Genomic DNA, 144179 nt, shown 5'->3' with positions numbered 1-144179 from the left:
GATATACAACACATTCATCAAGGTGGACCCCGTACGATCAGGTAACACCCACTAACATGTTAGTAGGTAACACCTAACAAAATTCACTTTTTTCATTAGTTTCCCAAGCTTATGTTAGTTTTCCAAACTCATGTAGGGATGAATAAAAAATAGAAATAGGATTTGGTGGGGCCTTGACTGTTGTACCCTATTTTTGATCGATCTTGAGATGGACAATTAGAAGATGACATATGTTATTGCATGAGAAATGTATAGCGTGCAAAAGATCTTTAGAGATATGTGGACTACTTTCCATGGAATCATAATTGGCACAGATGGGGATGGTACATGTCAGCTGATGACGGGTCACGACTAAAAAGTCCAGGAGGTGGAAAGTGGTTAAAAGTACACATGTCAAGAGGATAATGAATGATTTGAAAGATCAACGTGGCGACGAATCAGCTATCATAACCGTTGTATAAAGAGTAAAATGCCTCAAAGATAGCCGTAGGAGAGATCTATAAATAGCAATGAATCTAATAAAGTGAAGTCATCTCATACCAATCCAACAAACCAATCAAATTTATCCTTCCTTATAATAGGTTAGCCTCTTTAACTATGATCTAAGTCTATGCTATTAGACTTGACCATATCCATTTCCAATACAATCAAATTTTCTCAAAAGGCTTCTCCTAGTGGTACTCTATATTAAAGTCCTTTAGTACAGAAGACAAGTAACTTCAACCCATCCTTTGAGGAAGAACCCCCCTTCAATAATCACCTTATTAGCTTATAACTATGCTGTGAGTAGTTGAATAGGAAATTGACCTTCCTAGGACCCAAACATATACGATCAAATTCAACATATTTACATATCTCGATCCTTAGAGTCAGGTTGTTTGGTTTGAATCGAGCCGCACAATGAGTTTTTACATACCCTTAGACACCACACCACACGTGACCAAAACTAAATGACATAGGGGCTTCTTTTAGTCCAGCGAATGTATAACGTAGGTCGAGTTTATGTCTCACGTAACACTTTCAAACATGCATTGCTTGACATCTTCCACAGCAGCACGTCTCAATTAAATCTCAGGATGTCTCAATCAAATCTCGGGATATCAAGGCCTAGTGGAAAAAACTAGGGGAGATTAAAAACTTAAGGGCCTGTTTGGGCACTGGGATTAGAAGAGATTAGGTGGGATGGAATTGCATCTGGTCCCGTGCCAATCCCACACCATGTTTGGGGAGGATGGAAAAGCTGTCGATGGAATTGCATTGGGTCCCATGTTGTCAAGTTGTGTAGGTCCCACTATGATGTGTAGGTTAGATCCACACCGTCCACCCATTTTTTGAGATTATTTTAGAGCATGGGCCAAAAAATCAGGTTAATCTAAAGCTCAAGTGGACCCCACCATAGAAAGCAACGGGGACTGAATACTTACCATTGAAAACTTCAATGGGGCTATATAAGTTTTGGATCTACCTCATTTTTAGGCCCATGCCATAAAATGAGGTCACAAAACAAATGAATGGTCTAGATATAACACATGTGTGTTATTCTCAATAACTTCGAATGATGGTTGGTATATCCATTCAATGTACCACCGGATTACCAACAAAGTATGAAATTATTCTTATCCCATGGCAACAGGTAATTATGTTTTTTGAATCCCATCCCACCGAATCCCTTCCAATCCCAACGCCCAAACACGCCCTAAGGGAATACGGCACAAGAAACAGTATAAACTGAACATCTACTGTTGAAACCTACGCAGAGACAGGTAACCTTAATCCGGCTAATATTTGTATGTTAAGTTCATCCCAGTAAAAATAACGTTATGAACGGTTTGGATGGCATATAAATATAAAGGTGGGCCAGAAAGGTTTCATTGGTGGGCTCTACTATTCCTACTAATTCCCTCGCCAAACAGACCCGGCCAAGGAACGGCGACTAGTCAATGCCAGGTGGGCCTTGAAACGTGGTTCCCAAGGCCTCTGGAATAAAGAAAGTCTAAAATCGGCGGCCGTGAAGACAAGGCCCCCGTTAGGTCGGTGAGTGAGACGCAATCGTGGTTAGGTGCGGCTCCGATCTTTCCTCCTTCCCTTGACAGACGCGTGCCCCCTAGCCTTCTGGACTTCGACGGGGTCGCCACGTGTCGACCATCGTATGCATACACGTGCGACGATCCATTCAACGCACGAAAGTTCCCAACGTCTACTGGCAACGCAAATATGACACAGGAAACTTCTATAAGTAGGGAAGTTTGCCCTTTGTCTCTCCTCAAACAAAGAGAGAAGAGGAGAGGAGAGAAGAGGAGAAGAGAAGAGAAGAAAGGGCGAACTGAGAACACAAGACTTCTATTACGATAAAGAGAGAGATATGGCTTCTTCTTCTTCTTCTTTCATGGGATTGATTGTAGTTGTCGTTGTAGCAGCTTTGCTTCAGTGCACTGCTGCGGCGACCTACACGGTCGGTGACACCACCGGATGGACGATCCCCTCAGGAGGTGCTCAATTCTACCCCAATTGGGCCGGCGGCAAGACGTTCGTCGTTGGCGACATTCTCTGTAAGTAGACTCTTTCTCTCTCTCCCTCTTAGTTTTATCCATCTTTTTCTTTGTGATTCTCTTTGCCTCTGCGAAGATTGTACGTAGCGAAAGGCACTGTTGTTGTGATGTGTCTTTTATAAAATTTGGGTCCGTTTGGATCGATGAACCTCAGTAAGAGAATTCATGCATATGGCCCAACTAACCGACTATAAAAACTTCATCATAACACTCGGTCCCAATTCATTTCTCTCTTGAAATTACTAGAACAAATCTCACATACATCTGATGTGGGGTTGCTTGCTGTTTGCAGCCTTCAATTTCAGCCCTCAAAACCACGATGTTGCCACGGTGACCAAGGCACAGTACGATGCCTGCACTGCACCCTCCGAGGGTAATATCATAAGAACAAGCCCAGCAAACATCACTCTCAGCACTGCCGGCAATCACTACTACATCTGCACATTCTCTGGGCACTGTGCGGCCGGACAGAAGCTAACCGTCAACGTCGTCTCCTCTGGCACTGGCACCCCAACAACCCCAACAACCCCAACAACACCGCCCACCGTCCCAGCCGGCGGCCCTTCACCACCACCCACATCAGGGGACTCCACGCCCCCCAACGCTGCTACGTCTCTTGCCGCCGGCTTTGGCACTGCAGGCGTCGTTGCCGCCGTCTTCTCCGCCTTCTTCCTTTAGATGAGTCATTGCCATGACTGCCTGATTTTTCTGTCTTGAGTGTTTTTCTTCTCCTCCTTTTGTCCGTATTATTTTTAGTACAGCGGCCCATCTGTGAGGGCATTGGACTAGAGTGATTCATTTCTGTATTTTAGTTGCATGATACACACGTTTTTTAGTCAGACTAGTTAATAAAATTAGATCATTCTTATGATTTCGTTTACACCTGCTTTCTGTTTAGGTGCGTTTGGTTGCACCAAATATCATGAAATTTCATAATCAATTGGTGCAATCAAACGCTCCCTCACCAAACTATAGCTTCCACTCCCTAAAATTGATATTTCCACCGCTACAATTGAAATTTGGTACTGCTGAGTTCCTTCCACGGACCAGCCTATGGTGATGGTGATAGACGGTGGTGACTATACGCTATGTGGTACCCAAAACCAGCGCTTATTGTGAATCTTAACCATCCAATTTTAGGCATTGAATCTGACATTGGTCCCTTTCAACATCAACCGTCCACATAGAAATGGTGATGGGCTCTCTCTGTAGTCCAGCCTTATGTTATGGTTCTTGAAATCATCCCTGTAATGACGAAATAATTTGCTACGCCCACACGCGCGGCCCCAGCCTATCTATATGCAACACACGTGTGTGACGCACGATTTCTATCTACAGTAGCTTTACATTCACCATTTCACGGTTGGAATCATGGCCGCACATGGCATATATATCCATCTGGGAGTGCAATGTTCGGTTTGGATCAAGTACGAGGTCATCAGGGTGGGACCCACACAGTTGATGCGTGTACACAGTCGGTTTTGAGAATGAAATACGATAAATAATTCCCTAGCTTGGAAGAATCCAAGGAAGTGTTGGATCTTCACATATAGCCCATTTATAAGGAGGTGATCAGTTCCCAATTCTACACACGTTTCTTCCCAATTCTACACACGTCTCTAGCTTGGAAGCATCCAAGGAAGGGTTGTAATCCTGGGGTTCCGAATCCAGGGGGTTCGGAATCAACGGTCCCAAACAGGCCCAGGGGGTTCCAAATCCAGGGGGTTCCAAATCAAATGCAATTCCATCCCACCTAATCCCAAATGATGGTGGGTATATACATTCAATGTACCCCCGTTACAAACATAGCATGGAATTAAGCTTATCCCATGGTAACAGGGGACAATCCCTCCCATATGTAATAATTATGTTTTTTGAATCCCATCCCACCTAATCCTTTCCAATACCACGCGCCAAAAACCCCCTAAACACAGTCAAATCCCCTAGATCGATGCAAGTGTAGAACCGGGAATCCACTGCGGTGATTCCTACATGCGGTATCAGAGCAGTTCCTAGCATTGATTTTGGGTATTATTCTAAGATTGATAGTAGTCGGATTCCGGCAACAACTAAACAATTCAGTCCTTCACAGGTACTCAAACTCAGTATTCGGACGAGCGTTTAAGTCTCGACAGCGTCTGAAAACGGATTGTATGACCCCTATCTTGCAATCATAGAGATATAGTTGTCTCGAATCCTATTTGCCAGTAACCCAGACCCCACAGATCTCTGAGATCTGCAGCCCTGTTTGTAAACCCTAACCGAGGAATGAAACTCCTTGTCACTCGATCAATGATTTCAACAACGGTATCTCTATCGAGATCGGTGGCCACCATTAAGGGGGCATCCCCAATTGCGGACTATGGAGCAGCGTGGTGAAGGAGAAACAATATTGTAAAACGCACCATGTCTTGAACCCTAGGATACCGGTCGATCGACGATAAAGGTTGAAGGAGAAACAACATGATTGATGCCGGTAATGGCGGACTCCCTCTTCGTCAGCCTCTGTCGTGCGGTGGCCTGATCTCAGATGGAGAGGTAGGAATGTGTCGATGCTGATTGGAGAAAGGACGAGCAGCCGTTAATGGCAGGGGATATCTTCCTCACAGTTAGGATTTCGCCCCTTGCTGCGGAAGACGATGGCCAAGGATCGGCGCCCCACCAGCGCTTCCCACGAGTACCCCTGTTCCTTCGAGATCCGTCGTTGCGTGCTCCTGCCGCCATTGGGGAAGACCGGCCATAGGGTTCTGATTGCCTGGAGTAGTCGACCGGTTGCCGGAATCAACACTGGCCAACAAATGGATTCCGGCAGCCATTTTGTGTGCGGCCCGGATTTGACTCTAGGGTTTAGGCACAATAGAGATGCGTGTGGGCTGTTTTACTGTACTGGGGTCTCGACCCCTGGATTAGTAAACCATAGTAGTGATTTTGGGGCTGTTTCGGTTGATCACGAATGCGCGTAGTATTAGAAAGGATCAAGTGGGATGGGATTCAAAAAATGTACTTCTTACTTGTGACAAGGATTGTCTCCTTATACGATGGGACAAGCTTAACTCTATGTCATTTGGAAGCTGATTGCGTACTAAGTAAACCCTGTGGGGCCCAATGTCATTCATACATTTCATCCGTTCCGTCCATCCATTTTACCAGATAATTTTAGGGGTTCAGCCCAAAAATGAAGGATATCAAAAACTCAAGTGGAACACACCCCATGAAACAGTGTGAATTGAATATCTACCGTTGAAAATTTCTTGGGGGCCACAGAAGTTTTAGATCAACCTTATATTTGGTTTTTCCCTTCATCCATGTCTGTATGATCTTATGAACTGGTTGGATGACAAATAAACACCACTGTGGGCCTTAGGAATGTTTCAATGGTGGAAATCAATACTTCCACTGTTTCCTGTGGTATGGTCCACTTGAGCTTTTGATATATTTAAATTTTGGTCTCAACCACTAAAATGATCTGGAAAAACGGATGGACGGCATGGATAAACTACATGCAGTCACGATGGGCCCAACAAAGTTTACTCAGTACCATAAGAGCGTACTGAGTAACTCAGTACGCAATCCGATTCCATGTCATTTGTAATAAGTGGCGTTCACATCTTGGTTTATTGTCCATTGAAAAGATATATATAACATTATTTGGAATCATTGAGAATGATATATATGTGTTATATCCACACCATTAATCTGTTTTGTGACCTCATTTTATGACATGACCCTAAAAATGAGACAGATCAAGAGCTTATGTGGACCACAACATAAAAATCAGTGGGAACAATGATGCCCACCGTTGAAATCTTCCTAGGGTCCACCATGATGTTTATTTTCCATCCAATCTATTCATAAGGTCAAAACGACTTGGATGAATGGAAAACACAAATATCAGCTTGACACAAAACTTATGTGGCCCCAAAGAAGTTTTCAATGGTAGGCAATGAATCCCGTTGCTTTCTATGGTGGGGTCTACTTGAGCTTTGGATCTACTTGATTTTTTGGCGCATGCTCTAAAATAATCTCAAAAAATGGGTGGACGGTGTGGATATAGCCCACACACATCATGGTGGGACCTACACAACTTGCTAACATCAAGAGGATTTTCAAATTTTCTATAACACTTGGGGAAGCAAAAAGCTACGGGCAGGTGCCCTGGATCATACGCAATTCCATTTCTCCCCGAACTTGTGAGTGGAATTGGCACCTAATCCCATCTAATACCATGGGCCAAACGCCCCCTAAAGTTAACGAGCTGAGCCTAGTTTAGATTCCGGTTTTGGGTCTGCTTTACGATTGGCTTTTGGGGCCGGGTTTTTTGAACTGTAATAAACCTGATTTAAGACCGGTTCTGGGCCTGTTTTGAGGCTGTTTTTTGGACTAATTTTGGCCAGTAGTTGGGACTGATTCTAGCCAATTTTGGGCCTGTTTTTGGGCTTGTTTAGGTCCAAGTTTTAGACCTTTGTTTGGGCCGTTTTTGAGAAGTTTTTTGGGCCCATTTTGGAGCAATTTATGGGCCTGGTTATAATCATGTATTGACCCCATTTATAGTACCTTAATAAGGCACAGCTGCAGGCCCGTTTGAGCGTATGTTCAAGCAACCATAGAGGCTCATTTGAAGACCCATTTAACATCGCTTTTTACTAGTTAATATGTCACTACAAGACAAAGGATTTTTACCGCGGCCAAAACCGCCGGTAAAAAACCCTCAAAACGCTGGTATAGTATTTTACCGGCGCTATAAAAGCGCTGGCATAAGTGTAAGTCCCAGCGCCGATAAAAAGTGGCTTCATAGACACTTTTAAAACATGGAAAAGCACCGACAAAGATCTATACTAGCGCCGGTAGAAAGCCTTGTACAAATTTGAGTAGCCCCAATGTAGGCCAGTAATTTTTTTGTTATTATATATAATTCAATTGAAACCTGTATTTTTTTTTAAATATTTGAAACATAAAAAATGTTGCAATACACTTTAAACTAGATATTAAACAAAATCTATATTACTTCACAATATATATATATATATATATATATATATATATATATATATATATAAAATATTTTTTACAATAAATTGAAAATATTCTTAAATAATTTTTTCAAAAAATCCTCTATAAGGTACTCCCGGTGCAAGTAGCGTCAAAAGGCTGAAGTGCTAGTTTGTAGGCCTAAATTTAGGCACAATTGATTAAAATCCTGCACACAAGGAAAAAAAAAAATCAAAATAGGGAAGTACATTTATGTAAAACATTAGAAAAATGATGCATTTTCTCTTTCAAAATCCTAATAGATATTTATGACATACGAAAGAAAATGAGAAACCATGACCAACAATTAATGCAAACCCGTCAATGTGTGCGACTTACTGACTGTACGTCCATGAAGTTTAAGACAGGCTTTGCAGCAAAAATGAGGAGAACAGCTTGTAGAACGCCAAGCACTCCACCGATAACCAGTGCTGAAGACACCGACGGTATATACCTTCTCTCATACCTGCTTTCTGTGGGGGTGGCTAACATGGAGTGTGTACTGACATGGGTGTGTACTAACAAGCTAACCCAAAAAAAAAAAAAACCCTGCTTTCTGCCATATTTTGATTTTCAAAAGCAATGAATGGGTGGTACTCATCCTTGCCAGAATCTAATAGAGCAATGATGAAAGAAAGCATGTTGATTTTCCAGGTGGTTGAATTGAACTAAGAAACTCCAAATGAATGTAAACATGAAAAAATCAATATGAAAGAGATCAAAAGAAAATTCAGACACTTTCTAATTTCATCACTTTATGTGACCAACCATTTCTTCTTATTAAGAACGAGGCTGTATGGATGTTGGCATACCAAGATGTGAAGGCAAGCTTTTCATTTCACTGCTTAAAGGTAAAGCCTCTTCCAGATTTTCATTTCCTCGTTCTTCAGTGCTCATCATCTTACAGGCAGCATCTTTCTCTGCAACAAATGATGTTGTAACACTAACAAGTGGGAAGATAGCAACCCTTGATACTTGATTAAATACAGCAATGGAAACTCCTACGGCAGCAAGCTCTACTGGACCTGTAAAACAAAACAAAACGGCAAGGATACATGACTTGTTCTTCCAGGAGTGGTGGTACTGGGGGCCCAATTGATGTTTGCATCAAAATACCCTTGTGGTTAGCCACTAAAATGCATTTGCCTCACTGTAACAATGTTTGAAGTTCCAAATGTAAATTGAACAGCTAACCACAAGAAACATTTTGAAAATGAGAATAGAAAATCACTGGGGAGGGAGTTTTATCCACTAAACAAGTGCAAGTGAAATTCCTTCCTGTTCCTGTCATTAAGGGGCTGTACTTCAATGGCAAAGTATGAATTAACATCATCAGCAGTAACCAGATAGTCAGGTTACTTCGCTCCTGTTGCCAGAAATATTTTTATAAACTGGATATTCAGGAAAAGTCAGCAATGATAGAAGACTAGAAATAAGATCCATTACCAACTATGTAATTCACAGACCCATCTTCCAAAAAGCGTACCCATTGGTAGTGCAAAAATAAGGAAGAACTGTCAGTTATAATGGAAAGTGAAATAAGGAAAAAGTCAGCAATGATAGAAGACTAGAAATAATGAAGAACATCCTAGGTGCTTAAATAACCAAACTCACTAGAAGAGATCACCCCCAGTAGCAACCCCAGTGAGATTATGACAACAACTGCTTCCATGACCAAAACAGTCAGCTAACACCCCTTGCAGCTCCTCCTACAGGCACCAAGAACCTCTGCAGATCCCACCATATACTCTGGGTTTTTTGTGCACTCTTCGAGACCAGCCCACCTCTCACAGCTTGTGTTCTCATTGGTGCAACCACCACTATTACCCCCCAGGGCCAAGCATAGATATGTGGGCAGCATAAGTGAATGTGCGTCTGTATTGATAAATAATTAAAAGATTACATCTAACCACATGTTGCAGTGCAAAACTGTCTGCAATCAAAACAAGGGATCACCTAAATCACTCTACAGATTTTTTGCAGAAAGAGTTACAAAATATGGAAAAAATCACTAATTGATTTGCAGGAAAACAATTAGAAAACCAAAATTCTACAGTTTTGCCATGGCTTGAGGACAATGCCCAGGTTTGAAATCTGGGCCTAGTACCTGATAGGGATGAACCCAGCAAGCAATAAATTGTCTGAATTATTGCCGCCCTGAAGGAGTCTTCCAATCATTTGCAAGGTTTATCCATTCATTGGTTTCTATGGAATACATGACCTTTGGTAGCGCCCAACATGTGACTGGTCAGGTTTTGCTACATGTATTTTCTGAGAGATGATAACTAAGATATAAGCAACAACACCATAGGTATTTTCTTAAAAAAGATGATCTAGTTGAAAAAAGATGCATGGTATTTAGATATTTTATTCAAATATCCAATATGCTCAAGATCACAAGTCAGGTGACTCTGCATCTAAACATTCCAAGACTTCCATTGAAGTCATTCTTTATAAGTCTTTCCAAACCCATAACCAACAATCAAGGTTGAGATTTTAACAAAACTATGGCCATCAAAACCCAAACTTGAAATGACTTTGATTATAAAAATCAATAATAAATTTAGAACTTTTAATAGGATAGCCATGATTACACCTACAGAATTCCAAACCTGCCATTGACCTTCAAGGAACAGAATGAATTATTGGCAGAAACTTGAAATCCACAATAGCAACATCAGATGAAACAGTCTCAAGATTATCATAATCAGATCATAAGTTGAAAACAAGCATTCCTAAAATTTACTCAAGAAGTTGATACATTTCATACAAACACAATTGTGTTTTCTGCATTAGTACCTCAATCACAATTAAAATATGGATAAGGGTTATCTCATTATACATTGGAAGGAACTCGGTGACTATAGAGAGGTTAAGAGGATGGGTTACAGCCCCCATGAAAAGTACAACATTTGGATGGCGCAGCCTGCGCATTATTCTCACTTGACATGTAAAACAAAACATAGTATTAGTAGGTTAACTATTAGTGATTCAATGTCAACACACGACTGAAGTAAAGGAACAAAGGTATGGCCATATCTCTCAAGAACATATATTCATAGCGAGAGCACGTCGCTGAGCCCAGGCTCATTTCTACTTAATGGTCCAAGCTCAATCACGAATTTCAGGCCAGATCATCAAATGTTTTTGAATCTAAGAATCTTTTTTCTCAAAGTTACCCAAGACTACATCTGATAATCTACATGTCTACACATGCAAGAGGCCCTTTTATAATTCTACAGCAGTGAACTTATCTCAGTTCATCACCGCTCCAATGTACAGTTGGCAATATCGGTGAAAAATGAATCAGATAGTTCCTCTTTTTCCAATTGCCAATTGAGGACTATTCCTCATTATGAATAGTAAGGAAGGTTGCAGTTGTAACTGCCAATCAAGCCCTTCTCCCTCCTCCTTTATCCAAGCTTGGGACCGGCAATGCAAGTAGTTGCATTGGCGGAGTTAAAAAAAGGCTTAAGATCCATTTGGTTTGATAAAAATTTATATTCATCAAGATTGATGTGATGCCCAAATGGAGCTTAAGACTTATAATAATACAAATATGTACCCAGGATAACAACAGCAATACTTATATAAATGTAGTTATTCTCCTTCACTTGGCTTCCATCATCTAATATTGCCTCAAAAAATATGCTAAAAAAGGTAAACGCCCTCCTATTAATGTTGTAAAGAAACATAGAAAGAATAAGAGTTGCATTGATTTATAAAGAAAATTGATAAGAACAAGAGTAAATCATGTTGGCCAACTTGTTGATTTAGTAACCCAACCTATCATATGCATTGGATCTTAAGTTAATCCAAATTGCAAAATTAGAGTTAAACACTTTCTATCCAAAACCAATCACATATCAATCCTGAACCCATGCACAAAATATAAACTATTTACGAGAGAGAGAGAGAGAGAGAGAGAGAGAGAGAGAGAGAGGTCCTTTTATTTAGCTCAATCCATCTCTCCTTAAACCTACAAAACAAAATAATAAAAAGAAATTAATTAGTACTCGTAATCTTTTGTATAAGAAATTCTATTATCTATGGCAAAAAAATAATAATCTTACCTTAAATAAAATAGAGGGCCAAACAATACTCATTCCAATAGCATCCCCAATTGTTTTATATCGTTCATAGGGTCTTATCAAAACCTCATCCCATACTATTGCCACATGAATTAATACTTCCCATAAACCAATTCCAAGTTCATATATCAAAACCACTAGCATAAGAGCATGAGAGAAGGGATGATCTTTTTCGTGAAAGCGTGCTTTTATAGATAACCTATGACATCCAGATACAGATATAGAGAGCCAAATGGGTCTAAGAATCCCAATTTCCTAGAATCACTGTAACCCGATTGTAACATGCCATATGGATTCATTTTTATGATTTTTACTGGAAACATTCCATCTATGCTACTATTTTTCAGTTTTACTAAAACTTGTACCATTTTAAAGTTTTTTCAGCTTAGTAAATCTAGATAAATTGTTAACATTTCCCTGACTTCTCACAGTTAGGGATTTTTATAGCAAAAGATTCCTCGACAAGTTTGATTTTTTTTAACCAAACAATGCCTTCTGTAATTGAAAAAGAAGGGAACATTGGGTCAAAAAGAAAATGAAGAAGAAGAAGAAATAATACATAGAACACAAAAAGAAGTGAGAGAGGTGATAATCAAAGGAATAGTCCCATTTACAACAAGACAGGAGAAGTGAAGGTGCCTTGACAAGTAGATAGTTACAGAAGGTAAAGGTTGTCTGATTTCTTTGTGAGGTATTGCCGACCTTGGTGGGTTATTAATTGCAATGCCAACATTTTCTAGGAATGGATTATGCAATCTAAAATTTACTCCAAGAGACTGCACCATGCATGGATTACAAGTTCAAGAAAATCAACCTATTTCAATATCACTTACACACCAAGGCACTAAGAAATTCATGCATATGCTAACTCTAGAAGTCAATGTAAGGTTTTGATTACAATAAGGAAAAGTTAACCAAAAAGAAATATAATATGATACAATCTTGATCAAAGAACAATGAGAGTGAATTTTCAGGTACTATATGCACCTAAGAACCTACAATCTCTTAGTCAACATCAGCATTTGCCATTTAGGACAAAATGGTGACATAAAAAGTGCTGCAATAACCATAATGAAATCTCTAAACCTCTATTTTGTACTATTAATTAGTCGATAGACGAATGGTGATGGCAGTTTCAAAAACTCACCAGAAGCATATATATCCTCATCTTGAACATCAAGTTCCTCAAGTGCCCCAATACCAAAACCAGGAGCAAATTTTGCTACTGACGTCGTTAAGGAGTTACAACAAATCCCCTTACTTTGAGATAAATACATTCTCATGAAAAATTCATAAAGCCAGTTGAGAGTAACTTAGTGTTGACAATTGAAGATACTGATAAAGATGCAGATTCAGTAAAGGTCTCACAGTTTGAAGTGAAAAGATTAGCTTTTGCTGAAGCAGCTTTTCTGTGTCCCAATTCTTTGTTTCCAGATACCCGCAATCTTTTACTTTCTGAAAAAGGGGAAGAAACTTTTAAGATGCTTCAATGTTTGAAGCACTACGAGTACCTATCGATAACAAAAGGCCTCCCGGAGAGCATATCCTGGTTTCATGGGTTGGTAACCAAAACCTACACTACAAATTCATTCAACGGCTTTTGCAAACTTGCCAAAAGAAGAAAAGAAAAAAGAAGCTTACTGGGCCCCCACGAAAGCCAATATCTTAATTAGCATGAGCTCAACTGCTCAGGCTAAGACTCATAATCTAATTACTCTTTTGTGTGAAAAAAATAAATAAATAAAACTCTATTTGTTGTGTTTGAAACAACAATTTCTAAAAGATTGTTGTGTCTGACACCCATGTCCAACAAACATCTCAGACACATTTTGACTATTTTATTGGGAAGAAAGACTCTTCTATAGGGAAGAAACTCAATGTATCTTCTCTTCTTGTGTTTTAGTAGTATTTTCATACAAACAAGAAACATCCACATCCTACACATAACAAACTACACTGCACAGTGTCTTCATTATTTCAGTAAGATGCAGAGGGATAGGCATGCATTGAAAAGAATAATACCTACATGCCGACAGATTGTATTAAATATGACAATAAAAGGAACACTATGTGGGCCTGACATATAGGCTATAGCTTCCTAACAACAACTATAAATTTATAACCAATAACATTCACCAACAGATCCATGAGCAAGAAGCAAGGACAGCACATAACAACAGTTGTATCACAAACATTGCCAACCAATCAATATAGAGATAAGCATCCTTTCTGAACGCGTGTGAAGTTCTAACACAAACACGCACTTTGGAATATTACAATTACAATTACAAATTGACTACAGGTACATGTGTTTGTCGAGTCATGTAAGTATGTTTGTGACCATGTGCATTTGTGAAGTTTTTGGAGCACAGGCTGGAAACTGATATCATGGGGCATTACTAAAGAAGGCATGGGAGATAGTAGGAATGGGAACAATAAAATATGCAATTTCTAGGTTCAAAGGAATAGGAAATGCAATTGTCCAAATAAACAGAAGACTTTAGGAACTATAGTGAAGCACCGAAGCTGGAAGACTCACAAAATAGACTAGAGAACCCTAACCCAACTTAAATAAACCTTGGAACTGATTGACTGAGGAAGAATTACATCGTCCTGCTCATCTGCAAATATATGGTCTGCTGACATTCAGGATTCCATGTGTGTGGTGGAGCCCATGTTTTAGCGATCTAAACCTTTGATCTGATGGAACCCCATCAAGGCTCGAGGATGCCCACGAAACGTTCCAGATTGCAAGATCCCAACATCTAAATATGGTAGCCTAAAATAGTTAAGGGAAAAAATGCAGCAACCATCCACATTCAATGAAAAAAAAACACATATTAGATAGTTATGATTTTCTAATCTGGGAGGTTTCTAGGGCATCCTTCATTCATGGTGGAGCCAAAGGGAACACTGTTTGGACCAATGATCCATGGGATCCACATGTACAGATCCTGTGCTTCAGCAACATACAGAGTAGGGCCCTACAATTCCTTCAAGAAAATCAAACCAATAAACCATAAAAGTGATTTTTTAGGAAAGCCCTAATCCTTTTCCCATGACAGAGTTTAGGAAATCCCTAATTCCAATATTGTATCCTCTGATAATCTGTGGATTTACAGATCTAAAATAAAAAACCTAAATATCTATTTGAGAGAAATGAGTACCTGGCTGGGGAAGAGATGCAGGGCAGGGGCTGTTGGCCGCACCAGATCTGGAGATGATGTAAGTGAGGAAGAGAGAGAGAGAGAGAGAGAGAGAGAGAGAGAGAGAGAGAGAGAGAGAGTGTGTGTGTGTGTGTGTGTGTGTGAGATAGGCAGATGGAGAGAGAGGCGCGAGATCTGGAGATGATGCAAGTGAGGGAGAGAGAGAGAGAGGCGAGGGGGCGGTGAGAGAGAGAGTCGGGAGAGGGGAGCAAAAGAAGCAAAAGAGGCTTAAGGCTTTTCGTACGGTATTTATACCCGATCGCAAACCGACGCCCCCTTTTAATTAGCGTCGGTAATTAGCCAAATACATCGTCGGCTAATCTTGCTTTTGTTGTAGTGTGTATAGTCTTGCTTAATTTGGTAGGTATGTTTGGATTATCAGCATTGGTTACTTATGCATAATTTTAATGATAGTAGCCTAAGAGCATTAGACAACATTTATGGGTTCCGTGCTTGTCCAATTTATAGGGGTCCATGCATTACTATTGGCTAGACAGACTACAAACAATTACCCATATAGCTCAGTTCACCTGTTTCTTTGTTTATAAGGCATTGAGAATATCCTATAAGGGTGACTAGATTGGGTGGGGTCCTAGTTTCTAGGGCTTAGTGGATACTTTTGATTACGCGGTTCACTAAAGTGGCCATGACTAAGGATACCTATTAGATCTTAGTTTTAATGGCATGGTGCAATTGTCGTGTATTAAGGACCTATGAGGGATGTTTGTCTTCAAACAAGTGGTGTTCAACCCAAAGGAGTCACGATTACAGGTTCCTTTATGGTCTTAAAATTCCAGTTCTCACATAATTTCCAAACTGAGATAGTAGTTCCTTAAATTATCAAATTCCTTCAAAATCATGATTTGACTGAAGTCAGGAAAAAACCTTACACCAATGGTTTGGCTCAACCAAACCCAACCAGCAGCTCTGCAGGCCTGCACAACCACAATACAACAGCTTGGCTCAGCCAGTTGCTTTATATGTCAAACCCCTATAGCAAAACTGGGCAAATACACCACTGATATGGTGGTGATGGGTCCATAAATACTTCATTCCCAATGACTGTGAGCTAATGAAAAACACATGTTAAGTACCACTCTAACACTGAAAATGAAAATAACTTTGGAAAATAATGGGCGTTGTATATGAAAGCTACCATGTGATGTTACCATCTTCAGCAAACATTCAGATCACCACAAATCTTGGCAACTTGCTCCTCTGCTTCAATGTAATTGACAACCCCACAACATCTTGGGAATCCGTAATAGCAAGCAAGTTGTTCATCTATTGAAAAATCTGTAGATGAAACACAGAAGCAATTATCAGCTTAAACACTACAGAAAATGAAAACAGAATGCACAACATATTAAGACTATAAAGGAACCTGTAATCATATGTTAAGTCTTCCCACTTCTTAATATCTCTTTTTGTAAATATGATTATGTGCTCAGAATTGTGAGCTTTGTCAGCCACGAAACAACAAAAAATATAGAAAAGTCAACCATAAAGCCATGCCAATCTTGAGTTTTCCTGGTTAGTAGTGAGCTTTGTCAATTGATCATAGTAGTGAGCTTTGTCACTTAACCATAAGGTCGAGAGCGATCTAGGTGGGCGTGGACTATTTGATTGGTTTGTGCAATACCTTAATATCACTTTCTTCTTAATGTTTTTTAAAAGAAAATAATATTATTGCCCAAAACCAATGGAGATGCATAACAACACTCCATAGACATGTAATAATGATCCATAATCTTCCAGAGGAGTTGTCTATATCTTGTATAAAGAGGCAAGGCAACCCACACATAGAAGACTATTGGTTGATGAATTAAATACAAGTTTGTTTTTTTAGGTTTTATAATTTACAAGCAATAGTTGCTCCTCATCCATGCATTAGTTTCTATGATCTTTCATAACTGTAAGGGTTGACCTCAATGAAGTGATAATGGCTGCCAACCTAAACTCAGAGAGGAAAGATGATTTCAAATTCACAGGTCAATATTGAAGTAAAATATCTAAAATAAGAGGGTAATCTAACTGGTTTCTTCAATGAATTGAGAATGAAACAAGTCACTATTGGACAATTCAAAAAAAGTGATAAGTTATCTGCATTCTAAATACATGTGTGGCCCACATGATAACCACACTGGCCTGATTTTCAAGTTGTTAGACATTCCATGATACAATATACCTATCAGGCATTTCGTCAAATAACCTTTCTAGCCAAGTCCAAATCATTGGACTTGGTGTAAAATGTAACCAGCGCATTGGCAACAAATAGATCAGAATTGAAGCCATGCTGAAGCACAAAAGTGTGACTCTCCTTACCCAACATTAGATGCGGAAGCAGCATCGACGACAAGCTTTCAAGAGGGAGGAGATGGTGAAACTGTCAAGTTTAAGGGCGAGTTTGAATGATGTTAGAGACAAGAATAGCCTAAGGGCTTCATAGTGCTGGTCATGTGAAGAATAGGCAATGAACATGGTGTTGAAAGAGAAGATATTTTAATGGGAAATTTTGTCGAACACCTTGTGGGCGTGATGGATATGGCTAGATTTGGAGCAAATAAAGACAAGCTTTGAGGTGAGGAAGTTGTCAAGGATGACTGAGACGAGAATGTGGTGAGCATGAATTTGCTTTCCTTGGAAAAAGAGGTGGTGGTCAACACAGTAAAGAAACAAATAAAAACTACCAGAAGAGGGGATTGGATGCCGAATCCTATCTCAAGTAGCAAAGATCCTGAATCCTACCTCCATAGTTGATGGGCGCTGGCACGGATACAACCTAGGAAACCCTTGAGATTCGAATCTGAGCTGCTTCATGTCGAAAACCCCTCAGTCAAGAGCAAAAGCTAACGGAATATGGAGAAAAAGCATAACCAGATCCAGATCTCTACAAGCTTCTGAATGCATCACTGGAATAGAATACCCTCACTCATCACAAGAAACCCTAGAAGAGAGAGAGGGAGGGAAAGAGGGGAATCGGGGGTAGGGAGAGAGAATGGTCGAACAAGGGGGGCTATGGTTTTTTTATTTTTATTTTTTAGGATCCTTTGCCGGTGGCTGGTTTTAGTTAACACTAGCAAAGACTTACCCCAAACAACAAATGACATTATAGGGTCGTTCATTTCTTTTGATCACCGGCGTCCATATAAAGCGCCGACGATTATTATATACGCTATCGCTATATGTTGGCATGTTGGCCACCGGCAAAAATGCGCCAGCAATGCCCGCACTTTCTTGTAGTGTTGTAATCTAGCAATTCAAACTCCTCACACACATACTATATCTAGTGAGTAGCCTACCTTATTATTTAGCTTGAAATTTAGTTGTGTCTACGTGTGTATAGTGTCGAGCATGTCAGAGCCTTTTATAACTTGATCCAAAACGAATGCCTTTGATCCTAATCGCTAAGATAGACAGAAGGAACATAGGCAGTCATTTATGAATGAGAACTAGAGCTGTATAGGAGTCAAGTTAGCTCGTTCATCTCGCTCAACTCGACTTGCCTCGGCTCGAAATTGGATTCAGACTGAGTTGAGTTGGATTTTGGAGCCTAAAAAAATTTTGAGTCGAGTTCAAGCTTGCCCTAGCTTGACTCGACTTTGATCGAACCTCAACTCAAATCTACTCGGATCGAATCAGCTCGGTGACTCAGTTATTTTAATATTGATGCTGCTCACCGAGTGTTTGATGAAATGGCTTAACAAAGTGTTGTTTCGAGTGCATATATTCTCTCTATGATCGGCTGGTGGGGAGGAAGGAATGGATACAAAACAAATCGCTACAAAAAAATTTATATTATAAAATTACCCCCATATCTTTATTTTGATGCTACCCACCAAGTGTTTGATGAAATACCTATAAACTATTGTTATTGTTTTGCATTCTATGAGAAATTGAAGATGCACTCTATATGTTTAAGAAAATGTCGCACATGCTTAAACTTGGCTAGAACTGGCCTGATCTGCTGACCGAACTGAGCTGGCTAGTCAGGCTCAAGGACCGAGCCGATCTGAGTTTGAGCTAGGGTTAGCTACTGGCTGAGCCATGCCGAGCCGTGCCAAGCTCGACTCGGTTTGACTCGTGTACAACTCAATTTGGAACTAGAGCTGTATATGAGTTAAGTTAGCTTGGTTGATTAGCTCAATCGACTCGACTCAGTAAAGCTTGATTTGCCTTAGTTCGAAATTAGATTCGGATTGAGTAGAGCTGGATTTTGGAGCTATAAAAAATTTCGAGTCGAGTTCGAGCTTGCCCGAGCTTGACTCAACTTGAATTAAACCTCAACTCAAATTGACTCGGATCGAATTGGTTAGGTGACTCAGTTATTTTGATATTGACACTGCTTATTGAGTGTTTGATGAAATGACTCAACAAAGTGTTGTTTTGGGTGCATACATTCTCCGCGGGATTGGCTGGTGGGGAGGAAGGAATGGATACGAAACAAATTACTACCAAAAAACTTTATATTATAAAACTACCCTCATATCTTGATTTTGATGCTACTTGCCAAGTGTTTGATGAAATACCTGTAAATTGTTGCTACTGTTTTATATTCTGTGAGAAATTGAAGATGCACTCTATGTGTTTGAGAAAATGTCGCATAGGCTTAAACTCGAATCGACCTGGCCCAAGCTACTGGCCAAACTGAGCTGAGTTGGCCGGTTAGGCTCAAGGACTAAGCCGAGCTGAGTTCGAGTTGGGGTTAGCTACTAGCTGAGCCGAGCGGAGCTGTGCCAACCTGACTCGGTTCGACTCGTGTACAACTCTACTAAGAACTAAAGCAGTTCAGTCGTCTATTCAACCATTGCATATGCGTAATGCGTAGGAGAGGATTTGTCCTTTTAATGAGTTCTTTTTGCCTTTTACACAAAATGACTTTTTCTTATCATGATAACAGAGATGATTTGATAAATATAATGCATTAATAAAAATATCTCAATTGTATAAATTAAAATGAAAATACAACTTACAAATATATCCCTCAGTAATTCAGTGTCTGTGGCATAGATGGAGAGACCCTAGATCTAAGTCTTCCTTATTCCAGTGACTTGGGCGTAAATGAAGGGAATTACACCATTGAAAGCCAACAATGAATGTCTTCCTCGGGATCCGATGCTTAGCATAGATGGAAGTGAATTACACTAATCCTGTTCTAAGTCTGTCACACATAATAGCATAGACGATGAGATTACACTACTTCCTATTCTAAGACTAGTCTAGCATAACAGCGTAGACGAGGTGTCATATGCTAAAATAAAATAAAAGAAAAAAAATTAATAGGCAGTATTCCATTGTACATAATTGATTTGATGTGTTGGGTTGGCAATGGCTTAGAGCTCTTCAATCTTCTTTATATTTATAGAACCTTGAAGACAGTTGCAAGGGGAGATCTTCATGGCTACTTCTCTTATTCTTTAATGTGGAGATAATCATCTGAACTAATAAAAAGTCGTGGCCTATCAAATGACTCCACATGTGCTAGTCATTTGCCATGTGTTGGCCATTAGTTGTGTGCACATCCTACTCTCATTAAGTGAATGAGAGTTTCTCTTGAGGTATCACGTGTGGTAACAATTATATATTTCTCTGTATGAACGTGAATCATGCACCATGATATTAGGCCGACTTAATATAGTTACTACTGTCACGCCCTAAAATTTGGAACAAGAGTATCGTGATCATGATGATCGCAAAATTTAGGATGTGAAAATAAATTTCATGCATTCATTCATCATATTCACATTTAATTCATTACACATCCAACCTAAACGATTAATAAATCATCCAAATTGTAATATTCAAACTTAAAATTAAGATAAATTTTATTAATCCACAAATCCGATTCCTCTATTTCTGTCACGCCCTAAAATCTAGGTACAGAGTGTGCACCCTCAGACCCGAGTTTTGAAAGTGCCCTGGTTTGTCAATTAGCGTGTGCGTTGAGTCAGCTAGACGGAAGAGCCTATAGGAAGATTAATCAAGCGTCTGCCTCAACTGGATATGTGCCTGAACTCGCCTCAAGTAAATCTTAGCCTAACATCACATGTCCCAAAACACCAGGTAATTAAAACCCTTAAAACTGATTAGAATATCATAGGGTTTTTCGGTTGGAAAACTTTTTCAACATTCAGGAAAAATCTTTAAGTTTTCTACCTCTGTCGATTTATCGATACATGGTTCGATAAAATCGATCCTCGTTATCGATGTCCTCGAAGCTCACTCGATATTATCGAATTGAGGACATAAGATGTTCAGCAACCACATAAATCTCTGGATAGAATTATCGATATATCGATAGGCGTATCGATATCATAGAAATTCGAATCTTGAGTCTATTGAAGTTGACTTGATAAAATCGACATCATATCTTCTGTGTCCAAAGTTCTGCTATGGAAAAACTTGAAATCTTCGATATATCAAAGTATTCCTCGATATCCTTGGAATTCAAATCTTAATAATATCGGATTGGACACTCTGTTATCCAGCAATATTTTCAGGTTGTTTTATCTTGGATCGAGGGTCACTCGATAGAATCGATATTCAAATATCGATCATATCGAGGCTGGGTCGATTGCATCGAGAATGAACATAAACTTTCCAGCAAGCTTACTGGAAAATCCTTTGGATTTATTGATGCATCGACATTGCTATCGATATCATCGACGTTCAAATTCCAATGATATCGAGTGTGCCTCGATCATACTTTTGACCTGAAATATTTCAAAGGCAAGTCTCTCTCATTTTCAAATGTTGAGGAATCGATCCTCATGTCGATGAAATCAGATTTCGAAATCCGATGACATCGATACACGTTCGATTTCCTCGACCAGCTGTCAAAGAGTTTCAAAAGCGTTTGACATTTGAGTTCGTATCATCGAGCGGCCAATCGATGATATCGAGAGTATACGCTTGATGATATTGACCCTGCTCGATGATATCGAAATCTGTCATAAATGTGACCGTTTTATATCCGTTGGAACCTTTTGCCTATTTAATGAGAGCTTGCCCTTGGTTGTTGGATAGAGAAAAAGAGAGAGTGCTTTTGTGTGTTTAACCCTAAATTATATACCCTAAACCTTTTTCTCTCATGGGAGTTCATCCTTTAATTCACCCTTATCATTGACATTCAATAGAGTGGATTGAGGAATGAACTTCCGCATTAAAGGATCCTACAGCTACCACCTTAATGGAAAATCATTAAGCTGGAATGCCTTGAATGCATAAATGATTGGAATCGCTCTATCTTTCTTATAGGAAAACATTTAATAGAGTAGGATTTTATTATAACCTTGACCCAACCCATCGCCATGCATTGGTATATCTTCTGAGTTGCGGTTCAAGGAAGCTGAAGATTCTCCGTCATCAAAGGAGGAGATCTTCATCAATGCACTAAACGGGGCTCATCTACTTATCTGTAAGTCATTAGAGTTTAGGGGATCTTTGTGATCATTCCTTCTTAAGATTGGGTCAAAGGTATTTTTCACCCCTTACAAGTCGTCGTAGGAGGCCTCCGGAGGGAGTGTACGTGGGGGTGCTTTGAGAGGACCCTTGCTTTGTGGAGAGCATAAACTGGTTAGAGGTGAACCGGTTTAAAACCTTCGGTTAGAGGTAAACCTATTGTGAAACCTCCGTTAAGTTCCTTATGTGGATCTTTGGCCAATGGGGCTTAAAAGTCGGGTGTTATGTGTTGACCCTTGCTCATGGGAGTATAAACAATATCGTGTAGACACATTGTGTCAACTTAAGTGTAGGTTGTACTGGTTAGAGGTGAACCTAATTTAAAACCTCCGGTTTGAGGTGAACCTGTTGTGAAACCTCCTTTAGTGAAATCCGGTACACTCAAAGGTTGAGTGCGTCCGCCGGGAGTGGAGTAGACAAGTAGTCGAACCATTATAAAAGTGACTATTTTTGTGATTGATAATTGTCTTTGATTACTTGTGTGATTTCTTTAAAATGCTTTCATAATTGAATATCTAAGATCACACCTCACACACAGTCACATCCATCATAATCTACAAAATGCATCTTATTCATCTGTTAAATAGTATTATGACTGGATCCTCTATTTGGCTTAGAAGCCATTAGAGTTACCTTGATGAAATCCTGATTTATACACATTTTCTTAGGATAGGTTTGATAAGATTTTTAAACAAGTCCTATTCACCCCCTCCAGGACATATTGGCATATTCCTACTTCAATTAAAGCAGTCATTACCGCAATTTCAAGTTTCAGTTCGTAACTTGTACACAAAGTGTACTAACTTAATTCCTTAACCGGTTTAATTAGATGTAATAATTATATTCAGTATAAGTTTCACCATAATTCCAATCACACATACATAACACTTAACACCAATCAACCAGGCATATATAGATTATGACGACCCTTAAAATAAAGCAAACCTTAAAAATTATTCATTTATTATACAATCATACTATAATTATATTTATTCCATGCTAACATTGTTTCAATGAAATAAATCTAAATAATTTCTTAAAATCTCAAAATCAATACCAATATATATTATAAGTTAATCAAACTATGCTAGCAAATAAATTATATAATCAGAAATGGTCTAATGCCACCACTTCATCTTCAGATAAGTATAGCCATGTTTCACATGGGTCATGTTCAGGTACGGTAGATCCTTCTGGTTCTTGCGCCACATCATCTGCCAATGGCTCTTCTGTATGATTTTTTTTATCAATAAAAAGGTAAGCTAGTCAGGCTTAGTGAAATAACCCAGCATGGTTCATAACCATAGCAATTAAAACAATACAAAAATGTATGTACAATGATATGATGCAAATGATGTATGAATGCATCAGATGAGATGATCGTCCATCTGCTTGGGTTGGAGGTTGTCAACCCGCATCCACCCGTTGGGAAGGCTTCCACCTTTCGGCAGTCTTGGGCATAGCCTGCATCTAGTAACACTCTACCAAGATCGATATTTCTTCCAGGGAGGGACCCTATGATCGACCATGCATTATGCAAATGCAATGAATGATGCATGATATATAAATGCATATTTTTCATATTTGGTATAGTTGTCTCGATCAGAATATTCACATATAAATTTAGCGTACAATTAACATAACAAAATACTCAAATCATTATATCAATCAATCAAATAATCACAAACGATTTATTTTAATTTTAATGAATTATAAGACAAGTTGGGTTACTCACCTGAGTCTGGTAGTATTAACTCCGCAATGTAATTAGGTTGGTTTGAATTTCAAGGTCCTATCAATTATATCAACGATATTATTATTCATATATTTTTATTATATGGTGGGGCCCACCTTTGATTAACATCCTAGGTGGCCAAATTCAAAATGTTCAAATAATTAAAATTTCTATTTTAGATTTTTATCTTTTATTTCTTTTTTAAGATTATAAAATTGATTGAAATTATTTGATTGGGGTGGCCCATCGGATGATTAGATCATTCATATTCATAGGCCTTGTCATATTTTACCTCTACACATTGGATGAATGATGTGCATCTAACCACGCATACACTAATGGCCCACTCGACCTTTTACACCAAGTGATATCAACACTTGCACAAAAATCTAAGATTTTCTTATTAAACACTTCTAAATCTGACTAATGTGGCTCATTCGATGGTCAGATTGATCTGAAAATTAGGGCCCTTGTATATTTTAGCTTTAGGAATCATATGATCCGTACAGATTTAAGCTAATTCGATTAGATGCACACCAATTATAATTACATAATTTTAGACTCCCCGACCCTCACCTTTACATTATATCTACCCATAATTCAATACAATGAACGTGTAGCCGAAGCACACCGTTCATTGCATACATCGAATCAAATTACATTAAATATATTAAAAATACTAAAAGGAGGACGATATACATACCTAATCTAAGCAAATCTAAAATTCACTTTCTCCCCTTCTCTGTTGTCGCAGGTAGCCTTTTTGTTAATATCTAATTTCGATTAGAACTCTATTTACAACGTATATTTGAGTGTTTGAATCTTGAGAGATGCGGGGAGGGTTAGAGGTATATTTAAAGTATACAATTTAATGATATAAATAAGATAGGGGATAAGATAGATTTAAAATAAATATAAAATAAAGATAAGATTTTAAATTTTTTTTTTATATTATTATTAGTAAATTTTCACGGCCCTTACAATTTCGACCAAATCTTTCTCATAATCCATTTCTTTAAGTTCGAAATAAAATTTTAAATAAATAGAAAAATCATGTCAAAACTATTTTGGAACAACAAGCCTTTCTACATCTTAGAGGGATGAAACACTGACCTAATTGTAGAATCTTACTTTGAAATTTTTTCTGAAGTCTCAGGAGTAAGTCTAGAACCCAAGTTTTATATCTCAACTCATTTTGATAAATGGTTTAGAAATTAAAATTTTGAGAGTGAAAGGTTGTCAAGATAAAACATTTTGAAGAATTTACAACTTCTCACAAAAATGATAACATTAGAGCATAGGGTCAACAAGGGATTAGACCCACTATAACCGTCCTTCGTGTTGCCCCGAATACCAAAAACAAAAATTTTACTCCGACTAGTGGGGAACTATCGTGTGAAATTTTGGGAAAATAAATGAATAAGAAAAGTAGAACGATATGCATGAAAGGGTTTAGCATTAACTTTAAAACTCATACTTACATGTTAACCACCACCTGGACAAGTTTCCTTTTGAACGTAGGACATGGCCCCCAAAGAAAAGAAGAAGATTATCTGAGCTAACTTTGTGGCCTCGTCCCACTCAGAGGACACGTCCGAGAACGACAGTCCTCAAGAAACACATACTGGAGAATTTACACCATTTCTTAGCTACAACAAATCAAGAAACTACACTCCCAGGGCCACCACTAGGATTGGCACCCCTTGACATGCAAACATACACTCCACTCTATGCCATCATGGGACAGATGGAGTCGTTTATACAAAGGACTTAGCAAACCATGGATAATTTGCAACAAATCGACAACTTTGCCCCAAGGACTACAACAACACCCGTGCCACCTACTCGCAGGGTCTCACTCATGCCACCTTGGCTTGAGTACCATGAGGAGTCCACTATGCTGGCACCCTTAACCTAGTGGCGAAAGAACACTGGACCAAACACATTAAGAGAACATTGAAAACAATGGGATTCTTAGACCACCTTAAGGTCACCCTAGCCATGTTCAAGTTCGAGGGTGAGGCCATTATATGGTAAGAAGCGATAGAAAGTACAGTTCATCTAGGCCACATATGGACCTGAGCAGAGTTTCAAAAGTTCTTTGAGAAGTATTTCCTAAAGTCATATCGGGATGAGAAGATGTCTGAATTCTTGAAGCTAACATAAGGCAAGATGATTGTGGCTTAGGATGAAGATTTCAAGGTTAAACGGTTCAAAGATTGCCTAAGGCCCACCTTCACTCCAAGTTATCCTGTTTAGACTTGTCAGGCTACGCCGATGTGGTGGATAAAGCTACCAGAGCTTAAAAGGATGATGATCGGTGAGTGTAGGCCCGATTAGAACAACGCAAACTAGGGAAGAAGTTTAAGGCATCCTTCAACGTGCCTCGGACTCAGGATAAGAAGCCAAGGATTGCCCCGTAACAAAACACTGCCCCAGAATAGAAAAGTTACGGGACAACTCCATTAGTTGCAACTACTCCGAGAAGCTTGGTAATGAGTTAAAGAATTGTTTTAAGAAGATGAAAGATGAAGGAAGTCCCATCTCGGCTCATAGACAGGAAGTTGCCCCATCTGTACCCTAGAAACAATGAGGCCTGACTCCCAATCAGAAACCTCAGGGTCGTCTTTATGTTTTGACATCACCCAAAGATCCTGAGACAGCACCCAATCTGGTGGAAGGTACAACTTTTATAAAGGTGTTCCAGTGGTTCTTTTATTTTATTGTGGGGCTACCTTATCCTTTATCTCGGTTGCTACGGTAGAACATTTAGACCTAGAGTTAACATACCTAAAGGAACCTATATATCACAGTATCTTCACCCTTGGGGAGAATAGTAGAACTAGCCAAATACTATGAAAATTGCCCCATCACCATAGCCAATATCAAGATTGCTGCTGACCTAGTAATGATAAACTTGAAAGGATTTGATGTAATCCTTGGAATGGATTGGCTTGATAAAGCCAATGTGATCTTGGAAAGTAGAGCCAGAATGATCACTTTCACCTAGTCTGGACACTCCACCGTTACACTACAAAGCTAGAAGAAAAGAAGATTCATAAAGAGAGTGATTTTCTTAAAAGAAATCTCTGTAGACCAAATTCTGGTAGTCAGGGGATTTCCTAAAGTATTCTAAGCAATACCGGACTTGCCTCCCAAGAGAGAGTTAGACTTTGGCATTGACTTAGTGTCAAGATCCACCTCGATAGCTTTGTGCACCTTTCATATGGCGCCAGTCGAGCTTGCAGAACTTAAGAAATAGATAGAAGAATTCCTATATCAGGGTTTCATTCGCCCAAGTGTATCTCATTGGGGTGCGCCAGTTTTGTTCATCAAGAAGAATGATGGATCCTTACGGTTATTATTGACTACTGTCGCTTGAACCAAGTAATGATAAAGAACAAATATCCCCTTCCTCGCATAGACGACCTCTTCGATCAACTTAAATGAGCCCAATTTTCCTCCAAGATTGATATGAGGTCAGGATATCATTAATTAAGGATCAATGATGAGGATATACCTAAGACTACATTTATGATTAGATATGGACGCAACAAGTTTTTAGTAATGGCCTTTGGCCTCACTAATGCTCCAATAGTTTTTATGAATTTTATGAACTGTGACTTTAGGCCTTACCTAGACCAATTTATTATAGTCTTTATTGATGACATATTGATATATTCTCGAAGTGATGAAAAACATTTACTAATAGATTCAAGTGTGTTAAAAAAAAATTAGCTATATAACAAGCTTTCTAAGTGCAACTTCTGACAAGAAGAAGTCAAATTCACATGACATGTCGTGAATCATTAAGGCATAGTAGTTGATCTTATAAAAGTTGAAGCTATACTTCAGTGGGACAAGCCCTCTACAGTCACAGAAGAAGTCAGGAGCTTCATTATTGTTGCAGGTTACTACATATGTTTGGTCAAGGAATTCTCCAAGATAGCTCGCCGCTTAATAAATCTGACAAAGAAGAATGCGAGGTTCAATTGTGATGTAGAGCGGGTCGCGGACAGTTACATGGCTAAGATGGATCAGAAAAGGCCCGGTCGACGACAGAAGTGATCCAGACCATCGAACCTTAAATCGGGCATATCTTGCAATCCAGAATGAGTTATCTGACGTAAAATATATGATTTTGGGGTAGAACGAGCTACTTTAGCCAACCAACCCGCTATGCCAGGTTGCGTAGCCCGGAATTGCGAAAAACCCCGGGATCGATGGTCGTTTCCCTGTTTCAATTTCGTTTTTACTATAAATAGTAAGTTTTAGTTTGATTATAACTCTTCATCCGTCGGGCTTTAGGAGTTACGCCCAACGTGAAAAGAGCTTAGAATAATTAAGAGAACGGGTTGGTGAAGCCAAATAGGACACTTACTATTTTTGGCCGAAAACCTTGCGCACTAGTAGACATCACGACCGTCTATAAATAGTAAGTTTACTATTTATAGTAAGTCGCGGATTCTAAGAGTTTGAGTTGTAGTTTGATTCTAATTTCTTTCTCATTGCTTGGTACCCCTATTTAAAGGGTTGTAAACTCGTTTTTATTCATCAATTAATCAATTTCGAATTTATCAAAATTTATTTCTATTTTCTGCTTTCTTTCCTCGTGGATTCGAGAAGTCTCTGTGAGGAGTCCAGAGAAGCTCCGTGGATTCGGAGTAGTTATCCTCATCACGTTCATCCCTGCGTCAAATTGGGATGAAAAGGCCCAATAAGCTTTTTAGGAACTCAGTAATAAATTAACTTCTTCTCCCGTGCTCACTCTCACCGAAGGAGCGGAATTTACCCTCTATAGTGATGTCTCCGGGGAAACTTTGGGATATCCACCATGATGTATGCGTTTCATCCATGCCTTTCATCCATTTTTTCAGATAATTTTAATACATGAGGCTAAAAAAGAGGCAGATCCCAATCTCTTGTGGACCACACAGCTGGAAACAGTAGGGATTGAATGCTTACCGTTGAAAACTATATGAGGGCCACAAAAGTTTTGGATCAAGCTAATATTTGTGTTTTACCTTCATCTAGGTCCGCGCGACCATTTCAACAGGTTGGTGACAAATAAACGTTAAAGTGGGCCCTTGGAAAATTTTAATGGTGAAAGCTCAATCGACACTGTTTTCCTATGGTGTTGTTCACCTCAGATGTGGATCTACCTAATTTTTGGGCTTATACCCTAAAATGAGCTAAAAAATTTGTATGGACGGCGTGGATATAACATATACATCATGGTGGGCCCATAGTGCTTTGACATAAGCTAGCTGGCCGATGTTGGGGTCACTGGCCAAACCGCGTCCGCTCCCGTTGTGTCGGTAAGAAAGACGAAATCGTGGTTAGGTGCGGCTCCGGTCTCATACACGTTCGACGATCGATTCAACGCACGAAAGTTTCCAACGTTTACGGGGAAACGCAAACATTGCACAGGAAACTTCTATAAGTAGGGAAGGTTTCCCTTTGTCTCTCCTCAAGCAGAGAGAGAGAAGACAAGAGAAAAAGAAGAGAGAGAAGAAGAAAGGGCGAGTTGAGGATACAGACTTCTATTACGAGAGACTAGAGAGAGAGAGAGAGAGAGAGAGAGAGAGAGAGAGAGAGAGAGAGAGAGAGAGATGGCTTCTTCTTCTTCTTCTTCTTCTTTCATGGGATTGATTATAGTTGTAGTAGCAGCAGCTTTGCTTCAGTGCACTGCGGCGGCGACCTACACGGTCGGTGACACCACCGGATGGACGATCCCCTCAGGAGGTGCTCAATTCTACCCCAATTGGGCTGGCGGCAAGACGTTCGTCGTTGGCGACATTCTTTGTAAGTAGACTCTCTCTCTCTCTCTCTCTCTCTCTCTCTCTCTCTCTCTCTCTCTCTCTCAATTTTATCCATCTTTTTCTTCGTGATTCTCTTTGCCCCCGCGAAGATTGTAGTGAAAGGCATTATTGTTGTGATGGGTCTTTTCTAAACTTTGAGTCCGTTTGGATCGATGAACCTCAGTAAGAGAATTCATGCATATGGCCCAACTAACCGACTATAAAAATTCATCATAACACTCAGTCCCAATTCATGTCTCTCTTGAAATTACTAGAACAAATCTCACATACATCTGATGTGGAGTTGCTTTCTGTTTGCAGCCTTCAATTTCAGCCCTCAAGGTCACGATGTTGCCACGGTGACCAAGGCACAGTACGATGCCTGCACTGCACCCTCCGAGGGTAATATCATAAGGACGAGCCCAGCAAACATCACTCTCAGCACTGCCGGCAATCACTACTATATCTGCACATTCTCTGGACACTGTTCCGCCGGACAGAAGCTAACCATCAACGTTGTCTCCTCGAGCACTGCCACCCCAACAACCCCAACAACACCTCCCACCGTCTCAGCCGGTGGACCTTCACCACCACCCACATCAGGCGACTCCACGCCCCCCAACGCTGCCCCATCTCTTGCTGCGGGCTTTCGCACTGCTGGTGTTGTTGCCGCCGTCTTCACCGCCTTCTTCCTTTAGATGAGTCATTGCCATGACTGGGTATTTTTTTGTCTTGTAAATTTTATTTTATTTTTTAGTACAGTGGCCCATCTGTGGGGGCCTTGGACTTGAGTGATTCATTTCTGTTTTACAGTCGCATAAAACACACATGTTTTTAGTCAGTCTTGTTAATAAAATTAGATCATTCTTATGACCTTGTTTAAACTGCCCATTTGTTCAGGGTGCGTTTGGTTGCACCAAAATTCATGAAATTTCATGATAATTGGTGCAACCAAACGCGCCCTCACGTATAGATTCTACTCCCAAAAATTGATGTTTCCAACGCTACGGTTGAATTTTGGTATTGCAAAGTTTCTTCCATGGACCAGACTTTGGTGATAAACGGTGGTGACTATACACCACATCTGTTGGATGTACGTGGTACCTAAAATCAGTGCTGTGAATGCTGACCATTCAATTTTAATTACACATTCAATCTGACTAGATCCTCCCATCGGTGTAACTTTCACTCTATAGGCCATCGACATTGGTTCCTTTCAACATCAACCGTTCATATAGAAATGGTGGACCACTCTCTATGTAATCCAGCCTTATGTTGTGGTTCTTAGGATCATCATCCTTAGAACAGAATGAATATAAAAAATTTTGCTCCTTGAAAAACAGCAGGACCGTCTGGGTTAGTATCTGTCAGCTCTCGATGGAGGCTGAGTTCAAGCGAGCGACTCGGTCTGAGTCATGTTGAGTCAACTGAGTGCATGAATCAACTCGACAAGTCAAAGGTTGAACCGACTCAAACTCTTTAGCGAGCTTCACAATGACTCGGCTTGATTTTTGATCGAGTCGAGTTGACTACAGCGAGCTTCAAGTTAGGCAATAAGGTACGAAGAACTCACATCGGATCAGATCTATATTTTAGCTAGTTTGATGTAATTCAGCACGTGTGGCAGGTATGACCTATAGACATCAGGTGGACCTTACCATTTTTATAGGTAATTCAGCACGTGTTGCAGGTGTGACTTATAGACATCAAGTGGGCCTTACCATTTTCATGCTGTGACCCCAAAACAGGGCCGGTCTGGTCATTAGGTCGTGACCGGTTAAAAAGATTAACTAATGGAGAACGGCCTAGTGGGTAGACCAACCCAGTTTTGAATTAGTGCATACCAAGTGGCCTCACTTGATTAACGGACGAGAATCTCCTACAACAACTGTGTGGCCCACTGTGATGCGTGACTCATATGGCAGCCCGGTTCCATCAGTACTCTTGTCAGCTCATGTTAGGACGTGATCCCAAAAATATCAGCTCATGTTAGGACGTGATCCCAAAAATAATGACCATCCAAAGCTCACATGGGGGTAAAACCAAGTCACACTCGTGATTTATATGATAGGCACCCCTTGGATGGTGAAAGCCAGAAAATTTATCAAGTTGAATATTTCAACCTTTCGATTACGTGAAGTTTAGGTGAGCATCCATTTTCAAAGCCAACTTTCAATCGGTTGAAATAATTTAATTTAAGAAAAATTTTCAACACTTATCTATCATATAAATTGAGGCTTATTGTATTTATGGTTTGGATTATTGGAAGACTAACTAGATAGAAAGGTTCAGGTCCGACCAATCATATCATATTATTGTAATTCAGTAATTCAAACTCCTCACACACCTGATATATGAGTATCTTGAGTTACTGCTTGGCTTGGAATTTGGTCATGCATACATGTGTATAGTGTCGGGTAGGTCAAAGCCTTTTACAATTCTATTTGAACTGAACGCTTTTTGACTCAAGTGCTATGATAAATAGAGAGACCGTAGGCAGATGTCTATGACCGAGAGCTGAAGCAGTTCAGTCGTTTATTCAACCAATCGTATGCACAATCAAGCAATTTGTGTAGGAGAGGGTTTATCCTTCTAATGAATTCATTTTACCTTCCAAACTTGTTCTCACCTTGATAGCAGAGATAATCCAATACATATAATGTATGAATAAAAGAAACTCAAATATATTAATTGAAATGAAAATAACACTTACAAAGATATTCATCGGCGATTCAGTGTTTGTGGCGTAAAAATGATGTGTAGATAGCGAGGCCCTAAATCTAAGTCTTCCTTAGTCCAACAAAAGTAAAAGTCTTCCTCGCAATCTGGTACTCGACATATATAGAAAATTGTACTATTCCTATTTTAAGTTGGTCCAACATAACAGCAATGACGAATGAGATAACACTACTTCTTATTCTAAGACCTATTCAGCATAACAGTGTAAATGGGTTATCCTATGCTAAGACAAGATGAAATAAAATTTGATAGGTAGCATTGCACTGTATATTTGATTTGATATGTGTTGAGTTAGCACGAGGGCTTAAAGCTCTTCAATCTTCCTCCTATTTATAGAACCTTTAGGATGGTTGTAAGGAGAGATCTTCAAAACCACTTCGTATATCCGTTGATGTAGAGATAACCATATGGACTCATAAATCATCCAAACTATAATATTCAAACTTAAAATAAATTTTATGAATACACAAATCTAATTCCTCTACTTCCACTAAATCTCTCTCACAATCACTCAGTTCATTACAAATTTCTAAATAATTAGGTAGTTTTCTTCATCTGCTCCTCTTATCCCGTACACATATAAAAGTTATCAAATTTAGTGAGCTAGAACCACAATGAAATCATCTCCGACACAATTGAATTCTAAGAAATGTACCATACGGAACGGTTCAATGTCAGACACGAATTAAATAGGATTTTAAAAAATGTCATGAATAAAATTCATTTAAAGATATCATGAATGAACCATGATGTCATAGTGTCATGAATGCAATAATGTATGCAATTACACATTACATCACAACCAAATTCAATTAATCATTTTCTATCAACTTTCATGACTCTAGATATTAGATACCTTCTGAAATCCTGACATGCTCACATAATAGGTCTAGAGAGACATATACTTAAATCCAATTCACCTTTCAAGATCTTATACGGCTCTAACATTAGGTACCTTTTGCAATCCTTAGATGCTCACCTAATTGGTTCGAGAATGCGGCAATCCTTACATGCATGCAAATGACCAATCCTTACATGCTCGCCGATCTAATGAAGAGAAAAGATCTTGCATGGCTGAAGACATTGGGTACCTTTTGCAATCCGTACATGCCCACCTAACTGGTCCGACGAAGTAGCAATCCTGACATGCACATAGATGAGCAATCCTTACATGCTCACCAATCAATCATCCAACCTAAAATTCAATTCCAAATATCTTAAGCAAATAGCGTGTGTTACATGATGATGCAATCAAATCACTTCCCACGCATTTACAATGAAATTTCAAATTCAAGTTCAAACATTCTATGATCATAATGCATGCAATTTTTATGAATGAACAACTTAGCAAGAAATCCATACTCAACAATAATTCAAGAGAGACTAGCAATGCAATGAATTAAAGCAATACAAGATTACAACATGGTTCAAGGGAGAAAACAATAATCAAGGTTCAAAAGAAACTCCAAACCTTACATATTCCGAGATATTCATCAAAAATATTAACTCAAAATAAAACAAACAATGTAAGAAGCATATTCGAAACTTTGAAAAATGAGAAAAGGCAGTCAAAGGGAAGCCCCTGAGTCAAGGACAAAAAGACAAAAAAAATTCCAAAGTGAAAGGTTAAACTCGAAGCAAAATGGCTAAACCTGAAGCAAAAGGTTTAGACCCAAAGTGAATGTGAATTTAATATATATCAAAAACAAAATTTAGGAGAGAGACAAGGAAGAGATCCCTTACCTATGATGTAGAATCGTCAAAATATAAACACGAGAAAAGAAGAACTCGTTGTTGAACAAATAGAATGAAATTTAAAGCTAGAATCAATGACGAAACAAAATTCAACTTACAAGGGAAAATCAAATTAGGAGAATCCCTCACTATTGTGCGGTGCTAGAATATTCTGAATTTGGCGCAACTTAACTCAATGTTGCCAGCTTTACTCAAACCCGATCTATGCCCTGACTCGAATTTGACTCAACGATTCGACTCAGTGAGTTAACTTGATTCCTCTCTCTCTCTCCCCCCCCCTCCCCTTTTCCTCAGCCTCCTCCGGCAATGGATTCAAGGCTTCAATTGAACTTAGTGCAACATGAATTGACATAATGGTTGCACGTGTTAGTGTAATCATTTGTTCAACTATTTGTCAATCACGTGGGTCAGCGTGTCAATGAGTCGGTTAAGCCCTTGAAAGCTGAAGACCAAAGACACATAAAGTATCAAAGAGTAAAGAAACATGTAAATTGATGTGCCTTGGTGACCCTAATCTTAAACCCAAAATAACATAACATCTACATGATCTATTCCTTAATAGGTAAACATTTATTTGATCATCCCTCCATCATAAGGGCTTAATTGAAAAATGATAGACTTGGCTAAAAGAGGTTTAGAGCCGAATGTAAACCAAACTACCCAAAACAGTAAACTCTCGATCAAAGCTCGATTGATTGGTGTCGATCGATCGAAAGTCAGGCTTGGTTGATCAATGACACTTAAAAGTTCCCAACAAGTTTTCTGTTAAAAATTTATTTTGCTCAATCAATCAAAGGTGTCAATCTCTACCCATTTTTTACTATTACAAACCTATTTATTATAAAAGGACATTAGACTTTGGACATTGGGATGGATTTTTAGTACCATTAAAGCTTAGGTAATTTCCCACTCTTAATCCCACTCTTAAGGGTCTAAATCTATGAGATTCAAGTTATCTTCCTTGAGATTATTACTCTAATGAGGATTCCAACCTCCATCATGAAGATACAATTGATCTCCATCGTTTTCTAGAGAATAGACTCAATCTCATAGATAAATCACGTTTATTGATCTCTAAAACACCCAAATAAGTGAATCCCCATTGGAAAATAAATATCCCTTTATTTGTAAGAGATTCCACCATCTCCAATCACCTTGGTCACCTCATAAGTACATCGCATGCAAGGTGTTTGATTGTGGAGTTGAACCATCTGCATAAACGCGTGACAACAATTGAGCAACTGATTGAAGCACGAGGGAGCATCGATCAAGCATCTCAAGTAAGACGCTACAACAAGGCTTAAATCGACAAGTAAGGTTTTCATTTGTTAGAATTCATTTTATACTATTTCCTTATGTAGGATTGAGTATAAAGTTTATGATCCATACTCAAATAGGTTCTTGTGTAAGACTGAATTCACCGGTCATAAGTGCATACATGTTAATATCCATGGGAACCACCGACGGGAGTAAACTTAGGTCATTAGATTAGGACCATTAGTAGTTAGTCGACATAAAATCAATTCAGTCTTTGCAAGAGCCACCAACATGGGTGAAAATGTGTTCCTTCAATACAAGAAGTACATGTACTACGCTAAAATTACAAATTTGCAAGCAAAATACTATTAATGATGGACTTAGTCCATCACCATATGCTACGTCACAAAAATTAAAAGACAATGGATCTGTTTCAAATTTGCGACGGATTAAGTCTGTCGCTAATTTGCGACGAATTCCTTCCGTCCCAAAACATAAAAGTCCGTCGCAAAACTTTGAAAAATTGAAGCAAGATTATTCTAAAATTTTGCATTGGTTAAATTTTTATTGTGATCAAACTCCTACAAATAGCTTTTCTAAAGAGTACTGTATGGTTTTATATGTACACCATAGAAAACTTTAGTTGATCAATAGTATATTTGTAACCATTCAAGTTGGACTTTGATAATGTAAAATATTCTTTAGTCATTAGGGTTAAGATTAAGTGTTTAGATTGAGCGTGATCAAATATAAATGGTTTAGATGAATCCTTTGTCTCATAATGATGTGATGGTCCAGATTGAGATCGAATTGTTGGATGGCTTAATTTGTTAGTAGAGATTCTTCTCAATGGTTGGAATGGTGCAAAATCAAGTGGATCATGAATTATAAGCTTGCGGAATGTATATGAGTGGGTATATGTTTACATACACATGAACATGGTTCTTAGACCGTGATCTCCACGTTTGGTTGTGCCTATACATAAGTGGCAAGTAAGATCAATATATCAGAATCTCGAATGGACATATGTATGGACATATGTGATGATCTCATAGTTGGTTTACTATGATCAGGTGGTCTAAAAGCGAAGTGGACAATTAAAGAACTTAATCAAATAACCAATAGTTATTCCCATGATTGGTTTGATGAACGATTGATATACAAAGGTATATGAGGGCTTGATGTTATTATAAGGTATACATGTGTATAAGTGTGTGTGCATGTGTGTTCATCTATACATCTTTACTATTAAAAAAATTTACTTCCTAAACTACCTACGTGGATAAGTACCGGTATACCTACTCGCGCCCGAAAATTCACACGTTGTTACAACTATTCCAATCTTCAAAGATCTTCAGCCGTGCGAACCTTGCAACATACCATAACAAGTCAGCTGCACCTATCGCCTTAGCATAACCATGTGTCGGTTGAAACCCAACTTTTGTCATAAGGCCATTGTGGTGATAAGTTGGCTTTATTGCATGTATTAGATATGCTACACGTATATCTTCCTTCTGGCTGATTAAAATCTAATTTCCACATAGCATCATATAAGTAACTACATCTAACACAATCAAATCAAGCATACACACTTTTAAATTGGTTTCCGCCTTATACATCTTACAATGAGAGGACTCCCCACTGCATAAGAAATTCATGTATGTGGAAGCTACGTGGGGCCCGTTGAGATGTATGAGTTCATCCACTCTGCCAATTGGTTTCTCAGGCCATGTTAGGGATGAGTAAATGGATTCGGTGAGGCCCGATATAGAGGGTATTCATATGAGGCAGATTTAAAATTTAAGCGAGCACGCAACAGGAAACAGTATAGTCCGGACATCAACAATTGAAACCGTCACGGTGCCATGTAAGCCTTGACTCTGTCTAATATTTGTAATCCCAGTAGAAATAACCTGATGAACGGTTTCGATTGCATATAAACGTGCCGTTGGGCTAGCAAGGTTTCGATGATAACTTTAACGTGCTTACTCCATTTGGTTTGACTAACGAGGGCGAGACCCGGCCAAGGAACGGGAACCAGTCAACGCAAGATGGGGCCCGCTTCACCAGATTCGGAAATTCAAATATGACGACGGGCTCTTAAAAAATGTCTAAAAGCGGCGGCCTCGAAGAAACGGCTCCCATTGGACGCGGTTTGGCTAGCGACCCCAACACCGGCCACCTAGCTGGTCTCCAAGCTCTGTGGGACCCACCATGGTGTATGTGTTTTATCCACACTTTTCATCCATTTTGTAAAATCATTTTAAGTCATGAGACTAAAATTACGGCAGATCCAAATCCCAGGTGAAACAACCACAGGAAAACTGTTGGGGATTGACCGCTTACGTGGAAAACTTTTTTAGGGCTCATGCCTTAAAATAAGCTAAAAATTAATGGACGGCGTAGATAAAACAAATACATCATGCTGAGGCCCATCGAGCTTTGACACAAACTAGTTGGCTGGTGCCAAACCGCGTCCGCCACCATTAGGTTGGTGAGAGAGAGGCAATCGTAGTTAGGTTCGGCTCCGGCCTTTCCTCTTTCCCTTCAAAGGCGTGTCTCCAGGACTTCAATAGGGTCGCCACGTGTGGATCATCGGATGCATACACGTATGCATACACGTGAGACGATCCATCCAATGCAAGAAAGTTCCCAACGTTTACCGGCAAGGCAAATGTGAAACAAGAAACTTCTATAAGTAGTGAAGGTTTCCCTTCGCCTCTCCTCAAGCAGAGAGAGAAGAGAAGAGGAGAAGAGAAGAGAATAAGAAAGGGCCAGCTGAGAACACAGACTTCTATTACGATAAAGAGAGAGAGATGGCTTCTTCTTCTTCTACTTTCATGGGATTGATTGTAGTTGTCGTTGTTGATGCAATTATCTGGTTCGTCCTCCTGGATCCTTGTATGCCTGCACAGAAAAAGGACAAAGGAGACCCTGGCTAGCGCAGGGGACCCTCCGATGCCAAAGTCAGGCCTGGACTCGGGGTCTTAAAGTATTGAAAAGTCTTTTGGAGGAATTTGTTTTCGTACCTCTCAAGGTGAGGGCCCCCCCTTCTTTTATAGCTGCTGGGGCATTTAATCGTACGAGGATTCTCTTCCTGGTATTGTGCGCGAGATCTTCTCCTGGGATCACGGAATCTTCTCCTGGGATCACGGAAACAGGATCGTGCCCGTCTCATGCCTTCATCCGATCCCGTGAGCTTCGGGATCGGGAATCTTATCCCAAGACATCCGGAGTGCGGCTTCATCTTGTGACGGTCGATCCGATAAAGAGGTCCGCCCGAAGCATGGCCGAGACACTGACGACCCTACCGACCCGTCGGGGCCGACTCAACCTTTGCCTCGGTCTAGCGAATAACTCCTCGGATTTGACACATCCTTTGGTGGCCCGAGGCATTTAGTCCGAGTCTGCGGACTTGTATGTTTTGTCCCCAACAGTAAACCCCCTTACTCCGAGTGTTTTCATATGACACTGAGGAGTAGCGAGTGCTGAGTCGGTTCATAACTTAGTCCGAGACGAGAAGTAGTCGTTAAGCGCATTCATTGAGACCTTTGATGGGGACGGTTCAGCTTCTGACATCGTATGCGCCGTCAGCTATCAAATCGCAGGTCCCGCCAATGAGGATTGGACACGTAGTAAAGCTATTATTGTTGCTAGTCGGCGTGCTCCACGTGTCGAGTGGGGGAATCGATGCAGGCGTCGAATCATTTCCCCATTAATGTCTCCGCCGTAGGGCGACCTTATAAAACGTCAGGGGTCCCGCACTTCGAACTTTTACTGCTCTTGCCATTCTCGCTCTGCGTTTTCTCTGGGATTTGCGTAGCCTTTCATCTCCTTCCTTTCTTCTCTCTTTATCGTCGGCACTTCTTTCCGCCACTGTTCCTTTCTCTCCGGTGAGTTTCTCCTTCCTCTTTATTATATAATAATAATGGCGGATAGGAGTTCTCAAAGCCCCCAGGTGGGAGTTTCCGGAGACGAAGGCGAAGCGCAACGTTTTTGGAACGTTGCGGAATCGCCCTCTTTACTAACGGAGATAGCAGTGGATGCCAACGCTGCTTGTATGCCTGAGAGAGTCACCGACGATCAGGCGGAGCGCCCTGCTTCCGTCGTTCCTTCCCGTGGCGGGTCATCCTTATTAACCCGCCCGGGGAGGCCCAACTTACCAAGGGACATGGAGGAAGATGAAGAGGAAGAAGATGAAATTTTAATTGCCGGAGGAACCCCCGACCCAGTTCCTGCTGATGAATCGGCGCAGGCCGAGTCTGAAGGGGAAGAATCGGGGGAAGATTTAAGCGGTCCGGTTCCTTCAGTCTTGACTGAGGCGGACTTGGACAGAATTCGAGTCGGGTATCATATCCCCGAGTCGGTCCGAGTCGGTCATCACGTATCTTCCTCGCCCGAATGACCTGCCAGATCACCCTCCTGCTGGGGCAGTCGCAATTTACCAAGTATCGATGCAGTGCGGCTTGCGTCTGCCCCTTCAGACCATCGTCCGGGGAGTTTTATCTCGCATACAGATTGCCCCGGGGCAGATAGTCCCGAATGGGTGGAGGAACTTACTCGGATGTGCGGTGTTGTGGGCTGAGATGGAACAGCCACCGCTCACAGTCGACGAGTTTCTCCACCTGTACCAAGTGCGGGTAAATCCGAACTACCCTGGCTTCTACGTCTTTGCTGCTTGGCGAGGCGGAGGCGGTTCCCTGATAACCGACCCTCCCACTTCCAACAAACATTGGAAAGAGCGTTGGTTCTGGGCATGTGGTCGATGGGAGACGGACGAGTCCGGGTCTTGCGAGGCTCGTGTCCCTCGGACATTTCAGAGAGCAGGTGACTTGGGTCTTCTCTCCCTCGCCCTTTTTCATTTTTTTTTATTTTATTTTTTATTTTTTTATTTTTTGTCTGACGGACTTGTGTTTGGCAGATATTCCGAAGAAGAAGCCGAAGCTCGGCAGCACTGCCTCGGCTCGGATCAAAGAGTTGAAGTCGTTGGATCCGAGGGACAGGTCTTGGAAGGTGCTTCTACAGCCGGAGCGCCTTCACCTTGCAGGTCTGGACTCGGAAGTTACAGGTAATTAAGAACGAATCTTCTGAATTTTCCAAATTTCCGCCGACTTACTTCGCCTTGCTCTCCCCCTCCTTTTTTTGTTTTTGCAGATCTGCCCGAAGCTCGTCCCAACCTAAGGATTGTCCCCGAACCGGAGATGACTGGAGCTCGTCCTGCCCTTAGGCCAGTCACGAAGTTGAAGGCTCCTCCGCGGTCAGTTCTTCTTTCGGAACCTCGGCCGCCGAAGAGGCAAAGGGTGCTGCGGAAGGAGAAAGAGCTAGTGAGCTCTTCTGCCCCTTCCGTCGTCGTGATTCCCAACCCGGACGAAAGGGCGGAAGAGACGGCGATTGCTGCTTCGGATCCTCAGGCGGCACTTGACTCGGCACGCGGTGAGACGACGGTGCCGAGTCGGGAAGAAGAGACCGGGGCCGCGACCTCAAGGGGGGAGGAAGAGACGAGGACTGCGTCCTCCCGAGGGGAAGAGACGAACCAGGGAGGGGCCGTCAATCCTGCAACAAGTGGTGTCGGGGATGGTTCCTTGGGCCCTGGCCCATGGGTGTGAAAGAGAGTTCGTGATGCTAACGCCAGACCGTCAGCCACGCTGCCCGGATGCTTTTTGAACTCGCTCCTTGCTTAATCAAGGCCAGCAAGGAGCTATCCTCAACTCATCGGCTACAGGCTCTTCTGTCTGAGGCCGAGATCCGGGTCGGCGTCCTGACAGGCGAGGCGTCTCTTGCTCGGAAAGCTGCCGAAGACGCGAGGGCAGAGGCGGCTTCTTCCAGAAGGGCCCTGGACGAAGCGAAGGCAGAGGTCGCTCAGGCACTGGTTCGACTCTCCAAAGCCGAAGAGGAGAATCAGCGAGTTCTGGCAGTCCATGCTTCGTGCGCGGATGACTTAGCTCGGGCTAAGCTTGAGGCGGCGGAGCGCATTCAGCAGGCCGAGGAGAAGACTCGGGAGGCCGAGACGGCTAGGGACCAGGCCGTCCAAGCATTCCTTGAGTCGGCCGAGTTTGAGGACGAGAGGGATCGCCTGTTCCAGAGCGGATATCTGGAATGCGTCAAGGATATAAAGAAGTCTTTTCCTGACCTTGACCTTTCAGAAATCGAAGGCGGGGCAGCCTCAGAATCCGAGAATCCGGACGCCGCCGCTGAAGACACAACTGCCGGGGACGGGGCCGACGCATGAAGACTTTGGTTTTTTTTTTTTTGCTCCGATGTATTCGGTTGCTTTTGTACTTACACGTATTCGGACGAATGAAAAAGCATGTCTTTAAACATCAAATAGTAAGCTAAGGATAGTAGACCTTGAGGTGTTCAGCGTTCCATGGATGAGGCAATGACTGTCCGTTCAGGTCTTCCAGCCGATATGTTCCTGGTCTAATGGTGCCCGAGACGATATAGGGTCCTTCCCAATTGGGTCCCAGTGTACCCGACCCAAACTCCTTAGTGTTGGAAAACACTTTCCGAAGAACCATATCTCCCCTTCGGAATCTTCTAATCTTAACTCGGGTATTGTAGAACCGAGTCACTTGTCGTTGTCGAGCCTCCGTGCGCAGCCTCGCCCTTTCCCTTTGTTCGTCCAGAAGGTCGAGTCCGAGTGCAAGGAGTTCTTCATTCTCTTCCGCATTGAATAAGGTGATTCGAGCCGAAGGTAATCCGATTTCGACGGGAGTGACTGCTTCTGAGCCGTAAGCGAGTGAAAACGGAGTTTCTCCTGTGGCCGTTCGGGTTGTAGTTCGGTAAGCCCAAAGACGGGTCGGGAGCTCTGCGGCCCATGCGCCGTGGGCCCGGCCAAGCTTGGTCCGAAGATGTTGCTTGATAATCTTGTTAACTGCCTCGACTTGTCCGTTGGTTTGAGGGTGATGCGGTGATGAATAAATATTCCTGATCCCGAGGTTCTTGCACATCTCACGAAAGCTCCTATTATCAAATTGCCTTCCATTGTCTGTGACAATGGTACGGGGTACTCCGAATCGGCAGATAATGTTTTTCCATACAAACTCGGTGATCTTCTGCTCGGTTATTTTGGCTAATGGTTCTGCTTCGGCCCACTTCGTAAAATAGTCCACTGCTACCACAGCAAACTTGGTATGCCCTTTTCCCATAGGGAGCGGTCCTATGAGGTCGATGCCCCATTGTGCGAAAGGCCAGGGACCAGTCATCGGCGTCAGTGCCTCGGGTGCTTGCCTCGGAATTGCCGCAAACCGTTGGCATCTGTCGCATTTTTGAACGAGCTCACGAGCGTCGTGTTGGATAGTGGGCAAGTATATCCCTGTCGTAAGACCTTGTAGGCGAGGGATCGCCCTCCAGAGTGGTTTCCGCAGATTCCTTCATGAATTTCCCGTAACACATAGTTTGCCTCGCTGGGTTTGAGGCACCGCAGCAACGGGGCCTAGTATCCTTTCTTATAAAGGGTCCCGTTGAGTATGGTGTAACGGGAAGCTCGGATCCTAATTCGTCGGGCCTCGGTGCGATCTTCTGGCAACTTTCCTTCGTCAAGGAATTGGCGGATTGGATCAATCCAGGATGGTTCCGAGTCGATTGTATTGACGGCCTCGCTAATTGGCTCGTCTATACTTGGTTTATCAACGTATTCGACAGGGACGGACCTGGGTATATCGTCTTCTTCGGCCGAGGCGAGCTTTGCTAGCAAATCGGCTTTGCTGTTTTCCGCACGAGGTATCCGAGTTACACGACAGAATTGAAATCTGTTGATAAGTTCTTTCGCTTTCTCCATGTAAGCCCTTAGCCGGTCTTTCCGTGTCTGGTATACACCGGTAACTTGGTTAACAACCAACTGAGAGTCGCTGAAAACGCTTAGGTGCGTGACCTCCATGCTAGCGGCGAGTCGGAGGCCGAGTAGCAACGCTTCATATTCCGCCGTATTGTTCGACGCTTGAAATCCAAGTCGTAAGGCATACTGTATATAGGTGTGATCGGGGGTTTCCAGCACTACCCCAGCCCCACTGGCCTTCGAGTTGGAAGAACCGTCGACATCCAGATTCCATGGAATAGGGCAAGGGGACGCGGTCGAGGCGGGCCCTGCATCGACCTTCGGCGGATCGTTCACTGAGAGTTCGGGTGAAGGTGTTCCTTCGGCGATAAAATCAGCTACGGCTTGCCCTTTGATTGCTGCCTTTGGTCGGTATTGAATATCAAACTCACTCACTCGATAGCCCATTTGGTGAGTCGGCCGGAAGCTTCTGGTTTTTGCAGTACCTGGCGAAGCGGAAGGTCGGTCATTACAATGATGGTGTGGGCATGGAAATACGGCCTAAGCCGCCGAGATGAAGTTATTAAAGCCAAGGCAACTTTCTCCAAGCTTGGGTATCTTGTTTCTGCCGGCAGTAATGCTTTGCTGACATAGTAAACCGGCAGTTGCTGTCCTTCAGATTCTCGTATCAAAGCCGAGCTAACAGCTGCCTCGGACACGGCTAGGTAGAGGAGCAACGACTCCCCTGGTTCGGGTTTTGATAAGAGAGGTGCAGAACCGAGATATGATTTTAATTGCTGGAATGCTGCTTCACACTCTTCCGTCCAACCCATCGCTTGTCTCCCTTTCAATTGATTGAAGAAAGGGAGACATTTATCCGTAGCTCTGGACCGATTGAGTGTTGCGACTCGTCCGGCCAATCTTTGGACGTCCTTAATGGTTTTGGGGGATTCCATATCAATCAGAGCCTTTATCTTCTCAGGGTTTGCCTCTATTCGCTGACTGACTAAGAAACCGAGGAATTTTCCGGAGCCTACTCCAAAAGCACATTTACTTGGATTCAGCTTCATCCGGAACTTCCGTAGGATTAGAAACATTTCTTCCAAATCATTCACATGATCCGCCGCGTGTATGCTCTTGACAAGCATGTCGTCGATGTATACCTCCATGGTTCGGCCTATAAGTCGAGCAAAAATTTTGTTAACTAACCTTTGATAAGTTGCACCGTTCTTCCGACCAAATGGCATCACTCGGTAACAATAAAGGCCTTTGTCGGTGACAAAGGTAGTTTTTGATTTATCTGTTTGATGCATTACAATTTGATTATATCCCGAATAAGCATCCATGAAGCTAAGGAGCTCATGTCCGGCTGTACTATACTACCTGGTCTATCCTCGGAAGCGGAAAGCTATCTTTGGGGCAGGCTTTATTCAAGTCGGTATAATCAATACAGACTCGCCATTTCCCGTTGGACTTCTTCACAAGCACGACATTCGCGACCCACTCTGGATAGTGTATTTCTTCTATGAAATTAGCCTGTAGTAGTTTGTGACTTCTTTCTCAATGATGGCGTATCGTTCGGGGCCGAGCGGTCGTCGCTTCTGTCGGATCGGTCGATATGACGGATCGGCGTTAAGTCGGTGAGTCACCACGGAGGGGTCGATCCCTTGCATATCTTCATGATTCCAAGCGACTACGTCGGCGTACTCTCGGAGCAAGGCGATCAGCTTTTCTCTCAAAGGGGACTGCAGAGATGAGCCAATTCGCAGTCTTGGATCCATCTGTCTCGACCAAGGGGACCGAGACAAGATCCTCGACCGGCTGTCCTCGTTCATAATTCTCGCCCGAGGGTCCAACGATTCGATTGTTAATATGTTGGTCGGAATCTTGTCGGCGGCTCCTTTTACAGCTATCATGTAACATCGCCTTGCGTCTTGCTGGTCTCCCTTAACAATTCCGACTCCTGACTCGGTCGGGAATTTCATTGTAAGATGGTATGTGGATACCACTGCCTGGAGGAGACTCAATGAAGGTCGGCCGAGTATCGCATTGTATACCGAGGGTCGATCGACGACCAGGAAGTCAATCATCATCGTCGTCTGATGTGGAGCATTGCCAGCAGTGAGTGGTAATGAGACAGTTCCTTCAGGCAGCACCTGTCCTCCGGAAAAACCGATCAACGGGGTCCGAACTGGGCGCAGTGTGGATCGTTCGATCCCCATTTTGTCGACGCCTGGGTAAATAACACGTCTGCAGATGACCCCGTATCGACTAGTATACGAAACACCTTTCGGTTAGCGATAGTCAGGGTGACAATCAATGCGTCATCGTGGGGGTGATAGATGCCTCGGGCATCTTCTTCTGTGAACGAGATGCAATATCTTTCTCTTTTCTTCTCCTTTGATGGCCGATCTATAATCATGAGCTCGGACTGAGGCTGACTAAGTTTTCGTGCGTGATTCCTTCGCGCGTTGTTTGAGTCGCCCCCACATTGTGGACCGCCGATAATCGTCCGGATTTCTTCCATAGGCTGACTCTCGGTCGGGCGCGCCTCAGCTGCCCATATGTTCTCTGAGTCGGCCGTCTTTTATGAGTCTTTCGATCTCTTCTTTTAAGTGACGGCAATCACTTGTGTTATGCCCGTGATCACGATGATAATGACAGTACTTATCCTTATCCCGCCGATTAGGATTACTCCTGAGCTTACTGGGCCAGCTGATTTTATTTCCATCGGTACCTCTTCCCGAGTCGTATTCAGGGGAGTATATGTGGAAAATTTTCGATCCGGCCGTTTTCTTGACCTTCGCTCGTCACGTGCTTGATCCTCTTTGCGTTTCCTTCCCCCGGCCGAGTCGGCTTCTTTTCTGGCCGAATCTTTGGCCGAGGTTTTAGTTTCACGCAGGATTCGCGCTTCCTCGGCGTTGGCATATTTATCGGACCGTGCCATAAACTCTGCCAGAGTATCGGGCGGAGTTTTGTCTAGAGATGCCAGGAATGGCTTATCCCTAACTCCTTGCATGAGTGCATTGAGGGCCGTTTCTTCCGAATGTTTCCGAACTTGAAGGGATTCGAAATTAAAACGCTTGATGTAATCTTTCAATAGCTCTCCCTGCTTCTGAACTAGGTTATTCAGATGTGCAGGGGGCTTTAATTTCTTCTTTCCGCCGATGAAGTTGGTGAGGAAGGCGTTGCTTAGCTCAACGAATGAACTGATGGATTTTGGCTTCAGCTGTTTGAACCACAGTCGAGCTACATCAGTCAATGTAAGAGAAAAGGCCCGACACATTACTGCATCCGAGGCATCATGGAGTTCCATATAGGTTCTGAAGCACTCAATATGCTCGGTCGGGTCAGTCTTGCCGGTGAAAGGAGTGATTTGAGGTAATCGAAACCTCTCGGGCAATCGGGCTTTCATTACCGAGTCCACAAAGGGGGACGCTTTCGCTTCGGACCCGGCTGAATATACGTTCCGGCCGTGCTTTATGTCTGCCATCTCTTTTGCCATCTCTTCCCGCACTTCTTTTTTGAAATTTTGAATGTCGGCTTTCCAAGGTTCGCTGCTTTCTGCCGTGCCTTCCATGGAAGGGCGATTGCGCCTTCTTCGTTCTATTTCGTGCCGAAGATCAGTCGGGGGGAGGGAGGCGTTGGCTGACTGCGCTGGAGATGGTTCTGACCCGCCTTGGGGTTGGCTCGGCCGGAAAGACTGCGGCGCAGAAGGTTGAGGATCAAGCGCCGCCGTCGGTACGCGCGCCGTCTCCCCTTGAGGATGCGGGAGTGGCTGCATTTGCTGCTGATACATTCGTTCCAGCATCTGTTTCATCGTATTCATATCGAGCGGATTTCTTGAACCTCCTTGTCCAACCGCCCATCGTCGCGACCCGTTGATTGTTGTTTCGGTCGCCCCTCGTCGGCGGTTGTTAGGTGCGTTGTGGGCTGGGGGTTTGACCGGGTGGCCCTGTAATCGCGTTCTCATTCAAATCTTCTTTCGGGACCGTCCTTCTAGTCATCACCATTGGACTCAATATAGAGGTGCGGATGGCTTTTGCGTTCCCACGACGGCGCCAAAGCGTTGATGCAATTATCTCGGTTCGTCCTCCCGGATCCTTGTATGCGCAGAAAAAGGACAAAGGAGACCCGGGCTGAGCATGGGACCCTCCGATGCCAAAGTCAGGCCTGGACTCGGGGTCTTAAAGTATTGAAAAGTCTTTTGGAGGAATTTGTTTTCGTACCTCTCAAGGTGAGGGCCCCCCCTTCTTTTATAGCTGCTGGGGCATTTAATCGTACGAGGATTCTCTTCCTGGTATTGTGCGCGAGATCTTCTCCTGGGATCACGGAATCTTCTCCTGGGATCACGGAAACAGGATCGTGCCCGTCTCATGCCTTCATCCGATCCCGTGAGCTTCGGGATCGGGAATCTTATCCCAAGACATCCGGAGTGCGGCTTCATCTTGTGACGGTCGATCCGATAAAGAGGTCCGCCCGAAGCATGCCCGAGACACTGACGACCCTACCGACCCGTCGGGGCCGACTCAACCTTTGCCTCGGTCTAGCGAATAACTCCTCGGATTTGACACATCCTTTGGTGGCCCGAGGCATTTAGTCCGAGTCTGCGAACTTGTATGTTTTGTCCCCAACAGTCGTTGTAGCAGCTTTGCTTCAGTGCACTGCGGCGGCAACCTACACTGTTGGTGACACCACCGGATGGACGATCCCCTCAGGAGGTGCTCAATTCTACCCCAATTGGGCCGGCGGCAAGACGTTCGTCGTTGGCGACATTCTCTGTAAGTAGAGACTCTCTCTCTCTCTCTCTCTCTCTCTCTCTCAGTTTTATCCATCTTTTTCTTCGTGATTCTCTGTCTCCGCGGAGATTGCAGCAAAAGGCACTTTGTTGTGATGTGTCTTTTCTAAAATTTGGGTCCGTTTGGATGGATGATCCTCAGTAAGAGAATTCATCGTCATTATTACCTATTCATCATAACAGTTAACCATCCTATGATTTTATCAATCCATACATCAAATGGGTGGTAACGACTCTTACATATCATACTTGGCCATGGTGGGACCTGCTATTGAACGGTTCTAATCATCCATGCATATGGCCCAACTAACCGACTATAAAAATTCATCATGACAGTTAGTCCCTTGAAATTACTAGAACAAATCTAACATACATCTGATGTGGGGTTGCTTGCTGTTTGCAGCCTTCAATTTCAGCCCTCAAGGCCACGATGTTGCCACAGTGACGAAGGCACAGTACGATGCCTGCACTGCACCCTCCGAGGGTAATATCATAAGGACGAGCCCAGCAAACATCACTCTCAGCACTGCCGGCAATCACTACTATATCTGCACATTCTCTGGACACTGTTCTGCCGGACAGAAGCTAACCATCAACGTTGTCTCCTCGAGCACTGCCACCCCAACAACCCCAACAACACCTCCCACCGTCTCAGCCGGTGGACCTTCACCACCACCCACATCAGGCGACTCCACGCCCCCCAACGCTGCCCCATCTCTTGCGGCGGGCTTTGGTACTGCTGGTGTTGTTGCCGCCGTCTTCTCCGCCTTCTTCATTTAGATGAGTCATTGTCATGACTGGGTGATTTTTTTTTTTTTTTTTTGTATTGTAAATTTTATTTTATTTTTTAGTACAGGGGCCCATCTGTGGGGGACCTTGGACTTGAGTGATTTATTTCTATTTTACAGTCGCATAAAAGATACATGTTTTTAGTGCAGACTTGTTAATAAAATTAGATCATTCTTATGAACTTGTTTAAACCGCCCATTCGTTCATGAAATTTGGTGCCACCAAACGCACCCTCATTAAGTACTCCTTAAAATTGATATTTCCACCGCTACGGTTGAATTTTGTTATTCCAAGGTTTCTTCCATGGACAAGACTATGGTGATAAACGGTGGTCACTATACACCAGACCTGTAATCCAGCCTTATGATTATCATCCTTAGAATAGGGTAGATATAAAAATACGCTATACTTGAAAAATAGCAGGACCGTAGTTGGTAGCCATAATCTGTCAGCGCGCTGTGGAGTCTGAGTTCAAGCGAGCGACTCGGTTTGAGTCATGATGAGTCAACTGAGTGTATGAACCAACTCAACGAGTCAAAGGCTGGACCGACTCAAACTCTTTAGCGAGCTTCACAATGACTCGGCTCGATTTCTGGTTGAGTCAACTTGACTCAGCTGAGCTTCAAGAAGGGTCATCGAGTTTTAGAACTATGATTTTGTTCCCTAGTAGCTTGATTTTTCCACCAATCTATGATGCATTCCTATAGGTTATGTGTCATCCATGCATCCTGGTAATCTAGATTTTGCATTATATTTAGAGCTATGATCCATTACAAACTCCTTTTTACCTTAATTCGATTATTATTTACAAGTGGCCCACTTATAATCAACAAAGGCCACTGGATTGAAGGGAATGCATTGTATATTGTACAATGACTAAAAATAATCATTTTTTCTTTTTTTATAATCAAATACATCTAAGTACGCATGCAGAATGGACAGCAACAGTAATATTGGTACCCTCCCATAATCCAACGGTCAACTGTGATCTTAGCTGGGCCCACTTGGACATGTAAACATACACTTTTACGAAGAACTCACGTCGGTTGCATCAGAGCTGTATATTTTAGCTACATCATGAAAAATAAAATAAAATGAGCACTGTATATTGTAATTCAGCACGTGTGGCATGTGTGACCTGTAGACATCAAGTGGGCCTCACCATTTTTATGCGGTGACCCAAAAACAGAGCTGGTCTGGTCATCATGTCGTGACCGGTTAAAAAGATTGACCAATGGAGAACGGCATAGCGTCTAGACTACCCTAGTTTTGAATTAGTGCATACCAAGTGGCCTCTCTTGATTAACGGACGAGAATCTCCTACAACTATGGCCCACTGTGATGGGCAACTCATGGTATCTCAGTTCCATCACTCGTGCCAGCCCATGTCAGGACATGATCCCAAAAATAAATAAAGACCATCCAAAGCTCATGGGGGTAAAACCACTAGTCACAATGGTGATTTAAACTACAGGCACCCTTTGAATGGGAAATGCCAGAAAATTTATCAAGTTGAATATTTCAACCTTTTTGTAACGCACAGTCTACATAAGCATATTCATTTTCAAAGCCAACTTTCATTTGGGTGAAATATTTCAATTTAAGAAATTTTAATAGCATTTTAGGTTTGAATGATCCACTATTATTTTATTCTTTTTGTTTTGAATCAAATTAATTTTCTAATTATACTGGGATCAAATTTTAGGTTATTGTTTCTTATTTATCAAACTAGCCATTTAAATAAAATTTTACCCATCTCTTGGTAGGTGTTTGTTTTAAATTAAATTAGCTTTCCATCTCTATGTAGATCAGAATGTAGTATGCATGGAAATCACATATTTTATCTCGAAATCATGTGGTTAATCTTTTTGGCATGATGTACATGCTATAATAGTTATCATCTTGAATGTTTTTTTTATTTTGGTTTAAAATAGATATCCATATCCATTTAGATCAAATCTTAACCGATCGTCTTGTTCTTGTTAGTGGTTTTGAATAAAACCAGTTTATTCATTTTCAATTAGATCAGATTTTAGCGATGAATGAAAATTGTGTTTTATCTCGACAAGATTATTTGGTTAATCTTTTTAGCATGATGTGCATTCTATAATAACATTTAATTTGAATATTTTATTTACTTCTTTGTTTTGTTATACTAGTTAGATGTTGTGAATAACCATATGTTTGCCTAAGATTTGTAACCATGTGACTTAGATTTGGATTTTCCTTGGTTGTAGAATGATCATGATCATAAGTGATATTCTAAAACTTGGAATTTTTTATGAAGTTTAGATCAGCCACTAAATCAATAACCTTTGTAAAGAAGAGAATTGCTTTCGCATTCCAACACTGCATGTCTATACACTTCGAATCTACACCATAGGCTAGATAGTTGCATTTTTATTTTATTTTTTGTACTAGATCATTTTTGTTTAAAAATCCAACATGATTCTCAATGCTCATCATTATTATATTTTCTTTAGACTTATAAAAGAAAGAAAAATAAATAAATCTACCGGTATGGATGGGCCATGGAAAATTTCTTGAGGCTCAGTTCTTTATATATATATATATATATATATATATATATATATATATATATATATATATATATATATATATATATATATATATATATATATATATATATATATATATATATATATATCTTAGATAACAGTTATGAAAGATACTTAGATGGAATTGTATGAATGCAAAAATAGCAAATTTATACTTCAAAATATATTTTATGGAAGAATAGATGATGAAAAATCTATTTTTTGAAAAGTCCCGTGGGGAGAACCTGAGCATGGGGTTCCGGGGACATTGGCAAATAGTAGGGTGATACATTGTCCCTTGGGTTGCAAGTCTCCAACAGCAAAATAATAGGGCTTTTAAGACCCTTATATTGAAACGACCTTAAACTCCAATTGAATCCTCTTTACGGACCATGACTCGGGTGTAATGTGAATGTACCACTTACATAAGAACAATATGTAGTTTTGACCTGTCGGCCGAGTTGATTGTGTCCCTCACCGTGGTCCATGTGGGTGAGTATAATGAGAACCGTAAGATGCCATGAATTGGACGTGTTGTATTGACGAAGGGTTATGGTCTACTGCTGATAAAAAGGCCCTGGTATTACCGATAACTTATACATGTGGGTGATAGCGCACCCTTTGTGCATTGCGTCCTGCATCTTAATGTAATTTGATACTCTGATTTATGTTAGCTCTAAGATTTTGTTCATCTTATGATTATTCATGTTTTTTAATACACGTATATTAATTATTTCAATTAAATGCAATGCAATAAAACCTGTCATTTAATAATATTACTATTTTTGAAATTGCTAGACTTGTACTGCTATTGCAATTCGAAACTATCGTGTTAAATTATCGTTATCATTAAACCAGTCTTATTTGAACCATTCCTTATTTAGAAATTTGCTTTATTTAGAAATTATCATTTTTTTTTTAATTGTAATTATGCATTCTAGTGCTATTGCATTTGAAAACTTATCATTAAAAAAAAAAAAAAAAATTCCTGTTGCTTTTTAAAAATAGATTATTTTTGGTAAGTACTTATTTTGAAAACTATGGGATCCTCATCTTTAGCCTTTATAACTTTTTTTTTTTAAAAAAATAAAAATAAAAATTAAAAATTTTTATTTATTTATTATTTATTTTTTTTACACATATACTATAGTGAGATTTCACCACATATGGATACTCAAACCCTTGACCAGGTGTTGAAACTCTTGAGAGTCAACCGAAGGAGCAAGAGCAAGGATCCTGCTTTATAGCTTACCCATGTTTGAGACTTTTCGGTTGCAAGAATTGACAACGAGGATAGTGATCACGAGAATGAATATTACCTTGAAGAATGAACTAGTCATATTTAGATTTTGTCTTGGAATGATTACTTAGTAGAGAAAGTACTCTAATAATATGACCCAATGTGATGGGTCTAGTGATTAGTGGGACTATGTTTATGGTTTTGAATCCAATTGTGGTTGTGAATCTCATATTTATTTGTGGACATTAGCTCAATTTTCTTTAGTAGTTAATGGGATTGAAGTTCTTATTATATTTCACGATATTTAGATTTGATGGAAATGCATGATGTGAATATTATGTAATTCATATATCTCACACCTTGGAAATCATGATCGGAGACATCGTACTTGGTGCCAAATTTTGGGAGTATGACACTAGAATTATCAAAAGATAATGACAAGAAAAAAGAACTTGTAACTGAACAAATAGAAGAAAATTTAAAGCTAGATTCAAAGAAGAAACGGAATTCAACGAATGAGAGAATCAAATGAGGAGAACCACTCACTGTTTTGTAGCGCTAGAATATTCTAAACCTGGTGCAACTTGAATCGACATTGTCGCCTCTACTCGAACTCAACCCATGCCCTGAATTTGCCATATTCAAATTTTACTTGTCGAGTCGACTCTCTCTCTCTCTCTCTCTCTCTCTCTCTCACAGCCTCATCTACCAATGGACGCAGGGCTTCAATTGAACTTTGTGCAACACGAGTTGACTCAGTGGCTGCATGCTCTCTCCATGTTGCAATTGATTTCTCTCATCGTATGAAGCTTACATAGCCTCTCTCAAGTTCTAGAATCATCCTTGCAAGAGGATTCTTGAATGACGATTTATGTGGGATGGGTTATTGCGTCGAACAATTTCCCACTGAGGAAACTCAGGAACATGAAAACTCAAAGATTTATACGTGTTTATCTGGTGGTTCAACTGGCTGAAGCTCTCACAGCCGCACGTATCCATCAAACATGGCAGAAAGCTCAAGCATTGGTTTGCATTCTAAACAGCATATTACAAATGTTTACCCACCACATGATGATGCTCTGGCTTAGATTTTCGAATGGTCAAGATCAAGTGATCTCACCAATTTTAATTTCTACACTCGAAAACTTTTTTTCTACGGTATGAACCCCGACAAAAATGGAAGAGATTTAGTTCGGTGTCGATCGAACGGCTGTGAGATTACTGATAAATGGCTATGATTTGTTGGAAATAGAACTCTTGGATGATAGGTAGATTTAGTTTTAGAACGAGAGAAAACTGGGAAGAAACGCCAATTCGAGCTTTGGGGAAGTTTTCTCACATTTCTTGTTTGAAATCTTTTTACCACATGGGATTATTTGAGTCGATGGTGGTTAGATCAGGCATAAACACTTACAATTATCCTCACCTTGTGTCAAGATGACTTGCCCGGCCCACTATGAGAAGCCCCTGTAGGTGGAATCTATATGGGGGGCTAGATGTATGTGTGACATCCACTCTATCCATTGGTTTCCCTTGCCCAGGGATGAGCAAATGGAATGCATATGCTGAGGCTTTGACACGGAGGGCACCCATTGTAGGTCAACTAACCCAACACTTTCAAACATGCTTTGTGTGGTCATCTACAAAAGTGGTGCAAGTGGTCCAATCAAATCTTGTAATGTCAGCACGTGATTGAACTCGGTATATCTCGAATGATATTTGTATTTTAAGTCCATTTTAGTGGAAATAACCTTATGAACGGTATGGATGTCATATAAACATCTTAATGGGCCTGAGCAAGATCCCGATGACCGGCTTTTCCATGTCTGCTCATTCATGTGGTGTGACTTAAGCCCCCCAGCCGAGAACGGGAAGGAGATTTGAGTGGCCACCGTGATGTATGGGTTTTATCCACACTGTCCATCGATTTTCCATGGAATTTTATGGGACAACACCAAAAGTTAGGTAGATCCAAGGCTCAAGTGGACCACATAATGGGGATTAAACTCTTATCTTTGAAAACTTCCTGGGGCCCACAAAAGTTTTGGATCAAGCTGATATTTTTGTTTTATCTTCATTGAGGTCTATATAACTTTATGAATATGTTGGATGGAAAATAAGTATCACAGTAGGCCCTAGGAAAGTTTCAACGGTGAGAATCATTATCACTGCTGCTTCCTGTGGTGTGGTCCACTTGAGCCTTGGATCTACCACATTCTGTCTCATAAAATTCCATGAAAAAATGGATGGACGGTGTGGATAAAACCCATACATCATAGTGGCTACTTAAAGATCCTACCCATTCCTAGCTGGAGACAAGCAGGGGTAGGATGCAATTCACGTTCTAGACATTTTCCCTTACCAAACAGACCTTGCCAACGAACGATGACCGGACAAGGCTAGGTTGGCCCCACTTCCATAGATATGAAAAGGGATTTTGACCAAAGTAGCCTTCTGGTAATGCCGAATGCTAGGACTTATAAAAAATTCCAGTGATAAACCACTGATAGGTTTTTCAAATATTTCGAGACAAATTTGTTCCTAAATCCCATTGATCCCAGCGCCTGATGGTTAGAGGGATTTTGATGAGGTAACATTGTGAGGCCCACTATGGTGTTTGTGAGAAATCCACACCATTCACCTGTTTTGCTAAATTATTTTATAGCATAAGCCCAAAAATGAGGTAGATTCAAAGCTCAATTGGGCCATACAAAAAATAGTGGAGATCGGTTGCCAATGATTGAAGCATTCATGAGATTCTAGAAGCTTTGGATCAAGCTAATATTTTTATTCTTTCATTTCATCTTTGTGGTAAGGAACTTATAAGCACTTGGGCTTCTTTATTAACAATTTGGATTGCATATATAAATATCACAGTGGAGCCTAGAAATGTTTGCACGGTAGACAATCCCTTTCCACTATTTCCAGTCATGTGGCCCACCTGAGTTTCATATCTGTCTAATTTTTTATCTCATATCTTAACATGATCTTCTAAAATGGATGGATGGAGTGGATTTCCCACAAACATCACGATGGGCCCAACATAGCTTCCGGTGCTAGGAATTTCATGTAAAAGGTTTTTAATTGAAATTTGCATCAACATGATGGGACGTCATGCGGATTGGGTAGTAGAACCTAGCTAGAGACGTATGGTCTTATGTGGCCCATTGTGATGTATATATTTTATCTACGTTGTCCATTCATTTTGAAAGATCATTTTAGGGTATGAGCCCAAAAATGAGGCATATCAAAGGCTCAAGTGGCCACACCATAGAAAGTAGTAAGATTGAAAACCTACCATTGAAAACATCTTGGGGGCCATATAATTTTTTGATGTAACTTATTCTTTCGCCAATGATATTGAATTAAATTATGAATTTAATGGACAAAGTAGATATCATGACACATCCCAAGGTGACCTCACAACCCTTAACATATGACAACCTAGACCCTTAACATACGGCAACTTCGACCTTTAACGCATGACAACCATGACCAAGACTATTAACACATGATAACCTCGTTCCATAGTAAATGACAACCTCGACTCTTAACACATGAAAACCTCAACTCTTAACAAATGATATATATTTGTTGTCTTCTATTGTCTTCTAAGGTAATATATTATAAAATCCAAATTTAATCTCTTTCATTATCTTCCACATGACAATTACGACCATCTATCTCCACCTCAAATTCCTTCCAACAATCATTTCTCCCCATGATAACAACTACAACCATCTCTATCTATCAACAACCAAAAGTGGCTTTACTTCATTTATAAAAAAATGATATTCTACAAAATAATAATAATAATAATAATAATAATAATAATAAAAAATTCAAAATGTCTTCAACCTATTATTAGCTTCAATCTCTAAGAAATATGGTCCTCAGAGTAAAAAAACAACACCTATTTTTAAGGCCGCAAGGAAAAGAAAGATGAATAGTAGGAAAATAACAAGAGGAAGAAGAAGGTCCATATCGGTACTAACCTTCAAACAGGGCAATTTCGTCGTAATGTTTTTTTAAAAAAATATTTGCCACGGGGCTTATAGAATATTTTTTTAAAAGTCTAAACTCTTTTAGCATAAGCACCTAGCTACTTTGGTAAAAATTCCATCTGAAAATTCGAGCATGGTCCAAGGCCTCTTTAAAAGATTTTTGGCTAAAAGCGCGGTGGATATGAAGAAACAGCTGACACGGTTTGGCTGGTGATCCCAAGGCTAGCCGGCCAGCTGGTGTGGGAGCTGTGTGGGTACCACCATGATGCATGTATTTTATCCACTCCTTACATCAGATTTTTCAAATAATTTTAGGGCATGAGCCCAAAAAAGAGGTAGATCCCAATCTCTTGTGGGCCACACCACAGGAAATAGTAGGGATTGAATGCTTACCATTGAAAACTTTTTGGGGGCAACAAAAGTTTTGGATCAATTTGATATTTTCCCTTCATTTAGGTCTGTGCAATCATTTCAACAGTTTAGATAACAAATAAACGTTAAAGTGGGTCTTAGGAAGTTTTTCATGTTGAAAGCTCAATCGACACTGTTTTCCTAAGGTGTTGTTTACCTCAGATTAAGATCTGCCTAATTTTGCTGGCTGGCGTTGGGGTCGCTAGCCAGACCGCGTCCACTCCCATCGGGTCGGTGAGAAAGACAAAATCGTGGTTAGGTGCGGCTCCGGTCTCACACACGTTCCACGATCGATTCAACGCACGAAAGTTCACAACGTTTACGGGCAACGCAAACTTGACGCAGGAAACTTCTATAAGTAGGGTAGGTTTCCCTTTGTCTCTCCTCAAGCAGAGAGAGAGAAAAGACGAGAAGAAGAAGAGAGAGAAGAAGAAAGGGCGAGTTGAGAATACAGACTTCTATTACGAGACACTAGAGACGAGAGAAAGAAATGGCTTCTTCTTCTTCTTCTTTCATGGGATTGATTGTAGTTGTTGTTGTAGCAGCTTTGCTTCAGTGCACTGCGGCGGCGACCTACACGGTCGGTGACACCACCGGATGGACGATCCCCTCAGGAGGTGCTCAATTCTACCCCAATTGGGCAGGCGGCAAGACGTTTGTCGTTGGCGACGTTCTCTGTAAGTAGACTCTTTCTCTCTCTCTCTTAGTTTTATCCATCTTTTTCTTCGTGATTCTCTTTGCCCCTGCGAAGATTGTAGCGAAAGGCACTGTTGTTGTGATGGGTCTTTTCTAAACTTTGGGTCCGTTTGGATCGATGAACCTCAGTAAGAGAATTCATGCATATGGCCCAACTAACCGACTATAAAAATTCATCATAACACTCAGTCCCAATTCATGTCTCTCTTGAAATTACTGGAACAAATCTCACATACATCTGATGTGGAGTTGCTTTCTGTTTGCAGCCTTCAATTTCAACCCTCAAGGTCACGATGTTGCCACGGTGACGAAGGCACAGTACGATGCCTGCACTGCACCGTCCGAGAGTAGTATCATAAGGACGAGCCCGGCAAACATCACTCTCAGCACTGCCGGCAATCACTACTACATCTGCACATTCTCTGGGCACTGTTCGGCCGGACAGAAGCTAACCATCAACGTTGTATCCTCGAGCACTGGCACCCCAACAACCCCAACAACACCCCCCACCGTCTCAGCGGGCGGACCTTCACCACCACCCACATCAGGCGACTCCACACCCCCCAACGCTGCCCCGTCTCTCATCGCCGGCCTTGGCACTGCAGGTGTTGTTGCGGCCGTCTTCTCCGCCTTCTTCCTTTAGATGAGTCATTGCCATGACTGCCTGATTTTTTTGTCTTGTAATTTTCTTTTTTTTTTTTAGTACAGTGGCCCATATGTGGGGGTCTTGGACTCAGTGATTCATTTCTGTTTTACAGTCGCATAAAACATACATGTTTTTTAGCCAGACTAGTTAATAAAATTAGATCATTCTTATGACCTTGTTTAAACAGTCCATTTGTTCAGGGCGTGTTTGGTTGCACCAAATATCATGAAATTCCATTGGTTCCTTTCAACATTAACCGTTCAGATAGAAATGGTGGACCCCTCTCTCTTTAATCCAGCCTTATGTTGTGGTGCTTAGGATCATCATCCTTAGAATGGGATGAATATAAAAATGTGCTACTTGAATAATAGCAGGACCGTCTGGGTTAATTGATAGCCATAATCTGTCAGCGTGCAGTGGAGGCTGAGTTCCAGCGAGGGACTCGGTTTCAGTCATGTTGAGTCAACTGAGTGCACGAACCAAGTTGACGAGTCAAACGCTGAACCGACTCAAACTCTTCACAATGACTCTGCCCGATTTCTGATTGAGTCGAGTTGACTCAGCTGAGCTTAGTTTCTAAAATACCAGCGTGGATACGTATTGGTGTTCCTATTCATGCGCAATAATTTTAGGTTGTTACAACTATTCCAATCTTCAAATATCTTCAACAGTGTGAACCTTACAACAAGCCATTGCAGGTCAGCCACACCTATCGGCATAACCTTGTTTCGGTTGAAAGCCAACTTTGGTCATAAGGACATTGTGGTGATAAGCTGCTTTATTGCATTTATTAGACACGTGAGATGTATATCTCTACCACAATTTATTGGACTTATCTCTTTCGATGTATTCATGACTTTACGGATTTTGATTTTCTTTTATCTTAGAGTGATAAAATAAATTTTCCTTCTCTTTAGTTAAAATCTTATTACCATATGTCATTATATAAGTTAGTAGATTTAGAGCTTGTTTGGTTTTTCATAGTTCAGGTAAGTCATTATAAAGAAGTAATTATTACAATTTTTTCACTTGTTTGGAAATGAGTGAGTAATTTAACTTAAAAAATTGGTCCAAAAATGTTGACTTAAATCCGTGGGCCCCACCATAATGTATATAATATGTTTGTATCGTTCATTTATTTTATTAGAATATTTTGTGGCTTGATCAGAAAAAATTAAGAAGATTTAATATTTATTTGGCCCACATGAAAGAAAACAATGGGCTTAATTTGTTTACCGTTGAAAGTTGATTCTTTTACTGGGCCCACATTGAGGTTTATTCACCATCTAACCCATTCATAAGGTTATATGGACATGGATAAGTGAAAATATAAATATAAGCCTGATCTAAAATTTCTAAGGGCTTCAACAAGTTTTTAATGGTAGGCATTCAATTCTCATAATTTCATGTGGTGTGGCCCACTTGACCTTTGAATTTGCCTAATTTTTGGGCTCATGCCTTAAATTCATTTGGCATAATGAATGGGTGGTGTGGATAAGCCACACACATTATGGTGGGCCCTCATATTTATTTTACAAACTTCTCGATTTAAGTGCTTAAAAAGTAATTGGTCAAGCCAGCATTGTGAAAGATACTGGTGACTATCTTGGTAAACAGTGATTACTCATTTACAACGTAACTACACTTGAGCTAGAAAACCAAACAAGCCCTTAACATAGTCAAGCTGAGCATAAACACTTACAATTGTTCCCACCTTACATCTTATATGCAGACAACACGCCACCACATGAGAATTGCTGTAGGCGGAAGCTACGTGGGGTCCATTGAGATGTATGTGTTCATCCACTCTGCCAGTTAGTTTCCCCGGCCATGTTAGGGATGAATAAATGAATTCAATTAGGCTTGACATGGAGGGCATTCATTAGTCTTGCCCACATGTTATGCAGGCCAACGAGCACTTTCAAACATGTTTTGTGTGGTCATCTTTAAAAGTGACACATGGCTTAATCAAATCTTGCAATGTCTGCGCAGCATTAAACTTAGTATTTTCTGGAAGCAGATTGGCTGGTGTAGGTGTGAGCGTCATGCCAAGAAGAGCGAGGACGCGCTCGAGTTGAGATCAAAATCACATGACCCCATAATAATGTATTTTTTATATCCACACCGTTTACTCATTTGGCAAGATCATTTTGGATCATAAGCCCAAAACCGTGTCATATCAAATTCTCAAGTGGACCACACCACAAATAGAAATGGGACAATGATTCTCACCATTGAAACATTAGTAGGGCCCATCATAATGTTTATTTTCCTTCCAATCTCTTCGTGAGGTTACATAGACCTGGATAAAGAGAAAAAACAAATATTATATTGATCTAAAACTTATGTGACCTCCAAAAGGGCTTCAATGGCATACGTTTAATCTCCCACTGCTTTTTACAGTTTGGTCCACTTGATCTTTGGATCTGTCTTATTTTTTGATTCAAGTCTTACAACAAGCTCCGCATATTGGACAGCCGGTTTGGATATAACACATATCTCACGATGGGACTCATAAAACTTGGTGACATCAACACACCAGCCAAGTTGGCAGTGTGCGGTACATCAGCCAATCCACCACCATATTTCCCAGCCTCATTGAATACTGTTCATAAAGATGAGGCAGATTCAAAATTTAATGGAGCACAACATAATAAACAGTATAAATTGGACATCTACAGTTGAAACCTTTACGGCTTATCAACGGTGTTGATGGCATATAAACGTGCCGGTGGGCCTAGCAAAGTTTCAATGATGGCTTTTCCGTCCTTACTCCGTCTGGTTTAACTAGCGATGGCGTTTTAGACATTTTACCTTGACAAAAAGGGTCTTAAATTGCCTACTCAGTAGCTGCCTCCCCACTGATAGCTACCCACAGTACTCCGTGGGACCTGCTAAGACGTATATGTCTTATCCACACCATCCATTCAGTTTTTCACACAATTTTATGGCATGAACCAAAAAAGGAGGCAGATCAAAATCTTATATGGACCACATCATAGGAAATAATAGTGATTGAACACTCACCATTAAAAACTTCTTAGGTGGCACAAAAGTTTTAGATTAAGCTGATATTTGTTTTTCCTCTCATGCATGTGGATAACAAATAAACATCGTAGTAAGCCTTAAGAAGTTTTTAATGGTGGACATTCAATCACCACTGTTTTCTTGTGGTGTGGTCCAGTCTAGGTTTTTTTTTTTTCGCTCTTATTTTTGAGCTGATACTCTATAATGATATGGAAAAATAAATGGACACTTTGGATAATATATATATATATATATATATATATATATATATCATGCGGGCCCACCGAGCATTGCAGGCAGTCCGCGTCTACGAAGAAGACCTGGCCAAGGAATGGCGACCAGTCAACGCAAGGTGGGCCCCGCTTCCCCAGATCCGAAATTCAAACCTGACCACGGCCTCTTAAAAAAAATGTGTGAAAGCGGCGGCCACAAAGAAACGGCTCCCATTGGACGCGGTTTGACTAGCCACCCCAACGCCAGCCGCCTAGCTGGTCTCCAAGCTCTGTGGGACCCACTATCATGTATGCGTTTTATCCGTACTTTTCATCCATTTTGTAAAATCATTTTAAGTCATGAGACCAAAATTACGGCAGATCTAAATCCCAGGTGACCGACACCACAAGAAAATTGTTGGGGATTGAACACTTACCGTGGGAAATTTTTGAGGGCCACAGAAGTCTCCCCCATTTTTGGACTCAGGTCTTAAAATAAGCTAAAAAATTGATGAACGGTGTGGATAATACACATACATCGTGGTGAGGCCCGCCGAGCTTTGACACAAGCTAGTTGACTGCTGTTAATCACTAGCCAAACCGAGACCGCGACCATTAGGTCGGTAAATGAGAGGCAATCGTGGCTAGGTGCGGCACCGGCCTTTCCTCCTTTCCTTCAAAGACGTGTCTCTAGTACTTCTATAGGGTCACCAGGTGTCGAACATCGGATGCATACACGTTCGACGTTCGATTGAACGCACGAAAGTTCCCAACGTTTACCGGCAAAGCAAATATGACACAGGAAACTTCTATAAGTAGGGAAGGTTTCCCTTTCCCTCCTTAAGCAAAGAGAGAAGAGAAGAGAATAAGAAAGGGGCGAGCTGAGAACACAGTCTTCTACTACTATATATAAAGACAGAGAGAGAGATGGCTTCTTCTTCTTCTTCTTGCATGGGATTGATTGTAGTTGTCGTTGTAGCAGCTTTACTTCAGTGCACTGCTGCGGCGACCTACACGGTTGGTGACACCACCGGATGGACGATCCCCTCAGGAGGTGCTCAATTCTACCCCAATTGGCCGGCGGCAAGACGTTCGTCGTTGGCGACATTCTCTGTAAGTAGACTCTCTCTCTCTCTCCCTCTTAGTTTTATCCATCTTTTTCTTCGTGATTCTCTTTGCCTCTGCGAAGATTGTACGTAGCGAAAGGCACTGTTGTTATGATGGGTCTTTTCTAAAATTTGGATCCGTTTGGATCGATGAACCTCAGTAAGAGAATTCATCGTCATTATTACCTATTCATCATAACATTTAAACATTCTACGCTTTTATCAATCAATACATCAAATGGGTAGTAACGACTCTTGCATATCATACTTGGCCATGGTGGGACCTGCCATTGAACGGTTCCAATCATCCATGCATATGGCCCAACTAACCGACTATAAAAATTCATCATAACAGTCAGTCCGAATTCATGTCTCTCTTGAAATTACTAGCTAGAACAAATCTCACATACATCTGATGTGGGGTTGCTTGCTGTTTGCAGCCTTCAATTTCAGCCCTCAAGGCCACGATGTTGCCACGGTGACGAAGGCACAGTACGATGCCTGCACTGCACCCTCCGAGGGTAATATCATCAGAACGAGCCCAGCAAACATCACTCTCAGCACTGCCGGCAATCACTACTACATCTGCACATTCTCTGGGCACTGTTCGGCCGGACAGAAGCTAACCGTCAACGTTGTCTCCTCGAGCACTGCCACCCCAACAATCCCAGCAACACCCCCCACCGTCTCAGCCGGCGACCCTTCACCACCACCCACATCAGGCGACTCCACACCCCCAAACACTGCCCCGTCTTTTGTCGCCGGCTTTGGCACTGCAGGTGTTGTTGCCGCCATCTTCTCCGCCTTCTTCCTTTAGATGAGTCATTGCCATGACAGGCTGAATTTTTTGTCTTGTATATTTTTATTTTATTTAGTACAGTGGCCCATCTGTGGGGGCCTTGAGTGATTCATTTCTGTTTTACAGTCCCATAAAACATACATGTTTTTAGTCAGATTTGTTAATAAAATTAGATCATTTTTATGACCTTGTTTAAACTGCCCATTTATTCAGGCTGCATTTGGTTGCTCCAAATATCACGAAATTGGGTGCAACCAAACGCGCCCTCACTAAGTATAGAATACACTCCTTAAAATTGATATTTCCACCGCTACTATTGAATTTTGGTATTCCGAGGTTTCTTCCATGGACAAGACTATGGTGATAAACGGTGGTCACTATACACCAGACCTCTAATCCAGCCTTAAGTTGTGGTGCTTAGGATCATCATCCGGTCCTTAGAATAGGATAAATATAAAAAATTTCTACTTGAAAATTAGCAGGACCGTCTTGTTTAGTTGGTAGCCGTACTCTGTCAGCGCGCGGTGGAGGCTGAGTTCAAGCAAGCGACTCGGTTTGAGTCATGTTGAGTCAACTGAGTGCATGAACCAACTCGACGAGTCAAAGGCTGAACTGACTCAAACTCTTTAGAGAGCTTCATGATGACTCGGCTCGATTTCTGGTTGAGTCGACTTGACTCAGCTGAGCTTCAACAAGAGTCATCGAGTTTTAGAACTATGAATTTGTTCCCTAATGGCCTGATTTTTCCACCAATCTATTATGCATTCATATATGTTATGTGTCCTCCGTCTAGGTAATCTAGATTTTGCATTATATTTAGAGCTATTTTCCACTACAAACTCCTTTTTAGCTTAATCCTATTATTGTTTACAAGTGTCCCACTTATGATTAATAAAGGCCACTGGATCGAAGGAAGCACTGTATATATATATGGTCCCAAAATAATCATTTTTTATAGTCAAATACAACATTTTTTTTTTTTTGTCAAATACAACTAATTACGCACGCAGAGTGGACAACAACAATAAAATTGGAACCCCCCCATCCAACGGTCAACCGTGATCTTAGTTGGGCCGACTTGGACCTGTAAATCCACACTGTAATAAGGTATGAAGAACTCACGTTGGATCAGAGCTGTATATTTTAGCTACATAAAAAATAGAAGAAGAACACTATATTTTCATTCAGCACATGTGGCAGGTGTGACCTGTAGACTGTAGACATCAAGTGGGCCTCACTGTTTTTATGTCGTGACCCAAAAACACGGCCGGTCTAGTCATCATGGCAGTGACCAGTTAAAAGATTGACCACTGGAGAACGGCCTGGTGGGTAGACCGCCCCAGTTTTAAATTAGTTCATACCAAGTGGCTTTAACGGACGAGAATCTCTTACAACTGTCTTGCCCACCGTGGCTTGAAATTGCGATTTATACTACTGATACTGAAGAAGAAATTTGAGTTAAGGTCATAGAGGGGGGTGCAATAAGATTTTTCAATTATTTTTGTCTAGTTAAAGTCTTGATTGTCTAACTTAAATAATCATTCAATTTAAAGCAAATTAGGCAATATAACTCTAATGGCTTCTAAGCCAGTTAGAGGTTCCAAATCACAAAGGATATTAAAGATGTAGAATATAACAAATATCTTAGTGTTGTGAGCTTATGTGTGGAATGTGCTTCCTATCAATTCATAGCATTCATTCAATTATGTATGAAAAGTTAAAATATTTAAGCGTATATAAGTATGATTAAACAGATGCGCAAATGACAATTTCAAATACAAGCATTTATAGTGGTTCGGCTACGTGTCTACTCCACTCCTGACATTCACACTCGACCCCAAAGTGCAACAGGTTTTACTATTAATAGTTTTAAACAGGTTCACCAATAATCTTTACAGTCCTAAACTAAGGACATAAATTTATACTCTACACAAGAGCAAAGGTCCTACACTAAGAGCCCACGTTTAGGTCCATCGGCTAAGGTCCCACACTAGGCATATACGTTTAGGCCCACCGGCCAAAGTCCCACACAAGGCACCTCCATTTAGGCCCACCGGCCAAGGTCCCACACAAGACACCTACGTTTATGCCTACAAGCCAAGGTCCCAAATAAGGAATCGAAACGAGTTTATTGATAGCAAACTCTTAGCCTTAATCCTACACAAGGAAAGAGACTAAACTTTGAACTCTTAACTATGACACTTACTTATCAGATAGAGTTCTCTTTTATAGCTCGTCTTGGGATGCTTGATCTTCATGCTCTCGTGCTCGAATCAGCTTCCCGGATGCTCTCCCGATCGCGTAGTTTGGATTTACCTGTTTGGTTTGGCTTCACGATCAAGAACCTTACATCAGATGTACCTATAAAGGTGACCAATGTAATGTGAGTTGGTGAATCTCCTCTCTAGGATAATGAGTGGATTTTCTAAGGGATTTAACCAATGGATGCTCTAGAGTATCAAAAGGCAAAGGGTTTTCCTATTGGTTTAACTTTTGTACTTTAGAGAATGCACGAGTTCATGTTCTTCATTAATAGAAGCTTTGAATGCTCATAAGAATGAAAGATCACAATGAAGAAAACATGAAACTCATATGGATAAGAGTCTAAATGGGCTAGGATAAGCTTGAGATACATTAAAGACTCTATGGTACCTATTTCCACTAATTTTGTAAGTTTCTACAAGCCGCTTTTATAAATAAAAAGTTTAAACAGATAAAAAATGGCTAGTTTACGGTGCTACTGAAGCTAATTTCGATATCATCGAACTTGCTTCAGTGGTACCAAAATATCTTTCGGTAGTACCGAAATAATTTTCCAAGTTGCTAACTGAAAACAGTCCCTTATAGTGGCAGCGTACTTTTTTAATCAGTGACAGTGGGTATCACCGAAATATCCAGTTGGTGACACCAAATTAACGTTGTAATCTTCCTGAACTGTTTTGAGCCCCTTCGGTAACACCGAAGGTATCTTCGGTGGTACCGAAGGTGCTATTCGGTGGCACCTTCATCCTACCGATAGTGGACAGATTTTCATATTTTGCCCAATAAATCATTCACAAACTTGGGACTTGCTAAAGCCAAGACTAAAAGATAAAAACTATGAACTTGGAATTGGCTTTGAGTAGATGACTTAAATAGATTTTTCTATTTGGGTTGGGATCATCTATTTGCAAGGTTAAGATCGTATAAGTAGTCCCTTGTCTTCAATATGGCTTCGATGCTTCTGATCCAGTTGCGTCGCTAGTCTTCATTTGCCAAGAACTCATCTGACTACAAGACACAACTATAAACTTGAAATTGGCTTTGAGTAGATGACCTAAGTAGGTTTTTCTATTTGAGTTGGGATCATCTATTTGCAAGGTTAAGATCGTATAAGCAGTCCTTTGTCTTCAATATGGCTTCGATGCTTCTGATCCAGTTGCGTTGCTAGTCTTTATTTGCCAAGAACTCATCTGACTACAAGACACAACTAGTCACGTGATTGACAAACAAGTGTGCAACGTTGGGTGCACTTACATGACTCACTATTGAAAAACTCGAATTTGTGATGGCTTTTATGATGGATTTGGTCTGTCGTAAAAAGTCTTCGTTTAACGACAACTTAGTCCGTCGATAATGAAAATGTTCATCCCGCCCAACTTTTTTATCGAAATTGTGGTGGTTAAAAGTGGTAGGATTTAGCGACTGACTAATGTCCCTAAAATGAAATTTACGACGAATTTAGTCAGTTGCAAATTAAGATTTTACGACCGATTTTGGTCCCGCCCCTAGCGACATATTTTATTTGCTTTTGCGATAGATCACGATCCATCGTAAATTAACAATTGCCCCTTTTTTCATAACAGATTCTGGTCCGTCGCAAAGCGCATCCCCTAACAATGTGTTTTATTTGCTTTTGCGACGGATAAGGGTTTGTCATAAATTGACATGTGCACCTGTTTTTTATTTTTTAATAGAATATGGTGGGAAATTGTTTATTGTAATCTAAGAAGTGTTTTTAATAGAATTTTAGTGCTTTAAATGTATTTATTTGTATTTAAGATTTTTTGTATCAATTGATTGAATGCAATGTTTTTTGTTTTTTGTTTTTTTGTTTTTTTAATTTTTATATCAATTGAGTGGAAACTATTATTATTATTATTATTATTATTATTATTTGCTTTAAAACTGATATTTAAGTGCTTTGGAATATCACTCAAAAAATGCCACCATACTTCCTATGTATTTTAGGAAATGAAGTTTGAAAAAAATTATGATTAAAAAGAATCGATATTTTGATATATAATTGACATTTTGAAAAAGAAAATTAGAGGTTTAAAAAAATTTATGATTTTGGAAAAAAATCATTGAGAAATTTAAAAATAATAATTAACAATGTTTGAGAAAAATTGAGATTTTGGAGAAAAAAACCGTGATTTAATAAAAATCAAGATTTTGAAGAAAAAAATTGAGTAAATTCCATAACTTTGAAAAAAAAATAGATATCGAAAAAATAATACTTTGAAAAATAAGATTGAAACAATTAAAAAATTTGTGAAAAATTTGACAACTTTGAAGAAAGAAAATATTTTGAAAAAGAAATTGAGATTGTGTTTTGAAAAATAAAAAATTGAAAAGTTCGGAAAAAATATTTTTAAAAAGAAAATGGAGAAGCTCAAAAGAATTGAGATTATGAAGATAAAAAATGAGATTAAAAAATTGAAATTTTGACTAAAAACTGACATTATGAAAATGAAAATTGAGAAGTTCAAAAAAATTATGAATTTGAAAAAAAATTGAAAATGTTCGAGAAAAGTTGACATATTGAAAAAAAAAAAAGTGCTTTAAAAAACACTGAGATTTTGACAATAAAAAAATTATCATTTTGAAAAAGAAAATTGAAAAGTTGAAAATAAAGTTGTGTTTTTGAGAAGTTTGAATAAATTATTAAATTTGACAAAAAAAAAGATTTTGGGAAAATTTGAGATTTCAAAAATAAAAATTCAGAATTTGTATTTTGAAAATAAAATTGAAAAGTTTGATAACAAAAATGAGATTTTGTTAAAAGTTTTGAAAAAAATGGAGATTTTGATATAAAAAAAAAAATTGAGATTTTTGAAAAAAAATTGATATTTATTTGTGAAAAAAATTTAATTTTTTAACTAAATTACTAGGGACATCCACTAATAGAACCTTTAACCGTTTATGCACATAAACATTCACGTGTGAAAAAATGATAACCTGAGTATAATGAAGTGTAATTGCAAGAATAACTTAAAATGATGAGATTGATCAAATTCTATGATTAGGCCATCCTAAGGTTCATCTGAACGGTCAGATATGTTCTGAACATGTTAATTAGGATAGAGAACAAAAATCGGCTCAATATGACCTGAAACAAATTAGATCCATCCAAAACACTCTTTAAATGGGTATGTTCAGTTTGTCTAGATGTAGACTGATTTTGGACAAGCTGATTAGTCTAGATTAAAGAGTAAATACAACTTCAAATGTTTAGATTACAATTCTAATTTGGGCGAGTAACTAGTCAAATTGAAGCTCTTGATTAGTGAAATAGAGTGAATGGATCAAATTTCTAAATTGGGCCAAATATTTAGGTCAAATTTGTGCCACAACTTATTGACCTCATGAAAACTTTCTTAACGTCACTGAGTTCTATGAGCCCCACCATGATGTACATGTTGTATCAACATCGTTCATCCATTTGGAGAGATCATTTTATGTGGTGGGGTCCACTTGAGCTTTGGATCTGTCTCATTCTTTGGCTCATGCCCTAATTAAAATGATTTGTCCAAATGGATGGATGGTGTGGATACAACACAAACATCATGGTGGGTTCCACAGAACTTGTACACATCACTTCAATAGGAAATCCGCATCTCCACTCATTGTTATAAAAACCCACTGATTTAGTAGTGTTTATGTGCAATCCAACTTCAATAGATAAAACTTTATTTGATCATCCCTCATTTATAAGAGCTTAATTGGAACATGATAGAATTGGCTAAAAGATGTTTAAAGCTTCTATAAACCAAACTACCCAAAACAACAGACTCTCGATCAAAGGTCAATTGATATCAATCGTTTGAAGGTCAAGCTCGGTCGATCGATGACATTAAAAAATGCCTAGCAAATTTTCTGTTAAAAATCTATTTTGCTTGATTGATCGATCAAATATGCCAATTTCTACCCCTTTTTTTACCATCACAAACGTGTTTATTAAAAAAGGGCATTCAGACTTTAAACGTTGGGATAGATTTTTGGTACCATTACAGTTTACCCAATCTTAATCTCCTAAGGCTCAAAACCTATGAGATTCAAGTCATCTTCCTTGAGATTACCACTCTAATGATGATTTCAACTTCTATTATGAAGATGCACTTGATATCCATCATTTTCTAAAGAATAGAATCAATCTCATAGATAAATCTTTAGTCTATTGACCTCTAAAACACCCATTTAGGTGTTCCATTGAAAAATAAATATCCCTTTAGTTGTAGGAGATTCACCCTCTCTCATCACCTTTTACCTTAGTCACCTCATAAGTGCATTGCATGCAAGGTGTGTAATCGTGGAGTTGAACCATCCGCATCAACAATCATGATAGCAATTGAGAAGCTGATTGAAGCACAAGGGAGCATCGATCAAGCAACTCAAGCAAATTGCTACAACAGGGCTAAATCCGACAAGTAAGGTTGTCATTTATTAGAGTTCATTTCTTACCCTTTCCCTATGTAGGATTGAGTATAAAGTTTGTGATCCAAACTTGAATAAATTTTTACATAGGAAAGGTTCTTATGTAAGACCGAATTTACCGGATACATGTGCATACGTGTTAGTCTTTGTGGGAGCCTCCGGTGGGAGTAAACATAGGTCATTAGATTAAGACCACTAGTGGTTGTAAGTTAGCCGATAGAAAACCAACTTAGTCTCCACGGGAGCCAATAAGACTAGTGAAAATGTGTTCCTCTAACACGAGAGAGTACGTGTAAGTTCTTATGTAGGATTTTCACCAACACGGTATGTTCATGGTCTACTAGCATCGATGTGTACATGTAGATTAGTGGCGAGCCCAGTAGAAATTATTGTAAAGGTTAAAGGTGAACCTGATTTAAAACCTCCAAGATAGTGAAAATTAGTACACTCGAGGAGAGTACGTTCACCGGGAGTGGAGTAGCCGAGTAACTGAACCACTATATATTTGTATACATTTTTATTTATGCTTGTGAGCTTAATTTGTTAAATCATATGAATGCTTAATTAGATATACGTTAGGTGTTAAATTATTTGTACATCTCACACACACGATCATCTCTAACCCATATAGACTAGTTGCTCAATTTGGTGCATCATTTGTAGTCTATACAATTGAACCAACTTATCTTGGTAGCCTAAGTGTTATTTGTCTTATTGATTTGAATTGGTGAATTAGTTAATTAGTCAAAAAAATTAAGTGGGTCCTATTCACCCTCCCTCTCTGTGGAACTTACACATAATTCTAAGCTCTATTAAGCTTTCGCGTGCCGTGGTAGATAATCCATGCAATTCAGCATGCCCTCTTTTTCTATTATATGTGATTTATTTCTCTCATCGTATAAAGCTTATATATTTAGCCTCTCACAGGCTCCAGAATCACACTTGCGAGAGGATTCTTGAATGCTAGTTTAACTAGGGGGGATATTGTGTCAAACAGTTTCACGTGGGAGAGAATTTCCAACGTTGAGTTTGTGTGATTCGTTTGGTTCTTCACAGCATGCTGATCACGGCTAGATTATTGTTGATTGAACATTGATCGTGTGGACTTCTCAATGGTAGTTTCTTTTAGATCGAATCACGGGCCTCATATAAACCTTGAATTTGAGTTACTTGACGAGGAAGATGACCGTTGTTTAATGATGGAATCAAACCCGACAGATATTTCTCCATGCCAATTCTTCTAAATGATCCAAATGGGTCCTAGGATACTCAGGGACATGAAAAATCAAAGGTTTACGTGAGTTTGGCTGGTGGTTCTAGCAATTGAAGCTCTCGATCGCCACATGCGACCGTCAAACACAACAGAAACCTCTAGCAATGGTTTGCGTTCTCAACAATGCATTGTGGATGTTTATCCACCATGTGATGATGCTCGTGCTTAGATTTTTGAATAGCTAAGATTAAGTGATCTCATAAAGTTTTTCACACTCGAAAACTTTTCTCTATTGCAAGAACCCCGACAAAAATGGAAGAGATTCAGCTCGGTGCTGGTCAAACGGTTGTCATCTTGCTAATGAATGGATATGATCTATTAAAAATAGATCTCTAGATCGTAGGCATATTTGGTTTTTGAATGAGAGGAAACTAAGAAGGAATACCAGTTCCACCGTTAGAAAAGTTTTCTCGTGTTTCTGGTTTGGCGCGCATGCACATGTGTTGTACATCTGACATTGATCTGCATATGTGATCCCTTCGAGATTAATTTATAGGTCGATTATGGGTTAAGGGATGCACTGGACAATCCATCATGTGGCTTAGATTATCAAGAGATTATTCTGACCATTTGTTCTTGACTGAATGGTTGTAAGGGATTGTCATTAATGGTCAGATCGTAGTTAAGATGACAATTGAAGGTTTCATGAGGTCCCTTAAGGGCATTCAATTGCATATGTATGGTTAGTCTTCAGATTAATGGTTGGACTGTGATCTATTGGGTGAAGACGTACAATACAAGGTACACGTACAATCACTGAATTTTCTTTGGTTTTAGAAACTAGAAGTTCCGTAGAATTCTTCTTGTAATATTTGAGATCTCTGAAAATGGTCACAATCATGCTCTGGTGTGAAAAGTACACTATTCAATTTGTTGGAGATCGTTTGTGGGTCATATTAATGGTTTTTGTCTAATTTTTAAATGGGTCATCTTGGAGATCGGATGAGAATTCTAATGGACAATTAATCTTGTGAATTGAACTCTGAGAATGAAGGTGAACTGGGTTAAATGAGCATTGGTTAAATTTTCTTTGTAATAGAACTCCTACAAGTAGGTTATCTAAAGAGTATCGCAAGGTAGTATATGTACACCATAGAAAACTTTAGTTGATCAATGGTGTATTGGTAACCATTAGATTTGGACTTTGACGGTGTATAAAATTCTTTTGTCATTAGGGTTAGGATGGAGGGTTTAGATTGAAAATGGTCAAATTTAAATGGTTTAGATGAATCCTTTCTCTCATAATGATCTGATGGTCCAAATTAAGATCAAACCGTTGGATAACTTAATATTTGTTAGTAGAGAGTCTTTTCAATGGTTGGATTGGTGTAAGATCAAGTGGATTATGAATTATAAACTCGAATTGTATATGAGTGTGTACATGTTTATGTACACATGAGCAAGGTTCTTAGATCGCGATCTCAATGGTAGGTTGAGCCTACACATAGGTGGCAAGCAAGATCAAAGGATCAAAATCTCGAATGGATATATGTATGAACGGATGTGATGATCTCGTAGTTGGTTTACTATGATCACGTTGTCCAAAAGCAAGAGAATAATTAGATAGCTTAATCAATTAATCAATAGTTATTCCTATGATTGGTTTGATGAACGTTCTAGTACACGAAGGTATATGAGGGCTTCATGTTATCATAAGGTATACATGTGTATAAGTGTGTGTGTATGTACATTTATCTATACATGTCAGGCCTGTATCTTAGTCTGTACCATTCCGTAGACTCTCATGATCCTCCTCGTTGAATTCCGGTGACCTGCAACTTACAGTTGACATTTGCGCGTGACCCTAAGTCGCATCCTATATATCTGAGTCGACTTGACCCAATACTTATACCATCGCGACTGCGCCGTCGCCACGGTTCCAACGCCGCGTCTTACGCACCAATGCGATACCCAGGCCAGGAGTTATGGGCCCGCATTTATTTCGAGAAAATGCCGCGCGTTGAAAATCCTGAGAAGAAAATCTCTATAATCTATCAAATCAATTCCATCAATCAATTAAGTACAACACCCATCCCTCTCTCACCCAAAAGTCAACACAACCATACCTCTAAAGTCAAGTACACCCATCATCACACCCATCACACCCATCCCTCTCTCCTTACATCCTCTCTCTCTCTCTCTCTCTCTCTCTCTCTCTCTCATTCTCCACTCATTTTTTCAAGCAACCAAAGAAAGGAGAGACTATCCAAGCTCTTCAAAGAGAGAGAGCCAAGTGTGTGGCCCACTCCCTACCCTATATCTCTTAATCTAACCCTTTAATCTTCATCTCCCACCATCAAAGAGAAAGCTAAGAAGCTTAACTTGTCATGTATCCAAGAAGAAGAGTAAACGGTGGGTGATTTTAGGATACCTACCATTGATTTTTATTTGAGGGTCCACATGTAATGGGACCCACTTGATGTATGTTTTGTAATGCATAGAAGGGAGGGCCCATAGTGCCCGAGTCCCTCCATCGCACGCCGTCTCTCTCTCTCTCTTGTGATGGAATGTGGCCCACCTGATCTAAACCGTCTATGTGTTGGGCCCCACCTCGCTGCTTGTCCATTTGGACAGGCGTGGATGAAGTAAAAACACAAATCTTAGCTTTGATACAAGCTGCTGGTGAGCCACACATGTGGACCCACCTAATTCATGTATTTTATCCATGCCGTCCAGGGCTTAGACGTTACCAGCAATGTGAATCTACTATATATATATATATAATATCATATATGGTGGGCCCCACGTGGGACCCACCTGATGAGATATTGGATTAGTTGGGTATCTTACACCAACTCTATAGGTACTGTATTAATGTGTGGGGACCACACGTGTCGGGCCTACCACGTTGTATGAGTTTCATCCCCACCGTCCAGCTGCTGGATGGTGGTAACCCACACATAATGTATGTATCCCAGCATCTACACCGTCCATACCGTGGACGGTGGGGATCGGTTTGGCTGGTATGCGTTACATGTATTGACGACAACAAGTTATGGGGGTCTGATCATGGGGTATGAGTTATATCCTCACTGTCCACCCACCGTCCAGATAGGCTGGACGGTGAGGTCACCATGCTGCAAGTGTTGTATTCATATCGCCCATCCATTTTCAGGAGTTGGGGCCTATATTGATATATGTATTCTGTAGCTACATCGTCTGTCCGTTTTCAGGATGTGGGACGTGTGGACCCCACTGCAATGTATGTTTTATCCACACCATGGCTAGACAGTGGGACCCACCATTGATGTATATGTTCTAAATCTAGACCATCCATTTGCTAGTGGGCCAGCAACGGTCAGGTGATGTGGTATGTGTTATATCCAAGCCGTCCATCCCTGTGGCCCACGTGATATATGGGCTTTATCTACACCGTCCGTGTAGTGGACCCCATCATGATATAAGTGTTTTATCTCTCACTGTCCAGCTTGTTGGATGGTGGAGTTACACCGTGATGTGTGCTGGATGCACACCGTCCATCTGTGGAGCCCCACACGTGATCTATATGCTTCACCCACACCATCCACACATGGACGTGGGGCCTACACACGATGCATGTATTTTATAGCCACATCGTCTAGTGGTCTAGACGGTGAAGACCGTCGTGATGTATGTGTTTTATATCCACGCCATTCGTCCATTTGCTGGACAGGTGGGGCCCACCTTGATGTATGTATTCTGTATCAGCATCGTCCAGCGCCCCTGGACGGTGGAGCCTGCCGTGATATATATGTTTTATCCATTCATCCATTTATGTGGCCCGCCGTGATGTATGTATTATATATCTATGTCGTTCATGTGATGAGGCCCATTACGATGTATGAGGCCCTTGTGTGAGGCCCAATATAATGTATGTGTGGCCCTTGTGCGAGGCCCAATGTGATATATTTGTGGCCCATGGGATGTGGCCCATTATGATGTATGAGAGGCCCATATGGCGAGGCCCATTGTGATGTATTTAAGGCCCATGAGATGTGGCCCATTGTGATGTATTTATGGCCCATGTATGAGCCCCATTGTGATGTATATGCGGCCCGGATATGAGGCCCTTTGTGATGTATATATGGCTCGTATGATGCGGCCCATTGTGATGTGTATTAGGCCCATGCGATGCTGCTCATGCGATGCATATCACTCCTATGTGATGTGGCCCATTGTAATGTATATGAGGCCCATGTGATGTGGCCCATTGTGATTTGTGAGGCCGATATGATGAGGCCCAGTGTGATGTATGCGAGGCCCATGTGATGAGGCCCATTGTGATGTATGAGACCCTTGCGTAAGGCCCATCGTGATTATATAAGGTCCATTATGATTGTATGAGGCCCATTGAGATTGTATGTGGTCCCTTATGTTGTGTATGAGGCCCTTGTGTGAGGCCATGAGCCCATTATATGTTGGCTCTACGTGGGCCACTCCTTGGGAGTGATGTTGGTTGAATGTCCACATTGATGGGCAACGATAGTTAAATGTCCACATTGTGACCTTCCCTTAGGCCTCATTAGGCTTATTCTTAATATGAGTAGGTTGTCTAGGCCCATCCTTGATATGAGGAGAGTACATAATCATCAAATAACATGCTTAGTATAGCTTCACGATCTATGCCTATGCGCATCATATGTATGCTTGATATGAGGAGTGATTGATCATAGCACATGCCATTGGGCGTATTATTATGGGACTCCCTGAGAGACGGAGTTCTCCCACAAGATCGCATGACACGTGCAGGTTTGACGCATGACTGGATGGTATGACTCATGCATCTCGCATTTGTATGATATGACTATTTCATGCACTAGCGACATCAGGGCCATGGCCTCCACAAGCATGTCGTGGATGGGCATATGGACACCAAAAATATTTGGTTCTAGCATACAGGCATTATAGATGTCCCTGGGTGAAAATCCCTAAACCCCCGAGGCCAGGGGACGCTCCAATGTCTAGACCGAGTGGATATACATAAGTACATGAGAGTGGTATACTAATAAGCCGCGTTTTCCACTGTTTCATGGTCGGTAGGAAAGGGGTGTGACCTTACCTGCCTGAGTGAGAGCGCAATATTGTAATGACCCGAAAAATTTTGTGCCAAGACCCGAGTACTACCTCTATTTTCCTTAGAAACTATTTGTGGGGTAATTAGTGCTAGACTCGATTGCTTGTGAAATTTGCATCAATCACTTTAAATTTGATCTGCAGGACTCAAAACCTGTAGAATAGTTAGCGCTATGTTACTCTGAAATCTGGGATTTATCGCTAAATCCAGTTGCTCTTGAAAATTTTTAGAAGCTTTGGATCAGACCTGGACCGCGCGGCGAAAGTCCGATAGCGATGATCTTACACATTTATGGTCACCATGTTGGACTTGACCATCACCTCAAAAATCAAGTCTAGATGATGTTCTGGGTCAATTTGATTGAGTCCGGAGTGAAGAGTGTGAGAACGGTGAGAAATTAAATGTGATTTTATGAAATCTGAGTCGTGTCGCTTGCGCGATGATTTTAAGCAATCTGACCGTTGGATTCTGACCCAATTTCACCCTCGGATCAGGGAATGTGGCCCAGGCATGTCTCTATGCTTGTGGACCTGATCGAGTTTCGGTGACCGTTGAGTTGAGTGTGGTCCGCCACGGTTGATCTGTAAAGCCGATCGGTACGAAAACTCAGCCTGACCTAGATCCATAGTTAGTGAGCTTAAGTCCGACTGCATGTGGAAAAGGGACCACTAGAAGTGTTCCGTTGGATCGAGAGAGGCCTGATTTGGTTATAACCTAAGTATACCTTGGCCCTGGGGCTATTTTCATCAATGTTATGCTTATATATAGACCTTAAAACCCTCACTCTCTTTTCCATACGAATTTCCTAACCCTAGCTAAGAAAGAGAGAGGAAAAGAGAGCGAAAGCGAGAGAGAAGATGGTGAATCATCTTAGATTCTTTCCCATTATTCTTCATCCTTAAACCATCACTTTTGAATCGTTATTCCGGCGATTCTAAGTTCTTCCTTGGGTAAGTTAACCTAACCCTAATCTGTTTAGAGCTTAGAATAGTTTATGTGTTGTTGTATCTCATTTCTATTCTTACTTTAGGTTATCTTGTCGCCGTTGACGAAGACATATCGTCTGAATCAATTCGGTGTTCTTTTTTTGGTTTAAGGTGCGAACTTTAATCATATGGGTTATGGTTTTCAGGGCTTTCAATGTCAGTTAATGGTTTATTCTTGTTGTGGGTGCAATTTCACATGTCAAATGTTATGTTTATATTGTATTCCTGATATATATATATGCCTTGTGTAGAGATTTGTGTATTCCTTGAAAGTATCGTATTCGTATAAAATATAAACATGTTCTTGCCATGATTATTTGTCGTGTACTTATGCTATTTGTATGTGTGACAACTCCTTGACAAAAGGAATTGTCTAAATGCGTGTATTTCAACATGCGTCATGTATGTTGAACTTTGTAGTCTAAGTGTTTGTAGAAATGTCTGAATGATCTAAAGTGTAATATATTATCCTAATTGCGGGCGTTGAGAAGCGATTCTCAACTCTCATATTGGTGTGTATGATTTCCTATATGCAAGTCACATTCTTTGTTGTTTAGTTTCAAGTATTACTTATGTATAAATCCATGCTAAGTTGATATTCTTCAAATGCTCACATACTACATGATTTGAATTATTGTTCCATTACTGTTCTAAATTCTATATGAATATCTGTTGTAGTGGAATATGTTTGGGACTATGAATAGTCCAGGAAATCGGTAATCGACTTTGAGTTCGTGGCTGAGGTTCCTTTCATCACAAAGGACGTGATTTGACAAACCCGAGTTGTATTAGAGTTGTCGGCAGTGGTTTGGCCACACGGAGTGTTTGCGCACTGTATATCATTCAACCCAATGTGCGCTCGTGCTAGTCGAGTTCGTCAAGTAACTCAATTGTCCGATGTATGTTTACCATGTATGGACGCTATTGTTTGAATCTAGGGTACCAAACTTACCGATGAAATTCCGTTAACTGTTGTACCTTGATCCGCTAAGACTCGTGAGCCGGACATGGTGGTATGGGACACCGTGGTCGAGCTGTCGGCCTACGCTGGGGTGACGAGCCTCCCCATAGTGACCAGTGAGCAACCAAACTCGTGAGCCGATTATGGTGGTATGGGACACTATATTCGTATTGTCAGCCTACATTGATTGGTGGCGAGCCCTTTGTAGTGACCTCGAGCATACCTGGATACCGCATTGAGGTGAGGTGACGAGCCTTATTGTAGTAACGAAGGTATTATAGGCGTGTATTGATTGGTGACGAGCCCTTTACAACGACCTAAAGCTATATGATCGTATGAGATTGTCTAGGACTGACGACCCTAGAATGGATTACTGTGTGGAAGTTGATATGAGGAAGGTACCTTAGCTTCCCAATCCTGCTGCATGAAAAGGACTAATAACAACTTGGTAATCATATTCATGCACCGCATTGCATGTGCCTGGAAGAGGTGGAGCACTTGAGGTGATGTTATGCGTAATGTAAGATGAAGACGCTGAGGGTGTATAAGCGAGGGCATGCATCATTCTACATACATCCTTACACTAACAAGAGTACTTAGGACATGTTTAATTGTTCTGCTTTATCATTACTTCTTGATTGAACTGATAACATGTTAACTTTTACTTTATTGTTCCACTGAGTTGATCACTCACTCCCACGTTCTGGAGCGGTGCTTAATCACCAACCAGACTCTGTCTTAGTTGCAGATGTTGATGCGACCTCTGAGGCAGAGCAAGAGTTCGAGGATGATGAGCCTGCATTTTCTTTTATCCAGTTTTCAGGCGGGTTCTAGTGAGCCATGTCCTGATGTGCAAGGATTATGAATTTTGTTTTGGGAATAAATAATGTCTTTTAATACTTGTATTATTTTGATAGCAACACTTGTAATATGACCTGGTATGTATACGGACTTCAGGGATTTACACATGTATACTTATGTTTCTTTAAGTCTTCCACTTGCGTCTTTCACTTATCCCTGAATTATGTTTGCAGTTTTGCTTAATCTATCCCATGTTTTGTGTACTCATACAGACAACGTACATCCATCATTAAATATGTTGCATAAGTGATGTTTTGAAACTCGGAAGCTGAGTCATGCTCGACCCCCGAATTTCAGGGCGTTACAAGTTGGTATCAGAGCATGAAGTGGATTAAATCGGACCTGGGTTATGGTCACACACCGCACGCTGTCGCCACCTTAGTGTATTTGGGTGCGAGTTTATCGTAGAAATTGTGTTTGTGTCTCATTGCTTCTATCGGCGAAGGTTTACTGAAAACGATCGCCGAGATCGAGTCTGTGTGCACTCCTGATCACACACAGTGACCAAAAATCTCTTCTAGACCGTCCTTTGACGAGTTTAGATGGTTTATCTTCCCATCTCAACCCTTCAATTGTCAGTAAACCTCTGTTTGTATCAGATTTTAACCCGAGTGGCCCAATAAGTGTCGAATCAAGTAAAGGGGCTGATCGGGACATTTTCAAGGGGACCCAGGGGGGACCCACCTCATTTTCAAGCTTAGGGGCCAGGGGGACCTTGTCCAAATGGCGAGTCATCGCCGGATGGTCCAGAGACCAGCGATGACCTCGCCGGTTCGGCAAGCCCTGCCGCCCAGCGGGCCAGGTCGAGCGGGCCGGCTCGGGTCGACGACTTTGGGGCCTAACGTGGCCCACTCCTCCATGGTTGCTCAGTTAAATCATCTCCTAAACCCTATTTCCTTCACAAAACACCCTCCTTATCTCTCCTTTTCTTCAAGTTTCTCTCAAAACTCCACCAAATCTCTCCCCAATCTCCTTCTTCTTCCATTTTTCGTGCACACCCACCAATCCATCTCAAAACCTCACCCCCATTGCTGATTTCACTCTCTTTTCTTCTCATTTGAGCTCCCAAATCTTTCTCTGGGATCTCAAGTGTGTGGAAGCTTCACCATCCTTCCTATTTCTCCCTTTCTCTCATTTTCCATGGCCTTGTTTGAGTTTATCAGGGCCATATTTTTCACCTCAACCCTTCTTTCTTTGATGGAGAAGAAGAGAGCGCCCGTGGATGAAGCCGGGCCTAGCCGCCCAACCCGTGCACGGAGGCCAAGAGGTGACGCCGCGAGCACGACCGCCACCCGTGAGTTTCAGACCAAGCGGGACCTTGATCCTCAAGCTCTCATTGGAAGAACCTTGTTGGCGAAGCTATCTCATGGAGTCTCTGAAGGCCGTAGGGTCCTTTTTGAGGCTCATGTTGATCCGCGACTATTTGACAAGTTTCTGTTGTTGGAGCGCCTGGAAGGGGCTGGTTGGTGTCCCTTGTTTGAGGGCGAGTATCACGCTAATGCAAGTACTATTTGATCTTTTTATGCCAGCATTCGTGATCCTTTGCTGGAGCCTGTGCAGTTCAAGATTCCTTATGGAAGCGGTCGGGAGGCCACAGTCAATGTCGCTTTGATATCCCGACTCTTGAATGTGCCGCTTGGTGAGGTGCATGCCAGTGAGAAGAATTTGAGCAGTATGCGTGAGAGGGATCGTCGCACCCGGCTCCTATGTGGTCGTCTGGTCGAATGGCAGCCTAATAGAAGCCTTCTAGCTACCAACATGACGGACGACTTCCGCTTACTTCACCACATGTGTATGTTCAATGTATATCCAAGGTGGAGTAATCGCAGAGAGTGTACACGCCTGATGGTAAATTTTCTGTATCAGGTGGGGCAAAGAGAGAAGTTATGTGTGCCGACGTACATCTTACGTCAGATTATCCTTATCGCTCGTTCGAATAGGAGGACCGAATCGCTCCTATTTGGCCGACTCATTTGTAAGCTTGCACATGAGTTTGGCTATAGGCTTGGGGCAGAAAAGCCGGTACCTGTTTACTACATTAATAAGACGACCCTAAATCAGATGGAAATTGGGCCTCGTCGTCGATAAGCCTCGAAAAGTGAGGATGAGATAGAGAGCGATGAGGAAGAAAGTTATGTCGAGGGTGGAGCTGAGATTGAAGAAGAAATAGAGCAGGACGAGGAAGAAGTTGAGGCACATGATACGAGTGAGAGTTATTCTCCTGTGGCACCAGAGCAGAGCATAGATCAGGCTGCCAGAGATGCCCGTATCGCTCGGCTTGAGGAAGGTCAGGCTATTCTACGCCAGGATATCATGGATCTTCGAAGCCTTGTGAAGCATAAGTTTAAGAAGGTGACTCGAACTCTGAAGTCTATCCTGTGTTGTTTGCAGGATAAGGGTGCCCCGCCTCTATCTCCTGATTCCAACGAGTAGCTGCAGTTGTAGTTGTCCTTTGCTTTATTTTGTTGTTTGCCGTTGTTGGCATAGTTGTTGGTAGTTGTTTGTTGTTTGAAGCTTTAGATGTTGTAATTCACATGCTTTCTCTATCGCAATTCATGTAATGCTGCACTTCTTGTATTGCGACAATTTTGTTAAATGAAATGCATGTTGTTTATTGTTGAAGTGTGCTGTGAATGGTGTGTGGGTGGATTATGTAGATATTGAATCTTACAGGTTACATCCTCTGTTGAATGTAGGGTATGCCTCCTAAGGGTTCGAAGACTTCAGCCCATCTCTCTTTGGTCGAGTCGCTTGTTGGGGTTTCTCCCCTAAGCGATAGCCAGATGGATCCACAATCCGGCCCGTCTCATTCTGGTGTTGGGCCGACACCTGTGACTCCACCTATGGCTCCTCTAGTCACGCCTTCAGTTCCTGAGCAGATAATGCTGTTGATGCAGTAGCAGCAGATTCAGCAGCAGCAGCACCAGCAGTTTCTGTCTTCCATAGCTGGCATCTTTGTTCAGTCCGTGGGGGCGACTCCACCTGCTTCACCTATGCACCCATCTGGGAGCGCTAGTGCGAGCGGCACATTTGAGCGATTTCAGCGCTTACGACCTCCCACATTTGTAAGTTCTCATAAACCCGAGGAGGCTGAGTACTGGATTGATTGCATCTCTAAGATGCTGAGACCGCTGCACTATTCAGAGGTTGAGCAGGTCGAGCTTGCCTCCTTCATGTTTAAGAATGAGGCTAGTTTATGGTGGGACAGTGTTCTTCGCACTGTTGAGGAAGGGTATCAGTGGTCGTGGCAGGCATTTGAGGCACGCTTCCACGAGAAGTATTTTTCGGTTACGTACCGACACGAGAAGGAGAGTGAGTTCCTTTGCCTCCGTCAGGGAGGGATGTCGGTGACGGAGTATGAGAACCGGTTCACTGAGCTAGATCGCTATGCTCCCTTGATTCTGAGCGACCAGCCGATGAGGATGCGGCATTTTTCTGAGGGATTGAGGCTTGAGATCCGATCGAAGATATGCTGTGTTAGCATTTCTTCCTATGCGGAGTTGGTGAGCATGTCCTTGCGAGCAGAGCAGGACGGGGACAGGTCGTCCCGTATGCGAGCACCTATGGTTCCCAGACCTGCACCTTTTCTCGGCAAGAGGCCGCGGGCAAATTCTCCTCCGAGGCGTTCAGCACCACCCGCTCAGCAGGTGCGAGCTAATCTTCGCTGTTTGTACTATGGGAAGATGGGGCATTTGGATCGTTCTTGCTTTTCGCGTATGCGGGACAGTGGTTTTACTCCACCGCAGATGATCAGCCGTCCGATGCCTCAGGTTATATCACCTCCACCTCTTCGTTCAGCGCCAGCTCATACATCCTTCAGACCTTCTGTACCTAGCTTCAGGCCACCTCAACGGCCCATGGTTCCACTGCCGAATCGCCAGCAGTAGGTTCGAGTTCATACGCTCTCAGCTGAAGCGCCTGTGGCTGACTAGGTGCCGAGATCCTTCGAGGTTACAGCGCACATTGAAGGTATTCACGTTTCTATGTTGGTGGATACAGGGTCTACTACCTCTCTTATATCGTATGCAGCAGTTAGGCATCTGAGTTTAAGCACTGTTTCTATGCAAGGAGTGACGCTTACTACCGCTACAGGGATCTCCTCTGCTATGAGCAAGCGTTGTATGGATTATTTGATTGATGTAGGGAGTGAATCGATTCTTGTTGACCTTTTTGTCACACCTCTTTTCCATTACGATGTTATTATGGGTATGGATTGGCTCACGAGGATGCGAGTAGAGATTGATTGTGAAGCAAGGTCGGTGACAATCCATGGACCTGAGGGCGAGGCAGTTACTTTCCCAGTTCAGGTCAGTTACCCTTTTCGTCTTGGTTATTATACTTCTCTGTTGGAGAGTATGGATGGATCGGCGTTTGAAAGCACGCCTGTAGTTCGGGAGTTTGAAGTTGTGTTTGAGTCGATTTCTGAATTACCCCCTCAGCGCGAGATTGATTTTACTATCGATCTCATGCCTAATGCAGCGCCCATTTCTTTACCCACCTATCATATGCCTCCGATTGAAATAGAGAAATTGAGGAAGCAGATAGATGGTTTGTTGAATTTGAATTTTATTCGGCCTAGTGTGTCTCCTTGGGGAGCACGTGTCCTGTTTGTTAAGAAGAAAGATGGTTCCTTGCGATTATATATTGATTATCGCAGGTTGAATCTGGTGACTATGAAGAATAAGTACCCTTTGCCTAGGATCGATGATCTGTTTAATCAGTTGAAGGGAGCACGGTACTTTTCAAAGGTTGATCTGCAGTCAGGGTATCACTAGTTACGCGTCAAGAATGAGGACGTGCAGAAGACCGCTTTCAGGACTAGTTTTGGCCACTATGAGTTCCTTGTAATGTCGTTCGGTCTTACGAACACACCCGCCGTGTTCATGGATCTGATGAACAGGATATTTCGGCCATTCTTGTTCCGATTCGTCATCGTCTTTATCGATGACATCTTGATTTATTCTGCGAGTCGGGAAGAGCACGAGGAGCACTTAAGAGCGATCTTAGATACTCTCAGGAAGAATCAGCTTTTTGTGCAGTTTAAAAAATGCGATTTCTGAAAAGAGGAAGTCAAGTTCCCGGGACATGTGGTGTCCAAGGAAGAGATAGCTGTCGATCTTACTAAGGTAGCTGCAATTCAGGACTGGAAGTAGCCTGGTTCAGTTACTGAGGTGAGGAGCTTTCTAGGTCTAGCAGGCTATTATCGATGCTTCATACAAGACTTCTCGAAGATAGCCAGACCGTTGTCGCAGTTGACATGGAAAGATTTGAAGTTTGCTTGGAATGAGAGGGCGGAGATAGCTTTTCAAGAGCTGAAGGACAAGTTGACCTCCGCCCCTGCGCTAGTATTGTCAGAGCAAAGGGTTAAGTATATTATATATACTAACGCCTCTCGTGTTGGCCTGGGTTATGTCCTTATGCAGAATGACTGGGTGATTGCTTATGCTTCGAGGCAGTTGAGGAAACACGAAGAGAATTACCCTACACACGACCTGGAGTTGGCAGCTGTCACTTTCGCATTAAAGCTCTGGAGACATTACCTCTATGGAGAGGAGTTCGAGCTCTTTTGCGACCACAAGAGCCTTAAGTATATTTTCACGCAGCGTGACTTGAATATGAGGCAGCGCCGATGGATGGAAATATTGAAAGACTTTAAGTTCAATGTTTCTTACCATCCGGGCAAGGCGAACCTTGTGGCAGATGCGTTGAGTCGCAAGAAGGCTATAGAGTTTGCGGCTCCGCTAATGATAGCAAAATGGGACATGTTGGAGTTTGTGCAAGACTTTGAGCAGAAACTTACGGTAGAAGAGCCGTATGAGGCTATCGCACACATTTGTGTACAGCCCCTCATTGATGAGAGGATCGTTGCAGCTCAGGCAGATGATGAGCTTTTGGAGAAGATGAGAAAGCGGGTTGGTACAGATAAGAACTCTGAGTGGAGTGTTGGTTCTGATGGGGGCCTACGTTTTCTTGGCCGATTATGTGTCCTAGACATTCCTGACTTGAGACGGGAGGTTCTCGAGTCAGCCCATACTTCTAAGCTTGCGATGCATCCAGGTAGCATGAAGATGTATCAGGATATGAAAAGATCATATTAGTGGGACAACATGAAGGTTCATATTGCTGAGTTTGTATCTCGTTGTCTCACGTGTCAGCAGGTCAAGGCAGAGCATCGCCGACCTCCTGGGCTGCTTCAGCCCATGCCCATAGCAGAATGGAATTGAGACTTCATCTCTATGGACTTTATTTTTGGGTTGCCGAGAACGAAGAAGGGACATGACTCTATTTGGATAATCGTCGACTGATTGATGAAGTCGGCTCATTTCTTACCGATCAGAGTCATAAACTCTGCAGACGAGTTGGCTAGGTTGTACATCAAGGAGATTGTACGTTTGCATGGAGTTCCCTTAGAGATTGTGTCTGATAGAGACACGCGTTTCACATCTATCTTCTGGACTCGTATCCAGGAAGGGATGGGTGTGAAGTTGAAGTTCAGCACCGCGTTTCATCCGCAGACAGATGGGCAGAAGGAACGTGTGAATCAGGTTCTGGAAGACATGTTGCGAGCTTGTGTTTTGGATTTCAAGGACAGTTGGGATGATTGTCTTCCTTATGCAGAGTTCGCGTATAATAATAGCTTCCAGGCGAGTATTGGCATGGCTCCCTATAAGGCGTTGTATGGTTGCCCGTGCAGAGCACCGCATTGCTGGGCAGAAGTTGGCGAGCGTAGTTTGATTGGTCTGGAGTTGGTGCAGGCGACTTCAGAGAAAGTTGACATTATTCGGCGTCAACTTCTGACAGCCCAGAGTAGGCAGAAGAGTTACGCTGATTCGAAGCGGCAACCGCTTGAGTTTGAGGTTGGAGACCATGTGTTTCTTAAGGTTTCCCCTATGAAGGGAGTTCTGCGGTTCGGTAAGAAGGGAAAGCTCACGCCGAGATTTATTGGTCCATTTTAAATTCTAGATCGAGTGGGAGCGGTAGCATACCACCTTACTTTGCCCACACCTCTTGCGGGCGTGCATAACGTATTTCATGTCTCTATGTTGAAGAAGTACGTTCCTGATCCTTCGCATATTATTAGTTGGGAGCAGGTGCAGTTGAGCGAGGATGCCACATATGTACTGCGACCGACGCGTATTCTAGACACGAAGGAGCAGGTATTGCGTAGCAAGGTCATCCATCTTGTGAAAGTTTTATGGACGCATCATAGTGAAGAAGAGGCTACTTGGGAGACTGAAGCTGAGGTCAGAAAGAGCTACCCTCAGATCCTTAAGGAATATGAGAAGGTACGAATTTCGAGGACGAAATTTTCTTTAAGGGAGGTAGATTGTAATGACCCGAAAAATTTTGTGCCAAGACCCAAGTACTACCTCTATTTTTCTTAAAAGTTATTTGTGGGGTAATTAGCGCTAAACTCGATTGCTTGTGAAATTTGCATCAATCACTTTAAATTTGATCTGCAGGACTCAAAACCTGTAGAATAGTTAGCGCTATGTTACTCTGAAATCTGGGATTCATCGCTAAATCCAGTTGCTCTTGAAAATTTTTAGAAGCTTTGGATCAGACCTGGACCGCGTGTCGAAAGTCTGATAGCGATGATCTTAGACAGTTATAGTCACCATGTTGGACTTGACCATCACCTCAAAAATCAAGTCCAGATGATGTTTTGGGTCGATTTGATTGAGTCTGGAGTGAAGAGTGTGAGAACGGTGAGAAATTAAATGTGATTTTATGAAATCTGAGTTGTGTCGCTTGCGCGACGATTTTAAGCAATCTGACCATTGGATTCTGACTCAATTTCACCCTCGGATCAGGGAGTGTGACCAGGCATGTCTTTATGCTTGTGGACCTGATCGAGTTTCAGTGACCGTTGAGTTGAGTGTGGTCCGCCACGGTTGATCTGTAAAGCCGATCGGTACGAAAACTCAGCCTGACCTAGATCCATGGTTAGTGAGCTTAAGTCCGACCGCACGTGGAAAAGGGACCACTAGAAGTGTTCCGTTGGATCGAGAGAGGCCTGATTTGGTTATAACCTAAGTATACCTTGGCCCTGGGGTTATTTTCATCAATGTTATGCCTATATATAGACCTTAAAACCCTCACTCTCTTTTCCACACGAATTTCCTAACCCTAGCTAAGAAAGAGAGAGGAAAAGAGGGAGAAAGCGAGAGAGAAGTTGGTGAATCATCTTAGATTCTTTCCCGTTATTCTTCATCCTTAAACCATCACTTTTGAATCGTTATTCCGGCGATTCTAAGTTCCTCTTTGGGTAAGTTAACCTAACCCTAATCTGTTTAGAGCTTAGAATAGTTTATGTGTTGTTGTAGCTCATTTCTATTCTTGCTTTAGGTTATCTTGTCGCCTTTGACGAAGACATATCGTCTGAATCAGTTCGGTGTTCTTTTTTTGGTTTAAGGTGCGGACTTTAATCGTATGGGTTATGGTTTTCAGGGCTTTCAATGTTAGTTAATGGTTTATTCTTGTTGTGGGTGCAATTTCACATTTAAATGTTATGTTTATATTGTATTCCTGATATATATGCCTTGTGTAGAGATTTGTGTATTCCTTGAAAGTATCGTATTCGTATAAAATATAAACATGTTCTTGCCATGATTATTTGTCATGTAGTTATGCTATTTGTATGTGTGACAACTCCTTGACAAAAAGAATTGTCCAAATGCATGTATTTCAACATGCGTCATGTATGTTGAACTTTGTAGTCTAAGTGTTTATAGAAATGTCTGAATGATCTAAAGTGTAATATATTATCCTAATTGCGGGCGTTGAGAAGCGATTCTCAACTCTCCTATTGGTGTGTATGATTTCCTATATGCAAGTCACATTCTTTGTTGTTTAGTTTCAAGTATTACTTATGTATAAATCCATGCTAAGTTGATATTCTTCAAATGCTCACATACTACATGATTTGAATTATTGTTCCATTACTGTTCTAAATTCTATATGAATATCTGTTGTAGTGGAATATGTTTGGGGCTATAAATAGTCTAGGAAATCGGTAATCGACTTTGAGTTCGTGGCTGAGGTTGCTTTCATCATGAAGGACGTGATTTGACGAACCCGAGTCGTATTAGAGTTGTCGGCAGTGGTTTGGCCACACGGAGTGTTTGAGCACTATATGTCGTTCAACCCAACGTGCGCTCGTGCTAGTCGAGTTCGTCAGGTAACCCGATTGTCCGATGTATGTTCACCATGTATAGACGCTATTGTTTGAATTTAGGGTACTAAACTTACCGATGAAATTCCGTTAACCGTTGTACCTTGATCCGCTAAGACTCGTGAGTCGGACATGGTGGTATGGGACACCGTGGTCGAGCTGTCGGCCTACGCTGGGGTGACGAGCCTCCCCATAGTGACCAGTGAGCAACCAAACTCGTGAGCTGATTATGGTGGTATGGGACACTATATTCATGTTGTCGGCCTACATTGATTGGTGGCGAGCTCTTTGTAGTGACCTCGAGCATACCTGGATACCGCATTGAGGTGAGGTGACGAGCCTTATTGTAGTAACGAAGGTATTATAGGCATGCATTGATTGATGACGAGCCCTTTACAACGACCTAAAGCCATATGATCGTATGAGATTGTCTAGGACTGACGACCCTAGAATGGATCACTGTGTGGAAGTTGATATGAGGAAGGTACCTTAGCTTCCCAATCCTGCTGCATGAAAAGGACTAATAACAACTTGGTAATCATGTTCATGCACTGCATTGCATGTGCCTAGAAGAGGTGGAGCACTTGAGGTGATGTCATGCGTAACGTAAGATGAAGACGCTGGGGGTGTATAAGTGAGGGCATGCATCATTCTACATACATCCTTGCACTAACAAGAGTACTTAGGACATGTTTGATTATTTTGCTTTATCATTACTGCTTGATTGATCTGATAACATGTTAACCTTTGCTTTATTGTTCCACTGAGTTGATCACTCACTCCCACGTTCTAGGACGGTGTTTAAACACCCACCAGACTGTCTTAGATGCAGATGTTAATACGACCCCTGAGGCAGGGCAAGAGTTCGAGGATGATGAGGCCGCATTTTCTTTTATGCAGTTTTCAGGCGGGTTCTAGTGAGCCATGTCCTGATGTGTGGGAATTATGAATTTTTTTTGGGAATAAATAATGTCTTTTAATATTTGTATTATTTTGATAGCAACACTTGTAATATGACCTGGTATGTATACGGACTTCGGGGATTTACACATGTACACTTATGTTTCTTTAAGTCTTCCGCTTGCGTTTTTCACTTATCCCTGAATTATGTTTGCAGTTTGGCTTAATCTATCCCATGTTTTGTGGACTCATACAGACAACATACATCCATCATTAAATATGTTGCATAAGTGATGTTTTGAAACTCGGAAGCTGAGTCATGCTCGACGCCCGAATTTCAGGGCGTTACAAATATTTAGGTTGAGTTTGACTATCTCTAGGAATGGGTCCACTATCGATGAGTCAGGCCCGATATTGGCAGACGAATAGTGAGCTCTCTTCCACTTATCCAGTTGTAAGCTCAGATAAGGGCGGCAAGCTGGCGTAGAGTGTACTAGAACCCAGTAATGATCTCAGAGATGTATAGTACTGATATGTGGACTTATTGAGCAGAGTTGCATACTCAGCATTTTACTTATTCATTCATTCACTACCACTTGGGCTAGTGGTGCGCAACTAATTGTTGTGTACCTTCGCAATGGCCAGAATTTCAGTTATGGCGCATGACTAACTTGAGGTTAGGAGTTTACCACATTGAGTCTAGCTATCTAAATTTAGGAATGGGACTGATTTAAATAGAAGTCCCTTGTGATAGACCCCACTGCTTGCGATACTACATACTATCATCTTGACTTTATACTTCAGCTTCGTCATTTCATTCACACCACGTATTGCATTGCCCTCTTCACACATAATATTTGGTTTACTATGCTTTTGTATTACATAGCCTGAATAAGGTTGATGGTATTATGGACTTGCCAGGATCTGCATATTGCATTACATCTGGGCATATGACATTTGGGTTGATATATTTTTGCATTTATATGGCGTAGATGAGGCTGATGGTATTCGTAGCTCTTTAGAATTGCATATTGTATTGAATTCTCAGTATATGATATTTAGCTTACTATGTCTCCAGATTACATAGCATATCTACTTTGCTTCCTTAGTATATGATATTGGCTTAGTTTTGCATTGCATAGCGTAGATAAGGCTGATGGTATTTATGGACTTACCAGCATGTTTCCGCATTGCTCTCATATTGCATACTTGGCACTTACCTTACGCACACACTTACACCACCCTCTAAGCTTTCTATAAGCTTATGCATGATAGATGCGTGCAGGTGGCATTAAGTCGCAGTAACGTTGAGTTTAGAGCGTGCAGCTATCTTCTAGAGCTTTGATTTCCGATATATGTATTTCCCTTTCAGTTCTGTATTCAACTGTTTATATTAGTGGATATGTGATGATGATGTTGCCTTTATGATTTGGGTAAACTTATGGTTATACTTCTTACGAGATAAATGTACGTTGAAAAATCCTTCTTCTAAGATCTCAGAATCGGAATCTGGCGTATGGGCTCTAGGAACCAAGAATAGGATACTACGGAGGCTGTCGACACCGGATTCAACGATCGAAAATTTTGTGAGCCCGGTTTTCAAGTTTGGGACGTGACAATATATCTTTACTATTAAAAAAATCTAGTTGTTAAAATACCTACGTGGATGAGTACTTATGTACCTACTCATGCACGAAAATTTACTGGTTGTCACAAATATTCCAATTTTCAAAGACTTTGGCCGTGTGAACCTTACAGCGCGCCATAGCAGGTCAGCCGCACCTATCGCTTGGCATAACCATGTTTTGATTGAAACCCAACTTTGGTCATAAGGCCATTGTGGTGATAAGCTGGTGCATGTATTAGATATACAATACGTATATCTCATCTGCAATCAGTTGGACTTACCTCTTTTGAGATACTTATGACTTTATGAATTTTAATTTCATTCGGTCTTAGAGCCGTTAAGTATATTTTCCTTCTCTCTAGTTGAAATCTTACTACCATATGGCATTATGTAAGCAATTGGATATCTAACACGATCAAATTAAACATAAACACTTATAATTATTTCTGCCTTACATCGAGATGACTCACCACCCCATCAAGTTCCTGTACGGGGAAGCTACCTTGGGCCACTGGGATGTACGTGTGACATCCACTCCCCCAATTATTTCCCGGGCCATGTAAGCGATAAGTAAATGGATTCAATGAGGCTTGACAAAAAGGGATTTTATTAGTTTCGTCATCTCGTGACGTAGGTCAATTAAATGAGCACTTTCAAACATGCTTTGTACAGTCATTTTTAAAAGTGGCACATGGCTTAATCAAATCTTGCAATGTCAGCACATCATTTAACATGATATTTCCGAGCCTTACTGATTACTGTTTATAAAAATCAAGCAGATTTAAAATTTTAAGGGAGCACGCCACAAGCAGTATAAACTGGACATCTACCATTGAAACCTTCACTGTGCCGGGTAATTTTTGACTCCGTCTAATATTTGTAATCCCAGTGGAAATGACCTTATGAACGGCTTCGATGGCATATAAACGTGCCAGTAGGCTTAGCAAGGTTTCAACGATGGCTTTTCAGTGCCTACTCTGTCTGGTGTGGCTAGCGAGGGTGCTTTAGACATTTTCCCTCGCCACAAAGACCCGGCCAAGGAACTGCGACCAGTCAACGCAAGGTGGGCACCTCTTCCCCAGAACCAGAAATTCAAACGTGACTATGGCCTATTAAAAAAATGTCTAAAAGATGCGGCCACGAAGAAACGGCTACCATTGGACGCGGTTTGGTAGCGACCTAGCTAGTCTCGAAGCTTTGTAGGACTTGCCGTGTATTTGTTTTATCCACACCTTTCATTTATTTAATAAAATTATTTTAGGTCATGAGCTCAGAATTAAGCCAGATCCAAATCCTGCCACAGTCTGCATCACTTTTGGGCTAATGCCCTAAACTAAGCTTTAAAAAAATTAATGAACGGCGCGGATAAAATACATATATCATGCTAAGACCCACCGATCTATGACACAAGCTAATTGGCTAATTAGGTGGTGTTGGGTTACTGGCCAAACCGCGTCCGCTACCATTAGGTGGGTGAGTGAGACGCAATTGCGGTTTGGTGCGGCTCCGATCTTTCCTTCTCCTCTTGAAAGACGCGTGCCCCCGGGCTTCTGGACTTCGATGGGTCGCCACGTGTCGACCATCATACACTTGCGACGATCCCTTCCACGCACGAAAGTTCCAACGTTTAACAGCAACGCAAATATGACACAGGAAACTTCTATAAGTAGGGAAGGTTTCCCTTTGTCTATACTCAAGCACAGAGAGGAGAAGAGAAGAAGAAAGGGCGAGCTGAGAATACAGACTTCTATTACGGGAGACTAGAGACGAGAGAGAGAGAGAGAGAGAGAGAGAGAGAGAGAGAGAGAGAGAGAGATGGCTTCTTCTTCTTCTTCTTCTTCTTCTTCTTGCATGGGATTGATTGTAGTTGTCGTTGTAGCAGCTTTGCTTCAGTGCGCTACGGCGGCGACCTACACGGTCGGTGACACCACTGGGTGGACGATCCCCTCAGGAGGTGCTCAATTCTACCCCAATTGGGCCGGCAGCAAGACGTTCGTCGTTGGTGACATTCTCTGTAAGTAGACTCTTTCTCTTTCTCTTAGTTTTATCTATCTTTTTCTCCATGATTCTCTTTGCCCCTGCGAAAGATTGTAGCCAAAGGCACTGTTGTTGTGATGGGTCTTTTCTAAAACTTTGGGTCCGTTTGGATCGATGATCCCCAGTAAGAGAATTCATCGTCATTATTACCTATTCATCATAACAGTTAACCATCCTATGCTTTTATCAATCAATACATCAAATGGGTAGGAACGTCGCTTTCATATCAAGCTTGGCCATGGTGGGACCTGCCTATTGAACGGTTCCAATCATCCATGCATATGGCCCAACTAAAAGACTATATAAATTCATCATAACACTCAGTACGAATTCATGTTTCTCTTGAAATTACTAGAACAAATCTCACATACATCTGATGTGCGGGGTTGCTTGCTGTTTGCAGCCTTCAATTTCAGCCCTCAAAGCCACGATGTCGCCACGGTGACGAAGGCACAGTACGATGCCTGCACTGTGCCCTCCGAGGGTAATATCATAAGGACAAGCCCGGCAAACATCACTCTCAGCACTGCTGGCAATCACTACTACATCTGCACATTCTCTGGGCACTGTTCCGCCGGACAAAAGCTAACTGTCAACGTTGTCTCCTCGAGCACTGGCACCCCAACAACCCCCACCGTCTCAGCCGGCGGACCTTCACCACCACCCACATCAGGCGACTCCACACCCCCCAACGCTGCCCCGTCTCTTGTCGCCGGTTTTGGCACTGCAGGTGTTGTTGCCGCCGTCTTCTCCGCCTTCTTCCTTTAGATGAGTCATTGCCATGACTGCCTGATTTTATTTTTTTTATCTTGTAATTTTATTATTTTTTTTTTTTAAGTACAGTGGCCCATCTGTGGGGGCCTTGGACTTGAGTGATTCATTTCTGTTTTACAGTGGCATAAAACATACATGTCTTTAGTCAGACTCGTTAATAAAATTATATCATTCTTATGACATTGTTTAAACCGCACATTTATTCAGGTACGTTTGGTTGCACCAAATTTCATGAATTTTAGTGCAACCAAATGCGCCCTCACTAAGTATAGATTCCACTTCTTAAAATTGATATTTCCAAAGCTACGGTTGAATTTTGGTAATGCAAAGTTTCTTCCATCGACCAGACTACGGCGATCAACGGTGGTGACTACACACCAGAGTTATTGGAGGGACGTGGTACCCAAAATCAGTGCTGACTGTGAATGTTGAGCATTCAATCTGACTAGATCCTCCCATCGGTGTTACTTTCAGGCAATAGGCCATCGACATTGGTTCCTTTCAACATAAACCGTTCAGATGGAAATGGTGGACCACTCTCTCTGGAATCCAGCCTTATTTATGTTGTGATGCTTAGGATCATCATCCTTAGAATAGGATGAATATAAAAATATGCTGCTTGGAAAATAGCAGGACCGTCCTGGTTAGTTGATAGCCATAATCTGTCAGCGGGCAGTGTAGGTTGAGTTCAAGCGATCGTTCTACTTTTGAGTCATGTTGAGTCAACTGAGTGCACGAACCAACTCAACAAGTCAAAGGCCGAGCCGACTCTGGCCTGTTAGGTAACGCTTAAAATTTTTACTTAATGGGAAATTCGGAAAGCAATTCACGTTTAGTTTTGTTTGTTGACATCGAACGTATAAAGCACTTTGCAATTATTGTTGAATTTTTTCAGCGATGGAGGCCTGGCCTAACGTTGAGTCTATAATGCGGTCTATGTTTCCTTCTGAAAAATTCAAAATAACCCTTAGCTTTCTCCTTTGCGCGATACATTACCCAACTTTTAACATGTGGCACTACTCTGAGCCCATTATGATTTATGTGTTATATCCACACCGTCGATCAACCTTTTTATATCATCCTAGAGCATGATCCCAAAAAATGAGGCACATCAAAAGCTCAAGTCTACCACACTATAGAAAGTAGTAGGAATTGAACGACTACCGTTAAAGCCTTCTTAGGGTCCGCTCTGAAGTTTATTTGTCATCTAACTTTTTCATAAGGTCACGCAAACTTGGATGAATGGAAAACACAAAAATTAGCTTGATTAGAGGCTTATGTGGCCCCAAAATTTTTCTATGGTAGGCACCCAATGCCAACTATTGCTTGTAGTGTGGCCCACTTAAGCCTTAGATCTGGCTTATTTTTGGTCTTAGTCTCTTAAAGTGATATGGAAAAATTAATGGACGGTGTGGATAAAACATATACATCACGGTATGCCCCATTGAGCCTTTTGACAGGAACATCCATCTCTGGCTATAACCAAGTGGGTTATCACATAATCCCCACCCAGATTTGGGGAGAGAGGATTCGGTGAGACCCTGGATACACCGAGGTGGGTGTGACCTCAAACTATGGGTCCATTGTGATGTATGTGACTACATCCACACCGTCCATCCATAGTGAAAGCTCATTTTTGGGCATAATCCAAAAAATGAAGCAGCTTCAAATCCCATATAGACCATGGTACAGGAAACAATGGTGTTTAACCATTAAAAACTTCTTATGGGCCACGAAAGCCTTGGATCAAGATGATATTTGTGTGGCCTCTTTATCTAGGTGTTTGTGTCCTTATCAACGGGTTGGATGGCAAATAAACATTTTGGTGAAATCCATGAAGTTTAACGGTGAGAATTAAATCATGACTATTTCCTCTGGTGTGGTCCGTATAAAATTTGTGTTGGCTTCATTTTTGGAATATATCCTAAAATGAAGTTTTAAAACAGCTGGATGGTTTGGATTTATGGTGCACACATCATTATGAGCCCCACGGGGTCCCACCCGCGTGGGTGGACATGGATTAAGGATCTCACCTAATCTACTCCCGAATTTTAAGGGTATAGCAGATTGCGTGGTGTGCCACACGACCTTGGCCCTTATATTGGAGCCCACCTTGATGTATATATTCTATATCCACTCCGTCTACTCATTTTTTCAAATCATTTCAGGGCATTATACAAAAATGAAGCAAATCAATTATCAAGTGGGTCATATCATAGGAAATAGTGATGATTGACCATAATTAGCCACAAAAGCTCTAGGCCACGTAAGATTTGGAGCATCCTCATTTTTGGGATCATTACCTAAAATGATTTGCAAAATGGATGGATGGCGTGGATAAAACACACATTATGATGTCGAAGCAGATGGCGTGGTGTGCCACATGCTACTGACCTTGGCCCTAACTGTGGGGCCCACCTTGATGTTCGTATTTTATATCCACTATGTTCATCCATTCTTTCAAATCATTCTATGGCATTATACAAAAAATGAAGAAGTAAATCAAATTATCAAGTGGGCCATACTATAGGAAATAGTGGTGAGTGACCCTTAATGAGCCAAGAAAGTTCTAGGCCACAGGAGATTTGGATGATCCTCATTTTTGGGATCAATCCCTAAAATGATTTGAAAAAATAGATGGACGGCGTGGATAAAACACATAGATTACGATGGAGGCCACACAATACCGTCTAATAGCTAGGGGCTATTGATGTTGTTAGTATGTAATTTGGATCAACCGAGGTGAGTGGGACCCTGACTGTGAGGCCCATTGTAATGTATGTGACTGGATTCGCACTGTCCATGTAATGTATGTGATTACATTCACACTGTCCATCTGTATTGAAAGCTCATTCTTAGACATGATCCAAAAAAATGAAGTGAAAAAGTGATAAATGACCATTAAAAATTTCTTGCGGCTATGAAAGCTTTGGATTAAGATGATATTTGTGTGGTCGCTTCATCTAAATGTTTTTTTACATTATCAATAGGTTGGAAAATAAACATTCCAATCGAATCCATGAAGTTTTTAATGGTGGGGATTCAATCATGACTATTCAACAAGGGCAAATGTGTTAAATTAACATATTCCAAACATTTTAGACATTAGTTAATAAATGGGTTGTCCTAGATTCAATACTATGTTTCTGACTTTGATTCAGACTTTAGATTGAGACTTCAGACTTACTATTTAACAAACAGACCCTCAAACTCCTTAGCGAGCTTCACAATGACTCGGCTTAAGTTTTGGTCGAGTCAAGTTGACTCAGCTAGCTTCAAGTAGGGTCATGGAGTTTTAGAACTATGATTTTGTTCCCTAATGGCCTGATTTTTCCGCCAATCTATGATGCATTCCTATATGTTATGTATCATCCATCCAGGTAATCTAGATTTTGCATTATATTTAGAGCTATGATCCAGTACCAACTCCTTTTTACCTTAATCCGATTATTATTTAGAAGTGGCCCACTTATGATCAACAAATGCCACTGGATTGAAGGGATGCACTATATATATATATATATATATATAACAACAGTAAAATTGGAACCCTCCCATCCAACGGTCAACTGTGATCATAGCTGGCCCACTTGGACCTGTAAATACACACTGTAATAAGGTGCCAAGAACGTCGGATCAGAGTTGTATATTTTAGCTTAAAGAAAAAAAAAAAAAAGTACTGTATACTATAATTCAGCACGTGTGGCAGGTGTGACCTATAGACATCAAGTGGGCCTCACCATTTTTATGCGGTGACCCAAAAACAGAGCTGCATGTCTGGTCATCAGGTCGTGACTGGTTAAAAGATTGACCAATGGAGAACGGCCTGATGGCTAGATTACCCTAGTTTTGAATTAGTGCATACCAAGTGGCCTCTCTCGATTAACGGACAAGAATCTCCTACAATAACTGTGTGGCCCACTGTAACGCGTGACTCATGGTAGCCTGGTTCCATCACTCGTGCCAGCGCATGTATATGACGTGATCCCAAAAATAAAGACCATCCAAAGCTCACGGGGTAAAACCACTAGTCACAATGGTGATTTACGTGACAAGCACCCCTAGGATGGGGAAAGGTAGAAAATTTATTAAGTTGAATATTTCAACCTTTTGATTACGAAAAGTTTAAGTATTCATTTTCAAAGCCAACTTTTAATCGGTTGAAATAATTCAATTTATGAAAAAAAATCCTATATACAATACTTTAGGACACATTCCAAGTTGGACTTTATTGCTTCGTTTAGAATCATAAAAATAAAAATAAAATAAAATAAAACATAAAGCAAATGAAGCACTCAAACAATTCCAATGCATCAAGGTAGAGAAGCTGACACAGGGGAGGACGTGAGGTCGAGCACCGTCTTCCTCAAAAGGATAACTATTCCGAATCCACGGAACTTCTCTGGACTCCTCACAGAGACTTTTCGAATCCACGAGGAAAGAAAGCAAAAAATAGAAATAAATTCTAATAAATTCGAAATTGATTAATGAATCATTAAAAACGAGTTCACAACCCTTTAAATAAGGGTATCAAGCAATGGGAAAGAAATCATAATCAAACTACAACTCAAACTCCTAGAATCCGCGACTTACTATAAATAGTAAACTTACTATTTATAGACAGTCGTGATGTCTACTAGTGCGCAAGGTTTTCGGCCAAAAATAGTAAGTGTCCTATTTGGCTTCACCAAACCGTTCCCCTAATTATTCTAAGCTCTTTTCACGTTGGGCGCAACTCCTAAAGCCCGACGGATGAAGAGTTATAATCAAACTAAAACTTACTATTTATAGTAAAAACGAAATTAAAACAGGGAAACGACCGTCAATCAAGGGGTTTTTCACAATTCCGGGCTGCGCAACCCGGCATAGCGGGGTTGGTTGGCTAAAATAGCTCATTCTACCCCAAAATCATATATTTTACGTCAACTAACTCATTCCGGATTGCGAGATACGCCCGATCTAAGGTCCGATGGTCCGGATCACTTCTGTCGTCGACCGGGCCTTTTCTGATCCATCTTGGCCATGAAACTGTCTGCGACCCGCTCTACATCAGAAGCCTTTAAAAAAAAAGGTAACGACCCATATTTGTGGGTAAAGATGACACTGTACCATAATTTCTGGTGCAGTTTCATGTGGGTGGTCAATTCTCTATCTTTCAATAGTGGATTTAAAAATCATAAACTTAGGAACCCACCGTGAACATAATTAGGGTTTCAACATCGTTAATTCCTAATTAAGAATTCGGCATTGTAAAATCCTAATTAGGGTTTCAACATTGAAGATGCTCGATCTCAAGAGAGAGATTGAGCGGGAGATTGAGAGAGAGAGAGAGAGAGAGAGAGAGAGAGAGAGAGAGAAAGAAACCTCCATCGCTTCTTTGCCACTCGATTGAGAGAGAGTACTTGCTTGGCAGAAGGAGAGAGAGAGAGAGAGAGAGAGAGAGAGAGAGAGAGAGAGAGTGCCGTGATGGGTAGCTGCTGGAGTTATAGCAGAAGGTGGTTCTGCCACCAAGAATATGAGTTGTGGAGTTGCAGAGAGAGAGAGAGAGAGTCGAGGGCGGGGACCGTAATGAGGGATTAGGTTTTTTTATATTTATAACAATCCTTTGTCGGCGCTCGGTTTTAGTTAACTCCAACAAATTGTTGTAGTGCTTATTATATATAGGATTTAGATCATTGGAAGACCAGCCATATATAAAGGTTCAAGTCCGACCAATCACATCATATTATTGTAATTCAGTAATTCAAACTCCTCACACAGTGCCAAATATGGCAAAAATCCTACTTTACTGTTGGACTTGGAATTTGGTCGGGTATGCCAAAGCCTTTTACAATTCTATTTGAACTTAACACCTTTGACCCCAAGTGCTACGATAAAGAGAGTGACCGTAGGCAAATGTCTACGACAGAGAGCTGAAGCAGTTTAGCCATTTATTCAACCACTCATATGCGCAATCAAGCAAATTGTGTATGAGGGTTCGTCCTTTTAATGAATTCATTTTACATTCCAAACTTTTTCTCACCATGATAACAGAGATTATCCGATATGTATAAAGTATGAGTAAAAAAAACTCAATTATATTAATTGAAGTGAAAATAAAACTTACAAATATATTCCTCGATGATTCAATATTTGTGGCATAGACACTGAGGCGTAGATAGTGAAGCCCTAAATCTAAGTCTTCCCTAGTCCAGTAACTCGGGCATAGACAGAACAAATTACATTACTGAAAACAAAAGTAAAAAGTCTTCATCACAATCTGGCACTTGGCATATATAGATGGGAATTACACTATTCCTATTTTAATTTGGTCCAACATAACATCATAAATGGATGAGATTGACATGTTCAGAGTAGCAATATAGACGAGTTGTCTTATATATGCTAAGACAAAATGAAAGAAAATTTGATAGGTAGCATTGCGCTTTATATTTGATTTGATATGGGTTGAGTTGGATGGGGCTTAGAGCTCTTCAATCTTTCTCCTATTATTGAACCTTGAGGATGGTTTGTAATGAGAGATCTTTGAAACCACTTCTCATATCCGTTAATGTAGAGATAACCATCTGAACACATAAATCATCCAAACTATAATATTCAAACTTAAACTTAAAATAAATTTTAGGAATACACAAATCTAATTTCTCTATTTCTACTAAATCACTCTCTTTAAGTTCATTATAAATTTCTAAATAATTATAAAAATAAACAAGAAACTAGACTCTGATTAAAATAGCCATCTAGGTAATTTTCTTCATATGCTCCTCTCTCATCCTTTACATATATAAGAGTTATCAAATTTAGTAAGCAAGAAGCATAATGAAATCATATCTGACACAATTGAATTCTAAGAAATGTCTCTTACGGAACAGATCAATGACAAACAAGAATTAAATAAGATTTCAACAACAAAAAAAAAAATGTCATGAATAAAATTCATATAAAGATATCATGAATGAACCATGAAGTTATGGTGTCATGAATACAATAATGTATGTAATTATACATTACATCACAACCAAATTCAATTAATCAATTTTCTACTAACTCGCATGACTCTAGATATTAGATACCTTTTATAATCCTAACATGCTCACATAATCGGTCCAACAAGGCATGTACTTAAATCCAATTCACTTTTCAAGATCTCACATGGCTATGTTATTAGGTACCTTTTGTAATCCTTAAATGCTCACCTAATCAGTTTGGCAATGTAGTAATCCTTACATGCAGGTAGAGCAATCCTTACATGCTCACCAATCCAACGAAGCCAAAAGATCTCGTATGGCTATAAACATTGGGTACCTTTGCAATCCTTACATGCCTACCTAACTAGTCCAGCGAAGTAGCAATCCCGACATGCACATAAATGAGCAATCCTTATATGCTCACCGATAAATCATGCAAACTAAAATTCAATTCCAAATATCCAAAGCAAATAGTGTGTATTCCATGATGATCTAATCAAATCACTTCCCATGCATTTATAATGAAATTTTGAATTCAAGTTCAAACATGATATGATCATAATGAATACAATTAAATTTTTATGAATGAACAACTTAGCAAGTAATTCATACTCAACAATAATTTAAGAGAGACTAACAATTCAATGAATTGAAGCAATACCATATTATTACATGGTTCAATGGAGCAAACAAGAACCAAGGTTCAAAAGAAACTAATTACACCAAACTTTCAATATTCAAGATATTCATAAAAAAGTTAACTCAAAAAAAAAAAAATATATATATATATATATATATATATATATATATATATATATATATATATATATATATATATATATCCAAAAACCATATCAAAAACTCTGAAAATTGAGAAAAGATAATCAATGAGAAGCCCATGAGTCAAGGAAAAAAAGAAAATCACTTTTTCCAAAGCAAAAGGTTAAACCCTAAGCAAAATGGCTTAACTTGAAGCAAAAGGGTTAGAACCAAAGTGAACATGAATTTAATGTATATTAAAAACCCAATTTAGGAGAGAGAAAAGGAAGAGACCCCTTACCTAGGATCTGAAATTGTCAAAATATAAACATGAGAAAAGACGAACTCGCCATTGAATAAATAGAATAAAATTTAAAGCTAGAATCAAGGAAGAAACAAAATTTAACAAATGAGGGAAAATCAAATTGGGAGAATCACTTGTTGTTATGCTATGCAAGAATATTCTGAATTTAGCGCAACTCGATTCGATGTTGCTAACTTTACTTGAACCCAATCTATGCCCTGACTCGAATTTGACTCAACGATTCGACTTAGTGAGTCAATGCGATTCCTCTCTCTCTCTCTCTCTCTCTCTCTCTCTCTCTCTCTCTCTCTGTTCACTCCCCAAGTATAGGGTTGTGATGTAGTAATAAAGTCAGTGAGACCGAAATCGAATCTCAAGGGACTGAAACCAGTACGTTATCTGAAACTAAATAGAACTAGAACTAGACTAAGATGAAATCTAAATCAAATGAGTATGAGGGAATAATAGTGAAATATTTATCTAAAACTTAGAGAATTTAGAGGTAGGAAACTAGGGATTCAGAGGATCCACTTGTAGATATCAGGAAAGTCTACGCTTGATTCACGAACTCAACTGGACTTCGAGTCCCATCTTCATCCAGTTGGAAGATATATCACTAAAATCGAATCTGAACTGTTGTTGATCTAGTTTTCAAGAGATAAGACGGATGTAAATTAGAATGGATTCCATCGCAAACCATGCCCATGAGACAAAGCAAACAACAGAATTAAACCAATACACAGCCAATCTGAGTGATGTATAAATGTTAGGAAGGGTTCCGTCATCCAACCATGTCCAAGAGGCGATGGTGAACAACAAGGTTTCCTAACTGCATAATCACAATAATGAAAAGAAAATACTCAAAGCCATCGCAGATCTTGTAATTTCAGTCACAACAAACCATTAAAAACTAAAGGTATTCCTTAAAATCAAACCAAGATCAACATTAGTTTAGTAATGAATCAAAGCCATAGAGTCTTCCCATCATGCCACAAGCTTCACCTCTTAGCCCTAGCTAAGAGGTTTAGCCCAACATGATTGGACTATATCTCTAAAAAATAATAAAAGAAAAACAGTAAAACAAACTCTAAACTCTCCCTTTCTCACTAACGTCGTAACAGGTCAAGCCAAGATGATTTTTCTCCTCCGATTTCTCCTCTTTATAGGATTGTTTATAGGATTGATGATCATAAGTTTGTTGGTGTCAGAGAACCGACTTCTCTTACGCATTGCAATTTGCCCAAAAAAAAGGACCACGCAATCTCTGTTTTACGCAGCAAAAACGCACAAACATCTTGCGTTTGAACTGAATCCGAGACGAATGGTCATCATTCCATGAATTCCGACTGCATATGAAGGATAAAAACCCTCCTCTCTACCTTTTAGACGGTCTGGATCATCAATCTGACCTTGTCTTTGATCACATAATGGCCCACAGCAGCCAGTTTTCTCGGCGTGAGCAGGCTGCGAAACGGTCTTGCGCTGGTTCTTGGTGGGGCCCACTTCAGCTGACTTTTGAGAGATCTACACCGTCCATCAAATTCAAATCGAAAAACTCGTCAGGAATGGATGGTTCTTGACTGATTTCGGTATGGCCTATAGACTTTTTCACTATGCCGTCCGACCTGCGTTTAGACGATTGGAAATCGTTTCTCAATGCCTTATGGGAATCTGCCACCTAGGCGATGGTTACAGGGCCCTTTAAAGTCTACTGGACGGTCCAGATCGGACCTTTGAATCGTGATGGTGGCCCACAAAAATTCCTCCGCACGCTCTGTTTGAGCATTCGCCAGCGAGAGGACTCAAAGTCCTTAAAGAAATAGGAAAGCTCGGTCAAAGCATTGTTGACCGAGCTTCTGGTTTGGTGCTTTGCAAGTGCACAGCCACTGTGCACTCCCATTCACATAAGGTGGGTCCCACGTTGATGTATATGTGAAATCTACTCTGTCCATCCGTTTTGTTAGCTCATTTCATGCGTTAAGACCAAAATTGAAGCATATCCAAATATCAGGTGGGCCCCAAATCTAGAATTTATGGGCTGATCTAGCCGTTGGACCACTTCTGTAGGGATCCAAGGACTAAAATTTAATGTGTACAGTTAATTTATAGTCCCCAGGTCATATATGAAGTCACAAGGTAAATGGATTGTGGAAACCCTGTGATCTTGCATTCTGGCTGACTTTCAGGCCACTTGAGAGTCAGTTTCTCGATTTTCTCGGATCTCTGGCATGTGAATCCATTGATCTTGGTCCCCTGGAGTCCATCCCTTGCCTTAGTGAATTCTGAGTGTTAAATCCATGCTTTTAATACCCTGTTTCAATCCAAGCTCGTAAATACAACCTGCATCACAAACACAATTAAATCAGTCGTTAAATAGTACCAAGTTCGTAAATCTAGGCAATAACTGGGGTCTGATATGCAATATTTGACCCTCAACACAACCTCCAACCAGCATCTTGTTAGTCCCGAGCAAAGTATGCGGAAAATAAGTTAAGAATTATAGGACAATTTCTATGAACTCGAGTGATTCTTGAAAAACAATCCAGATACTAGAATTCTAAGATTCATGGTTGTTGGGCATTACTTTCTCCTGGAATCAAGTGCACTGTAAACTTCATAATCAAGGTCAAAGTGTTAATCCATTAATTAGAAACATTCTAAACATTAGGATCCATGAGTGTATAGTTTAATCTCGGCTTATCATCATTAAAATTCACTTCTCTATTTCAGGATATCATTGGTAACCAACAAGGGAATTCATGATAACTAAAACTTAAACCAAAACTTGCCTCACAGATCATCTTTTCATTCTTCAAGCTTTTAATTTTTCTATTAGAAGTAACGCCAAGAGGGGCATCAAATCCTCACCTATAGGGTGCAAACCTATGGTGAAGACTGTATACCCAACCCTTTTCACATATCATCCTTGGGGAATTAAATCTACACTTATAGGGAGCAAACCTATGGTGAAGATTATTCGCCCAACCTTTTACAAAGGTATCTATTTTATTTTTTTTATAGCTAGGTATTTTCTTTTTCTTCAATTGATCATGACGGGCAAATTTTCTAGGCTGGTTCCTTACATGCTTAGTGATTACCAAGTTAACCCTTCAATATCAAACTGAAACCTTAATGTAAAAGTGAAATGTGACATGTGAAATCATAACTCAAACAATGTTTACAACTTCTAATTCTGGATTAACAATTTAAACTTAACTGTGAAATCTAAAAGATACTGAAGCCAAGAGTTATAGATTACCAATATCACGTATCTTGAAATTCTAAGTGCCCTAGACAGCCGTCAAAATAACTTCGAATTCACAAGAAATTACAGAAAAATTAAAAATTTTCACAATTTTTGTTCAAGACCAAGAAAACACTGATTAGGAAACCAAATCTCCCACCCCCAATCTAAAATCTACATTGTCCTCAATGTAAAAGATATGCTCGCAATGTACATGAGATAATGAAAGTAAATGAGAAGTGATGGGAAGATTGTACCTGGACGAGGGATTCAAGAAGCTTTTACACAAAGATCTCAGCATGAAAGCAAGTCAACACAAGAGAGAAATTAACAAAAGAAAACTATCCTAAAATAATGTAGAAAGCAAATTAACCTAGAACAGCATAAAGCAAACTACCCTAGTCCTATGAAAATAGAAAGCCTACTTATACCTCCATCAGACTAGGAGATCAATCCTGGTAAACAGGATCAGTCAGAGGTATGGACATATCCTCTGAATCAAATTTCTCGACAAATGGCTTTAAGCGATGTCCATTTATTTTAAACTCCTTACCATTGTCAGGATCTCTTATCTCAATGGCCTCATGAGGATACGCAATGACCACAATGTAAGGGCCAATCCAATAAGATTGAAGCTTACCTGGAAAGAGATGTAATCGAGAATTATACAAAAGGACTTTCTGACCAGGTGTGAATGATTTTCATAGAATACGTTGGTCATGAAATGCCTTCATTCTGTCCTTATAAATTCTCGAGTTCTCGTATGCATCGTTGTGGATTTCTTCGAGTTCATTCAATTAAAGTTTACATAGCGAGCCAACGTTGTCCAGATTGAAATTCAATTTTTTGATTGCCCAGTAGGCTCTATGTTCCAAATCCACAGGCAAGTGGCAAGCCTTCCCATAAATAAGTCTAAAGGGAGACATTCCAATAAGGGTTTTAAACGCAGTACGGTAAGCCCATAAGGCATCAGTCAATCGGATTGACCAATCCTTACGGTCAAAGTTAACCATTTTCTCCAAAATGTGTTTGATCTCCCTATTGAAAATCTCAACTTGCCCACTTGTCTGTGGGTGATATGGGGTGCTCACTTTATGAGAGATATCGTATTTCTTCATTAAACTCTCGAATGGCCTATTACAAAAGTGTGAGCCCCCATCACTAATGATAGCTCGAGGCATTCCGAATCGAGAAAGGATGTTCTCTTTTAGGAATTTAATGACCGTGTGATGGTCATTATTCCGACACGGAATCGGTTCAACCCATTTAGTGACATAGTCTACAGTAAGCAAAATATATAGATTTTCAAAAGATTGGGAGAATGGTCCCATGAAATCAATGCCCCAGCAATTAAATGCCTCGATGATAAGAATGAGATTCAAGGCATCATATTTTGACGGGACAACGCTCCTAATTTCTGACAACGCTCACAAGCTTTGCAAAACTCATGAGTGTCCCTGAACATAGTGGGCCAGTAAAAGTCATACTGCAAAATCTTGGCTATAGTCTTTTTGGCAGAAAAGTGACTACCACAGGCCTGTGAATGACAGAAAGAGATGACACTCTGATGCTCAACGTCTGGTACACATCTCCTTAAGATTTGGTCTGGGCAATATTTTAAATAAATATGGATCGTCCTAGAAAAAGTTGCATACCTTGGTAAAGAATTTCTTCTTATCTTGTGTAGTCCAATGTGTCGGTATAAAACATGTGGCAAGATAATTCGTGATATCAGCAAACCAAGGTGAATGGGAGACTCTGAACAGTTGTTCATTAGAAAACATATCATTGATATGGGTCGCCTCAAGGGAATAAAAGGTATTAAGGCGAGAAAGGTGATCGGCTACTACGTTCTCTACTCCTTTTTTTTCTTTAATTTCCAAATCAAATTCTTGGAGTAGAAGGATCCATCTTATCAGGCGGGGCTTAGAATCATTCTTAGAAAGAAGATACTTGAGTGCCGCATGATCTGTATAGATAATGATCTTGGATCCGATCAGGTATGACCTAAATTTGTCCAAGGCGAACACTATGGCTAAGAGTTCCTTTTCCGTAGTCAAGTAGTTCACTTGGGCAGGATTTAGAGTCCTACTCGCATAATGAATGACGTAAGGCCTCTTATCTTTTCTCTGACCTAGAACCGCCCCAAGAGCATAATCAGATACGTCGCACATAAGTTTAAAATGAATGCCCTAGTCGGGTAGTTGTATGATCGGTGCACTAGTCAACATGCCCTTAAGCTTAGTGAAAGCTTCCTAACATGGCTCAGTCCACTCGTATGGTGCATCCTTTTAAAGTAGATTACATAAAGGAAGAGAGATGAGACTAAAGTCCTTTATGAATCTTCTGTAAAACCCAGCGTGTCTTAAGAAGGATCACACGTCCCGTATGTTCTTGGGTGGAGGTAGGTTAGAGATAAGATCAATTTTTGCCTTATTCACCTTGATTCCTTTGGACAAGATAATATGTCCGAGGACAATTCCCTTATGAACCATGAAATGACACTTCTCCCAATTAACTACCAAGTTCTTCTCTTCACATCTTTTCAGCATACATTTAAGACTTTCTAAACACTTGCTGAAAGATGAACTGAAAACAGAAAAATCGTCCATGAAGACCTCTAGATATTTCTCCACCATGTTAGAAAAGATACTCATCATCATCAAATAACATGCTTAGTATAGCTTCATGATCTATGCTCATGCACATCATATGTATACTTGATATGAGGAATGATTGATCATAGCACATGTCATTGGGCGTATTATTATGGGACTTCCTAAGAGACGGAGTTGCCCCACATGATCGCGTGACACGTGCAAGTTTGGCGCATAACTGGATGATATGACTATTGTACACACTAGCAACATCAGGGCTATGTCCTCCACAAGCATGTCGTGGATGGTCAGATGAGACACTAAAAATGTTTGGTTCTAGCATACAGGCGTCATAGATGTCCCTGAGTGCATGCTCCTACGGGTTCCTTCCCCTTGGGCTGTGGAGCTCCCTGGGGCGGACCTGCAGCAGCGATCCTTACGGTAGGTGTTCGCTCCCCAAGTATAGGGTTGTGATGTAGTAATAAACTCGGTAAGACCGAGGTCGAATCCACAGGGACTGAAACTTGTATGTTTCCTGAAACTAGGTGGAAATAGAACCAGCCTAAGATGCAATCTAAATCAAATGTAAATTGATGAATAATGGTGAGATAATTATCTAGAACTTTAAGGAATTCAGAGGAAGGAAACTAGGGATTCAGAGGATCCACTTGTAGAGATCAGGGAGAAATTATGCCTGCTTCAGAAATCATGGAATTTAACTAGACTTCCTTTGATATAGTTTTCAAGAGGTGAAAGGTATATGAATTAGAATGGATTCCATCACCAAGCCATGCCCAGGAGACAAAGTAAACAACAGAATTAAACTAATTACCAACCAACCAACAATGTATGAGGATCAGGAAGGGTACTGTCATCCTACCATGCCCATGGGACAATGATGAACAACAGGGGTTCCTGACTTCATAAACATAAAAAGGGAAAGAAATACTCAAAGTCATTGCAAACCCATTGTAATTTTAGTCACAACAGATCATTTAAAAACTAAAAGTATTCCTTTAATTATCAAACTAATATCAAAGTTAGTTTAGAAATTTAAATTAAATTACCAGTATACAATGGAGTCTCCCATCTCGCTACAAGCTTCACCTCTTAGCCCTAGCTAAGAGGTTTAGCCCAACATGATTGGGCTTGATCTCTCAAATAAATAAATAAATAATAAATAAAACATTAAAAGTTTCAATGGCTAACCCTCTTCTTGCAATCATCCAAGCCCGCAACCCTGCTCGTCCCCAGCCTCCAGCCATGTCTTCCTCCCCTTCTTTTCTCTTTCTCTCTCCCTGACGTGCAGCAGCAACCAACCTCTCACGTGCCAACAGAAAGCTAAGCTCTGCCTCTGTTCACGGCTGCCTCTTGAAGCTGTTCCCATCTCCCTCACGTTCCTCGTCCTATATATGCATTAGGCCCTTGCTGTGGCTCCTGGATTCCATCCGGAAAACTCCCGGAAGCAAAAACTTACGCAGTCAGCGATGCAGTAGCGTGCGCAGCAAGAAATCAAAACGGAGTGGTGTTTGGCCTCAGTTTGGGAGGCTCGCCGTCCAGTAACCTCAAAACCGACTTCATGGCTAGGGTCAATCCTGGCTTGGGCATTATCTGGACGGTTTGGATCACCAATCCGATCACAGGCAGTGGCCCACAATCGGCCGAAAATTCTGGATTTCTTGGACGTGAAAACAGGGTGCGTAATGTACTTACGCTGTACTGATGGTGGGGCCCACTTCACTGTTTTTTTGGAAAATCCAAGCCGTCCACTGCGTTCTACTCGAAAAACCAGGTGGGAAGCACTATTTTTGGATCAAATTCTATGTGGCCCACAATACCTTCTACTCCGCCGTTCATTCTGCCTTTAACGGTTAGGATTCTGTAATATTTTACATGGTCTCAAAAGGCTGCCTTGGTGAGGTAAATACCCCACCTACGCACACAATGGACAGTCCCGATTGATGCTATGCATGATGTGTAGGGCCCACAAGCAGATCCGACGGACGAACAGCGTTAACGCTGTTCCGTTTTTTGGAAAATTCGAATTTTGTCGGTCAGCGCCTGCTGACCGACTTTGAGTGCACGGGTGCACGGCTGGTGCACTTATGTACTATGCACCTCTGTCTCATATGGGATCCACATATGATGTTTGCAAGAAATCTGCACCGTCCATCTTCTTCCTCTTTTAATTTAAGCCGTTGATCTAAGGATGAGGTGTATCCAGCGATCAGGTGGGCCCCAGATCAGTAAATTGTGGGCTGATCTGTCCGTTGGGCCACTTGCAGAGGGATCCAATGGCTAAAATTTGACGTGTACGGTTATTTTTTGGTCTTCAGGCCACGTATGGAGTTTCGAACTGATCAGATGGTGGGATCCCTATGATCTTGCATTCTGGACACTTTTCAGGCCACTTGAGCTTTAATTCCTCGATTTTCTTGGATCCCTGGCGTGCAAATCTGTCGATCTTGGTCTCCTAGGGTCCGTCGCTTGCCCTGGTGACTTTAGACTGTTAAATCCATGCTTTTAGTACCCTTTTCCAGTCCAAGCTCGTGAATACGCCCTGCATCACAAACATGATTAAATCAGGCCGTTAAACAATACTATGTTTGAAAATCCAGGCAATAACAGGGTCTGATATGCAATATTTGACCCTCAACACAACCCCTAACTAGCATCTTGCTAGTCCCGAGCAAGGTATGCGAAAAATAAATTGAGAATTACAGGACAATTTCTACAAACTCAAGAGATTTATGAAAAACAATTCAGATACTCGAATTCTAAGATTTATGAATGTTGGCATTACTTTCTCCTGGAATCAAGCTCACGGTACTTCATAATCAAGCTCAAATATTAATCCATTAATTAGAACGATTCTAAATATTGAATTCCATGGGTGTATCGTGTAATCTCGGCTTATCATTAAGGTTCACTTCTTAATTTCATGATATTATCGGTAAACACTAAGATAATTCATAAGAACTAAAACTTTTCTCACGGGTCATCTTTTCAGTAATCGACCGTTGATATATATATATATATATTCATTAAAATACCGCCAAGGGGAGGAATCAAATCTTCACCTATAGGGAGCAAACCTATGATGAAGACCATTGCCCACCCCTTTCCGTAGGCTACTTTGGGAAATCAAACCTTCACCTATAGGGAGCAAACCTATGATGAAGATTATCCACCCAATCCTTTCAATTTTCTCAAGCCGGTTCCTTTCATGCTTAGTGAGTACCAAGTAAATCCTTCAATATCAAACCGAGACCTTAATGTGAAAGCGAGATGTGACATGTGAGATCATAACTCAATCAAAGTGTATAATCTTCTAATTCTAAATTAATAATTCAAACTTAGCTGTGAAATTTAACAAATAGTTGAATCCAAAAGTCATAAAGTACCAACATCATGCATCTTGAAATTCTAAGTGCCCTAGATGGCTGTCAAAATCACTTCGAATTCATCAGAAATCCTGAGAAATTAAAAATTTTTAAAAATTTTCACAACTTTTGCTCAAGACCAAGAAAACACTGATTAGGAAACCTAATCTCCCACCCCCAACCAAAAATCTACATTGTCCTCAATGTAAAAGAAATAAGCATGCAATGCACATGGGACAAAATAAGTAAATGAGAAGTGATGGGAAGATAATACCTGAAAGAATCAAGAGGCTTTCCATAGCTATTTACGTAAAAGGGGGTCAGTACAAGAGAGAAACCAATAAAAGTAAAGACAAAATCCTACCTATACCACTTTTGCAGGTGCTCTCGATTGCATTTAGCATATGCAACAAGCCTTTAAACCCCTAGGTTGCCCCTAGTGGATGAGTTGTAGTCTCGTAAGGGTTTGCAGTAATGTTACCCACAAACATTGGACTAACTAATGATATAAACGAAATGAAATGAAGAGCTGGGTTGCCTCTTAGGAGCGCTAAGTTTACCGTCTTCAGCCAGACAAATAAAGCAGCTACCCTAGTCCTATGAAAGCGATAAACTTACCTGTACCTCCATCAGACTAGGAGATCAATCCTGGTAAACAGGAGCAGTCAGGGGCATAGACATGTCCTCTAAATCAAATTTCTCGACAAATGGTTTCAATCGTTGTCCATTGACTTTAAACTCCTTGCCATTGTCGGGATCTCTTATCTCAACGGCCCCATGCGGAAAAACAGTGACAACAATGTAAGGGCCGGTCCAACGAGATCGAAGCTTACCCGGAAAGAGATGTAATCGAGAATTGTACAAAAGGACCTTCTGACCAGGCGTGAATGATTTTCACAAAATGTGTTGGTCATGAAATGCTTTCATCTTGTCCTTGTAAATTCTCGAATTATTGTACGCATCATTTCGGATTTCTTCAAGTTCATTCAATTGAAGTTTGCATAGCGAGCCAGCGTTGTCCAGATTGAAATTTAGATTTTTGATCGCCCAATATGCTTTATGTTCCAGCTCCACAGGCAAGTGACAAGTCTTCCCATAGACAAGTCTGAAGGGAAACATCCCAATAGGGGTTTTAAATGCAGTACGGTATGCCCATAAGGCATCGGTCAATCGAATTGACCAATCCTTACGATCAGGGTTGACCGTCTTCTCCAAGATGTGTTTAATTTCCCTATTAGAAATCTTGGCTTGCCCACTTGTCTATAGGTGGTACGGGGTGCTCACCTTATAAGAGATACCGTATTTCTTCATTAAGCTCTCGAATGGTCTATTACAAAAGTGTGAGCCCCCATCACTAATGATGGCTCGAGGCGTTCCGAATCGAGAAAGGATGTTTTCTTTTAGGAATTTAATGACCGTGCGATGGTCATTAGTTCGACACGGAATCGCTTCAACCCATTTAATGACATAGTCCACGGTGAGCAAAATATACAGATTTCCAAATGATTGGGGGAATGGTCCCATGAAATCGATGCCCGAGCAATCAAATGCTTCAATGATAAGGATGGGATTCAAGGGCATCATATTTCGACGGGACAATGCTCCCAATTTCTGGCAACGCTCACAAGCTTTGCAAAACTCATGAGTGTCCCTAAACATAGTGGGCCAATAAAAGCCACACTGTAGAATCTTGGCCATGGTCTTTTTAGCAGAAAAGGGACCACCACAGGCCTCTGAGTAACAGAAGGAGATGACGCTCTGATGCTCATCGTCTGGTACATATCTCCTTAGAATTTGGTCTGGGCAATATTTAAATAAATAAGGATCATCCCAGAAAAAGTTACGCACCTCGGTGAAGAATTTCTTCTTATCTTGCACAGTCCACTGTGTCGATATGGCACTTGTAGCAAGATAATTAGCAATATCAACAAACCAAGGTGAATGGGAGACTCTGAACAGTTGTTCATCAGGGAACATGTCATTGATATGAGTCGTCTCAAGGGACTCAGAGGTATTAAGGCGAGAAAGGTGATCGGCCACTACGTTCTCTACTCCCTTTTTATTTTTAATTTCTAAATCAAATTCTTGGAGTAGAAGGATCCATTGTATCAAACGGGGCTTAGAATCATTCTTAGAAAGAAGATACTTAAGTGCCGCATGATTTGTGTAGATAATGATCTTAGATCCGATCAAGTAGGACCTAAATTTGTCCAAGGCGAACATTACAGCTAAGAGTTCCTTTTCCGTAGTCGAGTAGTTCACCTGGGCAGAATTTAAAGTTCTACTTGCGTAATGAATGACGTAGGGCCTCTTATCATTTCTCTGGCCTAGGACTGCCCCAAAAGCATAATCAGAAGCGTCGCACATAAGCTCAAAAGGAAGGCTCCAGTCGGGTGGCTGCATGATAGGTGCAGTGGTTAACGTGCCCTTAAGCTTGATGAAAGCTTCCTGGCATTGCTCAGTCCACTCGTACGGAGCATCCTTTTGAAGAAGAGTGCATAAAGGACGAGACAGGAGACTAAAGTCCTTTATGATTTGCCTGTAAAATCCTGCGTGTCCTAAGAAGGATCGCACGTCTCTGATGTTCTTGGGTGGAGTTAGGTTAGAGATAAGATCGATTTTTGCCTTATCTACCTCGATTCCCTTGGACGAGATGATATGCCCAAGGACAATTCCCTTCTGAACCATGAAATGGCACTTCTCCCAATTAAGTACCAAGTTCTTTTCTTCACATCTTTTCAGCACACATTTAAGACTTTCCAAGCATTTGCTGAAAGATGGACCATAAACAGAGAAATGAAGACCTCTAGATATTGCCCCACCATGTCAGAAAAAATACTAAGCATACATCGCTGAAAAGTGGCAGGGGCATTACATAGTCCAAATGGCATCCTTCGATAGGCAAAGGTACCGTAGGGACATGTAAATGTGGTCTTTTTCTGGTCTTCAAGGGCTATCTCTATCTGGTTGTAGCCCGAATACCCGTCAAGAAAATTGTAATAGGAATGACCAGCTAACCTTTCCAAGATCTGATCAATGAATGGTAAAGGAAAGTGGTCTTTCCTCGTGATGGTATTCAACTTCCTGTAATCAATGCACATTCTCCAACCAGTAGTGACTCTAGTTGGCACGAGTTCATTATTAGCATTGGCTACGATGGTGATTCTGAACTTCTTAGGGACCACTTGAGTTGGACTCACCCATTGACTATCAGATATAGGGTATATAATACTCACATCCAATAGTTTAAGAACCTCGGCCTTAACCACTTCCTTCATGTTTGGATTTAGTCTATGTTGTGGTTGCCGAACGGTTTTTGCATTATCCTCAAGATATATGTGGTGAGTACAAATCGAGGGATCGATTCCCTTGAGGTCCGCTATCGTCCATCCCAGGGCTCCTTTATGCTCAATGAGAGTAGATATGAGCATACTCTCCTGTTCTTTCTCCAGGTGGGCAGAGATCATCACCGGATACGTCTCATCTTGACCTAAATAGGCATATTTCAAATCAGAGGGCAAAGGTTTTAGGTCAAGCTTCGCCGGCTTGAGGTTAGACGGTAGAGGCACTACATCGGTTTGTGGCAATTCTTCAAATTGTGGCCTCCACCGGTTAACTTTAAGTACCGGTGCAATATCAAGCAAGGCACACGTCTCCCTAATCATGTCATCATCAAAATCATGGGAGTGGGCCAGGCACGTCTCCAGATGGTCGGAGGATAAGGTCAGCGGTGTCGTATCTTCCACGAAAGAATCAATCATGTTAATGTCGTGGAAATCGTCATCATCCTCTGAGTTGCTGCCGTTATTGAAAAAAATATTTGACTCCAATGTCAAATTTCCAAAAGACATAGTCATGATACCATTCCTACAATTGATAATTGCATTTGACGTGGCAAGGAATGGGCGACCAAGAATGACGGGAATCTGAGTACTCATGTTATTGATGGGTTCGGTGTCCAGGATGATAAAATCTACAGGGTAGTAAAATCTATCGACCTGGACTAACACATCCTCAATTATCCCTCTTGGTACACGAACAGAGCGATCAGCAAGTTGTAGTGTGGTTAGGGTGGGTTTTAATTCACCCAAACCTAACTGTTTGTATACCGAGTAGGGAATCAGATTGACGCTCGCTCCTAAGTCAAGAAGTGCGTGATCAATTCGATGGTTCCCGATTACACATGATATGGTTGGGCTACCGGGATCCTTGAATTTCTACGGCACGTCTTGCTTCAGGATGGCACTCACTTTCTCAGTCAAGAAGATTTTCTTTTGAATAATTTTTCATCTTTTGGTCGTGCATAAGTCTTTCAGAAATTTGGCATATGAAGGAATCTATTTCACGACATCAAGTAGAGGAATGTTGACTTTCACTTGTTTCAACACCTCTAGGATATCCTGAGAGTTAGAAAGAGGTTTTGGTGAAACCAACCGTTGGGGGAACGAAGCAACTGGTTTCTCTAGAAGTTCCGGTTCTAATTTTCGTGGGGCATCACTAGCTTCATCATTGTTGTCCTCTTCTGGTTCTTGAGGTTTTTCGGGTCTGACCAGAAGAGTTTTATCAATGATCTTTCTACTCCTAAGAGTAGTGATGGATTTAGCATGCCCCATCTGATTTGAAGAGCTGGGATCATTATTCTCGTACTGCGCTTTAGGATTGGGGAGAGGTTGTGCAGGAAGCATCCCCTTTTCTATAACCGTCATACGAGAATCTATCTTTTGCATAAAATCTATAATTCCCCGCATTGCCTGAGCCAGCTCTTGTATGGGATTTTGAACCGGTTCCTCTTGAGGTTTCACTTGATTTGGATTTTGATTGAAGAAACCTAGAGGGGTCACCGTTTGTCCATTCCTCCAACTAAAGTTTGGATGATTTTTCCAGCCAGGATTGTATGTATTGGAGTTAGGTCCAGTAAAAGGTCTTTGATAATTGTTTACGGCATTGGCTTGTTCATTCAACACTCCTCGAAAGGCGGGTATTGTAGGACAGTTTTCAGTTGTGTGAATGTTGTAATCACAGATGCCGCAAACAATTTCATCGACCTTATCCTTCTTTCCTTCCATGGCCTCAACTTTCCTTATGAGCGTAGTCACTTTACACTTGAGATCATCCTCTTCTTTCAAGAGATATAATCCACCTTTCTCCTTTAATTGAGTCGGCGTAGACGTGGTGTTCGACTTTGGGTAATAATCCCATGATTGTGTTTTTTCAGCCAGACTGTCGAGGTAGTCCCATACCTCGTCGACATCTTTATTAATGAACTCTCCATTACACATTGTCTCGACCATTTGGCGCATGGAAGATGTCAGTCCATCGTAGAAAAAATTTGTAATGCGCCACGTTTTAAATCCGTGTTGTGGGCATGAACTGACCAAATCTTTGAACCTTTCCCAACATTGGAAGAATGTTTCATCTTCCTTTTGGGCAAAGTTCATGATCGCTTTTCTGAGGGTAATCGTTTTATGATGTGGGAAGAATTTTTTTATGAATTCCCTCTGCATGTCGTTCCATGTGCAAATGGATCTAGGACGCAGTGAATGTAACCACGTCTTAGCTTTCTCTTTTAAGGAAAAAGGAAAGAGTTTCAGCCTAATTGTATCCTCAGATACATTAGGAAAACATAATGTAGCTATAATCTCATCGAACTCTTTCAAATGTAAATATGGACTCTCTGATTCAAGTCCATGGAATTTGGGAAGGAGTTGGATAACTCCTGGCTTGATGTCCATTTGTCCTGTGTTTTCAGGAAAAATCATACATGAGGGCGTACTCACTCCCGCCGGTTGTAGATAATCTCGTAAAGTACGAGGCAGGGGTGCCTGTTGCACCTCATTCTCATCTTGGGTATCCTCCACCCTGGGTGGAAGTAGAGGAGGTTGGTCTTCAGCCATAACTTCAATTAACTCAGGGGATTTCGAGCGGTGTCTAGTCCTGCAATGGATAGTCAACCCCTCAACCAATCCTCCTTCAGTCAAGAGACGTCGAGTGTCGTCACGGGCCCACTTGGGCATAAAACACTCACAGCCCTCAACTAAATTCAAAGCCTAATCCTAAGAAAGGAAAAGAAAATCTAAAAAGAAAGAGAGGGAGAGTTGGAAAGAAATTACCAAATTGAAGCCCCTAAGTTAAGGACCTGCAAAATAAAACAAAATAAGTTAGATTCTAAAAAGGAGAAAAAAAATCCTTTAAAAGAAAGATAACGGTAAACTGATTTCTAAAAGAAAGTGGAAACTTCTAAAATAAATTAGGAAAGTCCTAAACTAGAAAGTAAATTACTAAAAGAGAACTGAAAAATAGAAAGTAGGGAAGGAGCTTACCGAATTAGAAATTTCTATCTTAAAGGCCTACAAAATATGAAGGTTAGTTTCTAAACAAAAATTCTAAAAATAAATTAGGAAACAAATTAGATTCTAAGAGATTTAGAATTAGAAAGTTACTAAAATAAAAATAGAAAGTTAATTTCTAAAAAGGGAAAGAAATAACCTAATTTCTAAAAATAAACTATTTCCTACAGAGGGGAGGGTACTAGAATTAAAAAAATTTCTAAAATTTTAAACCCTAATTCTAAAAAATAAGAAAAAGTAGAGAGATTAGGAAGGAATTACCAATTGAGAAACTTATGTCAAGATCCTATAAAACAGGAAACAAGTTAGTTTTGAACTCAAATAAAAATAAATAAAGAAAACTAAGGTTAGTAATAAAGAAAACTAAGGTTAGTAAAATCCTAATCTTAAACTAATCCTAAAACCAATTAATTTCAGAGAATCGTAACCCTCAGTCCCCGGCAACGGCGCCAAAAACTTGTTCACTTCCCAAGTATAGGGTTGTGATGTAGTAATAAACTCGGTAAGACCGAAGTCGAATCCACAGGGACTGAAACTTGTACGTTTCCTGAAACTAGGTGGAAATAGAACTAGCCTAAGATGCAATCTAAATCAAATGTAAATTGATGAATAATAGTGAGATAATTATCTAGAACTTTAAGGAATTCAGAGGAAGGAAACTAGGGATTCAGAGGATCCACTTGTAGAGATCAGGGAGAAATTATGCCTGCTTCAGAAATCATGGAATTTAACTAGACTTCCTTTGATATAGTTTTCAAGAGGTGAAAGGTATATGAATTAGAATGGATTCCATCACCAAACCATGCCCAGGAGACAAAGTAAACAACAGAATTAAACTAATTACTAACCAACCAACAATGTATGAGGATCAGGAAGGGTACTGTCATCCTACCATGCCCATGGGACAATGATGAACAACAGGGGTTCCTGACTTCATAAACATAAAAAGGGAAAGAAATACTCAAAGTCATTGCAAACCCATTGTAATTTCAGTCACAACAGATCATTTAAAAACTAAAAGTATTCCTTTAATTATCAAACTAATATCAAAGTTAGTTTAGAAATTTAAATTAAATTACCAGCATACAATGGAGTCTCCCATCTCGCTACAAGCTTCACCTCTTAGCCCTAGCTAAGAGGTTTAGCCCAACATGATTGGGCTTGATCTCTTAAATAAATAAATAAAAAATAAATAAAACATTAAAACTTTCAATGGCTAACCCTCTTCTTGCAATCATCCAAGCCCGCAACCCTGCTCGTCCCCAGCCTCCAGCCACGTCTTCCTCCCCTTCTTTTCTCTTTCTCTCTCCCTGACGTGCAGCAGCAACCAACCTCCCATGTGCCAGCAGAAAGCTAAGCTCTGCCTCTGTTCACGGCTGCCTCTTGAAGCTGTTCCCATCTCCCTCATGTTCCTCGTCCTATATATGCATTAGGCCCTTGCTGTGGCTCCTGAATTTCGTCCAGAAAACTCCCGGAAGCAAAAACTTAAGCAGCCAGCGATGCAGCAGCGTGCGCAGCAAGAAATCAAAACGGAGTCGCGTTTGGCCTCAGTTTGGGAGGCTCGCCGTCCAGTAACTTCAAAACCGACTTCATGGCTAGGGTCAATCATGGCTTGGGCATTATCTGGACGGTTTGGATCACCAATCCGATCACAGGCAGTGGCCCACAATCGGCCGGAAATCACGGATTTCCCGGACGCGAAAACAGGGTGCGTAATGTACTTACGTTGTACTGATGGTGGGGCCCACTTCACTGTTTTTTTGGAAAATCCAAGCCGTCCACTGCGTTCTACTCAAAAAACCAGGTGGGAAGCACTATTTTTGGACCAAATTCTATGTGGCCCACAATACCTTCTACTTCGCCGTTCATCCTGCCTTTAACGGTTAGGATTCTGCAATATTTTACATGGTCTCAAAAGGCCGCCTTGGTGAGGTAAATACCCCACCTACGCACACAATGGACGGTCCCGATTGATGCTATGCATGATGTGTGGGGCCCACAAGCAGATCCGACGGACGAACAGCGTTAACGCTGTTCCGTTTTTTGGAAAATTCGAATTTTGTCGGTCAGCGCTTGCTGACCGACTTTGAGTGCACGGGTGCACGGCTGGTGCACTTATGTACTATGCACCTCTGTCTCATATGGGATCCATATATGATGTTTGCAAGAAATCTGCACCGTCCATCTTCTTCCTCTTTTAATTTAAGCCGTTGAGTCCAAGGATGAGGTATATCCAGCGATCAGGTGGGCCCCAGATCAGTAAATTGTGGGTTGATCTGTCCGTTGGGCCACTTGCAGAGGGATCCAATGGCTAAAATTTGACGTGTACAGTTATTTTTTGGTCTTCAGGCTACGTATGGAGTTTCGAACTGATCAGATGGTGGGATCCCTATGATCTTGCATTCTGGATACTTTTCAGGCCACTTGAGCTTTAATTCCTCGATTTTCTTGGATCCCTGGCGTGCAAATCTGTCGATCTTGGTCTCCTAGGGTCCGTCGCTTGCCTTGGTGACTTTAAACTGTTAAATCCATGCTTTTAGTACCCTTTTCCAGTCCAAGCTCGTGAATACGCCCTGCATCACAAACATGATTAAATCAGGCCGTTAAACAATACTATGTTTGAAAATTCAGGCAATAAAAGGGTCTTATATGCAATATTTGACCCTCAACAGTAGGAAAGGGGTGTGACCTTACCCGCCTGAGTGAGGGGGCAATATTTAGGTTAAGTTTGACCACCTTGAGGAATGGGTCCGCTATCGACGAGTTGGGCCAGATATTGGCAGACGAATAATGAGGTCTCTTCTACTTACCCAGTTGTGCTCTCAGATAGGGGCTGCAAGCTGGCGTAGAGTGTACTAGAACCTGGTAATGATCTTAAAGATGTACAGTACTGATATGTAGACTTATTGAGCAGAGTTGCATACTTAACATTTTACTTATTCATTCATTCACTATCCACTTGGGCTAGTGGTGCGCAACTAATTATTATGTACCTTTGCAATGGCCAGGATTTCAGTTGCGGCGCGCGACTAACATGACGTTAGGAATTTACCACATTGAGTCTGGCTATCCAAATTTAGGAATGGGACTGGTTTAGACAGAAGTCCCTTGTGATGAACCCCACAGCTTGCGATACTACGTGCTATCATCCCGACTTTACACTCCAGCTTCGTCATTTCATTCGCACCACATATTGCATTGCACCCTCAATACATAACATTTGGTTTACTATGCTTCTGTATTGCATAACTTAAATAAGGTTGATGGTATTATAGACTTGTCAGGATCTGCATATTGCATTACATCAGTGGCATATGGCATTTTGGTTGATATATATTTGCATTTATATGGCGTAGATGAGGCTGATGGTATTCGTAGCTCTTCAAAATTGCCTATTGTATTGCATCCTCAGTATATGATATTTAACTTATTATGTCTCCGCATTACATAGCATATCTACTTTGCTTCCTTAATATATGATATTGGTTTATTATGTTTTTGCGTTGCATAGCCTGGATAAGGCTAATGGTATTTGTGGACTTACCAGCATGTTTTCGCATTGCTCTGATATTGCATACTTGGTACTAACCTTACGCACACACTTACACCACCCTCTAAGCTTTCTATAAGCTTATGCATGATAGATGCGTGCAGGTGGCGTTAGGTTGCAGTAGCGTTGAGCTTGGAGCATGCAGCTATCTTCTGGAGCTTTGATTTCCAATATATGTATTTCCCTTTCAGCTTTGTATTCAACTATTTATATTAGTGGATATGTGATAATGATGTTACCTTTGTGATTTGGGTAAACTTATGGTTATGCTTCTTACGAGATAAATGTACGTTAGAAAATTCTTCTTGTAGGATCTCAGGGTCGGAATCTGACGTATGGGCGCTGGGAGCTGAGAATAGGATACTACGGAGGCTGTCGGCACCAGATTCAACCATCGAAAATTTTGTGAGCCCGGTTTTCAAGTTTGGGGCGTGACAATACATCTTTACTATTAAAAAAAAATCTAGTTGTTAAAATACCTACGTGGATGAGTACTCATGTACCTACTCATGCGCGAAAATTTACCGGTTGTTACAAATATTCCAATTTTCAAAGACGTTGGCTGTGTGAACCTTACAGCGCGCCATAGCATGTCAGCCGCACCTATCGCTTGGCATAACCATGTTTCGACTGAAACTCAACTTTAGTCATAAGGCCATTGTGGTGATAAGCCGGTACATGTATTAGATATACAATATGTATATCTCATCTGCAATCAGTTAGACTTACCTCTTTTAGGATACTTATGACTTTATGAATTTTAATGTCATTCGGTCTTAGGGCAGTTAAGTATATTTTCCTTCTCTCTAGTTAAAATCTTACTACCATATGGCATTATGTAAGTAATTGGATATCTAAGACGATCAAATCAAACATAAACACTTATAAATATTTCTGCCTTACATCGAACGACTCAGCACCCCATCAAGTTCCTGTACGGGGAAGCTACCTTGAGCCACTGAGATGTATGTGTGACATCCACTCCCCCGATTATTTCCCGGGCCATGTAAGGGATAAGTAAATGGATTCAATGAGGCTTGACAAAAAGGGTCTTAATTAGTTTCGTCATCTCGTGACGTAGGTCAATTAAATAAGCACTTTCAAACATGCTTTGTACAGTCATTTTTTAAAGTGACACATGGCTTAATCAAATCTTGCAATGTCAGCACATCATTGAACACGACATTTCGGAACCTTATTGAATACTGTTTATAAAAATCGAGCAGATTTAAAATTTTAAGGGAGCACGCCACAGGCAGTATAAACTGGACATCTACCATTGAAACCTTCACTGTGCCGGGTAATCTTTGACTCGGTCTAATATTTGTAATCCCAGTGGAAATGACCTTATGAACGGCTTCGATGGCATATAAACGTGCCAGCAGGCTTAGCAAGGTGTCTACGATGGCTTTTCAGTGCCTACTCTGTCTGGTGTGACTATCGAGGGTGCTTTAGACATTTTCCCTGGCCAAAAAGACCCGGCCAAGGAACTGCGACCAGTCAACGCAAGGTGGGCACCGCTTCCCCGAACCGGAAATTCAAACGTGACTATGGGCTATTAAAAAAATGTCTAAAAGATGCGGCCACGAAGAAACGGCTACCATTGGACGCGGTTTGGCAGCGACCTAGCTAGTCTCGAAGCTTTGTAGGACTTGCCATGTATTTGTTTTATCCACACCTTTCATTTATTTTATAAAATTATTTTAGGTCATGAGCTCAGAATTAAGCCAGATCCAAATCCTGCCACAGTCTGCATCATTTTTGGGCTAATGCCCTAAACTAAGCTTTAAAAAAATTAATGAACGGCGTGGATAAAATACATATATCATGCTAAGACCCACCGATCTATGACACAAGCTAATTGGCTAAATTAGGTGGTGTTGGGTTACTGGCCAAACCGCGTCCGCTACCATTAGGTGGGTGCGTGAGACGCAATTGCGGTTTGGTGCGGCTCCGATCTTTCCTCCTCCTCTTGAAAGACGCGTGCCGCCGGGCTTCTGGACTTCGATGGGTCGCCACGTGTCGACCATCGGATGCAAACACTTGCGACGATCCCTTCAACGCACGAAAGTTCCTACGTTTAACGGCAACGCAAATATGACACAGGAAACTTCTATAAGTAGGGAAGGTTTCCCTTTGTCTATACTCAAGCACAGAGAGGAGAAGAGAAGAAGAAAGGGCGAGCTGAGAATACAGACTTCTATTACGGGAGACTAGAGACGAAAGAGAGAGAGAGAGAGAGAGAGAGAGAGAGAGAGAGATGGCTTCTTCTTCTTCTTCTTCTTCTTCTTGCATGGGATTGATTGTAGTTGTCGTTGTAGCAGCTTTGCTTCAGTGCGCTACGGCGGCGACCTACACGGTCGGTGACACCACTGGGTGGACGATCCCCTCAGGAGGTGCTCAATTCTACCCCAATTGGGCCGGCAGCAAGACGTTCGTCGTTGGTGACATTCTCTGTAAGTAGACTCTTTCTCTCTCTTAGTTTTATCTATCTTTTTCTCCATGATTCTCTTTGATTGTAGCCAAAGGCACTGTTGTTGTGATGGGTCTTTTCTAAAACTTTGGGTCCGTTTGGATCGATGATCCCCAGTAAGAGAATTCATCGTCATTATTACCTATTCATCATAACAGTTAACCATCCTATGCTTTTATCAATCAATACATCAAATGGGTAGGAACGTCGCTTTCATATCAAGCTTGGCCATGGTGGGACCTGCCTATTGAACGGTTCCAATCATCCATGCATATGGCCCAACTAAAAGACTATATAAATTCATCATAACACTCAGTACGAATTCATGTTTCTCTTGAAATTACTAGAACAAATCTCACATACATCTGATGTGGGGTTGCTTGCTGTTTGCAGCCTTCAATTTCAGCCCTCAAAGCCACGATGTCGCCACGGTGACGAAGGCACAGTACGATGCCTGCACTGCCCCCTCCGAGGGTAATATCATAAGGACAAGCCCGGCAAACATCACTCTCAGCACTGCTGGCAATCACTACTACATCTGCACATTCTCTGGGCACTGTTCCGCCGGACAGAAGCTAACTGTCAACGTTGTCTCCTCGAGCACCGGCAACCCAACAACCCCCACTGTCTCAGCCGGCGGACCTTCACCACCACCCACATCAGGCGACTCCACGCCCCCCAACGCTGCCCCATCTCTTGTCGCCGGTTTTGGCACTGCAGGTGTTGTTGCCGCCGTCTTCTCCGCCTTCTTCCTTTAGATGAGTCATTGCCATGACTGCCTGATTTATTTTTTTTTTATCTTGTAAATTTTTTTATTTTTTATTTTAGTACAGTGGCCCATCTGTGGGGGCCTTGGAGTTGAGTGATTCATTTCTGTTTTACAGTGGCATAAAACGTACATGTTTTTAGTCAGACTCGTTAATAAAATTATATCATTCTTAATTATGACATTGTTTCAACCGCACATTTATTCAGGTACGTTTGGTTGCACCAAATTTCATGAATTTTAGTGCAACCAAATGCGCCCTCACTAAGTATAGATTCCACTTCTTAAAATTGATATTTCCAAAGCTACGGTTGAATTTTGGTAATGCAAAGTTTCTTCCATCGACCAGACTACGGCGATCAACGGTGGTGACTACACACCAGAGTTATTGGAGGGACGTGGTACCCAAAATCAGTGCTGACTGTGAATGTTGAGCATTCAATTTTACGCATTCAATCGGACTAGATCCTCCCATCGGTGTTACTTTCAGGCAATAGGCCATCGACATTGGTTCCTTTCAACATAAACCGTTCAGATGGAAATGGTGGACCACTCTCTCTGGAATCCAGCCTTATTTATGTTGTGATGCTTAGGATCATCATCCTTAGAATAGGATGAATATAAAAATATGCTGCTTGAAAATTAGCAGGACCGTCCTGGTTAGTTGATAGCCATAATCTGTCAGCGGGCAGTGTAGGTTGAGTTCAAGCGATCGTTCTACTTTTGAGTCATGTTGAGTCAACTGAGTGCACGAACCAGCTCAACAAGTCAAAGGCCGAGCCGACTCTGGCCTGTTAGGTAACGCTTAAAATTTTTACTTAATGGGAAATTCGGAAAGCAATGCACGTTTAGTTTTGTTTGTTGACATCGAACGTATAAAGCACTTTGCAATTATTGTTGAATTTTTTCAGCGATGGAGGCCTGGCCTAACGTTGAATCTATAATGCGGTCTATGTTTCCTTCTGAAAAATTCAAAATAACCCTTAGCTTTCTCCTTTGCACAATACATTACCCAACTTTTAACATGTGGAACTACTCTGAGCCCATTATGATTTATGTGTTATATCCACACCGCCGATCAACCTTTTTATATCATCCTAGAGCATGATCCCAAAAAATGAGGCACATCAAAAGCTCAAGTCTACCACATTATAGAAAGTAGTAGGAATTGAACGACTACCGTTAAAGCCTTCTTAGGGTCCGTTGTGAAGTTTATTTGTCATCTAACTTTTTCATAAGGTCACGCAAACTTGGATGAATGGAAAACACAAAAATTAGCTTGATTAGAGGCTTATGTGGCCCCAAAATTTTTTTATGGTAGGCACCCAATGCCAACTATTGCTTGTAGTGTGGCCCACTTAAGCCTTAGATCTGGCTTATTTTTGGTCTTAGTCTCTTGAAGTGATATGGAAAAATTAATGGACGGTGTGGATAAAACATATACATCACGGTATGCCCCATTGAGCCTTTTGACAGGAACATCCATCTCTGGCTATAACCAAGTGGGTTATCACATAATCCCCACCCAGATTTGGGGAGAGAGGATTCGGTGAGACCCTGGATACACCGAGGTGGGTGTGACCTCAAACTATGGGTCCATTGTGATGTATGTGACTACATCCACACCGTCCATCCATAGTGAAAGCTCATTTTTGGGCATAATCCAAAAAATGAAGCAGCTTCAAATCCCATATAGACCATGGTACAGGAAACAATGGTGTTTAACTATTAAAAACTTCTTATGGGCCACGAAAGCCTTGGATCAAGATGATATTTGTGTGGCCTCTTTATCTAGGTGTTTGTGTCCTTATCAACGGGTTGGATGGCAAATAACATTTTGGTGGAATCCATGAAGTTTTTAACCGTCAGAATTAAACCATGACTGTTTCCAATGGTGTGGTCAGCATAAAATTTTCGTCGGCTTCATTTTTAGAATAATGCCCTAGAATGAAGTTTTAAAACGGCTGGATAGTTTGGATTTAAGGTGCACAAATCATTATGAGCCCCACAGGGGTCCCACCTGCGTGGGTGGATATGGATTAAGGATCTCACCTAATCTACTTCCGAATTTTAGGGGTATAGCAGATTGCGTGGCGTGCCACACGACCTTGGCCCTTATATTGGAGCCCACCTTGATGTATATATTCTATATCCACTCCGTAGACTCATTTTTTCAAATCATTTTAGGGCATTATACAAAAATGAAGCAAATCCAATTATCAAGTGGGTCATACCATAGGAAACAATGATGATTGACCATTAATTAGCCACAAAAGTTCTAGGCCACGTAAGATTTGGATCATCCTCATTTTTGGGATCATTACCTAAAATGATTTGCAAAATGGATGGATGGCATGGATAAAACACACATTATGATGTGGAAGCGGATGGCGTGGTGTGCCACATGCTACCAACCTTGGCCCTAACTGTGGGGCCCACCTTGATGTTCGTATTTTATATCCACTATATCCATCCATTCTTTCAAATCATTCTATGGCATTATACAAAAAATGAAGAAGCAAATCAAATTATCAAGTGGGCCATACCATAGGAAATAGTGGTGAGTGACCCTTAATGAGCCAAGAAAGTTCTAGGCCACATGAGATTTGGATGATCCTCATTTTTGGGATTTATCCCTAAAATGATTAGGAAAAATAGATGGATGGCGTGGATAAAACACATACATTACGATGGAGGCCACATAATACCGTCTAATAGCTAGAGGCTATTGATGTTGTTAGTATGAAATTCGGATCAACCGAGGTGAGTGGGACCCTAACTGTGAGGCCCATTGTAATGTATGTGACTACATTCGTAGTTTCCATCTGTATTGAAAGCTCATTCTTAGACATGTTCCAAAAAAATGAAGTGAAAAAGTGATAAATGACCATTAAAAATTTCTTGCGGCTATGAAAGCTTTGGATTAAGATGATATTTGTGTGGTCGCTTCATTAGGTTGGAAAATAAACATTCCGGTCAAATCCATAAAGTTTTTAATGGAGGGGATTCAATCATGACTATTCAACAAGGGCAAATGTGTCAAATTAACATATTCCAAACATTTTAGACATCAGTTAACAAATGGGTTGTTCTAGATTCAATACTATGTTTCTGACTTCGGATTCAGACTTTAGACTGGGACTTCGGACATTTTATATAACAAACAGGCCCTCAAACTCCTTAGCGAGCTTCACAATGACTTTGGCTCGATTTTTGGTCGAGTCGAGTTGACTCAGCTAGCTTCAAGTAGGGTCATGGAGTTTTAGAACTATGATTTTGTTCCCTAATGGCCTGATTTTTCCACCAATCTATGATGCATTCCTATATGTTATGTATCATCCATCCAGGTAATCTAGATTTTGCATTATATTTAGAGCTATGATCCAGTACCAACTCCTTTTTACCTTAATCCGATTATTATTTAGAAGTGGCCCACTTATGATCAACAAATGCCACTGGATTGAAGGGATGCACACGATATATATATATATATATATATATATATATATATATATATATATATATATATATATATATATAACAACAGTAAAATTGGAACCCTCCCATCCAACGGTCAACTGTGATCATAGCTGGCCCACTTGGACCTGTAAATACACACTGTAATAAGGTGCCAAGAACGTCGGATCAGAGTTGTATATTTTAGCTTAAAGAAAAAAAAAAAAAAGTACTGTATACTATAATTCAGCACGTGTGGCAGGTGTGACCTATAGACATCAAGTGGGCCTCACCATTTTTATGCGGTGACCCAAAAACAGAGCTGCATGTCTGGTCATCAGGTCGTGACTGGTTAAAAGATTGACCAATGGAGAACGGCCTGATGGCTAGATTACCCTAGTTTTGAATTAGTGCATACCAAGTGGCCTCTCTCGATTAACGGACAAGAATCTCCTACAATAACTGTGTGGCCCACTGTAACGCGTGACTCATGGTAGCCTGGTTCCATCACTCGTGCCAGCGCATGTATATGACGTGATCCCAAAAATAAAGACCATCCAAAGCTCACGGGGTAAAACCACTAGTCACAATGGTGATTTACGTGACAAGCACCCCTAGGATGGGGAATGCTAGAAAATTTATTAAGTTGAATATTTCAACCTTTTGATTACGAAAAGTTTAAGTAAGCATTCATTTTCAAAGCCAACTTTTAATCGGTTGAAATAATTCAATTTATGAAAAAAAATCCTATATACAATACTTTAGGACACATTCCAAGTTGGACTTTATTGCTTCGTTTAGAATCATAAAAATAAAAATAAAATAAAATAAAACACAAAGCAAATGAAGCACTCAAACAATTCCAATGCATCAAGGTAGAGAAGCTGACACAGGGGAGGACGTGAGGTCGAGCACCGTCTTCCTCAAAAGGATAACTATTCCATATTTGTGGGTAAAGATGACACTGTACCATAATTTCTGGTGCAGTTTCATGTGGGTGGTCAATTCTCTATCTTTCAATAGTGGATTTAAAAATCATAAACTTAGGAACCCACCGTGAACATAATTAGGGTTTCAACATCGTTAATTCCTAATTAAGAATTCGGCATTGTAAAATCCTAATTAGGGTTTCAACATTGAAGATGCTCGATCTCAAGAGAGAGAGAGAGAGAGAGAGAGAGAGAGAGAGAGAGAGTATATTGGAAAATTGGCTATGGATGCTCTGATTAAGGTAATCCAACCCACCAAGGACAGATGGGGGTGTTTTAGTCCTTTCATTTAGTATTTGGGTTGCTTTTTCTTGTAAATCCTAGAAAAGCTTCAATTGGACGTGTGAACTCAAGTTTTCCCAGAGACTGTTAACATCAATTCCATGAAACTGTCTGCGACCCGCTCTACATCAGAAGCCTTTAAAAAAAATGGTAACAACCCATATTTGTGGGTAAAGATGACACTGTACCATAATTTCTGGTGCAGTTTCATGTGGGTGGTCAATTCTCTATCTTTCAATAGTGGATTTAAAAATCATAAACTTAGGAACCCACCGTGAACATAATTAGGGTTTCAACATCGTTAATTCCTAATTAAGAATTCGGCATTGTAAAATCCTAATTAGGGTTTCAACATTGAAGATGCTCGATCTCAAGAGAGAGATTGAGCAGGAGATTGAGAGAGAGAGAGAGAGAGAGAGAGAGAGAGAGAGAGAAACCTCCATCACTTCTTTGCCACTCGATTGAGAGAGAGCATTTGCTTGGCAGAAGGAGAGAGAGAGAGAGAGAGAGAGAGTGTCGTGATGGGTAGCTGCTGGAGTTACAGCAGAAGGTGGTTCTGCCACCAAGAATATGAGTTGTGGAGTTGCAGAGAGAGAGAGAGAGTCAGGGGCGGGGACCGTAATGAGGGATTAGGTTTTTTTATATTTATAACAATCCTTTGTCGGCGCTCGGTTTTAGTTAACTCCAACAAAGGATCCCTTCCCCCCCCCCCAAACAAAAGTCGGCTAAGCCCTGTTTTGTTGTAGTGCTTATTATATATAGGATTTAGATCATTGGAAGACCAGCCATATATAAAGGTTCAAGTCTGACCAATCACATCATATTATTGTAATTCAGTCATTCAAACTCCTCACACACGTGCCAAATATGGCAAAAATCCTGCTTTACTGTTGGACTTGGAATTTGGTCGGGTATGCCAAAGCCTTTTACAATTCTATTTGAACTTAACACCTTTGACCCCAAGTGCTACGATAAAGAGAGTGACCGTAGGCAGATGTCTACGACAGAGAGCTGAAGCAGTTTAGTCATTTATTCAACCACTCATATGCGCAATCAAGCAAATTGTGTATAAGGGTTCGTCCTTTTAATGAATTCATTTTACATTCCAAACTTTTTCTCACCATGATAACAGAGATTATCCGATATGTATAAAGTACGAGTAAAAAAAACTCAATTATATTAATTGAAATGAAAATAAAACTTACAAATATATTCCTCGACGATTCAATATTTGTGGCATAGACATTGAGGCGTAGATAGTGAAGCCCTAAATCTAAGTCTTCCCTAGTCCAGTAACTCGGGCATAGACAGAACAAATTACATTACTGAAAACAAAAGTAAAAAGTCTTCATCACAATCTGGCACTTGGCATATATAGAAGGGAATTACACTATTCCTATTTTAATTTGGTCCAACATAACATCATAAATGGATGAGATTGACATGTTCAGAGTAGCAATATAAACGAGTTGTCTTATATATGCTAAGACAAAATCAAAGAAAATTTGATAGGTAGCATTGCGCTTTATATTTGATTTGATATGGGTTGAGTTGGATGGGGCTTAGAGCTCTTCAATCTTTCTCCTATTATTGAACCTTGAGGATGGTTTGTAATGAGAGATCTTTGAAACCACTTCTCATATCCGTTAATGTGGAGATAACCATCTGAACCCATAAATCATCCAAACTATAATATTCAAACTTAAACTTAAAATAAATTTTAGGAATACACAAATCTAATTTCTCTATTTCTACTAAATCACTCTCTTTAAGTTCATTATAAATTTCTAAATAATTATAAAAATAAACAAGAAACTAGACTCTGATTAAAATAGCCATCGAGGTAGTTTTCTTCATATGCTCCTCTCTCATCCTTTACATATATAAGAGGTATCAAATTTAGTGAGCTAGAAGCATAATGAAATCATATCTGACACAATTGAATTCTAAGAAATGTCTCTTACGGAACAGATCAATGACAAACAAGAATTAAATAAGATTTCAATAAAAAAAAAATGTCATGAATAAAATTCATATAAAGATATCATGAATGAACCATGAAGTTATGGTGTCATGAATACAATAATGTATGTAATTATACATTACATCACAACCAAATTCAATTAATCAATTTTCTACTAACTCGCATGACTCTAGATATTAGATACCTTTTATAATCCTAACATGCTCACATAATCGGTCCAACAAGGCATGTACTTGAATCCAATTCACTTTTCAAGATCTCACATGGCTATGTTATTAGGTACCTTTTGTAATCCTTAAATGCTCACCTAATCAGTTTGGCAATGCAGTAATCCTTACATGCAGGTAGAGCAATCCTTACATGCTCACCAATCCAACGAAGCCAAAAGATCTCGTATGGCTATAAACATTGGGTACCTTTGCAATCCTTACATGCCTACCTAACTGGTCCAGCGAAGTAGCAATCCCGACATGCACATAAATGAGCAATCCTTATATGCTCACCGATAAATCATGCAACCTAAAATTCAATTCCAAATATCCAAAGCAAATAGTGTGTATTCCATGATGATGTAATCAAATCACTTCCCATGCATTTATAATGAAATTTTGAATTCAAGTTCAAACATGATATGATCATAATGAATACAATTAAATTTTTATGAATGAACAACTTAGCAAGTAATTCATACTCAACAATAATTTAAGAGAGACTAACAATTCAATGAATTGAAGCAATACCATATTATTACATGGTTCAATGGAGCAAACAAGAACCAAGGTTCAAAAGAAACTAATTATACCAAACCTTCAATATTCAAGATATTCATAAAAAAGTTAACTCAAATATATATATATATATATATATATATATATATATATATATATATATATATATATATATATATATATATATATATATATATATATATATATATCCAAAAACCATATCAAAAACTCTGAAAATTGAGAAAAGATAGTCAATGAGAAGCCCATGAGTCAAGGAAAAAAAGAAAATCACTTTTTCCAAAGCGAAAGGTTAAACCCTAAGCAAAATGGCTTAACTTGAAGCAAAAGGGTTAGAACCAAAGTGAACATGAATTTAATGTATATTAAAAACCCAATTTAGGAGAGAGAAAAGGAAGAGACCCCTTACCTAGGATCTGAAATTGTCAAAATATAAACATGAGAAAAGACGAACTCGCCATTGAATAAATAGAATATTTAAAGCTAGAATCAAGGAAGAAACAAAATTTAACAAATGAGGGAAAATCAAATTGGGAGAATCACTTGTTGTTATGCTATGCAAGAATATTCTGAATTTAGCGCAACTCGATTCGATGTTGCTAACTTTACTTGAACCCAATCTATGCCTTGACTCGAATTTGACTCAACGATTCGACTTAGTGAGTCAACGCGATTCCTCTCTCTCTCTCTCTCTCTCTCTCTCTCTCTCTCTCTCTCTCTCTCTCTCTGTGTGTGTTCACTCCCCAAGTATAGGGTTGTGATGTAGTAATAAACTCAGTGAGACCGAAATTGAATCCCAAGGGACTGAAACCAGTACGTTACCTGAAACTAAATAGAACTAGAACTAGACTAAGATGAAATCTAAATCAAATGAGTATGAGGGAATAATGGTGAAATATTTATCTAAAACTTAGAGAATTTAGAGGTAGGAAACTAGGGATTCAGAGGATCCACTTGTAGATATCAGGAAAGTCTACGCTTGATTCACGAACTCAACTGGACTTCGAGTCCCATCTTCATCCAGTTGGAAGATATATCACTAAAATCGAATCTGAACTGTTGTTGATCTAGTTTTCAAGAGATAAGACGGATGCAAATTAGAATGGATTCCATCGCAAACCATGCCCATGAGACAAAGCAAACAACAGAATTAAACCAATACACAGCCAATCTGAGTGATGTATGAATGTTAGGAAGGGTTCCGTCATCCAACCATGTCCAAGGGGCGATGGTAAACAACAAGATTTCCTAACTGCATAATCACAATAATGAAAAGGAAATACTCAAAGCCATCGCAGATCTATTGTAATTTCGGTCACAACAAACCATTAAAAACTAAAGGTATTCCTTAAAATCAAACCAAGATCAACATTAGTTTAGTAATGAATCAAAGCCATAGAGTCTTCTTATCATGCCACAAGCTTCACCTCTTAGCCCTAGCTAAGAGGTTTAGCCCAACATGATTGGACTATATATCTAAAAAATAATAAAAGAAAAATAGTAAAATAAACTCTAAACTCTCCCTTTCTCACTGACGTCGTAACAGTTCAAGCCAAGATGATTTTTCTCCTCCGATTTCTCCTCTTTATAGGATTGTTTATAGGATTGATGATCATAGGTTTGTTGGTGTCAGAGAACCGACTTCTCTTACGCATTGCAATTTGCCCAAAAAAATGGACTGCGCAATCTCTGTTTTACGCAGCAAAAATTCACAAACATCTTGCGTTTGAACTGAATCCGAGACGAATGGTCATCATTCCATGAATTCCGACTGCATATGAAGGATAAAAACCCTCCTCTCCACCTTTTGGACGGTCTGGATCATCAATCTGACCTTGTCTTTAATCACATAATGGCCCACAGCAGCCAGTTTTCTCGGCGTGAGCAGGCTGCAAAACGGTCTTGCGCTGGTTCTTGGTGGGGCCCACTTCAGCTGACTTTTGAGAGATCTACACCATCCATCGGATTCAAATCAAAAAACTCGTCAAGAATGGACGGTTCTTGACTAATTTTGGTATGGCCTATAGACTTTTTCACTATGCCGTCTGACCTGCGTTTAGACGATTGGAAATCGTTTCTCAATGCCTTCTGGGAATCTGCCACCTAGGCGATGGTTACAGGGCCCTTTAAAGTCTACTGGACGGTCCAGATCGGGCCTTTGAATCGTGATGGTGGCCCACAAAAATTCCTCTGCATGCTCTGTTTGAGCATTCGCCAGTGAGAGAAGGACTCAAAGTCCTTAAAGAAATAGGAAAGCTCGGTCAAAGCATTGTTGACCGAGCTTCTGGTTTGGTGCTTTGCGAGTGCAGAGCCACTGTGCACTCCCATTCACATAAGGTGGGTCCCACGTTGATGTATATGTGAAATCTACTCTGTCCATTCGTTTTGTTAGCTCATTTCATGCTTTGAGACCAAAATTGAAGCATATCCAAATATCAGGTGGGCCCCAAATCTAGAATTTATGGGCTGATCTAGCCGTTGGACCACTTCTGTAGGGATCCAAGGACTAAAATTTGATGTGTACGGTTAATTTATAGTCCCCAGGTCATATATGAAGTCACAAAGTAAATGGATTGTGGAAACCCTATGATCTTGCATTCTGGCTGACTTTCAGACCACTTGAGAGTCAGTTTCTCGATTTTTTTCGGATCTCTGGCATGTGAATCCATTGATCTTGGTCCCCTGGAGTCCATCCCTTATCTTAGTGAATTTGAGTGTTAAATCCATGCTTTTAGTACCCTGTTTCAATCCAAGCTCGTAAATACAACCTGCATCACAAACATGATTAAATCGGTCGTTAAATAGTACTAAGTTCGTAAATCTAGGCAATAACTGGGGTCTGATATGCAATATTTGACCCTCAATACAACCTCTAACCAGCATCTTGCTAGTCCGGATCAAAGTATGCGAAAAATAAGTTAAGAATTATAGGACAATTTCTATGAACTCGAGTGATTCTTGAAAAACAATCCAGATACTAGAATTCTAAGATTCATGGTTGTTGGGCATTACTTTCTCCTGGAATCAAGTGCACTGTAAACTTCATAATCAAGTTCAAAGTATTAATCCATTAATTAGAAACATTCTAAACATTAGGATCCATGAGTGTATAGTTTAATCTCGGCTTATCATCATTAAAATTCACTTCTCTGTTTCAGGATATCATTGGTAACCAACAAGGGAATTTATGATAACTAAAACTTAAACCAAAACTTGCCTCACAGATCATCTTTTCATTCTTCAAGCTTTTAATTTTTCTATTAGAAGTAACGCCAAGAGGGGCATCAAATCCTCAGCTATAGGGAGCAAACCTATGGTGAAGACTGTATACCCAACCCTTTTCACATATCATCCTTGGGAAATTAAATCTACACCTATAGGGAGCAAACCTATGGTGAAGATTATTCGCCCAACCTTTTACAAAGGTATCTATTTTATTTTTTTTATAGCTAGGTATTTTCTTTTTCTTCAATTGATCATGACGGGCAAATTTTCTAGGCTGGTTCCTTACATGCTTAGTGATTACCAAGTTAACCCTTCAATATCAAACTGAAACCTTAATGTAAAAGTGAGATGTGACATGTGAAATCATAATTCAAACAATGTTTACAACTTCTAATTCTGGATTAACAATTTAAACTTAACTGTGAAATCTAAAAGATACTGAATCCAAGAGTTATAGATTATCAATATCATGTATCTTGAAATTCTAAGTGCCCTAGATGGCCGTCAAAATAACTTTGAATTCACAAGAAATTACAAAAAAATTAAAAATTTTCACAATTTTTGCTCAAGACCAAGAAAACACTGATTAGGAAACCAAATCTTCCACCCCCAATCTAAAATCTACATTGTCCTCAATGTAAAAGACATGCTCGCAATGTACATGAGATAATGAAAGTAAATGAGAAGTGATGGGAAGATTGTACCTGGACGAGGGATTCAAGAAGCTTTTACACAAAGATCTCAGCATGAAAGCAAGTCAACACAGGAGAGAAACCAACAAAAGAAAACTATCCTAAAACAATGTAGAAAGCAAATTAACCTAGAACAGCATAAAGCAAACTACCCTAGTCCTATAAAAATAGGAAACCTACTTATACCTCCATCAGACTAGGAGATCAATCCTGGTAAACAGGATCAGTCAGAGGTATGGACATATCCTCTGAATCAAATTTCTCGACAAATGGCTTTAAGCGATGTCCATTTATTTTAAACTCCTTACCATTGTCAGGATCTCTTATCTCAACGGCCTCATGAGGATACGCAATGACCACAATGTAAGGGCCAATCCAACAAAATCGAAGCTTACTTGGAAAGAGATGTAATCGAGAATTATACAAAAGGACTTTCTGACCAGGTGTGAATGATTTCCGTAGAATACGTTGGTCATGAAATGCCTTCATTCTGTCCTTATAAATTCTCGAGTTCTCGTATGCATCGTTGTGGATTTCTTCGAGTTTATTCAATTAAAGTTTGCATAGCGAGCCAACGTTGTCCAGATTGAAATTCAATTTTTTGATTGCCCAGTAGGCTCTATGTTCCAAATCCACAGGCAAGTGGCAGGCCTTCCCATAGATAAGTCTAAAGGGAGACATTCCAATAAAGGTTTTAAACGCAGTACGGTAAGCCCATAAGGCATCAGTCAATCGGATTGACTAATCCTTATGGTCAGAGTTAACCATTTTCTCCAAAATGTGTTTGATCTCCCTATTGAAAATCTCAACTTACCCACTTGTCTGTGGGTGATATGGGGTGCTCACCTTATGAGAGATATCGTATTTCTTCATTAAACTCTCGAATGGCCTATTACAAAAGTGTGAGTCCCCATCACTAATGATAGCTCGAGGCGTTCCGAATCGAGAAAGGATGTTCTCTTTTAGGAATTTAATGACCGTGTGATGGTCATTATTCCGACACGGAATCGGTTCAACCCATTTAGTGACATAGTCTACAGTAAGCAAAATATATAGATTTTCAAAAGATTGGGGGAATGGTCCCATGAAATCAATGCCTCAGCAATCAAATGCCTCGATGATAAGAATGGGATTCAAGGGCATCATATTTCGACAGGACAACGCTCCTAATTTCTGACAACGCTCACAAGCTTTGCAAAACTCATGAGTGTCCCTGAACATAGTGGGCCAGTAAAAGTCACACTGTAAAATCTTGGCTATAGTCTTTTTGGCAGAAAAGTGACCACCACAGGCCTGTGAATGACAGAAAGAGATGACACTCTGATGCTCAACGTCTGGCACACATCTCCTTAAGATTTGGTCTGGGCAATATTTTAAATAAATATGGATCGTCCTAGAAAAAGTTACGTACCTTGGTAAAGAATTTCTTCTTATCTTGTGTAGTCCAATGTGTCGGTATGAAACCTGTGGCAAGATAATTCGTGATATCAGCAAACCAAAGTGAATGGGAGACTCTGAACAGTTGTTCATCAGGAAACATATCATTGATATGGGTCGCCTCAAGGGAATAAAAGGTATTAAGGTGAGAAAGGTGATCGACTACTACGTTCTCTACTCCTTTTTTATCTTTAATTTCCAAATCAAATTCTTGGAGTAGAAGGATCCATCTTATCAGGCGGGGCTTAGAATCATTCTTAGAAAGAAGATACTTGAGTGCCGCATGATCTATGTAGATAATGATCTTAGATCCAATCAGGTATGACCTAAATTTGTCCAAGGCGAACACTACGGCTAAGAGTTCCTTTTCCATGTCAAGTAGTTCACTTGGGCAGGATTTAGAGTCCTACTCGCATAATGAATGACATAAGGCCTCTTATCTTTTCTCTGACCTAGAACCGCTCCAAGAGCATAATCAGAAGCGTCACACATAAGCTCAAAAGGAAGGCTCCAGTCGGGTGGTTGTATGATGGGTGCACTAGTCAACATGCCCTTAAGCTTAGTGAAAGCTTCCTAACATGGCTCAGTCCACTCGTATGGTGCATCCTTTTAAAGTAGATTACATAAAGGAAGAGAGATGAGACTAAAGTCCTTTATGAATCTTCTGTAAAACCCAGCATGTCCTAAGAAGGATCGCACGTCCCGTATGTTCTTGGGTGGAGGTAGGTTAGAGATAAGATCAATTTTTGCCTTATTCACCTTGATTCCTTTGGACGAGATAATATGTCCGAGGACAATTCCCTTATGAACCATGAAATGACACTTCTCCCAATTAACTACCAAGTTCTTCTCTTCACATCTTTTCAGCATACATTTAAGACTTTCTAAACACTTGCTGAAAGATGAACCGAAAACAGAGAAATCATCCATGAAGACCTCTAGATATTTCCCCACCATGTCAGAAAAGATACTTATCATCATCATACATCGCTGAAAGGTGGCAGGGGCATTACATGTTTCGAATGACATCCTTGTGTAGGCAAAGGTGCCGTAGGGACATGTAAATATAGTCTTTTCCTGATCCTCAGGGGCGATTTTAATCTGATTGTAGCCCGAATACCCATCAAGGAAATAGTAATAGGAATGACCAGCTAGCCTTTCCAAGATTTGATCAATGAAGGACGAAGGAAAGTGGTCTTTCCTTGTGACGGTATTCAGCTTCCTGTAGTCAATGCACATTCTCCAACCAGTAGTAACTCTAGTTGGCACGAGTTCATTATTGGCATTGGCTACGATGGTGATCCCGGACTTCTTAGGAACTACTTGAGTTGGACTCACCCATTGACTATCGGATATGGGGTATATGATACCCACATCCAACAGTTTAAGAACCTCGGCCTTAACCACTTCCCTCATGTTTGGATTTAGTCTATGTTGTGATTGCCGAGCGGTCTTCGCATTATCCTCAAGATATATGCGGTGAGTACAAATCGAGGAGTCGATTCCCTTGAGGTCCGCTATCGTCCATCCAAGGGCTCCCTTATGCTCAATGAGAGTAGATATAAGCATACTCTCCTATTCTTTCTCCAGGTGGGCAGAGATCACCACCAGGTATGTCTCATCTTGACCTAAATAGATATATTTCAAATCAGAGGGTAAAGGTTTTAAGTCAAGCTTCGGCGGCTTGAGATTAGACGGTAGAGGTAGTACTACATCAGTTTGGGGCAACTCTTCAAATTGTGGCCTCCACCGGTTAACTTCGAGTACCGGTGCAGTATCAAGAAAGGCACACATCTCCCTAATCATGTCATCATTAAAATCATGGGAGTAGGCCAGACACGTCTCTAGAGGGTCAGAGGATAAGGTCAGAGGTGTCATATCTTCCACGAAAGAGTCAAGCATGTTAATGTCATGGAAATCGTCATCATCCTCTAAGTTCCTGTCGTTATTGAAAAAGATGTTTGACTCCAATGTCATATTCCCAAAAGACATAGTCATAACACCATTCCTGCAATTGATAATTGCGTTTAAAGTGGTAAGGAATGAGCGACCAAGAATGACGGGAATCTAAATGCTCATGTTATTGATGAGTTCGGTGTCCAGGATAATAAAATCTATAAGGTAGTAAAATCTATCAACTTGGACCAACACATCCTCAATTATCCCTCTTAGTACACGAACAGAGCGATCGGCAAGTTGTAGTGTGGTTAGGGTGGGTTTTAATTCCCCCAAACCTAACTGTCTGTATACTGAGTAGGGAATCAGATTGACGCTCGCTCCTAAGTCAAGAAGTGTATGATTAATTCGATGGTCCCCGATTACACATGATATGGTTGGGCTACCGGGATCTTTAAATTTCTGTGACACGTCTTGCTTTAGGATGGAACTCACTTTCTCGGTCAAGAAGATCTTCTGAATACTCTGCCGTCGTTTGGTCATGCATAAGTCTTTCAGGAATTTAGCATATGAAGGTATCTGTTTTACGATATCAAGTAGAGGAATGTTGATTTTCACTTGTTTCAACACCTCTAGGATATCCTGAGAGTTAGAGAGAGGTTTTGGTGCGACCAACCGTTGGGGAAATGGAGCAACTGGCTTTTCTAGAAGTTCTGGTTCTAATTTTTGTGGGGCATCACTAGATCCATCATTGTTGTCCTCTTCTGGTTCTTAAGGCTTTTCGGGCATAACCGGAAGGGTTTTATCAATGATCTTCCCACTCCTAAGAGTGGTGATGGATTTAGCGTGCTCCATTTGATTTGAAGAGCTAGGATTACTTATCTCGTATTGTGGTTTAAGATTGGGGAGCGGTTGTGCAGGAAGCATCCCCTTTTCTATAACCGTCATACGTGTATCCATCTTTTGCATAAAATCTCGCATTGCCTGGGTCAGCTCTTGCATGGAATTTTGAACTGGTTCTTCTTGAGGTTTTCCCTGATTTGGATTTTGATTGAAGAAACTTTGAGGGGTAGCAGTTTGTCCATTTCTCCAACTAAAGTTTGAATGATTTTTCCAACCAGGATTATACGTATTAGAGGTCGGTCCATTGAAAGGTCTTTGATAAGTATTTACGTTAATGGATTGTTCATTCAACACTTCTCGAAAGGCGGGTATCGTAGGATAATTTTTAGTTGTATGAATGTTGTAATCACAGATGCCGCAAACACTTTCATTAACCTTATCCTTCTTTCCTTCCATGGCCTCAAATTTTTTTATGAGCGTAGTCACTTTATACTTGAGATCATCCTCTTCTTTTAAGAGATACAATCCACCTTTCTCCTTAGATTGAGTCGGCCTAAACTTGGTGTTCGATTTTGGATAATAGTCTCATGATTGTGTTTTTTCAGCAAGACTATCGAGGTAATCCCATACCTCGTCGACATTTTTATTAATGAATTCTCCATTATACATTGTCTCGACCATTTGGCGCATGGAAGATGTCAATCCATCGGACAAAAAATTTGTAATGCGCCACATTTCAAAGACGTGTTGTGGGCATGAACTGACTAAATCCTTGAACCTTTCCCAACATTGGTAAAATGTTTCATCTTCCTTTTGGGTGAAGTTCATGATTGCTTTTCTAAGGGTAATTGTTTTATGATGTGGAAAAATTTTCTTTATAAATTCCCCTTGCATATCATTCCATGTGTCAATGGATCTAGGACGCAATGAATATAACCATGTTTTAGCCTTCTCTTTCAAGGAAAAAGGAAAGAGTTTCAGCCTGACTATGTCCTCAGACACATTTTGAAAATATAAAGTGGCTATGATCTCATCAAACTCTTTCAAATGTACATATGGTTCTTCAGATTCAAGCCCATGGAACTTAGGAAGGAGTTGGATAACCCCTGGCTTGATGTCCATATGTCCTGTATTTTCAGAAAAAATCATGCATAAGGGCGTACTCACCCCCGCTGGTTGTAAATAATCTCCTAAAGTACGAGGCGGGGGTGCTTGATGCACCTCATTCTCATCCTTAATGTCTTCCACCCTAGGTTGGGGTAGAAGAGGTTGGTTTTCAGCCATCACTTTAATTAACTCAGGGAATTTCTAGTGGTGTTGCGATGGATAGTCAACCCGTCAACCAATCCTCCTTCAGTCAAGAGACGTCGAGTGTTGTCATCGGCCACTTGAGCATGAAACACCCGCAGTCCTCAATCAAATACGAAACCTAATCCTAAGAAAGGAAAAGAAAATCTAGAAAGAAATATAGGGTTGGAAAGAAGTTACCAAATTGGAGTCCCTAAGTTAAAAACCTGCAAAATAAAATAAAATAAGTTAGATTCTAAAAAGAGAAGGTCTAAAATTAAAAAATCCTTAAAAAGAAAGATAGAAGTAAACTGGTTTCTAAAAGAAGAAATTCTTAAAGGAAAGTGGAAATAAATTAGGAAAGTCCTAAACTAGAAAGTAAGTTACTAAAAGAGATCTGAAAAATAGAAAGTAGATGTAAGCCCCGTATCCTAGACCGTACCATTCCATAGGCTTCCGCGGTCTTCCCGGTCGAATTCCGGTAACCTTCGACCCTTAACCGGTATTTGTGCGCGACCTAGATTCTCGTGCCGTCAACCTGAGTCGACTCAACCCAGGACTTATATCTTAGCGACCGCGTCGTCTCCGCGGTTCCGATGCCGCGACTTGCGCGCCGAGGCGATACCCTGGTTGGGAGATGTGGGCCAGCGTTTGGTGCGAGAAAAACACCGCGCGTGCGAATTCCGAGGGAATCTCTACAAGGTGTCACATCAATCAATCAATCTCATCAATCCCATCATGTCAAGTATACATCACCTTTCACCCTTTCCCAAGCAAACCCCAAAGTCAAAAAGTTCTTACACCACCCATACCTCTCTTACAACTTTTGCCAAAAAAGTCAAAAAAGCTTTTTACACCCATCCCTCTCTCCCATCCATCACTCCATCTCCCATCACTCCCTCTCTCTCTCTCCCTTACAAGTCTCTCTCTCATTTCAAACTCTCCCATAAGCAAAAATCCCATACGAATGAGCCTCTCCCATTCCTCCCAAGCTACATGTGTGGCCCACCTTTCCATCCTTAGATCTCTCATCTCAACCATCCATTTCTCATCTTCCTCCATCTAAGAGAAGCACAAGGAACTAAGGAAGCCAAGGGAGCAAGAAGATCAAGTGGTGGGTGTTTTGATAGGGTAGATTTTGATGTTTTTAAGATGGGCCAAGTGAGGCCAACTGATCAATGGTTTAGATCTCACTTTGGACCCTAAGATATGGCCAATGGCCCACTTGGATCATCATGATCATTCCATGATGGGGCCATTCTCCATAGACCCCATCATGATGTTTATTTCTTTGCATGCTTAGGGTCATCTAGACCGTCTATTTTAGTGGAGAAGGGATCTCCACCGTTGGATTTCGATTTCATGGACCCCATGTAATGGGACCCACTTGATGTATGATTTAGTGCAAGGGAGGGCCCATAGTGCCGGGGTCCCTCCATCACGCGGGTCTCACTCTCTATCTCTCTCTCTTTTATTTTATTTTATTTTTGTGAAGATATTGAGGTCGTGTGGCCCACTTGAATGGACCCCACCATGAAGCATGTATTTTGTTTAAGACATTTATAAGTGGGGCCCATCTTATATGTGTAGTACCCACACCATTCATCAGTGGTGGCCCACCTGAGCAGGCCCACCTTGTATGGCAGACCATCCAGCGTCCCTGGACGCTGGACATTTATTAGGAAAACACAAATACTAGCTTGGTTCAAGACTTTGGGTGGCCCACTCATGTAGGCCCCACCTTGATGTATGTATTAAATCCATGCCGTCCATTCCTTTCCCAAGATTGTTTTAGGCGTTGAGCCAGAAGATGGGACCAATCAGACTTCCAGGCGGGCCATAACATGGCGAACAGTGAGCTTACCATTGAAACATCCCCTATTGCTTCTATACACTGAAACAGGCCCAATATTGGACTTGTTTTACCTGTCGTGAGGCATGGAGAGCCATTAGACAGAGTGGATTTGCAAGATGTGGACCCCACCTGCAAAATCCATGAAAAAACACAAAAAAAAAACCATAACACAGCAGCAACGCTGCTGTGTCAGGGACGGCAGCAGGCGCTGCCTGCGCCCAGCGTCCGGGCGGACAGGCGACGTACAGCCACCCACGGCTGTAGCCGTGGGCCCCACCTTGATGTTTATCTGACATCTGACCCGTTCATAGGGTGGGCCACCTCTTGACATGGGCCCACTCCAAAAATCAGCGTGATCCAAGACTCAGGTGGCCCACACTGTATGGAACAGTGGGATTGAACCTCTACCTTTGAAATCCATTTGGGGTCCACAGAAGTTTTGGATCAGGGTGAAAATTGTTCCCACCCTCCATCTAGGCCCACTTGGCCTTATCAACGGGTTGGATGGCATATCAACATTGTGGTGGGCCCCACATGGAGCCCACATAGATGTATGTGTTTCATTTCCACCGTCCGCCTAGACGGTGGACGTGGAGCCCACTGTGATACTTACAGTGGGTGTGTGCGTGCGTGTGGGTGTGTGCATCCATGTGTGTATATATATGTATATATATATATATATAATATTATATTGTATATAATATTTTATATACTATATATATATTATATATAGTATATAATGGTGGTGGGAGGCCCATCTCAGTTGTCGAGGCCCATTTGATGTGTTATGGGCCCATGGGTCGAGGTCCATTTGATGTGTTAGGGGCCCATGGGTTAAGGCCCGTTAAGATGTATCAGGACCTATGGGTTGAGGCCCATTTGATGCACATATGGGGCCCCATTTGGTGAGGCCCATTTGATACTTATAAGGCCTATGAGATTAGGCCCATTTAATGCATTCTAAGGCCAACGGGTTATGGCCCATTGCAATGCACATAAGGCCCATTGGTGTGGCCCATTGATGTGGCTCACTTGATGAACATGAGGCCCATATGATACGGCCCATTTGATGTATTGAAGGCCCAATGA

The 144179-nt window shown here is 40.9% G+C and overlaps 6 protein-coding genes, 3 long non-coding RNA genes and 2 other non-coding genes across 17 annotated transcripts; 7 read left to right on the top strand and 4 right to left on the bottom strand.

The window, feature by feature from the left end:
- The first annotated feature begins 2298 nt into the window (after positions 1-2298).
- LOC131223124 (umecyanin-like) lies at positions 2299-3417 on the top strand. Its single transcript, XM_058218435.1, has 2 exons — positions 2299-2549; positions 2842-3417. The coding sequence occupies exons 1-2, from the start codon at positions 2363-2365 to the stop codon at positions 3225-3227; spliced, it is 573 nt and encodes a 190-aa protein (XP_058074418.1). The 5' UTR covers positions 2299-2362; the 3' UTR covers positions 3228-3417.
- Positions 3418-7619: 4202 nt separating this feature from the next.
- On the bottom strand, positions 7620-9321 carry LOC131224144 (protein DETOXIFICATION 42-like). The gene is made up of 6 exons (XM_058219689.1): positions 9272-9321; positions 9024-9091; positions 8390-8602; positions 8137-8190; positions 7917-8053; positions 7620-7746 (listed from the first exon to the last, which is right to left on the bottom strand). Exons 1-6 carry the CDS (start codon positions 9319-9321, stop codon positions 7690-7692), a joined length of 579 nt encoding a protein of 192 aa, XP_058075672.1. The 3' UTR covers positions 7620-7689.
- Positions 9322-9327: 6 nt separating this feature from the next.
- LOC131223127 (uncharacterized) lies at positions 9328-9914 on the bottom strand. The gene is made up of 2 exons (XR_009160301.1): positions 9685-9914; positions 9328-9452 (listed from the first exon to the last, which is right to left on the bottom strand). It is a non-coding gene; the product is annotated as an uncharacterized LOC131223127 (long non-coding RNA).
- A 2749-nt stretch (positions 9915-12663) lies between these two features.
- Positions 12664-14932, bottom strand: LOC131223126 (uncharacterized). Its single transcript, XR_009160299.1, has 3 exons — positions 14208-14932; positions 12982-13352; positions 12664-12893 (listed from the first exon to the last, which is right to left on the bottom strand). It is a non-coding gene; the product is annotated as an uncharacterized LOC131223126 (long non-coding RNA).
- A 14711-nt stretch (positions 14933-29643) lies between these two features.
- LOC131223125 (cucumber peeling cupredoxin-like) lies at positions 29644-30755 on the top strand. Its single transcript, XM_058218436.1, has 2 exons — positions 29644-29875; positions 30193-30755. The coding sequence occupies exons 1-2, from the start codon at positions 29683-29685 to the stop codon at positions 30567-30569; spliced, it is 570 nt and encodes a 189-aa protein (XP_058074419.1). The 5' UTR covers positions 29644-29682; the 3' UTR covers positions 30570-30755.
- Positions 30756-38363: 7608 nt separating this feature from the next.
- LOC131223117 (cucumber peeling cupredoxin-like) lies at positions 38364-94187 on the top strand. 7 transcript variants are annotated; one of them, XM_058218427.1, is made up of 3 exons: positions 38364-38413; positions 57658-57855; positions 58141-58691. In XM_058218427.1, exons 2-3 carry the CDS (start codon positions 57669-57671, stop codon positions 58515-58517), a joined length of 564 nt encoding a protein of 187 aa, XP_058074410.1. In that variant the 5' UTR covers positions 38364-38413; positions 57658-57668; the 3' UTR covers positions 58518-58691. The 7 variants fall into 7 exon arrangements, with proteins under 7 accessions (XP_058074410.1, XP_058074411.1, XP_058074413.1 ...); XM_058218428.1 differs by lacking the exon at positions 38364-38413 and adding an exon at positions 38427-38445; XM_058218430.1 differs by lacking the exons at positions 38364-38413; positions 58141-58691 and adding an exon at positions 93637-94187 and having other exon boundaries at positions 57444-57855.
- On the top strand, positions 38396-48979 carry LOC131223116 (cucumber peeling cupredoxin-like). Its single transcript, XM_058218425.1, has 3 exons — positions 38396-38488; positions 48023-48159; positions 48580-48979. Exons 1-3 carry the CDS (start codon positions 38439-38441, stop codon positions 48954-48956), a joined length of 564 nt encoding a protein of 187 aa, XP_058074408.1. The 5' UTR covers positions 38396-38438; the 3' UTR covers positions 48957-48979.
- On the bottom strand, positions 57865-63174 carry LOC131223123 (uncharacterized). The gene is made up of 2 exons (XR_009160298.1): positions 63022-63174; positions 57865-57998 (listed from the first exon to the last, which is right to left on the bottom strand). It is a non-coding gene; the product is annotated as an uncharacterized LOC131223123 (long non-coding RNA).
- A 22424-nt stretch (positions 94188-116611) lies between the features above and the next one.
- On the top strand, positions 116612-116718 carry LOC131224600 (small nucleolar RNA R71). The gene has a single exon (XR_009161071.1). It is a non-coding gene; the product is annotated as a small nucleolar RNA R71 (small nucleolar RNA).
- Positions 116719-123392: 6674 nt separating this feature from the next.
- LOC131223119 (umecyanin-like) lies at positions 123393-124574 on the top strand. The gene is made up of 2 exons (XM_058218433.1): positions 123393-123615; positions 124026-124574. Exons 1-2 carry the CDS (start codon positions 123420-123422, stop codon positions 124388-124390), a joined length of 561 nt encoding a protein of 186 aa, XP_058074416.1. The 5' UTR covers positions 123393-123419; the 3' UTR covers positions 124391-124574.
- A 16113-nt stretch (positions 124575-140687) lies between these two features.
- LOC131224524 (small nucleolar RNA R71) lies at positions 140688-140794 on the top strand. Its single transcript, XR_009161000.1, has one exon. It is a non-coding gene; the product is annotated as a small nucleolar RNA R71 (small nucleolar RNA).
- Positions 140795-144179: the final 3385 nt, after the last annotated feature.

This window comes from Magnolia sinica, chromosome 13 (genome assembly GCF_029962835.1).
Source record: "Magnolia sinica isolate HGM2019 chromosome 13, MsV1, whole genome shotgun sequence".
Classification (NCBI taxonomy): Eukaryota; Viridiplantae; Streptophyta; class Magnoliopsida; order Magnoliales; family Magnoliaceae; genus Magnolia; species Magnolia sinica.
The sequence above is the reverse complement of the archived record's forward strand: the minus strand, read 5'-3'. Positions and strand labels throughout refer to the sequence as shown.

Bases quoted from the DNA above. Each gene is read 5' to 3' on its own strand.
- LOC131223124 (XM_058218435.1), top strand. From the start codon at position 2,363: ATGGCTTCTTCTTCTTCTTCTTTCATGGGATTGATTGTAGTTGTCGTT. The intron at 2,550-2,841 runs GTAAGTAGACTC...TGCTGTTTGCAG, and splicing joins CGTCGTTGGCGACATTCTCT to CCTTCAATTTCAGCCCTCAA.
- LOC131224144 (XM_058219689.1), bottom strand. From the start codon at position 9,321: ATGGTGGGATCTGCAGAGGTTCTTGGTGCCTGTAGGAGGAGCTGCAAG. The intron at 8,603-9,023 runs GTAATGGATCTT...TTTGTTTTACAG, and splicing joins GTCTGTGAATTACATAGTTG to GTCCAGTAGAGCTTGCTGCC. The intron at 7,747-7,916 runs GTAAGTCGCACA...CCTTGTGTGCAG, and splicing joins ACTTCATGGACGTACAGTCA to GATTTTAATCAATTGTGCCT.
- LOC131223125 (XM_058218436.1), top strand. From the start codon at position 29,683: ATGGCTTCTTCTTCTTCTTCTTCTTCTTTCATGGGATTGATTATAGTT. The intron at 29,876-30,192 runs GTAAGTAGACTC...TTCTGTTTGCAG, and splicing joins CGTCGTTGGCGACATTCTTT to CCTTCAATTTCAGCCCTCAA.
- LOC131223116 (XM_058218425.1), top strand. From the start codon at position 38,439: ATGGCTTCTTCTTCTTCTACTTTCATGGGATTGATTGTAGTTGTCGTT. The intron at 38,489-48,022 runs TGATGCAATTAT...AACAGTCGTTGT, and splicing joins TTGATTGTAGTTGTCGTTGT to AGCAGCTTTGCTTCAGTGCA. The intron at 48,160-48,579 runs GTAAGTAGAGAC...TGCTGTTTGCAG, and splicing joins CGTCGTTGGCGACATTCTCT to CCTTCAATTTCAGCCCTCAA.
- LOC131223117 (XM_058218426.1), top strand. From the start codon at position 93,012: ATGGCTTCTTCTTCTTCTTCTTCTTCTTCTTCTTGCATGGGATTGATT. The intron at 93,211-93,636 runs GTAAGTAGACTC...TGCTGTTTGCAG, and splicing joins CGTCGTTGGTGACATTCTCT to CCTTCAATTTCAGCCCTCAA.
- LOC131223119 (XM_058218433.1), top strand. From the start codon at position 123,420: ATGGCTTCTTCTTCTTCTTCTTCTTCTTCTTGCATGGGATTGATTGTA. The intron at 123,616-124,025 runs GTAAGTAGACTC...TGCTGTTTGCAG, and splicing joins CGTCGTTGGTGACATTCTCT to CCTTCAATTTCAGCCCTCAA.